This window comes from Pseudophryne corroboree, chromosome 10 (assembly GCF_028390025.1).
Source record: "Pseudophryne corroboree isolate aPseCor3 chromosome 10, aPseCor3.hap2, whole genome shotgun sequence".
In the NCBI taxonomy this organism is placed as follows: Eukaryota; Metazoa; Chordata; class Amphibia; order Anura; family Myobatrachidae; genus Pseudophryne; species Pseudophryne corroboree.
Window position 1 is genome coordinate 369,169,378 of NC_086453.1, and position 144,179 is coordinate 369,313,556.

General features: G+C 46.6%; 1 protein-coding gene across 1 annotated transcript; it reads left to right on the plus strand.

The window, feature by feature from the left end:
* Positions 1-27,514: 27,514 nt before the first annotated feature.
* On the plus strand, positions 27,515-110,915 carry LOC134965392 (CMP-N-acetylneuraminate-beta-galactosamide-alpha-2,3-sialyltransferase 4-like). Its single transcript, XM_063941854.1, has 11 exons — positions 27,515-28,029; positions 40,022-40,093; positions 44,438-44,509; positions 48,699-48,770; positions 58,946-59,043; positions 62,632-62,695; positions 66,789-66,884; positions 82,136-82,325; positions 87,345-87,482; positions 90,636-90,779; positions 110,568-110,915. The coding sequence occupies exons 1-11, from the start codon at positions 27,515-27,517 to the stop codon at positions 110,652-110,654; spliced, it is 1,548 nt and encodes a 515-aa protein (XP_063797924.1). The 3' UTR covers positions 110,655-110,915.
* Positions 110,916-144,179: the final 33,264 nt, after the last annotated feature.

Here is a 144,179-nt window from a genome sequence, read left to right on the forward strand (position 1 = left end):
TGAAATTGTTTACATTTATTTCAGTTTGATACTCACAATCAAGATGAGGGGAGTGTGGATGACGTCTTGGAGGTGTGTCCAAAATTTGGAGTGGGGGGACAGAACATACGGACGATAATCTTCGTGGCGGGGTAGCCTGCTGTGGTTGGGCCTGGACATCAGCCCTTGCTTTCTTTTCGGCCACTGGCTTTTTGTGGTGATGTCTTACAGAAGTCCCACTTCTGCTGCTCCATACTTCTTTTGATGGACCTATTAATGAAAGTGCAATTTTGTTATGGCCATTCATTTACAAACATACCCTATACTACAATGGACACTTTACCTGCTTCCGCAGCGTCATCATCAGATGTGTTAGGAGTTACTGGACGAAGAGTAGTACTGCTTTTTTCCAACACTGTATAAAAAAAAAAATATTCATGCTATTGTTGATACATCCACCCATTATGCTTATAAACATTTTACCGGGGGGAAAAAATACAATACATAAAACAATAAACATTGTCCAATAGACATATACACTATGTAAAAAAAAAAAAAAACAGTAACAACCAAAAACAAACACATCTTCATTTTGTATTGAAAGGAAAAATATTACAGATGCAATATATAAATTGCTCTGTGATGTGGCACTCCAAACACACATTACCAGTATATGAGACAAACCAAAATGTATAAATCTTTTAAAAATTACACTGCAGTGTGGTCTCACGGTACAAATACAAACTAAAAAATATCAAAGAAAGTGTTATTTTGTTTAAAAAAATTACATTATCTATTAATGACATTACACATGTAAGTGGTTTCCCTACCACTACACACTACTCCAGCCTCTAACATGCCAACCACTGTTTTTGAAACATTGCACATGGATCACATAAATATCAAACATAGTCACAATATTTTTTTTTTAAAAAGTCCCAAAAGGAAAACATTATCGCAGGACAATTCAGAGACACACCAAGTCCAAACTACACATGCAAAATATCCTTCCTAAAAACACATGACATACAATAAAGTAAGATGTTACATTAGCTTTTGTAGAAAACATTACCCAAAACAATGTATTTGCAGACACACACTTGCAGATGGGAGTAATATGCAACGTCACATGACACACATTTAAAAAAAAAAAGGTCATAGAATGTAAATGCAAATACACATGCTCACCATTCTTCCTGGGCCTATCGGAATCCCGGACATGGGTTGCAGAGACTACTTCAGAAGGGATGACACTCCGCATGGGCTCCTCATACTCCAGATATCTTGCAATATAGGGCTGGCCACCACCGGTTTTTCGAGCCGACTTCGCCTCCTTGGCCATTTTGGACTTGACACGTCGCTTTATGTCATAGTACCGTTTGCGGCACGTGTCCTCCGTCCGCTTGACCACCCCCTTACTATTGACAGCAGCAACAACTTTCGCCCACAACACCGTCTTCCTCCGTGTTGGCATCTTGGCGGACTCAGGGCCAAATAGCTGCCTCTGATACTTCATCAGCTCACGCACCAATGCCACATTTTCAGCAAAACTAAACTTGACATTCCGCCCAGTCTTAGTAGTGGTGCGTGGCTGCGGAGCCTCTGACTGTCACTATCACTTGAGGCTGCTGCAGCAACCTCACCCACCTCCTCCACCTCACTAACACTCACCTCCTCCACCTGACCGACCTCCTCCCCCTCACTCACACCCTCCACCTCACCCACCTCTGAGTCACACATAATTGTGTGTCTAAACAGTTAACACAGAAAAAAAAAAAGACAAACAACACACTCCTCCACTACCACTACACAACTCACACACACACACACACACACACACACACACAAACACTGACAAGGGACTATAAAGAAAAATAACTTGGACTAAAAATGAGACAAAACCACAAAAAACAAGACTACAAGAATGACAAGACGACTTTCAAACACAATACCACACTCAGAAATCGCTACCAACACTCCTCACCAAACCACAAATTCACCTACCTCCACAGCACAACCTCCCTCCTCCTCACCACTAACTAAACCCACGAGGTGCGGACGGTTTGGGGCGTATTTATATGGTTGCGCACAGACACTCCTACCATCTGAAACACAACCAATCACGAACGGGGATGAAAAATGAAATTCAAAGAGAAAATGCGGCCGCGGGGAAAAAAAAACCCTGCCGCATTTAACTTAGAAAAAAAAACAGGGAAAAAAACAAAATCACGTACGGAAACGACAATGACGGCCGTAAATGTGCCAAAAAAGCCCGACTGGCATCGACATCGGAAAACACGAAAACCATAAAGTCGACTGCTTCGTAACTTTGCGTATATGGATTCAAAAAGTTGCATGAAAATGCACCCGATACAAAACGAGTTTAAACACTACACAAACCGACTCAAACACGAATATTAGTAAATATTGCCCATGGTCTTTTCCAATGCACCACCATCAGACACTCTCCCATTTTTCCAATGTCCACAAAGATAAATTCATATCTAGCACTGCCAATGGTCATTAAAATAATACTAAAGAAGCCTTTATAATTGTAGAAAAAGGAACCACTATTTGCATAATACGGATGTGTCTGCTGTCTATGGTTCCTCAACAATTGGGAAAATTCCATTGTTCCTCAAATTCTTTTGCTATAGTCTACCATTCTTTAACAGTAGCAGGGAACGGAAAGAAAAAAAAGATTTTGTTACAGAAATATTCAATTTTATTTTTGCTAAGTATTTTTCCTACAGCCTTCTCTACTAAAAGATGAGGGAAGTTGGCCGACACTAGAGCCATCGCCATGAGCTTCCATCACCTGTCCTCTGCTCCACCCCACCCCCAACATTAGCATCCAGCAAGCCTTGCTGCTGCCTGAAGTTGGAACAAGGAGGGGCCGCAAAAGGCCAGTTCAGGGTGGGAATACGTCTGAGCTGATGACTCGGCAGATCCTTGAGTAGGCCAATTGGCTCATGGCGATGGATGAGGATGAGTAAGACCACATGGGGAGCGCTGTAGCTACAGAGCATGGATCCTGCAACAAGGGCAGAGGCAGAGAGGATTCTGGGTGTTGGTACCCTTAATGTACACACCTGGTTAACCTGGTTAACAAACGGGGGCAGATAGGATGGAATTCCTATCCTATCTTGAATTCCTATCTGCCCTGCGACAATTCACCACAAATCACAATGTGTGTATATATAATTGCCTCCACACTCAAGAGCGTACAGGCAAGTGTATATACCTTCCAGCGCCAGTATCTACCATATGGATGGAGATTTAATAATGGTGCGGTCTGCTGCTCCTATTTATAAGGATAATTGCAATCCTTATGATGAACAAAAAACCACTAATTACAGGGATATAAACTCCCTTGTAAAAAAGAGAAGCGCTGCCCGCACCAATTAAAAGAGACAATGAATTAAATTTTCACAGATGAACTAAAAAAGATTTATTATCACATATGCTGCAGCATAAAATACACTCAGTTAATATATAATAAACATGATGCAATTCATATCATTAATCTAAAAGTCCATATATGACTATCTAAAACCTTATTCAGACTTCAGAGGCTGATCCTAATTTGAGCTGTTAATCGCAATGTCCACTGGACTAGATGTGGAATGGCATGAGACCACTTTTCAAACACTCAATGTGTTCATAAGTCCCAAACTAATTACTGTTCTTATTGAAAAATGTGTGCACACACTCTTTAAAAATAAGTGAGTAATTATCAGACATTTTTGGCCATTACGTCACCTCCAAAGAAATATGTTGTTTAAATCGATCCCATACTTTGACTCCCTGGTGCTTATCCGTTTTTGCAAACTATCTGGAGTAGATGTTAACAGGGACTGTCCAAAGTGTTCCTGCTCCCTCTGCTGGTAATTAGCCGTAATTGCAGATACACTGGAAATTATGCAGTAGATGCAAGCCGGTAATAGATTATTTTTCTCTAACGTCCTAGTGGATGCTGGGGACTCCGAAAGGACCATGGGGAATAGCGGCTCCGCAGGAGACTGGGCACAAAGTAAAAGCTTTAGGACTAGCTGGTGTGCACTGGCTCCTCCCCCTATGACCCTCCTCCAAGCCTCAGTTAAGATTTTGTGCCCGAACGAGAAGGGTGCAATCTAGGTGGCTCTCCTGAGCTGCTTAGAGTAAAAGTTTAAATAGGTTTTTTTATTTTCAGTGAGACCTGCTGGCAACAGGCTCACTGCATCGAGGGACTAAGGGGAGAAGAAGCGAACTCACCTGCGTGCAGAGTGGATTGGGCTTCTTAGGCTACTGGACATTAGCTCCAGAGGGACGATCACAGGCCCAGCCATGGATGGGTCCCGGAGCCGCGCCGCCGGCCCCCTTACAGAGCCAGAAGAGTGAAGAGGTCCGGAAAATCGGCGGCAGAAGACGTCCTGTCTTCAATAAGGTAGCGCACAGCACCGCAGCTGTGCGCCATTGCTCTCAGCACACTTCACACTCCGGTCACTGAGGGTGCAGGGCGCTGGGGGGGGCGCCCTGGGACGCAATGAAAATACCTTAAATGGCTAAAAATACATCACATATAGCTCCTGGGCTATATGGATGTATTTAACCCCTGCCAGTTTTCCACAAAAAAGCGGGAGAAAGGCCGCCGAAAAAGGGGCGGAGCCTATCTCCTCAGCACACAAGCGCCATTTTTTCCTCACAGCTCCGTTGGAGGAAGGCTCCCTGACTCTCCCCTGCAGTCCTGCACAACAGAAACAGGGTAAAACAAGAGAGGGGGGGCACTAAATTGGCATATTATTATATACAGCAGCTATATTAGGGAAAAACACTTATATAAGGTTATCCCTGTATATATATAGCGCTCTGGTGTGTGCTGGCAAACTCTCCCTCTGTCTCCCCAAAGGGCTAGTGGGGTCCTGTCCTCTATCAGAGCATTCCCTGTGTGTGTGCTGTGTGTCGGTACGCTGTGTCGACATGTATGAGGAGGAAAATGGTGTGGAGGCGGAGCAATTGCCTGTGTTAGTGATGTCACCCCCTAGGGAGTCGACACCTGACTGGATGGTCTTATGGAAAGAATTACGTGATAGTGTCGGCACTTTACAAAAGACTGTTGACGACATGAGACAGCCGGCAAATCAGTTAATACCTGTACAGGCGTCTCAAACACCGTCAGGGGCTATTAAACGCCCGTTACCTCAGGTCGATACAGACACTGACACGGACACTGACTCCAGTGTCGACGGTGAGGAAACAAACGTATTTTCCAGTAGGGCCACACCAGGGCCGAAACTAGGGGGGGGCTAGGGGGGCAGGCGACCTGGGCGCCGGATTGGAGGGGGCGCCGAGACCCCCTAACACCCGCCGCGGCACTTTTATAATGTTGAAACCCCCTTCTCCCGAGTGCCCAGCTCGGGGGGCGGGGTTTCGCGGAATGACGCGATTGCGTCGGGACGTCACGGCGCAAACGCGTCATTCCACGAAACCCCGCCGGAGGAGGGAGAAGGGGGAGCCGCGCAGACCGGACGAGGAGGGAGAGGCGGCTGAAGAGCGGCGAGAACCGCTTCAAATGTAAGTCAGCCCCTCTCCCTTCCTCTCTCTCTCTCTCCCTCCACCACCGTCCTGCCGCAATGTGTAAAATGGGGACCTGTGCCTGCCTCAATGTGTAAAATGGGGACACTTTTTCCTGCCACAATGTGTAAAATGGGGACACTTGCCAGCGTACTGTGTAAAATGGGGACCTGTGCCTGCCGCAATGTGTAAAATGGGGACACTTTATCCTGCCGCAATGTGTAAAATGGGGACACTTTTTCCTGCCGCAATGTGTAAAATGGGGACACTTTTTCCTGCCGCAATGTGTAAAATGGGGACACTTTCCTGCCGCAATGTGTAAAATGGGGACACTTGCCAGCGTACTGTGTAAAATGGGGACCTGTGCCTGCCGCAATGTGTAAAATGGGGACACTTTTTCCTGCCGCAATGTGTAAAATGGGGACACTTTTTCCTGCCGCAATGTGTAAAATGGGGACACTTTTTCCTGCCGCAATGTGTAAAATGGGGACACTTTCCTGCCGCAATGTGTAAAATGGGGACACTTGCCAGCGTACTGTGTAAAATGGGGACACGTGCCTGCCGCAATGTGTCAAATGGGGACACTTTTTCCTGCCGCAATGTGTAAAATGGGGACACCTGTCTGCCGCAATGTGTAAAATGGGGTCACCTGTCTGCCGCAATGTGTAAAATGGGGAATGGGGACACTTGCCTGTCGTACTGTGTAAAATGGGGACACTTTTTCCTGGATATGAAATTCATGTTAGAAAAGGCAATTTTTCAGGTAAAAAAGTTCTGAAAGAGATTATATATATATATATATATATATATATATATATATATATATATAATATTTTTATTCATGTATTTATTTATTTTAATTTTTTTTATTTATTTATTGTAAAAGATTTTTTTATTTTTTTTTGCCGGGGGGGGGTGGGGGGTGTCAAATGACTACCTTGCCCCGGGTGACAAAAATCCTAGTTTCGGCCCTGGCCACACGACGGCAATGAAGGAGGTTTTGAACATTTCTGATACTACAAGTACCACAAAAAAGGGTATTATGTGGGGTGTGAAAAAACTACCCGTAGTTTTTCCTGAATCAGATGAATTAAATGAGGTGTGTGATGAAGCGTGGGTTTCCCCCGATAAAAAACTGCTAATTTCTAAAAAATTATTGGCATTATACCCTTTCCCACCAGAGGTTAGGGCGCGTTGGGAAACACCCCCTAGCGTAGATAAGGCGCTCACACGCTTATCAAAACAAGTGGCGTTACCGTCCCCTGATACGGCCGCCCTCAAGGAACCAGCTGATAGGAAGCTGGAAAATATCCTTAAAAGTATATACACACATACTGGTATTATACTGCGACCAGCAATCGCCTCAGCCTGGATGTGCAGTGCTGGGGTGGCTTGGTCGGATTCCCTGACTGAAAATATTGATACCCTGGACAGGGACAATATATTATTGACTATAGAGCATTTAAAGGATGCATTTCTATATATGCGAGATGCACAGAGGGATATTTGCACTCTGGCATCAAGAGTAAGTGCGATGTCCATTTCTGCCAGAAGAGGATTATGGACGCGACAGTGGTCAGGGGATGCGGATTCCAAACGGCATATGGAAGTATTGCCGTATAAAGGGGAGGAGTTATTTGGGGTCGGTCTATCGGACCTGGTGGCCACGGCAACGGCTGGAAAATCCACCTTTTTACCCCAAGTCACCTCGCAGCAGAAAAAGATACCGTCTTTTCAGGCTCAGTCCTTTCGTCCCCATAAGGGCAAGCGGGCAAAAGGCCACTCATATCTGCCCCGGGGCAGAGGAAGGGGAAAAAGACTGCAGCAAACAGCCTCTTCCCACGAACAGAAGCCCTCCCCCGCTTCTGCCAAGTCCTCAGCATGACGCTGGGGCCTTACAAGCGGACTCAGGCACGGTGGGGGCCCGTCTCAAGAATTTCAGCGCGCAGTGGGCACACTCGCAAGTGGGCCCCTGGATCCTGCAGGTAGTATCTCAGGGGTACAAATTGGAATTCGAGACGTCTCCCCCTCGCCGGTTCCTGAAGTCTGCTTTACCAACGTCTCCCCCCGACAGGGAGGCGGTATTGGAAGCCATTCACAAGCTGTATTCCCAGCAGGTGATAATCAAGGTACCCCTCCTACAACAGGGAAAGGGGTATTATTCTACGCTGTTTGTGGTACCGAAGCCGGACGGCTCGGTGAGACCCATTTTAAATCTGAAATCCTTGAACACTTACATAAAAAGGTTCAAGTTCAAGATGGAGTCACTCAGAGCAGTGATAGCGAACCTGGAAGAAGGGGACTTTATGGTGTCTCTGGACATCAAGGATGCTTACCTCCATGTCCCAATTTGCCCTTCTCACCAAGGGTACCTCAGGTTTGTGGTACAGAACTGTCACTATCATCAGTTTCAGACGCTGCCGTTTGGATTGTCCATGGCACCCCGGGTCTTTACCAAGGTAATGGCCGAAATGATGATTCTTCTTCGAAGAAAAGGCGTCTTAATTATCCCTTACTTGGACGATCTCCTGATAAGGGCAAGGTCCAGAGAACAGTTAGAGGTCGGAGTAGCACTATCTCAAGTAGTACTACTACAGCACGGATGGATTCTAAATAATCCAAAATCACAGCTGATTCCGACGACACGTCTGCTGTTCCTAGGGATGATTCTGGACACAGTACAGAAAAAGGTGTTTCTCCCGGAGGAGAAAGCCAAGGAGTTATCCGACCTAGTCAGGAACCTCCTACGACCAGGCCAAGTGTCAGTACATCAATGCACAAGGGTCCTGGGAAAGATGGTGGCTTCTTACGAAGCGATTCCATTCGGCAGATTCCACGCAAGAACTTTTCAGTGGGATCTGCTGGACAAATGGTCCGGATCGCATCTTCAAATGCATCAGCGGATAACCCTGTCTCCAAGGACAAGGGTGTCTCTCCTGTGGTGGTTACAGAGTGCTCATCTCCTAGAGGGCCGCAGATTCGGCATTCAGGATTGGGTCCTGGTGACCACGGATGCCAGCCTGAGAGGCTGGGGAGCAGTCACACAGGGAAGAATTTTCCAGGGCTTGTGGTCAAGCATGGAAACGTCACTTCACATAAATATCCTGGAACTAAGGGCCATTTACAATGCCCTAAGTCAGGCAAGACCTCTGCTTCAGGGTCAGCCGGTGTTGATCCAGTCGGACAACATCACGGCAGTCGCCCACGTAAACAGACAGGGCGGCACAAGAAGCAGGAGGGCAATGATGGAAGTGGCAAGGATTCTTCGCTGGGCGGAGAATCATGTGATAGCACTGTCAGCAGTGTTCATTCCGGGAGTGGACAACTGGGAAGCAGACTTCCTCAGCAGACACGATCTTCACCCGGGGGAGTGGGGACTTCACCCAGAAGTCTTCCACATGATTGTGAACCGTTGGGAAAAACCAAAGGTGGACATGATGGCGTCCCGCCTCAACAAAAAACTGGACAGATATTGCGCCAGGTCAAGGGACCCTCAGGCAATAGCTGTGGACGCTCTGGTAACACCGTGGGTGTACCAGTCAGTGTATGTGTTCCCTCCTCTTCCTCTCATACCAAAAGTACTGAGAATCATAAGAAGGAGAGGAGTAAAGACTATACTCGTGGCTCCGGATTGGCCAAGAAGGACTTGGTACCCGGAAATTCAAGAGATGCTCACGGAAGACCCGTGGCCTCTACCTCTAAGAAAGGACCTGCTCCAGCAGGGACCATGTCTGTTCCAAGACTTACCGCGGCTGCGTTTGACGGCATGGCGGTTGAACGCCAGATCCTGAAGGAAAAAGGCATTCCGGATGAAGTCATCCCTACCCTGATCAAAGCCAGGAAGGATGTAACCATACAACATTATCACCGTATTTGGCGTAAATATGTTGCGTGGTGCGAGGCCAGGAAGGCCCCTACAGAGGAATTTCAACTGGGTCGTTTCCTGCATTTCCTGCAAACAGGACAGTCTATGGGCCTCAAATTAGGGTCCATTAAGGTTCAAATTTCAGCCCTGTCAATATTCTTCCAAAAAGAACTGGCTTCTGTTCCTGAAGTTCAGACGTTTGTCAAGGGAGTACTGCATATACAGCCTCCTTTTGTGCCTCCAGTGGCACCTTGGGATCTCAATGTAGTTTTGGGATTCCTAAAATCACATTGGTTTGAACCACTCACCACTGTGGACTTAAAATATCTCACATGGAAAGTGGTAATGCTGTTAGCCCTGGCTTCAGCCAGGCGTGTCTCAGAATTGGCGGCTTTATCCTATAAAAGCCCTTACCTAATTTTTCATACGGACAGGGCAGAATTGAGGACTCGTCCTCAATTTCTTCCTAAGGTGGTTTCAGCATTTCACTTAAACCAGCCTATAGTGGTGCCTGCGGCTACTAGGGACTTGGAGGATTCCAAGTTGCTGGACGTAGTCAGGGCCCTGAAAATATATGTTTCTAGGACGGCTGGAGTCAGAAAATCTGATTCGCTGTTTATCCTGTATGCACCCAGCAAGCTGGGTGCTCCTGCTTCTAAGCAGACGATTGCTCGTTGGATTTGTAGTACAATTCAGCTTGCACATTCTGTGGCAGGCCTGCCACAGCCAAAATCTGTAAAAGCCCATTCCACACGGAAAGTGGGCTCATCTTGGGCGGCTGCCCGAGGGGTCTCGGCTTTACAACTTTGCCGAGCAGCTACTTGGTCAGGGGCAAACACGTTTGCTAAATTCTACAAATTTGATACCCTGGCTGAGGAGGACCTGGAGTTCTCTCATTCGGTGCTGCAGAGTCATCCGCACTCTCCCGCCCGTTTGGGAGCTTTGGTATAATCCCCATGGTCCTTTCGGAGTCCCCAGCATCCACTAGGACGTTAGAGAAAATAAGAATTTACTTACCGATAATTCTATTTCTCATAGTCCGTAGTGGATGCTGGGCGCCCATCCCAAGTGCGGATTGTCTGCATTACTTGTACATAGTTATTGTTACAAAAATCGGGTTATTGTTGTTGTGAGCCATCTTTTCAGAGGCTCCTTCTGTTATCATGCTGTTAACTGTGTTCAGATCACAAGTTGTACGGTGTGATTGGTGTGGCTGGTATGAGTCTTACCCGGGATTCAAAATCCTTCCTTATTGTGTACGCTCGTCCGTGCACAGTATCCTAACTGAGGCTTGGAGGAGGGTCATAGGGGGAGGAGCCAGTGCACACCAGCTAGTCCTAAAGCTTTTACTTTGTGCCCAGTCTCCTGTGGAGCCGCTATTCCCCATGGTCCTTTCGGAGTCCCGAGCATCCACTACGGACTATGAGAAATAGAATTATCGGTAAGTAAATTCTTATTTTATTTATTTATTAGCAGTTTCTTATATAGCGTAGAGATGAGCGCCGGAAATTTTTCGGGTTTTGTGTTTTGGTTTTGGGTTCGGTTCCGCGGCCGTGTTTTGGGGTCGACCGCGTTTTGGCAAAACCTCACCGAATTTTTTTTGTCGGATTCGGGTGTGTTTTGGATTCGGGTGTTTTTTTAAAAAAACCCTAAAAAACAGCTTAAATCATAGAATTTGGGGGTAATTTTGATCCCAAAGTATTATTAACCTCAAAAAACATAATTTACACTCATTTTCAGCCTATTCTGAACACATCACACCTCACAATATTATTTTTAGTCCTAAAATTTGCACCGAGGTCGCTGTGTGAGTAAGATAAGCGACCCTAGTGGCCGACACAAACACCGGGCCCATCTAGGAGTGGCACTGCAGTGTCACGCAGGATGGCCCTTCCAAAAAACCCTCCCCAAACAGCACATGACGCAAAGAAAAAAAGAGGCGCAATGAGGTAGCTGACTGTGTGAGTAAGATTAGCGACCCTAGTGGCCGACACAAACACCGGGCACATCTAGGAGTGGCACTGCAGTGTCACGCAGGATGTCCCTTCCAAAAAACCCTCCCCAAACAGCACATGACGCAAAGAAAAAAAGAGGCGCAATGAGGTAGCTGTGTGAGTAAGATTAGCGACCCTAGTGGCCGACACAAACACCGGGCCCATCTAGGAGTGGCACTGCAGTGTCACGCAGGATGTCCCTTCCAAAAAACCCTCCCCAATCAGCACATGATGCAAAGAAAAAGAAAAGAAAAAAGAGGTGCAAGATGGAATTATCCTTGGGCCCTCCCACCCACCCTTATGTTGTATAAACAAAACAGGACATGCACACTTTAACCAACCCATCATTTCAGTGACAGGGTCTGCCACACGACTGTGACTGATATGACGGGTTGGTTTGGACCCCCCCCAAAAAAGAAGCAATTAATCTCTCCTTGCACAAACTGGCTCTACAGAGGCAAGATGTCCACCTCATCTTCACCCTCCGATATATCACCGTGTACATCCCCCTCCTCACAGATTATCAATTCGTCCCCACTGGAATCCACCATCTCAGCTCCCTGTGTACTTTGTGGAGGCAATTGCTGCTGGTCAATGTCTCCGCGGAGGAATTGATTATAATTCATTTTAATGAACATCATCTTCTCCACATTTTCTGGATGTAACCTCGTACGCCGATTGCTGACAAGGTGAGCGGCGGCACTAAACACTCTTTCGGAGTACACACTTGTGGGAGGGCAACTTAGGTAGAATAAAGCCAGTTTGTGCAAGGGCCTCCAAATTGCCTCTTTTTCCTGCCAGTATAAGTACGGACTGTGTGACGTGCCTACTTGGATGCGGTCACTCATATAATCCTCCACCATTCTATCAATGTTGAGAGAATCATATGCAGTGACAGTAGACGACATGTCCGTAATCGTTGTCAGGTCCTTCAGTCCGGACCAGATGTCAGCATCAGCAGTCGCTCCAGACTGCCCTGCATCACCGCCAGCGGGTGGGCTCGGAATTCTGAGCCTTTTCCTCGCACCCCCAGTTGCGGGAGAATGTGAAGGAGGAGATGTTGACAGGTCGCGTTCCGCTTGACTTGACAATTTTGTCACCAGCAGGTCTTTCAACCCCAGCAGACCTGTGTCTGCCGGAAAGAGAGATCCAAGGTAGGCTTTAAATCTAGGATCGAGCACGGTGGCCAAAATGTAGTGCTCTGATTTCAACAGATTGACCACCCGTGAATCCTTGTTAAGCGAATTAAGGGCTGCATCCACAAGTCCCACATGCCTAGCGGAATCGCTCCGTGTTAGCTCCTTCTTCAATGCCTCCAGCTTCTTCTGCAAAAGCCTGATGAGGGGAATGACCTGACTCAGGCTGGCAGTGTCTGAACTGACTTCACGTGTGGCAAGTTCAAAGGGCATCAGAACCTTGCACAACGTTGAAATCATTCTCCACTGCACTTGAGACAGGTGCATTCCATCTCCTATATCGTGCTCAATTGTATAGGCTTGAATGGCCTTTTGCTGCTCCTCCAACCTCTGAAGCATATAGAGGGTTGAATTCCACCTCGTTACCACTTCTTGCTTCAGATGATGGCAGGGCAGGTTCAGTAGTTTTTGGTGGTGCTCCAGTCTTCTGTACGTGGTGCCTGTACGCCGAAAGTGTCCCGCAATTTTTCTGGCCACCGACAGCATCTCTTGCACGCCCCTGTCGTTTTTTAAAAAATTCTGCACCACCAAATTCAAGGTATGTGCAAAACATGGGACGTGCTGGAATTTGCCCATATTTAATGCACACACAATATTGCTGGCGTTGTCCGATGCCACAAATCCACAGGAGAGTCCAATTGGGGTAAGCCATTCCGCGATGATCTTCCTCAGTTGCCGTAAGAGGTTTTCAGCTGTGTGCGTATTCTGGAAAGCGGTGATACAAAGCGTAGCCTGCCTAGGAAAGAGTTGGCGTTTGCGAGATGCTGCTACTGGTGCCGCCGCTGCTGTTCTTGCGGCGGGAGTCCATACATCTACCCAGTGGGCTGTCACAGTCATATAGTCCTGACCCTGCCCTGCTCCACTTGTCCACATGTCCGTGGTTAAGTGGACATTGGGTACAACTGCATTTTTTAGGACACTGGTGAGTCTTTTTCTGACGTCCGTGTACATTCTCGGTATCGCCTGCCTAGAGAAGTGGAACCTAGATGGTATTTGGTAACGGGGGCACAGTGCCTCAATAAATTGTCTAGTTCCCTGTGAACTAACGGCGGATACCGGACGCACGTCTAACACCAACATAGTTGTCAAGGACTCAGTTATCCGCTTTGCAGTAGGATGACTGCTGTGATATTTCATCTTCCTCGCAAAGGACTGTTGAACAGTCAATTGCTTACTGGAAGTAGTACAAGTGGGCTTACGACTTCCCCTCTGGGATGACCATCGACTCCCAGCGGCAACAACAGCAGCGCCAGCAGCAGTAGGCGTTACACGCAAGGATGCATCGGAGGAATCCCAGGCAGGAAAGGACTCGTCAGACTTGCCAGTGACATGGCCTGCAGGACTATTGGCATTCCTGGGGAAGGAGGAAATTGACACTGAGGGAGTTGGTGGGGTGGTTTGCGTGAGCTTGGTTACAAGAGGAAGGGATTTACTGGTCAGTGGACTGCTTCCGCTGTCACCCAAAGTTTTTGAACTTGTCACTGACTTATTATGAATGCGCTGCAGGTGACGTATAAGGGAGGATGTTCCGAGGTGGTTAACGTCCTTACCCCTACTTATTACAGCTTGACAAAGGGAACACACGGCTTGACACCTGTTGTCCGCATTTCTGGTGAAATACCTCCACACCGAAGAGCTGATTTTTTTGGTATTTTCACCTGGCATGTCAACGGCCATATTCCTCCCACGGACAACAGGTGTCTCCCCGGGTGCCTGACTTAAACAAACCACCTCACCATCAGAATCCTCCTGGTCAATTTCCTCCCCAGCGCCAGCAACACCCATATCCTCCTCATCCTGGTGTACTTCAACACTGACATCTTCAATCTGACTATCAGGAACTGGACTGCGGGTGCTCCTTCCAGCACTTGCAGGGGGCATGCAAATAGTGGAAGGCGCATGCTCTTCACGTCCAGTGTTGGGAAGGTCAGGCATCGCAAACGACACAATTGGACTCTCCTTGTGGATTTGGGATTTCAAAGAACGCACAGTTCTTTGCGGTGCTTTTGCCAGCTTGAGTCTTTTCAGTTTTCTAGCGAGAGGCTGAGTGCTTCCATCCTCATGTGAAGCTGAACCACTAGCCATGAACATAGGCCAGGGCCTCAGCCGTTCCTTGCCACTCCGTGTGGTAAATGGCATATTGGCAAGTTTACGCTTCTCCTCCGACAATTTTATTTTAGGTTTTGGAGTCCTTTTTTTTCTGATATTTGGTGTTTTGGATTTGACATGCTCTGTACTATGACATTGGGCATCGGCCTTGGCAGACGACGTTGCTGGCATTTCATCGTCTCGGCCATGACTAGTGGCAGCAGCTTCAGCACGAGGTGGAAGTGGATCTTGATCTTTCCCTAATTTTGGAACCTCAACTTTTTTGTTCTCCATATTTTATAGGCAGAACTAAAAGGCACCTCAGGTAAACAATGGAGATGGATGGATTGGATAGTTTACTAGTATACAATTATGGACGGACTGCCACGGTTAGGTGGTATAAAAAAACCACGGTTAGGTGGTATATATTATAATAATAATACAATTATGGATGGACGGACTGCCTGCCGACTGCCGACACAGAGGTAGCCACAGCCGTGAACTACCGCACTGTACACTGGTTGATAAAGAGATAGTAGTATACTCGTAACAACTAGTATGACACTATGACGACGGTATAAAGAATGAAAAAAAAACCACGGTTAGGTGGTATATATTATAATAATAATACAATTATGGATGGACGGACTGCCTGCCGACTGCCGACACAGAGGTAGCCACAGCCGTGAACTACCGCACTGTACACTGGTTGATAAAGAGATAGTAGTATACTCGTAACAACTAGTATGACACTATGACGACGGTATAAAGAATGAAAAAAAAACCACGGTTAGGTGGTATATATTATAATAATAATACAATTATGGATGGACGGACTGCCTGCCGACTGCCGACACAGAGGTAGCCACAGCCGTGAACTACCGCACTGTACACTGGTTGATAAAGAGATAGTAGTATACTCGTAACAACTAGTATGACACTATGACGGTATAAAGAATGAAAAAAAAACCACGGTTAGGTGGTATATATTATAATAATAATACAATTATGGATGGACGGACTGCCTGCCGACTGCCGACACAGAGGTAGCCACAGCCGTGAACTACCGCACTGTACACTGGTTGATAAAGAGATAGTAGTATACTCGTAACAACTAGTATGACACTATGACGACGGTATAAAGATTAAAGAATGGAAAAAAAACCACGGTTAGGTGGTATATATTATAATAATAATACAATTATGGATGGACGGACTGCCTGCCGACTGCCGACACAGAGGTAGCCACAGCCGTGAACTACCGCACTGTACACTGGTTGATAAAGAGATAGTAGTATACTCGTAACAACTAGTATGACACTATGACGGTATAAAGAATGGAAAAAAAACCACGGTTAGGTGGTATATATTATAATAATAATACAATTATGGATGGACGGACTGCCTGCCGACTGCCGACACAGAGGTAGCCACAGCCGTGAACTACCGCACTGTACACTGGTTGATAAAGAGATAGTAGTATACTCGTAACAATTAGGATGACACTATGACGGTATAAAGAATGAAAAAAAAACCACGGTTAGGTGGTAGGTATATAATAATAAATAATACAATTCTGGTCGGACGGACTGCCTGCCGTGTGCCGACACAGAGGTAGCCACAGCCGTGAACTACCGCACTGTACACTGGTTGATAAAGAGATAGTAGTATACTCGTAACAATTAGGATGACACTATGACGGTATAAAGAATGAAAAAAAAACCACGGTTAGGTGGTAGGTATATAATAATAAATAATACAATTCTGGTCGGACGGACTGCCTGCCGTGTGCCGACACAGAGGTAGCCACAGCCGTGAACTACCGCACTGTACACTGGTTGATAAAGAGATAGTAGTATACTCGTAACAATTAGGATGACACTATGACGGTATAAAGAATGAAAAAAAAACCACGGTTAGGTGGTAGGTATATAATAATAAATAATACAATTCTGGTCGGACGGACTGCCTGCCGTGTGCCGACACAGAGGTAGCCACAGCCGTGAACTACCGCACTGTACACTGGTTGATAAAGAGATAGTAGTATACTCGTAACAATTAGGATGACACTATGACGGTATAAAGAATGAAAAAAAAACCACGGTTAGGTGGTAGGTATATAATAATAAATAATACAATTCTGGTCGGACGGACTGCCTGCCGTGTGCCGACACAGAGGTAGCCACAGCCGTGAACTACCGCACTGTACACTGGTTGATAAAGAGATAGTAGTATACTCGTAACAATTAGGATGACACTATGACGGTATAAAGAATGAAAAAAAAACCACGGTTAGGTGGTAGGTATATAATAATAAATAATACAATTCTGGTCGGACGGACTGCCTGCCGTGTGCCGACACAGAGGTAGCCACAGCCGTGAACTACCGCACTGTACTGTGTCTGCTGCTAATATAGACTGGTTGATATTTAAAGAGATATTAGTAGTATACAACAATACTATACTGGTGGTCAGGCACTGGTCACCACTCCTGCAGCAAAAGTGTGCACTGTTAATTAATATAATTGTACTCCTGGCTCCTGCTAACAACCTGCAGTGCTCCCCAGTCTCCCCCACAATTAATTATAAGCTTTTAATTTATACATTGATGACTGTGCAGCACACTGGGCTGAGCTGAGTGCACACAGACTGAGTCACACTGTGTGACTGACTGTGCTGTGTATCGTTTTTTTTTTCAGGCAGAGAACGGATATAGCAGAGAGAAGTGAACGGATATATTATATTAAATAAAAGTTAACTAGCAACTGCACTGGTCACTGACTGTGGTAAACTAACTCTGTCTGCGACTCTGCACAATCTCTCTCTATCTAATCTATCTATCTCTATTCTAATGGAGAGGACGCCAGACACGTCCTCTCCCTATCAATCTCAATGCACGAGTGAAAATGGCGGCGACGCGCGGCTCCTTATATAGAATCCGAGTCTCGCGATAGAATCCGAGCCTCGCGAGAATCCGACAGCGTCATGATGACGTTCGGGCGCGCTCGGGTTAACCGAGCAAGGCGGGAAGATCCGAGTCGCTCGGACCCGTGGAAAAAAAAGTGAAGTTCGTGCGGGTTCGGATTCAAAGAAACCGAACCCGCTCATCTCTAATATAGCGCAGCATATTCCGTTGCGCTTTACAATTAGAACAACAGTTATAGAACAAAACAGGGCAAAGACAGACATAGCGGTAGGAAGGCCCTGCTCGCAAGCTTACAATCTATAGGGAAATAGGCATTGATACACAAGGATAGATGCAACCTGTTACATAATGGTTCCCCAGATTGCTAGGTTCTTAGGGGATGCAGTCACTTTACCTCCAATCATAATCCCGACGGACTATATACCGACACCCATTGACCGATGGTCGAAATCCCGACAAGGTCTAAATACCGACACGGACTAAATACAGACATGTAAAATACCGACAAGGTCTAAATACCGACATGTAAAATGCCGACAGGTCGAAATACCGACACAAGTTTTTCATGATTTTTTTCATTAAAACCGACTTGTTCATACTTTACCGTCCCAGTGGACCTGGAGGGGGAATATAATAGTGTGCCGAGCGCAGCGAGGCACCGTGCCCGAAGCATGGCGAGCGCAGCGAGCCATGCGAGGGGACGCGGTACACTTTATATGGTGTCCATGTTGATTTATGTCGACATACACACAAAAAAACATCAAAAAATGCATGTTGGTATTTCGACCTGTCGGCATTTTACATGTCGGTATTTAGACCTTGTCGGTATTTTACATGTCGGTATTTAGTCCGTGTCGGTATTTAGACCTTGTCGGGATTTCGACCATCGGTCAATGGGTGTCGGTATATAGACCGTCGGGATTATGATTGGCGGGATTTCATACCGTTCCCGTTCTTAGTGGGTTGTATGATATGATCACCCAGCAATGTTGGAAGACAAAATGTGAGGTTATGGGGACTGTGCAGAGGGAATGTAACTGGATAGGGAAGCATTGAAGGTTATGTGTGTGGGTCAGGACTAGTGGAGAGTCTTATTGTGCGTGGGAGGGCATTCCACAGAGTGGGTGAAGCCCGGGTAAAGTCCTGTAATTTTGAGTGGGAACAGGTAATACATCTGGATGAGAGACGCAGATCTTGTGCAGAGCGGAGGGGTCTGGTAGGGAGATATTTTGAGATGAGTGAGGAGATGTATGATGGTGCAGTTTGGTTAATAGCCTTGTATTCGTCCCTAGCTCATTCACCACGAAAAGGCGTTTCTCCGCCTCCTAACACACTCAGCGGCCTCCTCGGTTCGAATGACTGTGCTCAGTGGGCTCCATTTATATAGCAGCCAAAATTTGTAATTCCCTCGCCGATTTGCGCATGCACACTCGATCGTGCGTTCCAAGCCTCGTTTTCAACACAGACCACATCAGACCACATCAAGCCTCTCTTTCATGTAAGGAAATGGTTAATGATTATATAGGATCCAAGCCTCATTTTGAGTCCTAGTGGCCATCTTTAATCTCCATAGTAAACTTATACTTTGTATTCCAAGCCTCATTTACGATCACAGCAGACATCTTTAAAAAGCTAATATAATTCAAATCCTCTTATTGGACATACAGGCATAATACAATATTTATAATTAGCATTGTCATTAAGCTGATTCCTATAGGTATAGTCCCAACAATTCATACACACATTATACATACCTATTGAAAACACATATCTATAAAATTATGTCTTTTATGTATGCACAATAATATAGATATACATAACCACTAAATGATCATATATATATGGCACACTAAAATATACATACATAAAATACTAATTGATTGACAATATTAGTGTATATATAGTATAAGGACACAAGAGGGGGAGAAAGATCTCTCCTAGCCGTAAATTTTAACCAATTTATATAGATATATCCCTGTTGTGCCCCCATATACATATAGTCTCCACCTCTCGGTAGCACAAGGAATCATAAATCACCTAATCTCTAAATTACTATAATTAATATAATTAAGCTTTTAAAAACTAACTCTACTGAGTCATTTAATCCCTGAGGGATCAGAGTCTTGAGATTAAATATCCCAAAAGCTTCTGTTTTACACAGCCGTCTTTACCTATTACCTGCAGTAATCATTATGTTTTCACTTTTACTTTTATATGAGTATTCCCCACCCTTTTATCTATCTGTCGCTTATGCTCCATAAACCTAACCTGGAGTGCCCGAGTGGTGCGCCCCACGTATTGCGCTCCACATATACACTGCAGAACATAAATAACATATGTAGATCTACAATTCATAAAACTTTTTTTATATTGTACTTTTCCTCTGAAACAGATAAAATGACTTGTGCAGTTTTCTTTTTTGTGTGTCTACACGTCACACAGTTAGTTTTCCCACATTTATGAAAGCCCATTGGTGGTTTAGGTAACCATGTGTTAAATTGTCCACCTTGGAGGATATAGATTTATCACATGATCTATTGAAGAAACTGGCTGCCAATACAGACTTCAAATTGTCCGATTTTCGAAATATAACCTGTTCACTCAACTTTACATTGGAATTCAATGTTTCATCTAACTTCAATATCGAAAAATTCTTCCTAATTATCTTCTTAATCTCATATGCACTGGTATTATACTTAGTTGCAAACATTGTTGTCCTATCTGTCATCATTTCTTTATTTCTCTTTGAGTTGATTCTAGTAGTATCCAATAAAGAATCCCTCTCTATATTTTCTACTTCTCTCAAAGCCTGAACTAGAACTGATTTTGGATAGCCCTGTGTCATGAATGCCCCATATATTGATTTTATCTGTTCTCTAGCCACTTCATTGGTGGAACAATTCCTTTTAATATGAAGGAATTGACCTTTAGGTATATTATTTTTCCACCGTTGAAGATGGCTACACTTATAATGTAGATACCTATTTTGATCTACTTCCTTGACAAAAGTTTTTGTTACTATTCTATTATTTTCTATCCCCAGCGCTATATCCAGAAAAGTCATCTGTGTAGGGTGGCAGTACCCTGTAAATTTTAAACCAAGTTGGTTATGATTCAAACTATTAATAAATGTCTCAGTGGATTCTGTGCTTTCCTCCCAAACAAAAAATAGGTCGTCGATGAAACGACCATAGAGGACCAGGCTCGCCCCGAGATCGCCCCCCCCCCAAATGTATCGCTCCTCAAACTGCCCCATGAAAAGGTTGGCGAAACTCGGAGTGAACCTGGTCCCCATGGCCATCCCCTTAATTTGTAAATAATACCGCTTATCAAAAACAAAATAATTGTGTTTTAATATGCATCTGATCCCCTCTATAATTAACCACCTCAGTTCTTTCTCTATATTAGGGTCCTTTAGAAGGTAAAATTCCATTGCTTCAATCCCTAATTGGTGCTCAAAATTTAAATAAAGTGATTCTACATCACACGTGATAAAACAATAATTTGGCTGCAATTTAACAGTTTTAATAAGATTCAAAAAATGTGTAGTATCCTTAATATGTGATTTTAATTCTTTAACATACCCCTGTAAAAAAACTGTCTATAAAAAAAGATAAATTACTTGTCAGTGAGTCTATACCCGCAATGATGGGTCTCCCCGGTGGATTCACTAATGTTTTGTGTGCTTTCGGTAGACAATAATATGTGGGAACCACAGGATTATCACAAAACAGAAAACACTGTGTTTCTCTGGATATAGCGCCCAAATCACCGCTTTGTTCAGCAGGATCTTCAATTCTTTCTGAAATTGGGCGGTGGGATTGCGGGTAATTTTTGAATACAGAAAAGCATCACCCAACTGTCTATTTGCCTCTGTTTAATACATCACTGTATCCATCACCACAATCCCACTGCCCTTGTCCGCCTGTTTTATAGTCAAGGAAGGATCACCCCTCAATACTTTTAAAGCTGCTCTTTCCTGTGTACTCAAGTTATCCTTCAAAGGTCGCTTGTCAGTTTTACTACACATCACTCTAAATTGCTCTAGTGTTAATTTATAGAAGCTCTCGATGTAAGGACCTCTATAAGCTAGAGCAGGCTTTCCCAACCACGGTCCTCAAGGCACACCAACAGTCCTGGTTTTAGTGATATCCAGGCTTCAGCACAGGTGATTTAATTAGCAGCTCAGCTATTTTGATTTAACCATCTGTGCTGCAGCCTGGATATCACTAAAACCTGCACTGTTGGTGTGCCTTGAGGACTGTGGTTGGGAATGCCTGAGCTAGAGGATAGAATTCTTAAACCTTGTACTTTCATTTGTGTCTCGTGTTACATCAAATATTTTTATACAACCCTCCCCATCCAAGTTGTTCGTTGATCCCCTGCCAATGATTCCAACATGTTTAATATAACCCAATCGTCTTGATCTAATATGATGGGAATACCTTAATTATCTTTTTTCTTCATATGTTTTAGTATCGCTTCCTACTCAAGGTCCTAATGTACCCATTGAGGTCAACGAACAATTCGAATAAGTTGGGTTTTTGGGCTGGTGCGAAATTTAATCCTTTCTTAAGTTATCGCAATTGATCATTACTCACCTTTTTTGATGACAAATTAAAGACCCCTTTCACTTTAATTTCATGCTTTTTGTTGGACTTGGTCTTTCCCCCTCTCTTTCCTCTGGCTCTTGTTCTCTTTGTTGACACAATCCGGGTAACTGGACGCCATTATTTACCTTTCAAGTGTCTCCTGAGGCTGGCTCAGTGTTCCAGGGCCGGATCCCAGCTGCGTTGCTGATATCCTCACTTCACATCTCCTCCCTGTGATCCCGCACTACTGTCACAGCAGCTTCATAAGTCTGACTTGCTAAATCCTAAAATGGCGTCTCCAGCCTTCCACGGCCTCCGCCGCCATCCCTGTGGCTCCAGTGTGCAAATAATCAAATATGGCTTCTCCTGCCCTCCGCGGCCTCCACCGTCATTACTGTCATTTCTCCACGTGGTTTCACAAACTGACTTTCCCTCCAAATGCTAAACATGGGTGCAGCCATGTTTTTCCAGTCACATGCTATCACTGCACCTATCCGCTGCACTCCTGAACTCTGCATAATTGATCAGCCAATGCCTGCCTTACAGCAAGTATAACTATCCTGTGCCTGGACCAGGAAGTTGTCAGTGCTTTGGTTGTCATACCCAGTGTATCCAGTCTCTGCTCCTTGTGGTTGATTTGCTAAGCTCCAGGTATTTCCAGCTCCTGTCTTCACTCCACCAGAGACCCGCATCAGTTACCACCTTGCAGAGCAGCCTGACTCTGCAGTGTCCTCATTGCACCCTGCAACTGGCAGTTCCCTAACACCGGCTTCCAGCATCTGGCTTTCACAGTGTCCAGTCTCCTGTTGCCATCGGTGCTCCGCCATCGGTTTCCAGATGCCATCGGTGCTCCACCATCGGTTTCCAGATACCATCGGTGTTCTGTCATCAGTTCCTAATATCCATCGATCCCTAGCATCACCAGTGCCATTCAACTGTTCTCCTGCTACATTGGTTCACCAGCACTTCCACACAGTTCATCACCTGGTCCGGTTCTATCCGGCAAACCCGGCAGTCCACTTGTGTTTACCCAGTACCATTTACTCCACAGTACTTCCAGCCTCCAGTATAACATCAGCTGGTCAGTTCCTGTCATTATTTCATTACTCAGCGGATGGGTGTTGGTAAAAGGACTTTCCACCTCTTGGTCTCCCAAGACTGTCTTGTTACAAATACCGCACCTAAGGACATCCCAACCACTGCTGCATTCTTTGGAACTGTGTACTGTATCTGTTCATTTACCATATCTGAATACTGCAACTGCCGATGTACCATCTGAACTGTGCTAAAAAAACTCATTAACTTTTCTCCTGTTGTCGTGGTCACGCCTTAGGGAATTGGTACTGCAAGCTCATCTGCATGTCTAAGGGTCCCTTATTGCCTCCCAGGTTTACATACACCTCAGACCGTACAACTGATGCTTCCCCTGGTCAGCACCAGCCCTCAGTTGTGACAGTAAGCACTGACCCAATGAATCCGGCCGGAGACCAAATCCAAGCGACCAGGCCGATGCAAGAACTGGGAGCCCGTCTTGAACATCATGAGGCTGCACAAGGCCATGTTATCCACTGTCTCCAGGACCTCTCCTCTCGGCTGGATGGAATTCAAACGACCTTCCGGGGGTCAGGGTCATCCAGTGTGTCGACTACAGTACCTGCGGTGGTAAGTCCACCCACCATACCCGTTTCTGCTCCATGTCTCCACTTGCCGACACCTGCTAAATTTGATGGGTCCTCAAAAGCCTGCCGGTGATTTTTAAATCAGTGTGAGATTCATTTTGAGTTACAGCCTGGCAGTTTCCCAACTGACCGCACCAAGGTTGCCTACATCATCTCCCTCCTCAGTGGCTCCGCCCTCGATTGGGCATCACCCCTATGGGAGAGATCAGATGCTCTGCTGTCTTCCTATACAGAGTTCGTGGCAACATTCAGGTGCATCTTCGACGAGCCAGGTCGTGTGACATCAGCCTCCTCTGAAATTCTCCGGTTACGCCAGGGGTCACGTACAGTCGGCCAATATTTGATGCAGTTCCAGATTTGGCATCTGAACTTTCCTGGAATGATGACGTTCTTTATGCAGCCTTTTTGCATGGCTTGTCTGAACGAATCAAGGATGAGCTCGCTAACAGAGACTTACCTTCAAAGCTGAATGAGCTCAAATCTCTCTGCACTAAGGTCGATCTACGGTTCCGTGAAAGGGCAATTGAGCGAGGAAGGTCTTCATTTCCTAAGACTCCTACCACTCCTCCTCCTCGTCAGCCATCTCCGCCCAAGGATGAACCTATGCAAATAGGTCACTCTCGTCTGTCTCCAGCAGAGCGTAGAAGACGGCTATCCGAACGTCTCTGTCTGTATTGCGCTGCACCTTCTCATGTCATCAACGCTTGTCCCAAGCGTCCAGGAAACTCCAAGTCCTAGCTCGCCAAGGAGAGGGCCGGCTAGGAGTAATGAACTCCTCTCCATCTTCAAATGACTGTAACCTCCCAGTCTCGCTTCAAGTGGCACAGTGCAGTAGGAATCTCATTGCTCTGTTAGACTCTGGAGCAGCTGGGAACTTTATGACTGAGAGATACGTCAAGCGGTGGGCCCTACCCACTGAGAGACTTTCGTCTTCCATATCCTTGACTGCCGTGGATGGCAGCAGGATTTCCGAAGCAGTCATTACCTCTAAGACCCTGCCTATCCGTCTGAAGGTAGGAGCCCTTCATTCTGAACTGATCTCCTTCCTGGTGATCCCAAAGGCCACTCACCCTGTGGTTCTAGGCCTTCCATGGCTTCATCTTCATAATCCCAAAATTGATTGGAGAACTACACATATCCTGGCATGGGGTTCCTGCTGCTCTGATACCTGTCTTTCTAAAGTCCTTCCAGTTTGTACTTCCTCCTCCAAGTCTTCAGATATCCCGCCTCTTCCATACCAAGACTTCACAGGTGTTTTTAGCAAGTCCACTGCCGATATTCTTCCCCTCATAGGGAATGGGATTGCCCTATTGACCTCATTCTGGGAAAGACTCCACCTCGGGGACGCATATATCCATTGTCGTTACCAGAAACTCATTCCATGGAAGAATACATTAAAGAAAACCTAGCTAAAGGGTTTATCCGGCCTTCTTCCTCTCCAGCTGGCGCAGGCTTCTTCTTCGTAAAGAAGAAAGACGGCGGCCTGTGGCCCTGTATTGATTACCGTGGTTTGAACGACATCACTGTGAAAAATCGGTACCCTCTGCCTCTCATCACGAGCTATTCGTCCGCGTCAGTGGGGCCACCATCTTCACGAAGTTAGATCTGAGGGGTGCCTACAACCTCATCCGGATCCGAAAGGGTGACGAGTTAAAGACCGCATTTAACACCCGTGACGGACATTACGAGTACCTCGTCATGCATTTTGGACTCAGTAATGCTCCAGCTGTATTTCAACACTTCGTGAATGAAATCTTCCGAGACATCCTCTATCATCATGTGGTGGTCTATCGCGATGATATCCTCATCTTCGCTAATGACCTGGAGGAACATTGCTTCTTGGTCAAGGAGGTCCTGTCCCGTCTCTGTGTCAACCATCCTTATTGCAAGTTGGAAAAATGCGTTTTTGAAGTCAAATCCATTCCGTTTCTAGGTTACATTGTGTCCGGTTCCGGACTAGCGATGGATCCTGAGAAACTTCAAGCTATTCGAGATTGGCCGATACCTACAACCCTCAAGGGTGTCCAGAGATTCCTAGGATTCACCAATTACTACAGGAAATTTAGCCGAGACTTTTCCACTATTGTGACACCTGTCACAGCCTTTACCAAAAAGGGTGCCAATCCTTCCAAGTGGTCTGAGGAAGCTACTCGAGCTTTCCACCTTTTGAAACAAAAGTTCGTCTCTGCTCCAGTCTTGAAACAGCCAGATACCAGCTCGCCCTTCACCCTGGAGGTGGATGCCTCTTCCGTTGGAGTGGGCGCAGTCCTGTCGCAAAGAGCCAATGACGGCCACTTACATCCTTGTTGCTTCTTCTCATGAAAGTTCTCTCCTGCTGAGTGCAACTACGCCATTGGCGATCAAGAACTTTTGGCTATCAAACTGGCTCTGGAAGAGTGGAGATATTTGTTAGAGGGAGATTCTCATACCATCACCATTCTGACAGACCACAAGAACCTCCTGTATTTAAAGGGAGCTCAATGTCTCAATCCTCGTCAAGCCAGGTGGGCACTTTTCTTTCCAGGTTTGACTTCAAACTTTAGTTTTGTCCAGGGTCACAGAATCGTAAGGCTAATGCCCTTTCCGGCTCCTGGGAGCAAGAAAATGAGTCTTAGTCTACTGACAAGCATTATATTATTGATCCAGTGGCATTCTCCGCAGTGAGGATGGACTCTATACCCCCGCCAGGGAAAAGCCTCGTAAAACCGGCTCTCAGAAGGAAGCTCTTGCAATGGGCACATTCCTCTCGCTTCGCCGGACACGCGGACATTCAGAAGACCTTAGAGTTCGTTTCAAGATCATACTGGTGGACGACCCTGAAAAAGGACATTACAGAATTTGTTGCATCCTGCCCTAAGTGTGCCCAACACAAAGTACCTCGCCAGTCGCCCGCTGGGCAACTGGTACCTCTATCTGTTCCTCATCATCCATGGACCCATTTATCAATGTACTTTGTTATGGACCTTCCAGAGTGTAACAAGTTTAATACCATCTGGGTGGTAGTTGACCGGTTCACCAAGATGGCTCATTTCATTCCTCTCACCGGTCTTCCGTCAGCTCCAAATTGGCTCAAGTCTTCATCCAAGAGATCTTCAGACTACATGGCCTCCCTGAGGAGATAATTTCCGACAGAGGTGTTCAATTTGTAGCCAAGTTCTGGCGAAGTTTATGTCTGGCACTCCAAGTAAAGTTGAAGTTCTCTACAGCTTAATACCCTCAAACCAACGGTCAAACTGAGAGGGTGAATCAGGACTTGGAGGCCTTTCTTCGTATCTATGTATCTTCTTCCCAAGATGACTGGGTTCAATTCCTTCCATGGGCCGAATTTTGTCACAACAATCAGTACCATTCTTCACCCTCTTCCACGCCATTCTTCACCAACTACGGGTTCGGGTGGTCTTCAGAATGCCAAATGTCGGGATCCCGGCGCACAGTATACCGGCGCAGGGATCCCGACACCCGGCATACCGACAGCTATTCTCCCTCGTGGGGGTCCACGACCCCCCTGGAGGGAGAATAAATAGCGTGGTGCGCGTAGCGCGCCACCGTGCCCGCAGCGTGGCGAGCGCAGCGAGCCCACAAGGGGCTCCTTTGCGCTCGCCACACTGTCGGTATGCCGGCGGTCGGGCTCCCGGCGCCGGTATGCTGGTCGCCGGGAGCCCGGCCGCCGGCATACCATACTACACCCATGTGTTCCACCCAAATGTCCCTGAATTTCAACCGCTTCCAGCAACATCTGTACCTGCAGCTGATATCACTCTTCGTCAGTTTTCAAATAACTGGAAGAATGTTCGGGCAGCTCTTTTAAAAGCATCCTCTAGGTACAAGAAGTTTGCGGATAAGAAGCGTAGGGCAATTCCTGCCCTCAGAGCTGGTGATTTTGTCTGGCTGTCCACAAAAAATCTAATACTTAAAGTTCCAAGTATGAAGTTTGCTCCCCGCTATATCGGCCCTTTTCTAATTGAACAAGTCATCAATCCAGTTGCTTACAAGCTCAAGTTACCTCCATTTCTGAAGATTCCCAGGACATTTCATATTTCACTCCTGAAACCAGTGATACTGAGCTGTTTCCATTCAGCGCTCCCCTCTGCACCTAAAGTTCAGACGCAACGTGGTGTTGAGTATGAGGTCGCCAAGATCCTGGATTCACACTTCCGGTACGGTCATCTTCAGTACCTGATTGACTGGAAGGGCTATGGCCCTGAGGAACGTTCCTGGACCTAACGCCTTGTATGTTCATGCTCCTAAATTGGTCCGGGATTTCCACACCAGATTTCCTCTGAAGCCTAAGAAAGGTCCTGGGGCCACTCCTAAAGGGGGGGTGCTGTCACGATCCGGGTAACTGGACGCCATTATTTACCTTTCAAGTGTCTCCTGAGGCTGGCTCAGTGTTCCAGGGCCGGATCCCAGCTGCGTTGCTGATATCCTCACTTCACATCTCCTCCCTGTGATCCCGCACTACTGTCACAGCAGCTTCATATGTCTGACTTGCTAAATCCTAAAATGGCGTCTCCAGCCTTCCGCGGCCTCCGCCGCCATCCCTGTGGCTCCAGTGTGCAAATAATCAAATATGGCTTCTCCTGCCCTCCGCGGCCTCCACCGTCATTACTGTCATTTCTCCACGTGGTTTCACAAACTGACTTTCCCTCCAAATGCTAAACATGGGTGCAGCCATGTTTTTCCAGTCACATGCTATCACTGCACCTATCCGCTGCACTCCTGAACTCTGCATAATTGATCAGCCAATGCCTGCCTTACAGCAAGTATAACTATCCTGTGCCTGGACTAGGAAGTTGTCAGTGCTTTGGTTGTCATACCCAGTGTATCCAGTCTCTGTTCCTTGTGGTTGATTTGCTAAGCTCCAGGTATTTCCAGCTCCTGTCTTCACTCCACCCTGCAACTGGCAGTTCCCTAACACCGGCTTCCAGCATCTGGCTTTCAGCAGTGTCCAGTCTCCTGTTGCCATCGGTTTCCAGATACCATCGGTGCTCCACCATCGGTTTCCAGATACCATCGGTGTTCTGTCATCAGTTCCTAATATCCATCGATCCCTAGCATCACCAGTGCCATTCAACTGTTCTCCTGCTACATTGGTTCACCAGCACTTCCACACAGTTCATCAACTGGTCCGGTTCTATCCGGCAAACCCGGCAGTCCACTTGTGTTTACCCAGTACCATTTACTCCACAGTACTTCCAGCCTCCAGTATAACATCAGCTGGTCAGTTCCTGTCATTATTTCATTACTCAGCGGATGGGTGTTGGTAAAAGGACTTTCCACCTCCTGGTCTCCCAAGACTGTCTTGTTACAAATACCGCACCTAAGGACATCCCAACCACTGTTCCATTCTTTGGAACTGTGTACTGTATCTGTTCATTTACCATATCTGAATACTGCAACTGCCGATGTACCATCTGAAATGTGCTAAATAAAAACTCATTAACTTTTCTCCTGTTGTCGTAGTCACTCCCTTATTGCCTCCCAGGTTTACATACACCTCAGACCGTACAACTGATGCTTCCCCTGGTCAGCACCAGCCCTCAGTTGTGACATTTGTCTTTTTATTGACCAACCTGTTCCTTCGTGTTTTCTTTGGGGATGATTTTGAAATCTGTGGCTGTCCTCTAAAAAATTATTGCTTCCATGATTGTTAGGTGACTGTCTATTACCATCTCCGATATCTATCCACTCATCCCTTCCTGATTCTCTTCTATTCCACCTAGGGTTCAGGGATGGAGATCTCATATTATTTTGTTGTGGTAAGGCCGCATATCTATTCTTTAGAGCAATAGGTTCAAATTTCTCCTCATCAATATTTCTATTCCTCCTTGATTCTCTATACTCTACAGGTGTCCTTGGTCCTTTATAATTTCGGGACCTAAACTGGGAATTTTGTACTTCCCTTCTCATACCTCCTGTTTCCTTATGAGATAAATTATAATTGGATGCATTCTCCCTTCTCCTGTTGTATGTATGTACCTCTCCTTTTTGATAATCCAATTTATCTCGATTCATTTTATTAATTTTCCTAAAAACCAAGGATTTCTCAAAATCCTCCACCTTTCGATTCACTTTAAGATCTCTCTCACTGTAACCCTTATCACCCAAAAAAGATTTTAATAACTCTTGGGTTTTTTCAATTTCCTTTTGTATTCCATTAACCTTATCCTCCCTATATCTGACAAGCTATATAAACGGAGCCCACTAAGCACAGTCATTCGAACTGAGGAAGCCGCTGAGTGTGTTAGAAGGCGGAGAAACGCATTTTCATGGTGACTGAACCAGGGACGATCACCTCCACAACTTTGATGCTATTACCAGCTTGCATCTACTGCATAATTTCCAGTGTATCTGCAATTACGGCTAATTACCAGCAGAGGGAGCAGGAACAATTTGGAAAGTCCCTGTTAACATCTACTCCAGATAGTCTGCAAAAACGGATAAGCACCAGGGAGTCAAAGTATGGGATCGATTTAAACAACATATTTCTTTGGAGGTGACGTAATGGCCAAAAATGTCTGATAATTACTCACTTATTTTTAAAGAGTGTGTGCAGGGGCGGAACTCTGGGAGGCAGTGGAGTCGGCTGCCGCCGGGCTCCTGGCCTCAAGGGGGCGCATCTCCTCCACACTGTCTCCCGCTGCCTGACTCCTGAAGAGGAGCTTTCGTGTCAGTGTCAGGGGGAGCCCGCAGATCAGGAGGACTGGAGGAGCTACTCGCAGCCTGGAACCTGTCACCGGAAGAGGAGGAGCTCGTAGCAGCATGAGCACCCTCAGCGTTCTGAGGGAAAATCCCACCGGCCAGCCGCTGTGTGCTCCGGCTCTGCGGGTAAGTGGAGGTCCAGGGCAGCCTTACTTACCCTTCCTTGTGATGGTCACATAATCGTGCGTGCCGAAAGCCGGTGATTGGGGGGCGCGCGCGCGGGGTGGGGGGGGGGGTCTTATTGTATACATTGCTGGGAGGTGCTGCACTTCGGATCCCTTCAATAATGACACACACAGCAGCACCATTATATAATCAATATTTCAATCTGGTACTATAGATTGTCACCAGGATACCATACCTGATGACAATCTATAGTACCAGATTGAAATATTGATTATATAAAGGTGCTGCTGTGTGTGTCATTACTGAAGGGATCCTAAGTGCAGCACCTCCCAGCAATATATTAAAACTTCTTGTGGGGGCACCAGAATAAGTAAATGTATAGAGAGAGAGAGAGAGATGTGGAATTCAGTGGCACTCCACAGACTTGAATATATTAATAATAAATAATTAATCCATGAATTAAATAAAGTATGGAGTATTAACTGTATAGAAGTCTGTGGAGTGCCACTGAATTCTACATCTATATGAGACCGTTGCTTTGACCTAAGGAGGGCACCACAGCAAGAATTCATTGTACCCTCAAAGGAGTGTCAGGCTCACAGTCCTATAAAAAAATAAAATATATAGATAAATAGATAGATAGAGATAGATGATAGATAGATATAGATATAGGCAAAGTGTGACATCCCTAGATGCTCCCAACACCAGGTAAGAGATACTGCATGGCACTCCAGGACGTCTTTGAATCAATTACATTTTACTGCAATATATAACCCAGAATCGTTGATATATTGCGGTAAAAGTTTATTGATTTAAATAAGTCCTGGAGTGCCATGCAGTATCTCTCACCTGGTGTTGGGAGCATCTAAGGAAAGGACGCCACACTTATATACATCATTATCAGCAAGGGCACCCAGGCAACTGCATATACAATAGTGAGTACTGAACCACAAGATGAATATATATATATATATATAGTATTATCATTTACTGTATCAGTGCGCAGTATGTTAGTGTCCATGGAATACAGTGACTTGCATACTCCCTTTTGTGTGGACGGTGTAATGGTTATCATTATGCATCACAGCACTGAGGTCATGGGTTCTGTTCCCGCCATGGCCCTGACTGTGTAGAGTTTGTATAGTCTCCCATTGCTGGCGTGGTTACCACCAGGTACTCTGGATAGGTAGGTTATTTGGCTCCCAACAAATATTAACCCTAGTACATGAGTGTACAGGGGCAGACTACATTGGCCAAGTATTTCTTATCTGCCATCAAATTCTATGTGACAGGTCTCGCAATAGTACAGCTGTCTGGTTCTCGCCTCTGGCCGGGGAGAAGGAGTGCAGACTAGAGTCCTGGGAGCTGCTATCCACCTCCTCCTTCTCCAGTGTGACCTGCCACCTCCACACTTCCCTATGATTTGTCCCTGAACTGTGATCAGGACTAATGCTAGGAGAGAAAGCCTTGTGATGAACATCTGCTTAATTCTCCACGTCCGCCACCCTGCCTGCTGTATGTGAGAGTGTAGAGAGCAGTCACTGGACGTTGTGCCCCCTATACTGAGCGGGATATCAGAGTTATTTCTGCGTCTTCCGTCATTCTGCTGCGGAGCCCATCCACACACTGCTGATGCGGGGGTCACCCACTTTATAGGCTGCTACACAGGTACTTATGGTGTTAAAATAGGAAGAAGAGCTGTTGTGTAGCCTACACATGGAGCCCTTCTCATCAATCCCTATAATTATGGGGATTGTTATTAACTGCGCCAGGGCAGTCGGACTTAATCCCCTGCTGTATTGTTCTTGAAAGTGGCGTTTGTGTGTTGTTTATATATATACTGTATATCGGCACACCACTGCGCCAAAGCATCTACATTGTGACACGCTAGTGGGTGAGGGAGTACTGTAGATTTGCTATAATGGTATGCTGGTGTCTATTTTATTGTGATGACTGACTTGGAGTGCCGTCCACTTTGTATGTGTATATATATTACTATTGGGAAAGGCACCTGAGCACGCTACTACTGTTCAACATGAGTGCCGGATAGCTACATATGAAGGGCGTGTGTGTAGGAGGGGGGGGGGGGGGGGGGGCACCAACACTTATCATGCCTCCGGGCGACTGGGGCGAACTTACGCCACTGAGTGTGTGCACACATTTTTCAATAACAACAGTAATTAGTTTGGGACTTATGAACACATTGAGTGTTTGAAAAGTGGTCTCATGCCATTCCACATCTAGTCCAGTGGACATTGCGATTAACAGCTCAAATTAGGAATTGCCTCTGAAGTCTGAATAAGGTTTTAGATAGTCATATATGGACTTTTAGATTAATGATATGAATTGCATCATGTTTATTATATATTAACTGAGTGTATTTTATGCTGCAGCATATGTGATAATAAATCTTTTTTAGTTCATCTGTGAAAATGTAATTCATTGTCTCTTTTAATTGGTGCGGGCAGCGCTTCTCTTTTTTACAAGAAAGTTTATATCCCTGTAATTAGTGGTTTTCTATCTGCCTTGCCCCTATGCAACAGCCAACAGCATGCCATCTCTCCCAATATCCCCACTATCACCACTTTGAAATCCGGCCACTGTCCCCTTCTTTGCATCCACGCCATCCAACAATGACGGGAGCGGCTGCAGGCAGTGGCTCCTTTATGGGTTTCTGAGAAAGACCATCTCCCTCGAATAGTTTTCATATGTTTATACTTTAGTTTTGTATGGATACAATTTTATTTTTTTAAATTGTTAGGTGATTATATTTAATATGTATTTATTTATTTTTTTAAATTATATTCAAATTTAATTTAAATGTTTTTATATATATATATATATATATATATATATATTCTTTACTTGTTTGAACTAATTAATAATTTGTTCATTTAATAAAATAACATTTTTTGTAAGTTCTGTGTTGTTACTTGGTATATACCTTCATATATTGCTCCTGCAGAACCTGAGAGTTGGCCGCACAGTCTCAGGCAAGATCTCGCAGGGCTTGTGATGATATAGCTGTGCTGTACCTCAGATCCGCCAGTCTCCAACCAGTAGCCAGATAACGTAGATTAGTCACTGCAGAAATCAGTACACTAAAATAGGTGTCCTCTTTCTCTGTGAGTAGGGTGACTCGCCGCATGACGGTACTTGGAGAACCGCACATACCAGCATGCGGAGCATTAAAGGCTCACTGGTACCTATAACCCTCCCCCTGTAAAATAATTTCTTAAAAAAAGACAGAACACACACACACTGTAGATAGTAAAACTTTAATACAGTCACATTACTCACCTTGTCCCCGATGCCGCTCGGTCCACTTCTCCAAGTAAAATCCTCTATATGGATAGGGGAAAATAACATACTTGAGTGATAGCCAGCCCACCCTCAGCCAATCAGTGGTCTTTTCCCATGGTAGTGGCGGCTGTTTGGCTGGCTGCCCTGAAAATAGTGGAAACCATGAGTATACCAGTATTTGCGGAGAGGAGCTATATGTGTATACACATATACTGTAGATCCTCTAGGTCCAGTTGGTTTGGGCCTTTCGTTTGTTTTAATGCCCCTGGATGTAACTGCAGAAAAGGACTGATCCTCTCCAAGGGGTAGGTGAGTATGTTTTTCCGCCCTATCCATGCAGAGGATTCTACTTGAAGTGGACCAAGCGGCAACAGGGACAAGGTGAGATGGTGTGAGTGTGAGTATTAAAGTTTTACTGTCAATGGTGTGTTCTGTGTCTATGTTAATATTTATTTTACAGGGGGACTATAAGTAATGCCCCACATGCTGGTACTTCTGGTTCTTCAAGTACTTGCATGTGGTGGAGGCTTGCCAGGACCTGTAGTTTTCCTGTTAAAGATAATATTATTCTAACTTTAACTGAATTGCTATCAACTCAGCGCCCACCACCTAAGGGTACCGGGGATATCCCTGGGCTTCAGAACAGGCCTTGGATATACTCAGGAGGCGTGACCCCTTTATTGAGGTGTCCCCACTTTCTGAGAAATCCCCGGCCCGTGCTGACTAGTTAGGGGGGAGAATGCATGGCCCGGAGTTTCGGTCATTTTTCCCCCATATTTTTAGAACCAGGGCCAACTCCAAGATCCTGATGTTGGTTCATTAAATACAGGGGAACCCGGCGCATTTTTTTCCCTGTAGTTTTTTAACCAGAGCCAGATCAAAGAGCCTGGGGCGGGTTATGCCTTTGGTTGGGTGGGGGGGGGACCTCGCACCATTTTATTTTGCGCATACACACCCACACCAGTGACGTGCGGTGAGGTCAATGGCTGGGGAGGCACCAAGTAAATCCCAGGGCCAGATTATAGTATGGGGGGTGGATAAAGTGGGCTCCCTGGGGCACATGCTTTGATATCCCCACCCCCCTGAATCCATCACTGCAGCTCCCTGCAACCCTGTCACCCATTAGGGTTTCTGATGTGGGTGTGAGTTGCCCCCCTGCCCACATCAATTCCATTAATTCTGCAACCTTCCACCCCCTCCTCCCCCTCTCCTGGGTCCATGTGCCCCGTGCAGAGGCGGCGTTGCTGCTGCAGAGGCTGCTGCCTGGGAGAGGGCAGAGGAGGAGGGGAGAGTGCGCCGCCCGACACACTTGGCTCTGCCCCCCAGCGGGGTAATGGAGGAGATCACCGCGTGACTCAACTTCTGCACCATCTGCGGAAATCACCGCACGGCTGCTCTGCCCGGCGGGGTAACGTAGGAGGTCACCACGTGGCTGTTACTGCTGCTGGGGTCAGGTTCCCACCACCAGCAGCGCGGAGAAAGGGGGAATGAGGAGAGCTAGGTGATCACTGATGCTGCCGCTTCTAGGTGATTGGACCAGCGGATCCAGCACTTGATCCGCTGTCCAATCACATCTGTCCCTGTCAGCGAGGCACTTATACTAGTGCCGCTTTCTCTGCTTTTTTCAATGGGCTTTTTTACAGCCCAGTGCTTGGCCCCGCCCCCCGCATTATCCCCATACCCGTTGTCAACGGGAGGCACTGTTATCAGTGCCTCCTACACTATTTAAATCTATAAAATGATTAGAATAATATAACGAAGATACTTATGATACAGAATATGTGTCATAAGTATCTTCTTTGTATTATTTTAATCATTAATGACAGGGGAGGCACTGCCTCCCCAGCCTCCCCTGACTGCACAACAGTGCCTAGGTTGACCACTGTTGGTCGACAGTGACTAAGTCAACACCCAAAATAGGTTGACACAAGCATTAGGTCGACATGTACTAGGTTGACATGAGAAAAGGTCGACCCAAGGTTTTTTTTATTTTTTGGGGTGTCCTTTTCTTCGTAAAGTGAAGGGGAACCCCAATTAGTGCCCCGTGTCCCCTCGCATGGCTCGCTTCACTCGCCATGCTTCGGACAAGGTGCCTCGCTCTGCTGCTGCTGCTGCGCTCGGCACAGGTTTCTGTTCCCAATCGTAGTCCACGTGGATCGTAAAGTATGAAAAAGTCAAAGAAATTGTGAAAAACTCGTGTCGACCTTTTGTCATGTGGACCTAGTACATGTCAACTTAGTGACCATGTCGACCTAGAAACCCTGTAGACCTAATGTGTGTCAACCAATAGTGGTCGACCTAATGACTGCCGACCTAAGTGTGGTCGGCCTAGAGACCGGATAGATACACACACACCCACACACACCTGTTCTGTGCAGGTTTCATGTCAGGGAGTGATGGCTGCCAAACGTGACTGCATACACCATTGGAAAGCACAATCACAGAAAACATGGTACAGTCAGGGCCGTCTTTTTGTATGGGCTCAATGGGCACTTGCCCAAGGGCCCCAGGAGTATGAGGGCCCTAGGCTGATAGCTTAGGGTCCCCTCTTTCTAGGGGTTCAAGGTTTTTGAAAATCGGCCTTGGGGAACCGGAGATTTCTGATTTACAAGCAGTGGTCCATATCCAAGCCTGTTAATTGCTCTTCCTTCCCAGCCAGATATCTTGGGTTCTGTCTAACTTAGAGTTGTTCTGAGGCTATGCTCCAAAAGCTGGGACTCTCCCCTTTCGGTGGACACTGACAGCTTGTTTCTGCTATGCCCATAACCAGAGATATCAGCCTTCCAGCAGCCGGTCCCTGCTGCAGCTCCACACCCCTGGTATGCAGGTTTATATTTTCATTGGTGGATTGCTCTGACTCCTGAGCTCTGATCCCCAAGTCCCCAGTACCTGACCACAAACAAATTACTGACAGCGCCTAAATGAATGAACTACCAAGATGCAATCACACCTGAGTGCTGCCGATAATTGGCACTGTGCGTGTGCCTATGGATACAATGGTAAAAGAAAAAAAACGGCTGCGCTTGGGGTATTGCAAATGGGTGTAAATTATGGAGAGTTGACAAAGAATAATCTATATAAAATTGTTTATTGTAATGTTAAATACATCAACAGTAAATAAAAATAACCATATTTAAAAGATGTATATAAGTATCTATACTCTGAAAACACCGTTGTATGGACACACAGTATCAATCTAAACTTGTGTATAATATTCCCCTGATTCAGGGTATGAGGTTGATACTGTTTAAAATTGTAACCGTAATGTAACTAGATAGTTACAATTTAGCTCTCCACAGTTTATTATAACTGAGATGACTGAGGAAATGAAACTTTTTTTTTTAAAAGAAAGTTATGAAAGCAGCAGAACTTTTCTCCAATAATAGGAGAAGACGAGGGCCCAGCGGTCAAATATACAATGGACAGTATGCAATATTACCTCTCCTAGGGGCTGGTATTACCAAGCGTCCTCGGTAAAGTCCTGTATAGAGCCCACAGTGTGATGCTAAGGAGAGGAATTCAATGTAGGAATGATTATCCAAACTTGCTCCTTAATATGTAGGTCCCGGATGCAGGACAGGTGCCTGTATATTCCCTTGGGCTGGTGGAAATCCTTTTATTGCCCTAGATATAGGGAATCACACATCTCCAGGACATCAAACGGAGCAGACGCTGTGGCCGCTAATTGCGGAGGAAATACACAGGTGTAGCGCTAGCCGGAGCAGTTGCTGGCAATGAAATTAAGAGACTGGAGCGCTGTCCCACGGCCAAATGTAGCCGTCAGATTATACGGGCTGGCGCTGTCCCACAGCCAAATACAGCCGTCAGATGATACAGGCTGGTGCTGTCCCACGGCCAAATATAGCCGTCAGATGATGCAGGCTGGTGCCGTGTAAAGACCGCAATAGAGCCACCGTGTAGATAAAGAAATTCTCCGCTGTAAACAAAGTTCCTTAGAGCTGAAGTGCCGATGGGTCGGTGATCAGAGTAGAAGGGGAGATGTCCTGAGTGGTGTCCCCAGTACCTCCTGACAGGTGTCCCCAGTACCTCCTGAGAGGTGTCCCCAGTACCTCCTGAAAGGTGTCCCTTTTACCTCCTGAAAGGTGTCCCCAGTACCTCCTGAAAGGTGTTCCTTTTACATCCTGAAAGGTGTCCCCAGTACCTCCTAAAAGGTGTCCCTTTTACCTCCTGAAAGGTGTCCCCAGTTCCTCCTGAAAGGTGTGCCCAGTACATCCTGAAAGGTGTCCCATTTACCTCCTGAAAGGTGTCCCCAGTACCTCCTGAAAGGTGTCCCCAGTACCTCCTGAAAGGTGTCCCCAGTACCTCCTGAAAGGTGTCCCCAGTACATCCTGAAAGGTGTCCCATTTACCTCCTGAAAGGTGTCCCCAGTACCTCCTGAAAGGTGAGACTCTCTAGTTTTTTTTATCCCATTCAAAGCTAAGAAATCTATTCCCAGGAACTGGAGATATCTTCAGTCAAGCAAACTGCCCTCCCACTGGAAAATGATGAATATTAAGGCCACACCACTATCCACCCCTCCCCTATGTATTAAACACTGTTGGATTCAAATGAATTCCTAATAAATATTTATAATGCCAGCGCTAATATATGCTGCGGACACACGGCGCATCTTATTACCATGTACGATAAAAGTGCACCGTACGTCGCAAGCGCTACATCCCTTAAGAGAAAACAAGCACTCGCACACATTGTCAGACTTCCAACGCTTATTGATAGATATATATATATATATATATATATATATATATATATATGTATATATATATATTTGATATTTAAAAGGACATGCATACAATATAATACATGAACAGTATATATATATGGTTACATGGTTACAATTACACAGGAAGCAAGAATCCATACAGTTACAACCACAGCCAGCATACGATACCATTTCCCTGTCCCTTAATGCACACTTTGCTCCATTTCCTCCATCTCTGGATCTGCCTCAACACCAACAAACAGCAACTGAACAGAACAGCAACCAGCAAAAACAGAACTTCTTGTCTCTGGGATCAGCTATACACTGTGTATATTGGGGGAGTACATGTCTTCTTTTATTAGTCCAGGGGAGGTAACTTTCTCATTATGATGTGTCATTGGTCAGTTCATATGCAAGCAACGTCCAGCCTTGAAGAAGCAGGATGTCTTTTGTTCCAATAAGAGTGACTTTAGCTTTCACACATTTAATCATAACTACTCATGTGCTACAACCTAACCACAGGCATCAAATCAATCTACACATTCCTCTGATTACTTTGACACCAAGCATGACATGTCCATCTTGTTCTGTTCCAATAATATATATACATGATGTTATACTCCATTATATAATTTGATGCATTATAATGTCTGGTGTTTGACATGTTTAATTTATGTGTGGTATGAAATATGTGTTGAACATATCTTTGTGGCGTGTCTGTGTGAGTGCGTATGCTATCATATATCGCTGTGTACACTGCATGTATTGGCACGCACAGCGACTCATCTGTGTGGAATTTGTATGTTTTCTATATGTAATATTTTTGACTTCGACAACACCCCCTACCACCCCTGAAGTCATGTTTCGGGGCCTCTTCATTAAGCCCAATGCCCCTTTCTACAGTTTAGTGTTTTCCCTCCGACCCCATCTGTGCAGTAAAGTAGTAATAATTAGCAGAAATCACTGCTCCAGGTCCTCCATGCTGAGCGAAAGATAGAACACCCCTTACCGCCCACGGGACATCAAAGCTGCCGCTGATAGCACCCCCCACCCTTACCGCTGGAGGATGGGTAGGGGGCCCAGTGCATTTCTGTGCCCAGGGGCCTACACTGCTGTTAAGACAGCCTTGGGTACAGTATCATAGTAAATACCCTTGTTTGATTTTGAAAAATACTCCCATGTTTTATTGATCACCACTGCACTTAAACTCGGATAAACACGGTTCAGACGTGAATCTTAGTAAATTACCCCCTCTGTGTCTAATCAACACTGATTTGCTGTTTTATCCATCACAGGTCTTATGTCCATGTCCGAGCAACGTGCTCTCCCGGTGAGCTCGCTGCAAAAGCGGCCTCTCTGATCAGCAAGTAAGTCAGCACTATCCCTAGCTCTATACAGCTGTATCTAAGCCATTAGGAGCTCCTATGTTCTTGTTATATAGCTCATAACTAAATAAATCTTCAATGTCAAATTATTACTTGTTTAACCTGCCATACTTTAATAGGGGGTGTAATTTGTTCTGCTCTGCATACTGAGGCTGGTAAGATTCTATGAAAGTTGGGGGAGACACTGACTATACTGGGGTGTTATCAAACACATGGGCGTAACTATAGCGGGAGCAAGGGATGTCATTGCTATGAGGCCCAGAGGCTTATGGGGGCTCGGACCCAGGTTATAAAGTTGCATACCAATTTCCCAGATTTGCCTGCCAAGAAACTGCATACAGAAGGAGCCTCGCTCAGCTAACCTTCTCTGGTGCGCCATGGTGCACCAAGGCTTATTAGCAAAACCCTTTCATCTATTGTTCTCAACTGCGATACAATACAGAGAGAACAATACATCAGGGGATTAAGTCATTACAGCACTGGCTCAATTAATCCTATTAAAGGGATAGATTAGCAGGACTCCATCTGTACCTCCCAACTGTCCCAATTTTCACAGGACAGTCCCATTTTTCAGGGACTGTCCCGCTGTCCCACCCGTGGAGAATGGGGGCGTGGCTCGCAATTGCAGCATTACAGCGAGACCACGTCCCTTTTCCCGGGCAGATGCAACTAGGCCGTGCTCTGGACACAAAGTTGGGAGGTACTGTATGCAATTGGGTCTGATCCATTGTCCTGCCTGAACTGGGACATTACATTCTCAATAAGAGGATGTTATAATGGTAAGAGGCACTGCAATCTGGCATTATTTGAACTGTAGGTCACAGTACTGCAGAGCCAGATTAAGGTGGGCACAGTAGACACTGTACCACTGGCCCCCAGCTGTCAAGAGGGCCCCCAACCAGAGCACACTGACATAACTGGCTCTCCCTGTTGTGCAGCAGCAGAAGGAAAGCACTTTCCGACCAGAAGAGATATAGGCAGGGGAGAGGACTGCAAGTGACCCAGGGATCACAGCTTTTCTTCCCCCTCCCCATACACAGCAGGCTAGATTGATGTGTCTGGGTCCTGTGTAACTTGTTATCCTCTGAGAGCATTTGGGACTGGGAGAGAAAGAGATAAGTAGACTGCTTTGTTTGGGGGCACTCTTATCTCCTATATATGTGTCCAGATCTGTGGCTGTGATTCATTTGCTAACGCTGGGCGTGGCTAGGAGCTCTGAGTCATAGAGTCACAGATCTGGATAGGAGAGACCAGGCCTGCAAGTGTGGCGGTACGCTCGGTTACGGCGTACCGCTATGAATCTAGTCGTCGGTACACCATACCCGCAGGCCGCCACTCACACACACATCATAGCCACCGTTAGCGGCTATTACTGTAAAAGCCGCCGATGTGCTCCTCCTCCCCTTTCCAGCCCGCTGCTGTGTCAGAGAAGGAGAGGAGAGCGCAGCGCGGTCCCGTCCCTCAGTGCTGCTTTCAGACTTTGGTCTCCGGCCGCGGCGCTCTCCTCTCCTTCCCCCGACCCTGACACAGCAGCAGCGGGTGAGCAATGGGAGGGAGGTGTGGGGTGGGTGGGGCATATGTATAACCGGCATTGTGGAGCATATCTGGCACTAGGGGCATATGTATATCTGGCACTGGGGGCATATGTATATCTGGCACTGGGGGCATATGTATATCTGGCATTGTGGGGCATATGTTTATCTGGCACTGGGGGCATATGTATATCTGGCATTGTGGGGCATATGTTTATCTGGCACTGCGGGGAATATGTATAACTGGCACTGTGGGGCATATCTGGAACTGTTATGAGGGATAAGTCCCCAGTGCATACTCTGTGTATGTGATGTTATATAGGTGAAGGGGCTGTATAGTGATATATATATATGAGAAATAATCTCCCAACACACACATTGTGTATGTGGTATTTACCAAACATTGTCTTTATAACTAAATTATGTACACATAACATATTATCAACACACTAGGTCATTCATCGTGCCCTGCGTCCGCTCTTCACGCCGGCACAAGGGCCTACACCCCCTTGACACTTGCACGCCCTTTGGCCATAAAATATTTAACCAATAACAACATTATGCTTGAAGGTAACATCCCATATAATACAAATATTGCCCGCTTAAATGACGTGCAGGGGTTAAGGGGGCGTAACCCCTTGCGATGGTGTGAAGAGCGCCCATAGGGCGCGATGAATCGCCTAGTCAACATATATTCGTTAAAACTTAGCTTTTATTATTTCTATCATGTAAAAAACACAAAATACAGTATACAAAATCCTTTTTCTCATGAAGAGAGCTATATTCAATAAGAGTGTATTAAATCAGTGAGGGATAAATATACCATTGACACACCAGTATTTGGTACTGCAAAGAGAGCCCTCCTGAGTCCTGACCCAGTGTGTAAGTAATACAGAGGCTGCTGCTATTCTTGCATGTGACAAAATAAATGATAGCGTTTATCTTCTATGTGCACCCAGGGATAATTAAACCATTAGTTTAAATTTAATATACACCACTGGTTTAAATGTGATATACACAATCTAATATACAATCCCCCCACACTTGCACTAGCACTGTGCAGTCACAAAGTAGGGACTTTATGGGTCCCACAAAGTTCTGGTTTAGCCCCTGCTCATACACCTAGAAACTTTTCGCCATATGGTGTGAGATGCTTTGCGCTTTCCAGCCACTAAGCCATTGGAAGCGCAGTGTATTGGGTTTTACAGACGCTGCATCATAGTAGCATACAATGCCACTCACAATGTACCAGGGATGCTAGGTTGCTACTCAGAGGAATTGGTATGACACATGTACATAGTATCAGATTAAGCATAATGAAACATGGTGGGAGAAACAGCAGCGGCTGTTCATGTCGGAACCAGTTTACACAGAGTTATTACTGCCCCTTTATGCGGTTGCCGCTGATGCATACGCAGTGTGGCACAGCTAGCATTAGGCACTGTGTGGTAGTGGGGTGCATGCATATGAAAGGCTCCCGCTACCCGTTGTTTTTAATGGGGCAGTCATCGGCTGCAGGAGTCTGCGGTAAGCTATGCTATGCCATGAGGCATCACCGGGACACCCTGCTACAGGTATACGCAGCAGTAATGGACACATCGGTAGTCGCTCAGAGATGTACAAGTACTGCGAGGCCCAGTAGTCAGTGTACACTAGCAATGTAGTTTTGTTGCTTTTAGATGTTTTAAAGGTGAGACTAAGATAACAATTTTAAGAACAGTTAAGTCGCAAGGTCCATGGTGCACCAAGCAGGGATATTGGGCATGCCTACAGCAAAGGTGCATGGTGCACCAAGCAGGGATATTGGGCATGCCTACAGCAAAGGTGCATGGTGCACCAAGCAGGGATATTGGGCATGCCTACAGCAAAGGTGCATGGTGCACCAAGCAGGGATATTGGGCATGCCTACAGCAAAGGTGCATGGTGCACCAAGCAGGGATATTGGGCATGCCTACAGCAAAGGTGCATGGTGCACCAAGCAGGGATATTGGGCATGCCTACAGCAAAGGTGCATGGTGCACCAAGCAGAGATATTGGGCATGCCTACAGCAAAGGTGCATGGTGCACCAAGCAGGGATATTGGGCATGCCTACAGCAAAGGTGCATGGTGCACCAAGCAGAGATATTGGGCATGCCTACAGCAAAGGTCCATGGTGTTTGACATGTTTAATTTATGTGTGGTATGAAATATGTGTTGAACATATCTTTGTGGCGTGTCTGTGTGAGTGCGTATGCTATCATATATCGCTGTGTACACTGCATGTATTGGCACGCACAGCGACTCATCTGTGTGGAATTTGTATGTTTTCTATATGTAATATTTTTGACTTCGACAACACCCCCTACCACCCCTGAAGTCATGTATCGGGGCCTCTTCATTAAGCCCAATGCCCCTTTCTACAGTTTAGTGTTTTCCCTCCGACCCCATCTGTGCAGTAAAGTAGTAATAATTAGCAGAAATCACTGCTCCAGGTCCTCCATGCTGAGCGAAAGATAGAACACCCCTACCGCCCACGGGACATCAAAGCTGCTGCTGATAGCACCCCCCACCCTTACCGCTGGAGGATGGGTAGGGGGCCCAGTGCATTTCTGTGCCCAGGGGCCTACACTGCTGTTAAGACAGCCTTGGGTACAGTATCATAGTAAATACCCTTGTTTGATTTTGAAAAATACTCCCATGTTTTATTGATCACCACTGCACTTAAACTCGGATAAACACGGTTCAAACGTGAATCTTAGTAAATTACCCCCTCTGTGTCTAATCAACACTGATTTGCTGTTTTATCCATCACAGGTCTTATGTCCATGTCCGAGCAACGTGCTCTCCCGGTGAGCTCGCTGCAAAAGCGGCCTCTCTGATCAGCAAGTAAGTCAGCACTATCCCTAGCTCTATACAGCTGTATCTAAGCCATTAGGAGCTCCTATGTTCTTGTTATATAGCTCATAACTAAATAAATCTTCAATGTCAAATTATTACTTGTTTAACCTGCCATACTTTAATAGGGGGTGTAATTTGTTCTGCTCTGCATACTGAGGCTGGTAAGATTCTATGAAAGTTGGGGGAGACACTGACTATACTGGGGTGTTATCAAACACATGGGCGTAACTATAGCGGGAGCAAGGGATGTCATTGCTATGAGGCCCAGAGGCTTATGGGGGCTCGGACCCAGGTTATAAAGTTGCATACCAATTTCCCAGATTTGCCTGCCAAGAAACTGCATACAGAAGGAGCCTCGCTCAGCTAACCTTCTCTGGTGCGCCATGGTGCACCAAGGCTTATTAGCAAAACCCTTTCATCTATTGTTCTCAACTGTGATACAATACAGAGAGAACAATACAGCAGGGGATTAAGTCATTACAGCACTGGCTCAATTAATCTTATTAAAGGGATAGATTAGCAGGACTCCATCTGTACCTCCCAACTGTCCCAATTTTCACAGGACAGTCCCATTTTTCAGGGACTGTCCCGCTGTCCCACCCGTGGAGAATGGGGGCGTGGCTCGCAAGTGCAGCATTACAGCGAGACCACGTCCCTTTTCCCGGGCAGATGCAACTAGGCCGTGCTCTGGACACAAAGTTGGGAGGTACTGTATGCAACTGGGTCTGATCCATTGTCCTGCCTGAACTGGGACATTACATTCTCAATAAGAGGATGTTATAATGGTAAGAGGCACTGCAATCTGGCATTATTTGAACTGTAGGTCACAGTACTGCAGAGCCAGATTAAGGTGGGCACAGTAGACACTGTACCACTGGCCCCCATCTGTCAAGAGGGCCCCCAACCAGAGCACACTGACATAACTGGCTCTCCCTGTTGTGCAGCAGCAGAAGGAAAGCACTTTCCGACCAGAAGAGATATAGGCAGGGGAGAGGACTGCAAGTGACCCAGGGATCACAGCTTTTCTTCCCCCTCCCCATACACAGCAGGCTAGATTGATGTGTCTGGGTCCTGTGTAACTTGTTATCCTCTGAGAGCATTTGGGACTGGGAGAGAAAGAGATAAGTAGACTGCTTTGTTTGGGGGCACTCTTATCTCCTATATATGTGTCCAGATCTGTGGCTGTGACTCATTTGCTAACGCTGGGCGTGGCTAGGAGCTCTGAGTCATAGAGTCACAGATCTGGATAGGAGAGACCAGGCCTGCAAGTGTGGCGGTACGCTCGGTTACGGCGTACCGCTATGAATCTAGTCGTCGGTACACCATACCCGCAGGCCGCCACTCACACACACATCATAGCCACCGTTAGCGGCTATTACTGTAAAAGCCGCCGATGTGCTCCTCCTCCCCTTCCCAGCCCGCTGCTGTGTCAGAGAAGGAGAGGAGAGCGCAGCGCGGTCCCGTCCCTCAGTGCTGCTTTCAGACTTTGGTCTCCGGCCGCGGCGCTCTCCTCTTCTTCCCCCGACCCTGACACAGCAGCAGCAGCGGGTGAGCAATGGGAGGGAGGTGTGGGGTGGGTGGGGCATATGTATAACCGGCATTGTGGAGCATATCTGGCACTAGGGGCATATGTATATCTGGCACTGGGGGCATATGTATATCTGGCACTGGGGGCATATGTATATCTGGCATTGTGGGGCATATGTTTATCTGGCACTGGGGGCATATGTATATCTGGCACTGGGGGCATATGTATATCTGGCATTGTGGGGCATATGTTTATCTGGCACTGCGGGGCATATGTATAACTGGCACTGTGGGGCATATCTGGAACTGTTATGAGGGATATGTCCCCAGTGCATACTCTGTGTATGTGATGTTATATAGGTGAAGGGGCTGTATAGTGATATATATATATGAGAAATAATCTCCCAACACACACATTGTGTATGTGGTATTTACCAAACATTGTCTTTATACCTAAATTATGTACACATAACATATTATTAAACACACTAGGTCATTCATCGTGCCCTGCGTCTGCTCTTCACGCCGGCACAAGGGCCTACGCCCCCTTGACACTTGCACGCCCTTTGGCCATAAAATATTTAACCAATAACAACATTATGCTTGAAGGTAACATTCCATATAATACAAATATTGCCCGCTTAAAGGACGTGCAGGGGTTAAGGGTGCGTAACCCCTTGCGATGGTGTGAAGAGCGCCCATAGGGCGCGATGAATCGCCTAGTCAACATATATTCGTTAAAACTTAGCTTTTATTATTTCTATCATGTAAAAAACACAAAATACAGTATACAAAATCCTTTTTCTCATGAAGAGAGCTATATTCAAGAAGAGTGTATTAAATCAGTGAGGGATAAATATACCATTGACACACCAGTATTTGGTACTGCAAAGAGAGCCCTCCTGAGTCCTGACCCAGTGTGTAAGTAATACAGAGGCTGCTGCTATTCTTGCATGTGACAAAATAAATGATAGCGTTTATCTTCTATGTGCACCCAGGGATAATTAAACCATTAGTTTAAATTTAATATACACCACGGGTTTAAATGTGATATACACAATCTAATATACAATCCCCCCACACTTGCACTAGCACTGTGCAGTCCCAAAGTAGGGACTTTATGGGTCCCACAAAGTTCTGGTTTAGCCCCTGCTCATACACCTAGAAACTTTTCGCCATATGGTGTGAGATGCTTTGCGCTTTCCAGCCACTAAGCCATTGGAAGCGCAGTGTATTGGGTTTTACAGACGCTGCATCATAGTAGCATACAATGCCACTCACAATGTACCAGGGATGCTAGGTTGCTACTCAGAGGAATTGGTATGACACATGTACATAGTATCAGATTAAGCATAATGAAACATGGCGGGAGAAACAGCAGCGGCTGTTCATGTCGGAACCAGTTTACACAGAGTTATTACTGCCCCTTTATGCGGTTGCCGCTGATGCATACGCAGTGTGGCACAGCTAGCATTAGGCACTGTGTGGTAGTGGGGTGCATGCATACGAAAGGCTCCCGCTACCCGTTGTTTTTAATGGGGGAGTCATCGGCTGCAGGAGTCTGCGGTAAGCTATGCTATGCCATGAGGCATCACCGGGACACCCTGCTACAGGTATACGCAGCAGTAATGGACACATAGGTAGTCGCTCAGAGATGTACAAGTACTGCGAGGCCCAGTAGTCAGTGTACACTAGCAATGTAGTTTTGTTGCTTTTAGATGTTTTAAAGGTGAGACTAAGATAACAATTTTAAGAACAGTAAAGTCGCAAGGTCCATAGTGCACCAAGCAGGGATATTGGGCATGCCTACAGCAAAGGTGCATGGTGCACCAAGCAGGGATATTGGGCATGCCTAAAGCAAAGGTGCATGGTGCACTAAGCAGGGATACTGGGCATGCCTACAGCAAAGGTCCATGGTGCACCAAGCAGGGATATTGGGCATGCCTACAGCAAAGGTGCATGGTGCACCAAGCAGGGATATTGGGCATGCCTACAGCAAAGGTCCATGGTGTTTGACATGTTTAATTTATGTGTGGTATGAAATATGTGTTGAACATATCTTTGTGGCGTGTCTGTGTGAGTGCGTATGCTATCATATATCGCTGTGTACACTGCATGTATTCGCACGCACAGCGACTCATCTGTGTGGAATTTGTATGTTTTCTATATGTAATATTTTTGACTTCGACAACACCCCCTACCACCCCTGAAGTCATGTATCGGGGCCTCTTCATTAAGCCCAATGCCCCTTTCTACAGTTTAGTGTTTTCCCTCCGACCCCATCTGTGCAGTAAAGTAGTAATAATTAGCAGAAATTACTGCTCCAGGTCCTCCATGCTGAGCGAAAGATAGAACACCCCCTACCGCCCACGGGACATCAAAGCTGCCGCTGATAGCACCCCCCACCCTTACCGCTGGAGGATGGGTAGGGGGCCCAGTGCATTTCTGTGCCCAGGGGCCTACACTGCTGTTAAGACAGCCTTGGGTACAGTATCATAGTAAATACCCTTGTTTGATTTTGAAAAATACTCCCATGTCTTATTGATCACCACTGCACTTAAACTCGGATAAATACGGTTCAAACGTGAATCTTAGTAAATTCCCCCCTCTGTGTCTAATCAACACTGATTTGCTGTTTTATCCATCACAGGTCTTATGTCCATGTCCGAGCAACGTGCTCTCCCGGTGAGCTCGCTGCAAAAGCGGCCTCTCTGATCAGCAAGTAAGTCAGCAATATCCCTAGCTCTATACAGCTGTATCTAAGCCATTAGGAGCTCCTATGTTCTTGTTATATAGCTCATTACTAAATAAATCTTCAATGTCAAATTATTACGGACTAGAGATGAGCGCCTGAAATTTTTCGGGTTTTGTGTTTTGGTTTTGGGTTCGGTTCCGCGGCCGTGTTTTGGGTTCGACCGCGTTTTGGCAATACCTCACCGAATTTTTTTTGTCGGATTCGGGTGTGTTTTGGATTCGGGTGTTTTTTTCAAAAAACCCTAAAAAACAACTTAAATCATAGAATTTGGGGGTCATTTTGATCCCATATTATTATTAACCTCAAAAACCATAATTTCCACTCATTTTCAGTCTATTCTGAATACCTCACACATCACAATATTATTTTTAGTCCTAAAATTTGCACCGAGGTCGCTGGATGACTAAGCTAAGCGACCCTAGTGGCCGACACAAACACCTGGCCCATCTAGGAGTGGCACTGCAGTGTCACGCAGGATGGCCCTTCCAAAAAACACTCCCCAAACAGCACATGACGCAAAGAAAAGAAGAGGTGCAATGAGGTAGCTGTGTGAGTAAGATTAGCGACCCTAGTGGCCGACACAAACACCGGGCCCATCTAGGAGTGGCACTGCAGTGTCACGCAGGATGTCCCTTCCAAAAAACCCTCCCCAAACAGCCCATGACGCAAAGAAAAATAAAAGAAAAAAGAGGTGCAAGATGGAATTGTCCTTGGGCCCTCCCACCCACCCTTATGTTGTATAAACAGGACATGCACACTTTAACCAACCCATCATTTCAGTGACAGGGTCTGCCACACGACTGTGACTGATATGACGGGTTGGTTTGGACCCCCACCAAAAAAGAAGCAATTAATCTCTCCTTGCACAAACTGGCTCTACAGAGGCAAGATGTCCACCTCATCATCATCCTCCGATATATCACCGTGTACATCCCCCTCCTCACAGATTATCAATTCGTCCCCACTGGAATCCACCATCTCAGCTCCCTGTGTACTTTGTGGAGGCAATTGCTGCTGGTCAATGTCTCCGCGGAGGAATTGATTATAATTCATTTTAATGAACATCATCTTCTCCACATTTTCTGGATGTAACCTCGTACGCCGATTGCTGACAAGGTGAGCGGCGGCACTAAACACTCTTTCGGAGTACACACTTGTGGGAGGGCAACTTAGGTAGAATAAAGCCAGTTTGTGCAAGGGCCTCCAAATTGCCTCTTTTTCCTGCCAGTATAAGTACGGACTGTGTGACGTGCCTACTTGGATGCGGTCACTCATATAATCCTCCACCATTCTTTCAATGTTGAGAGAATCATATGCAGTGACAGTAGACGACATGTCCGTAATCGTTGTCAGGTCCTTCAGTCCGGACCAGATGTCAGCATCAGCAGTCGCTCCAGACTGCCCTGCATCACCGCCAGCGGGTGGGCTCGGAATTCTGAGCCTTTTCCTCGCACCCCCAGTTGCGGGAGAATGTGAAGGAGGAGATGTTGACAGGTCGCATTCCGCTTGACTTGACAATTTTGTCACCAGCAGGTCTTTGCACCCCAGCAGACTTGTGTCTGCCGGAAAGAGAGATCCAAGGTAGGTTTTAAATCTAGGATCGAGCACGGTGGCCAAAATGTAGTGCTCTGATTTCAACAGATTGACCACCCGTGAATCCTTGTTAAGCGAATTAAGGGCTGCATCCACAAGTCCCACATGCCTAGCGGAATCGCTCCCTTTTAGCTCCTTCTTCAATGCCTCCAGCTTCTTCTGCAAAAGCCTGATGAGGGGAATGACCTGACTCAGGCTGGCAGTGTCTGAACTGACTTCACGTGTGGCAAGTTCAAAGGGCATCAGAACCTTGCACAACGTTGAAATCATTCTCCACTGCACTTGAGACAGGTGCATTCCACCTCCTATATCGTGCTCAATTGTATAGGCTTGAATGGCCTTTTGCTGCTCCTCCAACCTCTGAAGCATATAGAGGGTTGAATTCCACCTCGTTACCACTTCTTGCTTCAGATGATGGCAGGGCAGGTTCAGTAGTTTTTGGTGGTGCTCCAGTCTTCTGTACGTGGTGCCTGTACGCCGAAAGTGTCCCGCAATTCTTCTGGCCACCGACAGCATCTCTTGCACGCCCCTGTCGTTTTTTTAAAAATTCTGCACCACCAAATTCAAGGTATGTGCAAAACATGGGACGTGCTGGAATTTGCCCATATTTAATGCACACACAATATTGCTGGCGTTGTCCGATGCCACAAATCCACAGGAGAGTCCAATTGGGGTAAGCCATTCTGCGATGATCTTCCTCAGTTGCCGTAAGAGGTTTTCAGCTGTGTGCGTATTCTGGAAAGCGGTGATACAAAGCGTAGCCTGCCTAGGAAAGAGTTGGCGTTTGCGAGATGCTGCTACTGGTGCCGCCGCTGCTGTTCTTGCGGCGGGAGTCCATACATCTACCCAGTGGGCTGTCACAGTCATATAGTCCTGACCCTGCCCTGCTCCACTTGTCCACATGTCCGTGGTTAAGTGGACATTGGGTACAACTGCATTTTTTAGGACACTGGTGAGTCTTTTTCTGATGTCCGTGTACATTCTCGGTATCGCCTGCCTACAGAAGTGGAACCTAGATGGTATTTGGTAATGGGGGCACACTGCCTCAATAAATTGTCTAGTTCCCTGTGAACTAACGGCGGATACCGGACGCACGTCTAACACCAACATAGTTGTCAAGGACTCAGTTATCCGCTTTGCAACAGGATGACTGCTGTGATATTTCATCTTCCTCGCAAAGGACTGTTGGACAGTCAATTGCTTACTGGAAGTAGTACAAGTGGGCTTACGACTTCCCCTCTGGGGTGACCATCGACTCCCAGCAGCAACAACAGCAGCGCCAGCAGCAGTAGGCGTTACACGCAAGGATGCATCGGAGGAATCCCAGGCAGGAGAGGACTCGTCAGAATTGCCAGTGACATGGCCTGCAGGACTATTGGCATTCCTGGGGAAGGAGGAAATTGACACTGAGGGAGTTGGTGGGGTGGTTTGCGTGAGCTTGGTTACAAGAGGAAGGGATTTACTGGTCAGTGGACTGCTTCCGCTGTCGGCCCAAGTTTTTGAACTTGTCACTGACTTATTATGAATGCGCTGCAGGTGACGTATAAGGGAGGATGTTCCGAGGTGGTTAACGTCCTTACCCCTACTTATTACAGCTTGACAAAGGGAACACACGGCTTGACACCTGTTGTCCGCATTTCTGGTGAAATAATTCCACACCGAAGAGCTGATTTTTTTGGTATTTTCACCAGGCATGTCAACGGCCCTATTCCTCCCACGGACAACAGGTGTCTCCCCGGGTGCCTGACTTAAACAAACCACCTCACCATCAGAATCCTCCTGGTCAATTTCCTCCCCAGCGCCAGCAACACCCATATCCTCCTCATCCTGGTGTACTTCAACACTGACATCTTCAATCTGACTATCAGGAACTGGACTGCGGGTGCTCCTTCCAGCACTTGCAGGGGGCGTGCAAATGGTGGAAGGCGCATGCTCTTCACGTCCAGTGTTGGGAAGGTCAGGCATCGCAACCGACACAATTGGACTCTCCTTGTGGATTTGGGATTTCGAAGAACGCACAGTTCTTTGCGGTGCTACTGCTTTTGCCAGCTTGAGTCTTTTCATTTTTCTAGCGAGAGGCTGAGTGCCTCCATCCTCATGTGAAGCTGAACCACTAGCCATGAACATAGGCCAGGGCCTCAGCCGTTCCTTGCCACTCCGTGTGGTAAATGGCATATTGGCAAGTTTACGCTTCTCCTCCGACAATTTTATTTTAGGTTTTGGAGTCCTTTTTTTACTGATATTTGGTGTTTTGGATTTGACATGCTCTGTACTATGACATTGGGCATCGGCCTTGGCAGACGACGTTGCTGGCATTTCATCGTCTCGGCCATGACTAGTGGCAGCAGCTTCAGCACGAGGTGGAAGTGGATCTTGATCTTTCCCTAATTTTGGAACCTCAACATTTTTGTTCTCCATATTTTAATAGGCACAACTAAAAGGCACCTCAGGTAAACAATGGAGATGGATGGATACTAGTATACAATTATGGATGGACTGCCGAGTGCCGACACAGAGGTAGCTACAGCCGTGGACTACCGTACTGTACTGTGTCTGCTGCTAATATAGACTGGTTGATAAAGAGATGTAGTAGTAGTATGTATGTATAAAGAAGAAAGAAAAAAAAACCACGGGTAGGTGGTATACAATTATGGACGGACAGCCGAGTGCTGACACAGAGGTAGCTACAGCCGTGGACTACCGTACTGTACTGTGTCTGCTGCTAATATAGACTGGTTGATAAAGAGATGTAGTAGTAGTATGTATGTATAAAGAAGAAAGAAAAAAAAACCACGGGTAGGTGGTATACAATTATGGACGGACTGCCGAGTGCCGACACAGAGGTAGCTACAGCCGTGGACTACCGTACTGTACTGTGTCTGCTGCTAATATAGACTGGTTGATAAAGAGATGTAGTAGTAGTATGTATGTATAAAGAAGAAAGAAAAAAAAACCACGGGTAGGTGGTATACAATTATGGACGGACTGCCCAGTGCCGACACAGAGGTAGCTACAGCCGTGGACTACCGTACTGTACTGTGTCTGCTGCTAATATAGACTGGTTGATAAAGAGATGTAGTAGTAGTAGTATGTATGTATAAAGAAGAAAGAAAAAAAAACCACGGGTAGGTGGTATACAATTATGGTCGGACTGCCCAGTGCCGACACAGAGGTAGCTACAGCCGTGGACTACCGTACTGTACTGTGTCTGCTGCTAATATAGACTGGTTGATAAAGAGATGTAGTAGTAGTATGTATGTATAAAGAAGAAAGAAAAAAAAACCACGGGTAGGTGGTATACAATTATGGATGGACTGCCGAGTGCCGACACAGAGGTAGCTACAGCCGTGTACTGTGTCTGCTGCGACTGGATGATAAATAATGATATAAAAAATATATATATATCACTACTGCAGCCGGACAGGTATATATTATATAATGACGGACCTGCTGGACACTGTCTGTCAGCAGAATGAGTTTTTTATAGAATAAAAAAAAAAACACCACACAAGTGAAGTCACACGACGAGTGTTTAACTTTTTCAGGCAATCACAATATAGTATACTATACTACTAACTATACTGGTGGTCAGTGTGGTCAGGTCACTGGTCAGTCACACTGGCAGTGGCACTCCTGCAGCAAAAGTGTGCACTGTTTAATTTTAATAATAATATGTTCTCCTGGCTCCTGCTATAACCTATAACTGGCACTGCAGTGCTCCCCAGTCTCCCCCACAATTATAAGATGTGTGAGCTGAGCACAGTCAGATATATACATAGATGATGCAGCACACTGGGCTGAGCAGTGCACACAGATATGGTATGTGACTGAGTCACTGTGTATCGTTTTTTTCAGGCAGAGAACGGATATATTAAATAAAACTGCACTGTCTGGTGGTCACTGTGGTCAGTCACTAGTAAACTCTGCACTCTCTACAGTTCTACAGTACTCCTAAGCTCCAGTAAATCAGGTCAATCTCTCTCTCTCTCTCTTCTAATCTAAATGGAGAGGACGCCAGCCACGTCCTCTCCCTATCAATCTCAATGCACGTGTGAAAATGGCGGCGACGCGCGGCTCCTTATATAGAATCCGAGTCTCGCGAGAATCCGACAGCGTCATGATGACGTTCGGGCGCGCTCGGGTTAACCGAGCAAGGCGGGAAGATCCGAGTCGCTCGGACCCGTGAAAAAAAACATGAAGTTCGTGCGGGTTCGGATTCAGAGAAACCGAACCCGCTCATCTCTAATTATTACTTGTTTAACCTGCCATACTTTAATAGGGGGTGTAATTTGTTCTGCTCTGCATACTGAGGCTGGTAAGATTCTATGAAAGTTGGGGGAGACACTGACTATACTGGGGTGTTATCAAACACATGGGCGTAACTATAGCGGGAGCAAGGGATGTCATTGCTATGAGGCCCAGAGGCTTATGGGGGCTCGGACCCAGGTTATAAAGTTGCATACCAATTTCCCAGATTTGCCTGCCAAGAAACTGCATACAGAAGGAGCCTCGCTCAGCTAACCTTCTCTGGTGCGCCATGGTGCACCAAGGCTTATTAGCAAAACCCTTTCATCTATTGTTCTCAACTGTGATACAATACAGAGAGAACAATACAGCAGGGGATTAAGTCATTACAGCACTGGCTCAATTAATCTTACTAAAGGGATAGATGAGCAGGACTTCATCTGTGCCTCCCAACTGTCCCAATTTTCACAGGACAGTCCCATTTTTCAGGGACAGTCCCATTTTTCAGGGACTGTCCCGCTGTCCCACCCGTGGAGAATGGGGGCGTGGCTCGCAATTGCAGCATTACAGCGAGACCACGTCCCTTTTCCCGGGCAGATGCAACTAGGCCGTGCTCTGGACACAAAGTCGGGAGGTACTGTATGCAACTGGGTCTGATCCATTGTCCTGCCTGAACTGGGACATTACATTCTCAATAAGAGGATGTTATAATGGTAAGAGGCACTGCAATCTGGCATTATTTGAACTGTAGGTCACAGTACTGCAGAGCCAGATTAAGGTGGGCACAGTAGACACTGTACCACTGGCCCCCATCTGTCAAGAGGGCCCCCAACCAGAGCACACTGACATAACTGGCTCTCCCTGTTGTGCAGCAGCAGAAGGAAAGCACTTTCCGACCAGAAGAGATATAGGCAGGGGAGAGGACTGCAAGTGACCCAGGGATCACAGCTTTTCTTCCCCCTCCCCATACACAGCAGGCTAGATTGATGTGTCTGGGTCCTGTGTAACTTGTTATCCTCTGAGAGCATTTGGGACTGGGAGAGAAAGAGATAAGTAGACTGCTTTGTTTGGGGGCACTCTTATCTCCTATATATGTGTCCAGATCTGTGGCTGTGACTCATTTGCTAACGCTGGGCGTGGCTAGGAGCTCTGAGTCATAGAGTCACAGATCTGGATAGGAGAGACCAGGCCTGCAAGTGTGGCGGTACGCTCGGTTACGGCGTACCGCTATGAATCTAGTCCTCGGTACACCATACCCGCAGGCCGCCACTCACACACACATCATAGCCACCGTTACCGGCTATTACTGTAAAAGCCGCCGATGTGCTCCTCCTCCCCTTCCCAGCCCGCTGCTGTGTCAGAGAAGGAGAGGAGAGCGCAGCGCGGTCCCGTCCCTCAGTGCTGCTTTCAGACTTTGGTCTCCGGCCGCGGCGCTCTCCTCTCCTTCCCCCGACCCTGACACAGCAGCAGCGGGTGAGCAATGGGAGGGAGGTGTGGGGTGGGTGGGGCATATGTATAACCGGCATTGTGGAGCATATCTGGCACTAGGGGCATATGAATATCTGGCACTGGGGGCATATGTATATCTGGCACTTGGGGCATATGTATATCTGGCATTGTGGGGCATATGTTTATCTGGCACTGGGGGCATATGTATATCTGGCACTGGGGGCATATGTATATCTGGCATTGTGGGGCATATGTTTATCTGGCACTGCGGGGCATATGTATAACTGGCACTGTGGGGCATATCTGGAACTGTTATGAGGGATAAGTCCCCAGTGCATACTCTGTGTATGTGATGTTATATAGGTGAAGGGGCTGTATAGTGATATATATATATGAGAAATAATCTCCCAACACACACATTGTGTATGTGGTATTTACCAAACATTGTTTTTATACCTAAATTATGTACACATAACATATTATTAACACACTAGGTCATTCATCGTGCCCTGCATCCGCTCTTCACGCCGGCACAAGGGCCTACGCCCCCCTTGACACTTGCACGCCCTTTGGCCATAAAATATTTAACCAATAACAACATTATGCTTGAAGGTAACATTCCATATAATACAAATATTGCCCGCTTAAAGGACGTGCAGGGGTTAAGGGGGCGTAACCCCTTGTGGCGGTGTGAAGAGCGCCCATAGGGCGCGATGAATCACCTAGACGACTCAACATATATTCGTTAAAACTTAGCTTTTATTATTTCTATCATGTAAAAAACACAAAATACAGTATACAAAATCCTTTTTCTCATGAAGAGAGCTATATTCAATAAGAGTGTATTAAATCAGTGAGGGATAAATATACCATTGACACACCAGTATTTGGTACTGCAAAGAGAGCCCTCCTGAGTCCTGACACAGTGTGTAAGTAATACAGAGGCTGCTGCTGTTCTTGCATGTGACAAAATAAATGATAGCGTTTATCTTCTATGTGCACCCAGGGATAATTAAACCATTAGTTTAAATTTAATATACACCACTGGTTTAAATGTGATATACACAATCTAATATACAATCCCCCCACACTTGCACTAGCACTGTGCAGTCCCAAAGTAGGGACTTTATGGGTCCCACAAAGTTCTGGTTTAGCCCCTGCTCATACACCTAGAAACTTTTCGCCATATGGTGTGAGATGCTTTGCGCTTTCCAGCCACTAAGCCATTGGAAGCGCAGTGTATTGGGTTTTACAGACGCTGCATCATAGTAGCATACAATGCCACTCACAATGTACCAGGGATGCTAGGTTGCTACTCAGAGGAATTGGTATGACACATGTACATAGTATCAGATTAAGCATAATGAAACATGGTGGGAGAAACAGCAGCGGCTGTTCATGTCGGAACCAGTTTACACAGAGTTATTACTGCCCCTTTATGCGGTTGCCGCTGATGCATACGCAGTGTGGCACAGCTAGCATTAGGCACTGTGTGGTAGTGGGGTGCATGCATACGAAAGGCTCCCGCTACCCGTTGTTTTTAATGGGGGAGTCATCGGCTGCAGGAGTCTGCGGTAAGCTATGCTATGCCATGAGGCATCACCGGGACACCCTGCTACAGGTATACGCAGCAGTAATGGACACATCGGTAGTCGCTCAGAGATGTACAAGTACTGCGAGGCCCAGTAGTCAGTGTACACTAGCAATGTAGTTTTGTTGCTTTTAGATGTTTTAAAGGTGAGACTAAGATAACAATTTTAAGAACAGTTAAGTTGCAAGGTCCATGGTGCACCAAGCAGGGATATTGGGCATGCCTACAGCAAAGGTGCATGGTGCACCAAGCAGGGATATAGGGCATGCCTACAGCAAAGGTGCATGGTGCACCAAGCCACCAAGCAGGGATATTGGGCATGCCTACAGCAAAGGTGCATGGTGCACCAAGCAGGGATATTGGGCATGCCTACAGCAAAGGTGCATGAGGAAACATCTGTAAATGACAGCCCATTCTAATCTGTCAGGATCTCACTTGTAGCCATTTGTGTGTTGGCTTATTAGGGGGAAAATCAATTACTGGCAAAGTGCCACAGCTGCGTGCGTGTCGGCTAAGGTGCAGTCAGGATCCTGGCTGTTGGTATCCCATCAGTCAGAATACCGACGCCGGAATACGGACCCTATTCTAATTGCCGACACCGGCATCCAGAATGGGTACAAAATCCTGGCGCCGGAATATCGACAGCCGGGATCCTGAACATGGACACACCGCGCCGCAAGTCAGGTAAACCGCTGGGGAAGGGAGGTTAGGTTTAGGCTGCGGTGGGTAGGGTTAGAGTTAGGCTGCGTCCCAGGGGGTTAGGGTTAGGCTGCGCCCCGGGAAGTTAGGGTTAGGCACCCCCCTCGGAGGGTTAGGGTTAGGCTAGGGTTAGGCAGCGGGGAAAGGGGGTTAGGTTTAAGCAACTACAGGGGGTGGTTAGGGTAAGGCAACAAGGGAGGAGGTTAGGGTTAGGCTGCGGGTAGGGAGGGTTAGGGGGTTGGGGAGAGGGGTCAACACCCCTTACTCACCCCTGTCAACTTCTCAAACATCGGGATCCCGGCGTCAGTATTACAACTGCCAGGATTCCGTGCGCCGGCAAATCATACTGATCCCTATTGGCCAGTTATAGTACCACTGACTTTGCAAGTTTTTCTGTGTACTTCTATTGGGTGCAAGACAAAACAGTTGATATGGAAGGACGAGATGTGCCGCAATTGCACAAGGTGTCCGCCATGTTGAATTGAATTTCCTGAAAACATTTATTCAAGCTGTTTTCCTATAACACACATTTGTACAACACTAACTAGTTCCTTTTCGTTTCCAGCTACTCCAGGAATCATCCAGTCTTCCTGCAACCCAGTGACTATTTCTGGGTGAAGAATGAGTCCATGTACGGTTTGCCATTTGGCACAAGAGGCAGCGGTAAGACTGAGATGTGGCTTTAGCAAAAGAACATAGTGGGCCTGAGTTAGAAGTGGACGCAGTGACAATGTCAGGTCACTAAGGTTTTGTTGACCTGAACCTGCATCTCTGGACGCAGAAATCAGATCTGAGATGCTGGCAGGAGCAGATGCCTCCTGCGGCATTAGAATTTTGTGCACAGCAGCTGAATCCAAAAATACAGCTGCTGTGCAAAAATGTCCATCTATGAATCAGGCCCCGAGTTGATAGGTTAGCCATGTTGAATTCTAAAGCTGCCAATTGGAAATCAAATATTAGCTTTTGAAGCATTGCCTTAGTCATCTCCTCATCATCGACTTGGGCTCCTACAGATGCTAATTTCTTAGATATGGACATTATGTTATCAATAAAGTCACTCATACTTGAACATTTGCTCAATTTGTCATTGTACAATATTCACCTCATATTTATCCACATGAGACCTTTATCCTCATGTGCTATCTGCAGAGCTATCCACATGTCATGTGCTGACCCTCTTACCACACCCGGCCAATTTACTGGCTGGCATGTTTCCACTGTACAGTTACCTTAGGGTGTTCCTGTTACTGCGGTCCGATGCACAGCCTGAGGTCAGCTGACATGATTGCAGCTGTTCACAGTGACTACTTCTCACATGACTCAAGTGTCCAATCCTGAGGCAGATCACCCTATTTAAACTATTCCTTGGTACCTGCTCATTGTCAGAACAATCTGACTTTAAGGTACTGCGGTTCCCTTTGTCAGAAGCTGTTCTGACTTCTGCGCATACTGCTAATTTGTTACAGTTTGTTCTTGGTGTGCTGCAGAGTGCTTCCTCATCTCTCTACTACAATCTGTCCTGTGTTCAGCGCTTAACAACTCAGCAGCAGGATCCTTCTCCAGTTATCCCTGCTATAATCAGTGCTCATCCATTTCACCAGTGTGCTGTCTGATACCTGCTACACAACCAGCGCTACCAGCTAGTCTGCCATGTTTTATAGCCTCCTGAATGTAGTATCCAACCCTACCTGCTATCACCTGTGTACAGAACAACTTCTACTGCCTGTCATCAATTGTTAGCTGCTATAGCAGATGCACATGTCCCTAGTGTGTTATTAGACTGATTTTATTTTTGTGTCATATAAGCAATCATGTGTCTTAGGCGGGATCCGGTCTGAAGATCAACAGTGTCTAGGTCGACAATGTTTAGGTCGACCACTATAGGTCGACAGTCACTAGGTCGACATGGATGGAAGGTCGACAGGGTTTCTAGGTCGACATGTGCTAGGTCGACAGGTCTAAAGGTCGACATGAGTTGTTGTTTTTTTTATTCTTTTTTTAAAATCTTTTCATACTTAACGATCCACGTGGACTACGATTGGAACGGTAAAGTGTGCCGAGCGAATCGGTAGTGGAGCGAAGGCACCATGCCCGAAGCATGGCGAGCGAAGCGAGCCATGCGAGGGGACGCGGTGCACTAATTTGGGATCCCGGTCACTCTACGGAGAAAACGACACCCAAAAAAAAAAAAATCCTCATGTCGACCTTTAGACCTGTCGACCTAGCACATGTCGACCTAGAAACCCTGTCGACCTTCCATCCATGTCGACCTAGTGACTGTCGACCTATAGTGGTCGACCTAAACATTGTCGACCTAGACACTGTCGATTTGATGAACCACACCCGTCTTAGGCTCCAGTAGTATAACTACCACTGCCAGGTAGCATGGTGTTCGTGGGTTTGTGCAGACCTAAGACCCATTCTTGCGATATTGCTTGCATTATTTTCCATAGTCTCTCACGCTTAGCTTGCACATCCACTGCAAACTTCCATGTGTTGACGTTTTCTTAACCATTGAGTCTGATGAAGGTTATGTTGAATGCAACTACCATGAATTTGCTGTGTGCTGACGTAAATGCAGGACTCGCTGTTTATCTTCACATGCAGTATTCTACGATGCTTATAGTGTCTGGGGTGCCTGGGTCCATAACCTGTTAATATCCTGTATACGCGCTATTGGTGTAGAACTAGTGGGGTTATCAATAGACACCAGCGGAATGGGACTCACGGAGCTTAGGCCACACACAGTGGGGCAGATGTATTATGCCTGCCGAAGGGACAAAGAAGTGATAGAGCAGTGATAAGTGGAAGGTGATAACGCACCAGCCAATCAGCTCCTAACTGTCATTTTTCACATTCCTAATGATTGGCTGGTGCGTTATCACCTTGCGCTTATCACTGATTTATCACTACTTTATCCCTTCTCCAGGATTAATACATCTGCCCCAGTGTTCATTAACCAGGATTGCAGGTTTATTGAGGTATTCGGAGGTACAACAGTGCTCTGTAACAAGCAGTAACAGCAGAATATAGCGGCAATGTGCAGGGGACTATCTGACCATGCAAGTACAGCAGTATCTTGGTAAATGAGGAACTCTCCCCCGATACTATGTACATGTCCATGTAGAAATGTGTTACTCAAACACAGTGACAAGATAGCACAGTGCATGTGCAGAAGCATCCTCTGTGGCCATCTGGCTAAAGATGTTCAGTGGCCTCCCTAAGGGACATATTTATCACAATCTGCATTTATAATGCGGATGTGATAAATGCTTTTCAACCACATTTTCACCCACATTGCCAGCTCTGGTCCATGGGCACTGCCATCTTCCACGGATCAGCTGACTAGTTCGACCAATGGCAAAGCACCAATCCGTCATGTGACCTGCACTACCAATGGCTCGCAGGTGGTGGATTTAAAAGCAGAATCAGCACAGGTATACTGCACCTGAACTACTGTACGTCGCTTCCTGCAATGCTTCCAGGTCCCAGTTCTGTTCTGTCTGTGGCTCCAGAACAGTAACTACAGTAGCTCTTTGTGCTGCCAGTAATCCAACCTGTTTCCAGCCAGTCCCGCATAATCCCGGCTCCAGCCTGGTCAAGTTAATTCTGGTGCCAGCCAGTCCAGTATTATCCTAGGTCCTGTCTGATCACAGACTTTCCATTACCAGATGTACCAGCTCATTACAGGATTCAGTCTAACCCAGTCTTTACAGTATTACCAGTCCAGTGTTATACCAAGACCAACCAGTCTCTCCCGTAAGCTAAACTACCTGGTGCAGTTATCACCATAGTCTAAGAGGAATACTTACATACATCTACCACAGTTCCTCCACTCCAGATCCACAACTCCTACTGTAACAGAAGAACCTCTGTAAAACCACAAATCCTAGTCCCGTGACAATATCACATATACAGTACATTAAAAACCAGGGCGTTTTCATATGAAAGCAGGTTTTGGTTATTTGTGAAAAGAAACTACTGACCAGGAAATTTCCCAACTTGATATAATCGGGAAATTCTGAGTCTTATGTCTGAAAGGGGTATATAGTGTACTGTAGTAACTTGATTGGCATCCAACCACTAAAATATCTCTGACAGCAACACATCTACCTTTAGCAGACAGGACATACTGTAGCATCCTGACAGATACCAGCTACCTTTATCCATGTAATGATGACTCTCTCTCTCTCTCTCTCTCTCTCCCCCTCTCTCTCTCTCTCTCTGTCTCTCTCTCTCTCTCTCCTACAGAGGAACTGCTGATGAAAATTCTGTCTCTCACAAGCCAATATCATGTACCACAGGAAATAGAGAGGTATGAGAACATCACAGTACAAGTTTCCCATTCAGAAACCTTCCTCTAGAGCACAGGTTCTCAAACTCGGTCCCCAGGACCCCCACACAGTGCATATTTTGCAGGTCTCCTCACAGAATGACAAGTGAAATAATTAACTCCACCTGTGGACCTTTAAAAATGTGTCAGTGAGTCATTAATTCACCTGTGCACCTGCTGAGTTACCTGCAAAACATGCACTGCGTGGGGTCCTGAGGACCGAGTTTGAGAACCTATGCTCTAGAGTCAAGATTCATCTCTTACCATAGGCCTCCCCTCCCTCCATACAGTGGAGATTATCACACCTCAGTAAGGTCGTCAGTAGAGCGCTCGTGGTTGATAAGGTGATTATGGGCATGAAAAGCAATGGCAAGAATATTTTTATATGTTTATTAATGTATACACATAGATAAATGCATATAGTTATTATCTTCATATATCCCTGATTCAGTGATTCTTGATATTGAATATTGCATTTCTTTTTATATTTATATACATTTATAATGACAATAAAATTCCCATAGAGTAGCCTTAACAGTTGATTTAGGACTTTGCAGATTTACACTTATCCCATGTAGACACATCAAAAAGATAGATTGTGCCATAGAGTATATGCAGTAAACTTTCTATCGGCCGATGTCGGACCGCATGACATCATTACACAATAACCTTACCACAAAATGTGAACTAACTTAACTTATCTAGAAATAATGACACAGAGAAATAACGACACAGACTACTGAAATGCCATTAAAATCGGTCAACCGTTATTTATTTAATTATAATACTTAAACTAAGTATGGTGGCAAATAAGAAAGAAATGTCGGATCATCAGTGACACTGCGACTTATTGCCGCTACGCATGTCTATGACATGACTTTATTTATCTCATTGGCTACGCCAGTAAGCGCTGAGTCTCCAACTCTCTTCCCAATATGCCGCAATAGGGCCGGCCAGACAGCCAAGCCCAAGGCCCCCCCGGTAAGGAGGGCCAGAGTATACAATGTATTGGGCAAAGAGCGCACCTCCAAACAGCGGCGCAATAGCCACTGCAACCAACCGTTCTTTCCTGCCACAGAGATGGTTGACAAACCCCAACCGGCAAAGAAAAAGAAAAACAGGTGGGGAAACATGAGAGGTGACTTGGGGAGGGAGGGTGGGAAATTCTGGAGAGAAAGAGGCAGATGAACAATCCTGTCTCCCTCAAAATAGCTGCTAGCTCCTCCCTAACACTCCCATTATTCTAATTAACATCCAACCCTCCAGACCTCTTTAACTGTTTGCTAACCTGCTAATTGTGCAAGGCCCATGCAATCCTCACGGTCTTGAAGTTTTCAAATGCTTGTGCTATTTGCACTCGCTCTTCATTCCCTACAGGGTAAATAATTCCATGGCATGTACAGTGCGAAAATGCACAAGATCCATCTGCAAAACTGACTTACATTCACATCTGCATCAGCACCATCGAGAGATTAGTAAGAATATCAGGCACAGTGCGAAAATGCACAAGATCCATCTGCAAAACTGACTTACATTCACATCTGCATCAGCACCATCGAGAGATTAGTAAGAATATCAGGCACAGTGCGAAAATGCACAAGATCCATCTGCAAAACCGACTTACATTCACATCTGCATCAGCACCATCGAGAGATTAGTAAGAATATCAGGCACAGTGCGAAAATGCACAAGATCCATCTGCAAAACCGACTTACATTCACATCTGCATCAGCACCATCGAGAGATTAGTAAGAATATCAGGCACAGTGCGAAAATGCACAAGATCCATCTGCAAAACCGACTTACATTCACATCTGCATCAGCACCATCGAGAGATTAGTAAGAATATCAGGCACAGTGTGAAAATGCACAAGATCCATCTGCAAAACCGACTTACATTCATATCTGCATCAGCACCACCAAGAGATTAGTAAGAATATCAGGCACAGTGCGAAAATGCACAAGATCCATCTGCAAAACCGACTTACATTCACATCTGCATCAACACCATCGAGAGATTAGTAAGAATATCAGGCACAGTGCGAAAATGCACAAGATCCGTCTGCAAAACCGACTTACATTCACATCTGCATCAGCACCACCGAGAGATTGGTAAGAATATCAGGCACACTATTGTTTATAGATTTTTTTTCTGTGTTATTCAGAAGAAGGCGCATCTCTTGAAAGTTATTGGCTTACACTGTTTATCATCTATAATACCTCTCAGATATCCATAAATCAGTATTTTGTGATAACATTGTGAAACATGGAAGCGGGATATCACGCGTGCCGAAACTGACAGCTTCCAAAAAGTGGGCGTAGCCTATGCAAAAGGGGTGTGGCCATGTGGCAATGCTGTGATCGTGAACAACGACCCTGATTTCCATCACTGTGGGGGTATGCCCAACACTCTATTAGCTGCTGGCATGCCCCCAGTAACTCTGTCACCCGTGAATAGAAGCTATTCACCGCAGAGCTGCTAGTGATAGGGAGACTCCCAACTGCGCGCCCACTGCAGGGCACTGTGGCCCACAGGTGAGACAGTGGGACAGTCCCAAAGAAACAGGACTGTCCCGCAAAAATCGGAACAGTTGGGAGGTATGCGATAGTCAAAGTTCATATACCCATTGCCCATCACCTACACTGCCCTGTATGTGAAGACCGGGTGTAAAGCTAGGTAAACCACAGAAGATCAACTCTGCAGATCAAATAAACACTCCAACCCTCTGAGAGATTATCCGACCAGTCTGTATCCTGCATACGCTAAAGTGGATTGGGAGGGTGAGCATCGCAATGGACATAAAATATTGACCCCTCCATTATTGGACCATTTTTCTGCTAACACTCCTGTGAGCACATTATACAATTATCAAGTCGATCAGAAATTTTTCGACTGATCGGCACAATAAGTGTATAGTGTGTACCCAGCTTGTTGAATATCTAGATCTTACATTAAGCCCAAACAAACCAGTCCATTATTTTGTTCAAAAAAAGAAAGTCTAACTACGAAATTAGTTTGCCATCTAGTGGTAACTAATGAGTTCTGCCTCTACATGGTTCAGGCTGTCTGGATTATTGCCACTATAACCCGTTTCAGACGTTAATTACCCGGCTTCAACCTGGCTCAGACTCAGAACAGAGCATGGATTGAAGCCAGGGTTACCCCTGTTATACATGGATGATGATCAGGTTTATCCCTTGGTCATCATCTTTCACACTGGACCCAGGTCCTCCATTGACCCGGGTCTTCCGGAATTCAGTGGGCGCTTGGTGATGATGTCATCTCCAAGTGCTACTGTCCAGGACAATCAATTGCTCCTTTTAGACCTAAGCCAGTCGTCTACTCAGGTTTCAAGTTTCAGTAAAAAACCCTGATAGCAAGTAGGGTCATGGACCCGGGACTCTCCTCTCAACCTGGTTAGACCCTTTCAGACATAAGATGGACCTTAGTTGTTGTGCATTCACACGCAAAAACCTTATGCTTAAGTCTGATACCCCTTTCAGATATTGGCCTAAAACCGGGCTTTTTGCATTTGAAAGTGCATCAAACCAAGTCTATCTTATGTCTAAAAGGGTCTAACCAGGTTGTTATTCCCAAGGTTTTTCCTGGACTTATAAGGTTGGTCTTAAATGTGCGACCTGAGTCTTAATGATGCGGGTCACACCTAAAAGAAATTGGCCAGGGACAGTACTATATGGAGATTACATCATCTCCAAGCACCCACTAAATGCTAAAGACCCGGGTCACTGGAGACTAAGGTCAAGTGTGAAGGGTGATGACCTGGGAACCACCTGGGACATCACTCATGTGTGAAAGGGGTGGCATCAGCCTTCAACCCATGCTCTGTGTCCCAGGTACGATCCGGGTTGAAGCTGTGGGTTTTCTGTCTGAACTGAGTCTCGAAAGGGGTTTATGTAAAATAAACGGAACAGGTTTCATGGATACATTAGCTACAGATTGAGATCTGTGCCATGTAAAAAGTGCAGTGTAGTTCTAAACAGCTTTGTTTAATGGAATTTGTTCTTTGTGAGATTATTGCTGATTTATGAAACAACGCAATTTCCCTCTGTTAAGGTTGCAGTGCAGACGGTGTGTTGTAGTTGGCAATGGACATCGGCTCAAAAACAGCTCGCTGGGTGAAATCATTAATAAATATGATGTGGTCATCAGGTAAGAGAGCAGCTCGCTCTGAAAGAAAAACGTATATATATGCACAATGTGCCAGGAAGGTGTTGGAACGTATGTAATAACTCTTAGTAGACGTGTGAAGGAGAAGGTTCCAGTGCTGCCTTTCTGCATCTGACCTCAACAGCAAATCTTGCACTTATGACAACCCATAATTACAATATGTTGGCATACTGCACTTTGCCACAATTGATATACACGTGCAGTGGTGCAGAGAGGGGGGGTACTCTTTACCCGGGTCTGGCAGGGGTCCCACTGCCTCCTCCCTTCCCCATTGAGAGATGGGACTGACTGTTGCGGCAGCAGCCTCTAGTCCCAGCCCAATGCACGGCATGTCCTGCTCAGGGCCGGTTCTAGCCCTTGTGGCGCCCTGGCCGAAAATAGGGGTGTGTCTTCATAAAGGGGCGTGGTCAGGGATGCCCCCTGCAGAGTTGTGCCCCGTTTGTGCTCCCTGTAGATTTGTGCCCCCGTTTGTGCCCCCTGTAGAGTTGTGCCCCCATTTGGGTCCCCTGTAGAGTTGTGCCCCTGTTTGTGCCGCTTACAAAAAAAATAAAAAAATAATTAATTAATACTCACCATCCCCGCTCCTGATTCCCGACCACTGCTTACCTCCATCTCTGGCCGCCGGCGCCGCTCCTCTGATCTATGGGAGGGACGTCATGACGTCTCTCCCATAGCACAGCATAGACACCAGAGGTCAATTATGACCCCTAGTGTCTATGTGCAGGTCCGACAAAACCGTGTGGAGCATTGCACACCGCACAGCTGTGACAGCACAGCACCAGGGGCACCACCAGTAGCAGATCTTGCTATGGCGGCGGCGCCCTCCGGAAGGCGGCGCCCCAGGCAAAAATCTCGTGTGCCTGTAGCAAGAACCGCTACTGGTCCTGCTGTGTGCTGGGCAGGGGAAAGAGTCAGTCCAGCACACAGCAGCATACCAGCCAATCAGCTCCTGTGCTTAAAAAAAAATTTAGGAGCAGGTTGGTTAGTACTTAATATACATACACTTTATCTCTCTCCAATGCTAGTACATAGAACCCACAGTCACTGGAAATTTCTCCAACTAATCCTGTCAGTCTCAGAACTGTCCATCAAAAAACAGGACTGTCCCAGGAAAATGTAGCTCAGTCCATATTAATGCTTTATTTGTGCAACATAGCAGATATTGCAGTGTGGGGCTTGGACCTGTTTTGAGGAAGTGGCAATTAATTATGTATTAATAACAGTGAGGAGACAATTGGAATAATCAATACGGGAGACAATGAGTGCATAGAGTTTTTGCTGTTTCTTGTATAAGATATGGTCATATTTTGGATATGTTTTTTAGATGCATGTAACATAATTTAGAGACAGACTGAATGTGGGGAACAAAGGACAGTTCAGAGTTAAGGATGACACCTAGGCAGCGAGCTTGTGTGGCAGGGTTGATTATCGAGTTCTCAACAGTGATCGAGATACCAGGTTGGTAACTACTATCGATCAGTGGAAATATAATTAATTCTGTTTTAGAAATATCACGTTTTAGGTGGTGAGATGATATCTAAGATGAAACGGCAGAAAGGCATTCAGTGACACAGACTAATACAGATGTCGACAAATCCGGGGAGGGTAGGTAGATTTGGGTATCAACCATGTACAGTTGATACTGAAATCCAAAAGAGCTGATTAGTTTGCTAAGAGATGTGGTATAGATAGAGAAAAGCAGGGGACCTAAGACTGAGCAAACTAATAGAGAGAAGCGGACATTGAAAGAGCAGATAGATAGGATGAGAACCAAGAAAGGGCTGTGTCCTGAAGACCTATGGAATGTTATGTGTGTATGAGAAGAGAGTGGTCAACAGTGTCAAATGCAGTAGAGAGATCTAGAACACAGGTTCTCAAACACGGTCCCACACAGTGCATGTTTTGCAGGAAACCCAGCAGGTGCACAGGTGTAATAATTACTCACTGACACATTTTGAAAGGACCTGCAAAACATGAACTGTGTAGGGTCCTGAGGACCGAGTTTGAGAACCTGTGATCTAGAAGAATAAGAAGTGAGTAATGGCCTTTACACTTAGCAGAGAGCTGAGAAATGAGATGGTAGTTTGAGAAAGAGTCAAAATTTTGTTTTTCCAGAATGGGAGCAATCACTGCATGCTTAAACAGCGATGGAAAAATACCAGTAAGAGAGAGAAACTACAGATTTTAGTTAAGATTGGGATGGACGGACACAGGAAACAGATCTTTAATGATTTGTGAGGGTAAAGGATCAAGAGGAGAGGTAGTAGAGTAGGAAGATGAGAAGAGTGCTGATACTTCCTCTTTATTTCTGGGAACAATGCAGAGAAGGTGCCAGAGGGTTCAGGTAGAGAATTGAGCAGGCAAGTGGCTGAGGAAGAGCATACCATATGATTTTGGATCTTATCTTGCCCTTGAAGTGGGAAGCAAGATCTTGTGCACTGATAGTGGCTGGTGGGTTGGGTGAGGGAGGGATAAGAAGTGATTTAAATGTATTAAAAAAAGTTGCTTGGGGTTAGAGGCTTGAGCAGAGATGAGAGTTTGGAAATATGTTTGCTTGGCAGTGTCCAGAGCATTATGATAAGAGTGGTAGATGGTCTTATATGTGAGAAAGTCTCTTGGAGTATGATATTTAAACCACTGACATTCTACTTCAAGTGAGTTTTTGTAGGAGTCTTGTAAATTTAGACTGGCACAGTTGACGTCTAGGTCTACAAGGAGTGTGATGGGTAGCTGGAGCCATTTAATCAAGGGCTATTTCTTGAGTCTGGTTAAGGTGCGATACAGCAGTTTTAGGAGAAGTGAATGTAGAAATTGGTGAGAGCAGAAGTTGCAGAGAGATAGAAAGCTCTTGAAAATGAATAGCATTAATATTACTATGTGCTTGAAGATAGTGTGCTGCAAATATCTATGTTCTCTGCCTGAAAACGCTCCATATCTGTGCTCAGTGTGCTGCAAATATCTGTGCTCAGTGTGCTGCATTGTGGGGACCACCAGTATATAATTATAGTAGTACAGTACAGTAGGCCATTGCTGTATCTTGCAGCTCTGTGTCAAGTATACTATCCATATCTGTGCTGCATTATTGTGAGCAGTATATAGTAGGACAGTGCAGCATTTTGGTGACCAGCAGTATACATATAGTACAGTACAGTAGGCCATTGCTGTATCTTGCAGCTCTGTGTCACTTCTAGTATCCTGATCAGTGCTCAATATCTGCTGCATTGTTGTGACCAGCATATAGTAGTACAGTGCAGCATTGTGGTGACCACCAGTATATAGTAGTACAGTACAGTAGGCCATTGCTGTATCTTGCAGCTCTGTGTCACTTCTAGTATTCTGAGCAGTGCTTAATATCTGTGCTCAGTGTCAGTGCTGCATTGTGGTGACCAGTATACTACAGTACAATAGTCCAGTGCTGTTCTCGCTGCTCAGTGTCAGTTCTCCGTAGTATCATCAGTGATCAGTATAATTAGTTCTCAGTATAATCAGTGCACTGTTAGACGTGTGCCCGTTTTCCGCCATTAGTGCAGTGGGACTTAGACAATTGATGAAGTTATTGTGTCCCCGGTACAAAATCCCATCTAGATTCCACTTCACTAGGCAGGCGATAGCGAGATTTTACCAATCAATATCAGTGATTTATAATTATTAATTACAGTGATCTTGCCAAATAATTCCAGTGATTTTGTCATTTTCTTCCAATGATTTGGACCAATAATACCATTGATTAGAACAAATAATTCCAGTGATTTTGTAATTTTCTTCCAGTGATTTGGACCAATAATACCACTGATTCGAACTAATAATTCCAGTGATTTTGTCATTTTCTTACAGTGATTTGGACCAATAATACCACTGATTAGAACGAATAATTCCAGTGATTTTGTCATTTCTCTTCCAGTGATTTGGACCAATAATACCATTGATTAGAACAAATAATTCCTGTGATATTGAGGTGTGTGTGTCGCTTAGAATTGGCATCCAGCGACCACAGTGCACCTCTTTTTCTCTTTTCTTTGCATCATGTGCTGTTTGGGGCCAATTGTTTTAAGTGCCATCCTGTCTGACACTGCAGTGCCACTCCTAGATGGGCCAGGTGTTTGTGCCGGCCACTTGGGTCGCTTAGCTTAGTCATCCAGCGACCTTGGTGCAAATTTTAGAACTAAAAATTATATTGTGAGGTGTTCAGAATAGACTGGAAATGAGTGGAAATTGTGGTTATTGAGGTTAATAATACTATAGGATCAAAATCCCCCCCCCCACCCCAATTCTATGATTTAAGCTGTTTTTGAGGGGTTTTTGAAAAAAAACACCCGAATCCAAAACACACCCGAATCCGACAAAACATTTTCAGGGAGGTTTTGCCAAAACGCGTCCGAATCCAAAACACGGCGGCGGAACCGAAAGCAAAGCCAAAACACAAAACCCGAAAAATTTCCGGGCACATCTCTAGTTTGAAGAGGATTGGAGGACTTCAGTGACATTGAGTTTGAATTAATGGAGGAGAAATTGCAGGTGATAAGATTGTGACCTGAGAGAGGGAAAAGAGTGTTAATGAATTCAGAAACTGAATATCTGGTGAATACAAGATCAAGGCAGTGTTCCTCGTGATGAGTAGATGAATCAGTCCACTTGGAGAGGCCGATAGCGGAGGTTAGAGTGAATAGCTTGGAGGCAGGACAAGATAGTGGACTGTCAATTGAAATATTGAAATTACCCATGATGATGGTGGAAATATCAGAGAATAGGAAGTGAGGGAGCTAGGCACCAAAATGTTCCAGAAATAGTTTGGATTGCCTAGGTGGATGATAGATAGCTGCGACACACAGAGAGGGGAGTGAAATTCCTGATAAAATGTACTTCAAATTATGTAAATGTGAGTGATGGAATCTGTGGGAGAACTTAGTATGTGAAAGATAGAAACAGTAATATTCCAACCCCACCTCTTTTACTTTTACCAGACCTGGTGGTGCGTGTTTGAAGTGATGACCACCATGTGATGGTGCTGCAGGGAAGACCAAGGGCCTAATTCAGACCTGATTGCAGCAGCAAATTTCTTATCTAATAGGCAAAACCATGTGCACTGCAGGGGGAGGCAGATGTAACACGCGCAGAGAGAGTTCGATTTGGGTGGGTTATATTGGTTCTGTGCAGGGTAAATACTGGCTGCTTTATTTTTACACTGCAATTTAGATTTCAGTTTGAACATACCACACCCAAATCTAACTCTCTCTGCACATGTTATATCTGCCCCCTGCAGTGCAGCATGGTTTTGCCCATTAGAGAACAAATTTGCTGCTGCGATGAGGTCTGATGAGGTCTGAATTAGGCCCTATGTCTGATTGTGTGAGTCATGTTTCTGTTATAGCCAGCAGATTGAAGTTATTGGAGATTAAAAGGTCATTGATTATGATCATTTGTTACAAAAAGTGCAGTTGGAGGGTGATGGAAGACATGTGATGCTTAAGAAGCTAGCTGGATTTCTATATTGCTGTGAATCAGCTGAATGTGAGCTGGACAAGTGGTTGGAGCCTGGATTTGGTGATATATTAACAGCTAATAAAAGCAGAAGAGAGATAAATATAATATCTAAGATGGACTTACACTGGACTTAAACTGAACGGAAACTGGAGGATAAACATCTAACAGCTACAACAACAGATGAGCAGCTCCACAGCTTCAGATATATATTCATTTCTGACACCTTACAATACTCTCTCTGCCTGTAACACTATGCAACCAAAATATTTGTAATATCATGATCTGCTTGCAATTGTAAATACCTGTGTTTTCAAGTTTGGTCAGTGAGGAATAGTTAATGAAGGCATACTGGGTTAGGGTTTGTGTTTGCACTAACAAATAGTGTAATTTATCACCTTTTATCAGCTACACATTTGCCTAACTGGTAGCCTGGGGTAATTAGCCATAGTTTATATACTTGTAAATCCAGTCTGAATTACCTTGGCACTCTGGATTACCCCCTCTGACACGACTTCTCCTGCTGCTCTCTCTGCTGGTGTCCTCATATTCTCACACTCACCCCGAAGTGGGAGTCACCAAGACGTTAGTGTTGGGGTCCTTTAACCCTCTAGGTACTATTACCAACTCATACCCTCAGAACCATCTCTTATATTCTCTACATTTGAGGTCCATGCTATACGCCTCTTCCAACCTTTCCATCTTCGAGTAGCTGTAATTTACCATCCTCTTGGCATTCCCTCCAAATTCCTTGACAACTTTGCTTCCTGGCTTCCTCACTTCTTCTTTTCTGACATTCCCTCCATTATATTAGGTGATTTCAACATTCCTATCAATTTTCCCTCTTAATTCCCTGCCTCTAAACTCCCTAACCTCACATCTTCACTTGGTCTCTCTCCGTTCGGCCTGCCACGCACACGCAACGATGTGTCGCCGCCCGGCGAATGCTCACCGCTGTCAATCATCTTGCGGCCACACCCTTATTGGATGCCGGCACAAGGAGAAGGGTAGCGTACTGCGACCAGTGCCCATGCACACACTACATAGACGCAGCTGCTGCTTACAGATGCTTGGCTGCATCCATCTCTGAATCAGCCCCTTAGTAGCTTATCATGACTTACCTCTGCTAACAGTTTGCAGTCCAGTGTTTCCCACTTATTGGGTTTAGCCCACCTTACCAGTTCCAATATATCCAGTTTGGCTGTGGTCATTGTCTAAGAGGTTTGCTTAGCATACAAGCTGCAGTCTGTGTTGCTGGCTGCTGATTGGCCATCTGTGTGAGCTCTCCTGTGTGTGTAGTCTGCAAAGCATTGAACTGAAAGAGTCAGCAGAAAAAAATATGCCTATGCTGTCCTCGCATAGTGATCCCAGCATGACATGCTGTCTCTGGTTCCAGCTCTCTGCAGTGTTCTGCTCATTCTCCTTATTCAGGCCTACTTCTTCCACGTCAGAGTTCCCTCCAAATCCCAGGCATGGGCACCACCATGTTGTTTACACAAATGTGATCAGTTCTCAGCCAATCCAAGCCAGACAGTAGCTCAGCTGATCACAGCAACCAATCTCTGACCTCCTCAGGGTATTAAGGGGATTGAATTAGAGCAACAAGCAGCCAGTGCAATGAAGTCCTCAGCCTAGCTGCGTATCTCTTGTGAAACTCCTGCAGATTCTCATTCTTCTCAGTAACTTCAGTGCAGATCTCCATCCTGCTGCACCACCTGGCTCCATTGGTTCCAGTCGGAACTCCCTGCCATCAGTTCCAGTCTGATACTCTGTGCCATCAGTCCAATCCGATACTTTGTGCCATCGGTTCCAGTCCAATACTATCTGCCATTGTTTACAGTCCAATATTCTCTGCCATTGGTTCCAGTTCGCTACTTAACCAACAGCCAGAACCTTTACCAGAGTCTTATAACTGTCCTGCATCTAAAATTTTAAGATCTTGTCTGCCTGTATCCTGTCTCTCCGTTCTGTCAAAGTCCTCTAGTGCTATTACTGGGTGATGCAGGCAGGGGGCCATTTCCAGCACATCGGAATCTGCAAAGCTCAAACTCCCTTGCGGGGGTTCTTGGTGAAAACCACTGGTGTGTTTAGACTCTGCTCAGGGTCCCTGCCAATTGCCCAGTACTAGTTTAAGTTTACAAATAGCTTATGAGCAGGAACTATATTGAACCTGATATCTTTAAGACTACGATCTCAAGATCTACTGCAGCCAAAGTCTGAATCATAAGAGACTCAAGGGGGTATATTTACTAAGGTCCCGATTTTGACCGAGATGCCGTTTTTTCATCAAAGTGTCATCTCGGTAATTTACTAAGCAATAATCACGGCAGTGATGAGGGCATTCGTAATATTTTGGAAGTCCTAGGAAAAAATCACGAATCAATACACCATCGGTCAAATACGCCTGCAATTTGCTAGAAATCGGGAATTTACTAAAAAGTGCAAAACACAAACACTGCCGACAATAGCCAAACACTGCCATGATAAAATACAAATCGTGAAAAAGTGCTAAAAAAAACCAGACCTGCTTTTTTATCCCGTGTTTGTATAGGCATGCACGGATCCATGAGATCCTTGCATGTTTTTCAGTGGGAAGGGGGGGGAAATGTTCTAAATTTTCGGGAAAAAAATTGCGTGGGGTCCCCCCTCCTAAGGCAAACCAGCCTCGGGCTCTTTGAGCCGATCCTGGTTGCAGAAATATGGGGAAAAAATGGACAGGGGTTCCCCCATATTTAAGCAACCAGCATCGGGCTCTGCGCCTGGTCCTGGTTCCAAAAATACGGGGGACAAAAAGCGTAGGGGTCCCCCGTAGTTTTAAAACCAGCACCGGGCTCCACTAGCTGGACAGATAATTCCACAGCCGGGGGTCACTTTTATACAGTGCCTTGCGGCCGTGGCATCAAATATCCAACTAGTCACCCCTGGCCGGGGTACCCTGGGGGAGTGGGGACCCCTTCAATCAAGGGGTCCCCCCCCCCCAGCCACCCAAGGGCCAGGGGTGAAGCCCGAGGCTGTCCCCCCCATCCAATGGGCTGCGGATGGGGGGCTGATAGCCTTTGTGGATAGTTATGAATATTGTTTTTAGTAGCAGTACTACAAGTCCCAGCAAGCCTCCCCCTGCAAGCTGGTACTTGGAGAACCACAAGTACCAGCATGCGGCGGAAAAACTTGGCCGCTGGTACCTGTAGAACTACTACTTAAAAAATACCCCAAAAATGACAGGACACACACACCTTGAAAGTAAAGTTTTAATACATCCATCCACACAAACATATACACATACTTACCTTATGTTCACACGCAGGTCGGTCCTCTTGTCCAGTAGAATCCATGGGGTACCTGTTGAAAAAATTATACTCACAAAATCCAGTGTAGATCGGTCCTCTTCAAATCCATTTGTAATCCACGTACTTGAGAAAATAAAAAAACGGAGTCCCGACCACGAACTGAAAGGGGCCCCATGTTTTCACATGGGACCCCATTCCCCGAATGCAAGAAACCCACTCTGACTTCTGTCTAAGTGGGTTTCTTCAGCCAATCAGGGAGCACCACGTTGTAGCACCCTCCTGATCGGCTGTGTGCTCCTGTACTGTATGACAGGCGGCACACGGCAGTGTTACAATGTAGCGCCTATGCGCTCCATTGTAACCAATGGTGGGAACTTTCTGCTCAGCGGTTGACCGAAAGTGACCTCACCGCTGAGCAGAAAGTTCCCACCATTGGTTACAATGGAGCGCATAGGCGCTACATTGTAACACTGCCGTGTGCCGCCTGTCATACAGTACAGGAGCACACAGCCGATCAGGAGGGTGCTACAACGTGGCGCTCCCTGATTGGCTGAAGAAACCCACTTAGACAGAAGTCAGAGTGGGTTTCTGGCATTCGGGGAAAGGGGTCCCATGTGAAAACATGGGGCCCCTTTCAGTTCGTGGTCGGGACTCCGTTTTTTTATTTTCTCAAGTACGTGGATTACAAATGGATTTGAAGAGGACCGATCTACACTGGATTTTGTGAGTATAATTTTTTCAACAGGTACCCCATGGATTCTACTGGACAAGAGGACCGACCTGCGTGTGAACATAAGGTAAGTATGTGTATATGTTTGTGTGGATGGATGTATTAAAACTTTACTTTCAAGGTGTGTGTGTGTCTTGTCATTTTTGGGGTATTTTTTTAGTAGTAGTTCTACAGGTACCAGCGGCCAAGTTTTTCCGCCGCATGCTGGTACTTGTGGTTCTCCAAGTACCAGCTTGCGGGGGAGGCTTGCTGGGACTTGTAGTACTGCTACTAAAAACAATATTCATAACTATCAACAAAGGCTGTCAGCCCCCCATCCGCAGCCCATTGGATGGGGGGGACAGCCTCGGGCTTCACCCCTGGCCCTTGGGTGGCTGGGGGGGGGGACCCCTTGATTGAAGGGGTTCCCACTCCCCCAGGGTACCCCGGCCAGGGGTGACTAGTTGGATATTTGATGCCACGGCCGAAGGGCACGGTATAAAAGTGACCCCCGGCTGTGGCATTATCTGTCCAGCTAGTGGAGCCCGGTGCTGGTTTTAAAAATACGGGGGACCCCTACGCTTTTTGTCCCCCGTATTTTTGGAACCAGGACCAGGTGCAGAGCCCGATGCTGGTTGCTTAAATATGGGGGAACCCCTGTCCATTTTTTTCCCATATTTCTGCAACCAGGATCGGCTCAAAGAGCCCGAGGCTGGTTTGCCTTAGGAGGGGGGACCCCACGCAATTTTTTTTTAACATTTAAACTTTATTTATTTTTTAAACAAAGTGCACAATGAAGCCCAGCACGGATCTCTCAGATCCGGCCGAGATTCATTGTATTAAAGTCGGCAGTGTTTTACAAGTCACTCACGTAAAACACTGCCTAAAAAAACGAATGACATCGACATCGGAAAACCCGAAAATGCAGAATACGGCAGCTTAGTAAATTAGTCGTAATCAATTCAAAAAGTTGCATATTTACACTTTCGATGTCATTCGTGATTGAACTTTGACCTCAAACGGGAAAACACGAATCTTAGTAAATTTACCCCATGGTGTGATACTTACAACCCCTGGTACATTTTTCCCACTGTCCTGGTGCCTCCCTCATCTGCCTTCCCCTACATCTCTCCATCTCACTCTCTGCCCTTGACTTTGCCACTTACTTCACATCCAAAATCAACTCCATACGTCAGGACATCACATCCCAATAAAGCATCAGCAACCAGCCACCTACTTTCCCCTACCACCCCTCCCTATCCATCCTACCACATCTGACATATTTCACCCATGTATCTGGTGTGGAAGGTATGGCCCCCATCTATTCCTCCCCTACACCTCACCACATGACCCTTTCCCCTCCCACCTCTTCTGCTACCTCTCTCCTTCTGCCTTTTCTGCCTTCCTCAATTTCTTCCTCACATCAGGCACTTTCCTCTCTGCCTTCAAGCATGCACTCGTCTCCCCTATTCTTAAAAAACTTACCCTTGATCAAAACACCCTCTCTGACTACCGACCCATCTCTCTCCTCCCTTTTGCCTCCAAACTCCTTGAGCATATTGTTTACAACCGCCTTACAGCCTTTCTTACCTCCCACTCACTGCTTGACCCTTTCCAGTCTGGCTTTCATACCCTCCACCCCACTGAAACTGCCCTCATGAAAGTCTGCAATGACCTCCCTGCTGTGAAATGCAAGGGACACAACTCTCTGCTGGTTTTGACAATGTGGACCACCATTTCCCTCAGCAAATCCTTCGCTCTCTTGGTCTGCATGATGTTGCCCTCTCCTGGCTGTCCTCCTACTTTGCTTACTGTTCCTTCTCTGTCTCCCCTTATGACTGAATGCCCCCCACACACACACACTTCCACTAACAGTACAGTAGGTGTCACCCAAGGATCTGTTCTTGGTCCTCTCCTTTTCTCTCTCTTTAGTTGAGCTCATTAGCTCTTTCAACTACAATATCATCGTTATGCTGATGATTCTCAAATCTACCTTTCCTCCCTAACCTCTCCCCTGCTCTCCTCACTCATATCTCCAACTATCTCTCTGCTATCTCTGATTGGATGTCCCAGAATTTTTCTTTTAAACTTAACATGTCTAAGACAGAGCTGATCAGCTTCCCTCCCTCCTGCACAACCTCACCTCACACTATTTTGTTATCTATTGATGGCACTACTATCTCCTCTAGCTCCCTACATTCAGCAACTCTCACAAACCTGCCATTCTCAACTCAAATATGTTTCCAGGATCAGACCCTTTCTCACCCAGGATGCTAGGAAGACCCTTATCCACTCACCGGTCATCTCCATACTGAACTTTTGTAATCTCCTCCTATGTGGCATCCCTGACAAATGCCTCTCTCCACGCCAATCTAACCTCAATGCTGCAGCCTGTCTCATCTTCCTCACCAAATGAACCCCCTCCCCCTTTTAAAAACCTTTCACTGGTTCACCTTCACTTTCAGAAACTAATTCAAGCTTCTCGCACTCACTTACAAAGCCCTCATCCACTCTTCCATTTTCATCTCTGACCTTATCTCCCTGTACACTCCTACTAGTCCTCTTCGCTAAACTAATGCATGCCTCCTTTCCTGTGCACTGATTACTTCCTCCCATTCCCACCTCTAAGATTTTTCACATGCTGCTCCTTATGTCTGGAATTCTGTACCTCTACCTGGCAGACTCTCCACACAACGTCAAACAGGGTCTCTAGACCCACTTCTTCACCAAGTCCAGCCAACTCTCATCCTAACTCTCTGTTCCACGCTCACTGTCCACCCCATCTGTGTCACCCCTGTCTGTCTGCCCCTACCATTTAGAATCTAAGCTCTTATGAGCAAGGCCCTCTTCCCTCATGTGCCTATCCTACTTAAGCCATCTTCTCTTCCATACTCCTTTTGATGGCAGCAGATACCTTGGTTCTCTGCCACCCTAATACTTATTTCAGTGTTGTCTGCTGATGCAGCCACGTTTATATACCCTGTACATGTTCTATATTGTCTTAAACTGTAAGTCACTTTTTTGTCTTATTTTACTTGTTTCCATACTCTGTAACTGGGCGCTGCGGATCCCTTGTGGTGCCATATAAATAAAGGATAATAATAATAGTTGTAGAAGGTATGTTAATGTTTTTTATGGTGTTATGTTGTGGATGTTACTGTCAATATATTAAGAGGAGTAAAAAGCTCATGAGTGTTAATAAAAGAGGAGTTGATAATTGAAGCAAAGTAGAAAGGGGCAGATGTATTAAGCCTGGAGATGGCATAAAGAAGTGATAAACCAGTGATAAGTGGAAGGTGATAAACGCACCAGCCAATCAGTGTCAGGAATCGGCGTTCAGCTGCGTCTCACTTACCAGCGCGCTGGTGTGCAGGCCTCCGGAGGACATGGCCCCAGTTGCGGCTACATGGATGCGCTGACCGTGAGCGTCATCTCCCGTGTCGCTGAGTACCCCTGAGTCTGGTCTTGTGTGTGTGTTCCGCTGTGTGCCGGCATCCGGCCTGTATGGACGCTGCCATGACATCTGCACTCAGCTGATCCAGGCATCCAATCTAGTGCTGTGTTTCCAGCTAGAGTTCAGTGACCAATCACTGCAGAGCAAGGGGTATAAGTTCCAGTCCGTGGCTCACTCACATCGCCTCGGACAACGAGTCACATACCGTGTGCCTAGTTCTCCTGGTTCCTGTGTTCCTGTTTCCAGCGTTCCCCCGTGGTTATCTTCATTGTTCCAGTTACCATTTCTACAGCTCTCCTGTTACTCCGGACTCCAGCCACATCCAGCCACAAACTCATCAGCAGTAAGAGACTCTCCTCAGGTGTTCATTTCATTACCTTACCTGTGCACTTCATTATCAGCATACCATCTGTGCATCTCAGCAGTTATACCAACTTATTGCTTAGAGACTGTCTCCTGCTCAAGCCTAGTGTGGCTATATGGACTTGTGCATATAGAGACTGTGTGTTTCTCAGATATACCGGAGTTCTGCTTTTCCAACAGTTATCCGTTTATCTTATCTTGTGTTATACAGAGACTGTGTGCTTTCAGGTACTATTGGAGTTCTGTTAATATCACCTGCATTCAAAATCAAATTGCTTTATATTTTACTGCAAGAGACTTTCAGTTGTTTGGATTCAGTTATTCATCATTGTTTTCTACATTGCCGGTTTTCAGTTTATTCAGTGTTATACCATCTGCTCTGTTCTAATAAACATCAGCGCATATGCGCAGGACTTTTATATTGCCTCAGCGGTTTGTACATCGCACCAACACTGACCCACTAGTGCCCCCGCCGGGGACAGACAAAACCAGAGACCTGACAATCAGATCTTAATTTAAATATTGGAGCTGATCGGCTGGTGCATTTATCACCTTGCACTTATCACAGGTTTATTACTTCCTTATGCCTTTTACAGGTTAATACATCTGCCCCAAAGAGGGGTGTGTTGCAGGGAAAGTGAATGATGTTATAGATCTTGAGAAAATATCATGGAGTGAGATGAAAAAAAGCAATTTGTGGTACATGGTGTGTTTGAAATAAAACTAAAGTCATTTAGATTTAGACTGTAATGGAGTTGCAATTGTTAATGTTCAAATACCAGTTTACTGATGTTGTTCCACTTATTTTCAGACACGTAGTGTTATTAACACTCTGTGTATTTGAACTCATTTGACCCTAGACTGCATCTAAAGAAATACTATGGCTTATTAACACATGCTGAGTAAGGCAAATGTTTAGCTAATGAAAGTTGATAAATTACACTGTGATTCACTATGTAAGCACCAGTCCAGTATGTCTTCATAAACTGTACCTCACTGACCAAAATTTCAAGCACAGGTATTTACAGTTTCAAGCAAATCATGATATTGCAAATGTTTTCTAAACATAAATTGGTTGCATAGTGATCACAGAGTGAGGATTGCAGGATATATATAAGAAGATACATTTGTTGTTGCAAAGAAGTTTATCTGCAGTTGTATTAGCTGTTAAATGTTTCACTTTCAGTTTTTGTCCAGTTTAAGTACAGGGTAAGTTCATTATAATTATCAAATTGTAATCATGACACTTAGAATCTTCACACTTTGAATTCTTCACACTGGCTACATAATCCTATGACTTATTCATCCTCTTATCCCCTAATAAGTATAGCTGCAAACATGTGTCATGTGTATTCACTGATTGAGACCCACCTCAATGCCTAAAATCCACTAGGTAGGTGAGCAATAAAATCTAAAACAAACAAATGGTGAGAGGGGTAAATACCAAAAAAAAAATCCTAACAAAAATCAGGCTTAAGGCTTTTTACAAAAAATAATTGCTAATTACTTAAAGTACGCAGTTATGTTATTCAAAGCTGTGTTATTGAGACATATGCGTTAGTGTATGTTGGGAGCAGTAGTTACACATAACCTGTAGGTGAGAAGAAGGAGTTACATCACGGTCTTTGAAAGGTTTGCATAGGGCTGATAAGAAGTCCCGCGGGCCATTATAGTTATCAAATTGTAATTGTCACACTTAGAATCTTCACACTTTGAATTCTTTACAATGTCTATATCAGCCTACTGCTTATTCAGACTCCTATCCCCTAATACTATAAGCTCTTGTGAAAATGTACTTTGTGGAACCTCTGTGCAGACTGCTGTGGCCATAGAAATATATCCTATTGGCCACCACTGGTTTTCATTGTCATTGAGTGTTTTATAATTTACATATTTGCTTACATGGTTTTGATTTGCTTTGCTCTAACGATTCTCTTACCAGGTTGAACAAGGCCCCAGTCCACAAGTACGAGAAGGACGTTGGCAGTAAGACCACCATGCGCTTCTTCTACCCAGAATCTGCTCATTTTGACGTCCAATTGGATAACAATCCAGACACTTTATTGGTTCTGGTGCCATTCAAACCCCTAGACATCCAATGGATCCAGATTATGTTTAATGATGAAAAGAGGGTGTGTTGTGCAATTTCATTATCATTAAATTATGTTGTTCTCACTTCCTATTACGGAAGCTGTGATCATCCTCTCGTGATTGTAAAAGGTCCACTTCATAGTAGCCTGGTGGGCTGGCAAGGACTGGTGAATGTGAGACTTAGTTTCAGGTGAGCCATATATGCCAGCCAGTGTGACAGTTTGGCATCCTGATTGTGATGTTAGTGTATTAGAATGCTTAATATTTGTAGACACTCCCTTACTAACATGTGTAAGCCTGAATCTTCAGTGAAGGTCCCTGGGACCAGGGGGATGCTGGGAAGTGGGTGGTCCAGTGTGTGTGTGCCTGGAGTTGGTGAGGGAACAAACAGCACAGCAGTGAGCTCACATGTCTCTGTGTCCTGATGACTGTATTTACAAACATATGAACAAAACATGGTGTCAGAAGAAGTTTAACTTGGACTGCTAGTGCTCTCAGAGTGTGAAAGAATCTTGCAGAAGTCTGTAAGGCTGTGATAATTAGTGTCTGCAAAGCCTGCCGTGTGCTCCTATCTGCAAACAGTGAGTAACCATGGATAAACTAGCTCCTCCAACTGGCATGCTGATGTCTGGTAACTTGTCTGAAAACTGGAAAAGATTTAAGCAAAGGTTTAATATATATCTTGCTGCATGTGGAGCTGATTCAGAGGCTGACAAAACTAAGGCATCAGTTTTCCTCCATGTGATAGGAGAGGATGTCCTGGACATTTATAATAGTTTTCAGTTTGCTGAGGGGCAGAATATGGTGCTATCTTCTATAATGCAAAAGTTTGAAGATTACTTTGTGCCAAGGAAAAATGTGACATATGAAAGATATAAGTTTTTCACATGTGATCAGAAGTCTGTAGATGGATTTGATCAGTATGTTACAGAGCTGCAATCACTCAGTAAAACCTGTGAGTTTGGTGATTTAAAGGATTCACTGATTAGAGATCATATTGTCTGTGGAATACCTGATAATGGACTCAGAGAGAGACTGCTGAGAGAGCAAGACCTAACACTAGAAAAGGCAGTGACTATGTGTAGATCTGCAGAAATAACTAGATTTCAAGCCAAAAAGTTACACAAGGAAGTTGATGCTGCTGTCCATGTAGTGCAGAACACAGAGCCAAGCAAACCTCCATTCTCAATAATGAAGCAGTCTAAGCCACAGTCTAACAAGGAAATGTGTAGTAGATGTGGAAATGCTCACAATCCTAAAATGTGCCCTGCTTATGGTAAAACCTGCATGAAATGTGGTAGACTTAATCACTTTGTCAAATGCTGTAAAATTAAAAGTAAAACAACCAAAGTGCATGCTGTTAAACAAACAGATGAATTCTTCGTGGATTGCATTGAACTTTGCAGTGCAGATAAGAAAGAATGGATTGTCCCTTTAACTGTGAATGAGATTGTCATTCCCTTTAAGCTTGATACTGGCGCGCAGGTGAATTTAATATCATTTCAAGACTATAAGACTTTTAGAGTAAAACCTAAAATTCATCCAGACAAAGTGAAAGTAACAGGGTACACTGGGGAGGAAATTCCTATGAAAGGTACATGCTTAGTGACACTGAAATATAAGGGACAACAGTTTAAAACATTTCTACTGATTGTGGATAAAAATGTGCAACCGATTCTAGGATTAAGTTCCTGTGAGAAACTAAGCTTGCTAAAGTTTTTATGGTGACATCACAAGTAGAAGATGACTGCAAATTGATGTTTACAGAATACAGAGACTTGTTTGAAGGTCTAGGTTGTTTGCCTGGAGAGCATAAAATAAATATAGACACGCAAGTTTCTTCAGTGATACACCCCTGTAGAAAAGTGCCGTTTGCGCTGAGAGAAAAACTGAAACAAGAGTTAAATCGCATGGAAGCCTTGGGTGTGATACAGAAAGTTGATGAGCCTACTGAATGGGTAAGCTCCTTAGTAATTGTTGAAAAGAAAAATGGACAATGCAGAATATGTCTAGACCCCAGAGATTTAAACAAAGCTATTAAACGAGAACATTTCAAACTACCAACCAGAGATGAAATCTTGTCGCAATTTGCGGGAGCAAAATGGTTCAGTAAATTGGATGCATCTTCAGGGTTCTGGCAAATGAAGCTAGATGAGGCCAGCTCAAAGCTTTGTACATTTAATACACCAGAAGGTCGATACAGAGTTCTTAGACTACCATATGGAATTTTGTCTGCTCCAGAAGTATATCACAAAAAGATACACATGATTTTTGAACATATTCCAGGTGTTGAAACAATGATGGATGACATTATTGTCTCGGGATCTACAAAGGAAGAACATGATTCTAGATTGAGACAAGTAATGGAACTTCTCAAGAAAGTGAATCTAAAGCTAAACAAGGACAAATGTGAATTTGGCGTGAATACACTTACCTTTATGGGCGACGTGGTCTCAGAACAAGGTGTACAACCAGACCCAAGGAAAATATCAGCCATAGTGAACATGGAACGTCCTAACAACAAAGACGACATCAGAAGATTCCTAGGAATGATTACTTACTTAGGAAAGTTTATTTCTCAACTCTGAATGAACAGCCTCTCTTAGATGGTTGTTGGACAAAGATAACGAGTGGATGTGGTCACATGAACAAGAAGAAAGTTGGCAAAACTTGAAACAGATCATTACAGAGCAACCAGTGCTAAAATTCTTTGATCCTGCGAAAAGAATAAGAATTTCAGCAGATGCTTCGCAATTTGGCCTAGGCTCAGTGCTGTTACAAGAACATGAGGATACATGGCAACCAGTAATCTATGAATCAAGAGCACTGACAAGTGCTGAAACAAGGTATGCTCAGATAGAAAAATAACTTCTAATGATCACATATGCATGTGAGCGATTTCATCAGTTTGTGTATGGTCAAACATTTACAGTGGAAACTGACCACAAGCCATTGGTAGCTATCATGACTAAATCATTACATGACTGTCCCATGAGAATTCAATGAATGCTTATCAGACTACAGAAATATGATGTACACTTGCTGTACTGTCCCGGCAAATACATGTACATTGCTGATACACTTTCTCGTGCTGTGGACAAAAGTGAAGGTTCCAAAAGTCTGATGGATGAAGAGATAGAAGCCTATGTTAATTTGATCGTAGCTTCTCTACCAGTGTCTCTTGCAAGACAAGAACAGATTAGGAAAGAAACTGGCGCAGATTTGTTTAATTGTAATGGGAAAACGTACATTGTCATGACTGATTATTACTCTAACTACCCTGAGGTGAAGACACTACATACAACTACTAGTAAAGCCGTAATAAATTGCATGAAGTCAATCTTTGCAAGGCATGGTGTTCCTATGGAAGTGTTCACTGACAATGGTCCTCAGTTTTACAGTGCTGAATTTAGACAATTTGCTGATGAGTGGGAATTTGTCCATACTACGTCAAGTCCCCACTATCCACGCTCAAATGGGTTGGTGAAAAGTTCAGTAAAAACTGTAAAGAGTCTCATGAAAAAAGCTCAAGAAGGTAAAGAAGATTTCTGCAAAAGTCTTTTAATCTACCGCAGTGCACCTTTACAGAATGGACTTTCTCCTGCACAAATGCTGATGGGAAGGAGGATTAGAGCAAATCTCCCGATACATGATGAACTGCTTAATACACATAACTCTGCGTTGGTCAGACTGAGTAAAGAACATCAACAGGCGAAACGGAAACTGTTCCATGACAGGCGAGCAAAAAGCTTATCTGATCTAAAATCGGGTGACCAAGTCCGTCTCAGAGATCATGAGAAAGGTATTTGGGTGCAGAAAGGTATTGTGCAAGCACAAGTAGCACCAAGATCTTATACTATACGTACAGAGCGTGGAACGGAAGTAAGAAGAAATCGGGTGGATTTAAAATCTCAACCTAACCATAATGAAGACAACATGACTGAAGAATACCCTTCATCTGACATGTATGATGACCCTGAAAACGGTGAACAAACCACGATTCCAGAAAGGTCCAATATGGTCGATGAAACGCAGACTGTGTATGAAAGACCCAAAAGGGAAATACGCAAACCTGAGAGACTCATTGAAACGTGTTAGATGATGTTCTTAATATGACGTTGTTAATTGTTGCATTGAAGCGTACAGGGCTTATCTTTAAAGAAAAGAGGATGTGATGTTAGTGTATTAGAATGCTTAATATTTGTAGACACTCCCTTACTAACATGTGTAAGCCTGAATCTTCAGTGATGGTCCCTGGGACCAGGGGAATGCTGGGAAGTGGGTGGTCCAGTGTGTGTGTGCCTGGAGTTGGTGAGGGAATAAACAGCAACATATGAACAAAACACCGATCTCTGGCAGTACACGTGACATACATGTACTGTATATGGCACAGTTAGTGCAATTGGCCCATTGGCCAACCACATTTATCTGTCCCACCAAAATCTGTTAGATCCCAAGGTTGCAGTATTGCAGGTGTCTAAGTGGTTACATGATGTTGTTGCTTGTACTACTTTCCTCCAAATACTCACCCACCCACGGGGAAGTAAGCCTGGGTACACATTAGATAATATCTCATCTAATATTGCGGATCAGAGCAATATATCATCCATATTGTCTAATCTGTATGGAAGATGGTATGCTTCCATAAGACAATCCCTGGGTCGTCCCATCGGGCATGATGGAAGCCCAATGGGATGTCCCAGGGAACGATGGCATACACTGGAATGTGGTCGATGACTGATATACGGCACGGTCGCATGCTATATCGTTCAGGGTGTATGGGTGGCCGATGTATCATTACATTGTTTGGCTATTCCACTTCTCCACAAACCTTTTTGTGAAGTAATTTTTGCTCTAATTTCCCCTGGACTTACCTCCCTCTAGTTTCAGTGCAGGGAGGTAGGTTCAGAGGAAATTTGAGGAACAAATGACTTCACAGAAAGACAAGTGGAACAGCCTCTCATCAGAGATATTGTAGTAACCAATCATTAGAGGATTTCCTAATTTTTTTATTTCATGTCACCCACTATGAACTTAATAATGCTTCTTTGTCATTTCAGGTCCGTAAAGGTTTTTTTAAAATGCCCCCTATAATATGGGATGCGGATCCTCAGAATACACGCATCCTGAACCCTTACTACATGGAAGTGACTGCTATGAATATTCTACGTCCTTTGCTCTCCAAAAAGAAGAATGTGGTAAGAGGTGTGCAGGTTATTGGACAAGCTGCTTGGCGTGGTGTCGTATAGCAGCGGGTACTGTATCATTTATGAAAAGTAAAACCTTGCCGCAGGTAGCAAAATCCGCTTTGACCCTGCTGACTTGGTTTTTGCAAATGTACTTCAACACATACATTTGCAATAGAGCAGCAGCTTGCAAGAGAGGCGCTAGGTTGCCTGTAGGGCAGAGTTATTCAAATAAAGAGGTGCATTGGGCACATTATTCTGAGGGACCATTGCTGTATGGAGGCCAATTTAACTTGACAAAGACCTTGAATTCTGCACCAACTCTGAGCTGACGGTCTCTTGCTCTTATACTGAATGGCAGCGGTCCTGTGACTCCGTTCTTTGGCGAAGACTTGCGTTTCCAAAACACAAATGTGTTTAAACTAAATCTATGGGCTCTGGACCAGATTCAGATGTACGCAATGCCGATATTTATTGGGTTGAGAGATTACTGACCAACCAGGCATGTGCCACAATTGCAATGCGCACGCAACAAGGTACCTTAGCTAGCGATGCCGCTTGCCTTGAGTATCTCTTCACACAGTGACTGACATTTAGGGATTGTTTAGGTGGCAAAAGCGCAGGAGGCTCAAGACCATTTTCGGAGTATGTCTCAGCCTACAACTGCGATCCGGTACACAGAAAACAAGGCGCCAGTGTCTCAGTTCCCGCAGCTATCCTGTACAACCATAGGGTAAATCAGACGGTCGATTATTTGATGTGTACAGGAAAAGTGCAGTGAACATTGTCGCACACACATAGGACACACAAACACAAGTAACTTGGCACTAATAATTCAATAATAATAATAATAATAATAATCAAATATCAATTATAACTATGTAAATACTTGTAAATTAAGAATCAAAGGAAAAATGCGCTTGTGGTTGCACACAAGAACACCTTTAGAACAGGTGTAATACAAAGAATTGGCTGGATACCTCTGCACGGGAAGCAGTTATCTTCCTGACGAACTGGATCCTGGCGGACACAATCCCGGCATCCAAATGCCGATGCCAAACGGGATGCCAGCGTCAAATTACCAACAGCCGGCATCCCGATCGTCCTGACAGTGGGACGCGCTGTCGTCCTGCTGCACGCAGGGGAGGGGATTTGGTAGGTTTAGGAAGCAGAAGGGGGGTTAGGCTTAGGGATTTGGGAGGGAGTGTTAGGGTTAGGCACATAGAAGTGGAGGTTAGGGTTAGGCACCAAGCAGGGAGGGTTAGGTTTAGGCACCACCGAGGAGGGTTAGGGTTAGGCACCACCGGGGAGGGTTAGGTTTAGGCACCACCGAGGAGGGTTAGGGTTAGGCACCACCGGGGAGGGTTAGGGTTAGGCACCAACAAGGGAGGGTTAGGGTTATACACCACCGGGGAGGGTTAGGGTTAGGCACCAACAAGGGTGGGTTAGGTTTAGGCAGCGGGGAAGGGAGGGTTAGGGTTAGGCACCAAGCAGGGAGGGTTAGGGTTAGGCACCACTGAGGAGGGTTAGAGTTAGGCACCAACAAGGGAGGGTTAGGGTTAGGCATCAAGCAGTCAGGGTTAGGGTTAAGCACCACCAGGGAGGGTTACAGTTAGGCACCAACAAGGGAGGGTTACAGTTAGGCACCACCGGGGAGGGTTAGGGTTAGGCACCAACAAGGGAGGGTTAGGGTTAGGCATCAAGCGGGGAGGGTTAGGGTTAGGCACCACCGGGGAGGGTTAGGGTTTGGCATCAACAAGGGAGGGTTAGGGTTAGGCACCAAGCAGGGGGGGTTAGAGTTAGGCACCAAGCAGGGAGGGTTAGGGTTAGTCACCACCGGGGAGGGTTACGGTTAGGCACCAACAAGGGAGGGTTAGAGTTAGGCACCACCGGGGAGGGTTAGAGTTAGGCACCACCGGGGAGGGTTAGGGTTAGGCACCAACAAGGGAGGGATAGGGTTAGGCACCACCGGGGAGGGTTAGGCATCAACAAGGGAGGGTTAGAGTTAGGCACCAACAAGGGAGGGTTAGGGTTAGGCACCAAGCAGGGAGGGTTAGGGTTAGGCACCAAGCAGGGAGGGTTAGGGTTAGGCACCAACAAGAGAGGGTTAGGGTTAGGCACCACCGGGGAGGGTTAGGCATCAACAAGGGAGGGTTAGAGTAAGGCCCCAACAAGGGAGGGTTAGGGTTAGGCACCAACAAGGGAGGGTTAGGGTTAGGCACCAAGCAGGGAGGGTTAGGGTTAGGCACCAACAAGGGAGGGTTAGGGTTAGGCACCAAGCAGGGAGGGTTAGGGTTAGGCACCACCGGGGAGGGTGAGGGTTAGGCACCAAGCAGGGAGGGTTATGGTTAGGCACCACCGGGGAGGGTTAGGGTTAGGCACCAAGCGGGGAGGGTTAGGGTTAGGCACCCACAAGGGAGGGTTAGGGTTAAGCACTAAGCAGGGAGGGTTAGGGTTAGGCACCAACCAGAGAGGGTTAGGGTTAGGCACCACCCGGGAGGGTTAGGGAAAAGGTGGGGGTTAGGGGGCTAAATGAGGGGCTGCGGGGATTCTGATGGACGGGATGCCGCTGTCGGTATACTGACCGCCGGCATCCCGCCCATCGGTAAGTCATACTGAACCCCTCTGCGGTAATAATACAAGAGAAGGATGGTATGGTAGAAATCACACACCATTATAAATTACCTAAAAAAGTTTTTTTTGTTTTTTTTTGGAAGTATATTGACCAGTCAACCAAAATGATAATACATGTAAAACACATATCTCATTTCCATATACAATAGTGCACATTCACAATTAAAACATTTGCCTGAAATGATCCTGCAAAAACATCAAAGGTTTGGCTTCATCAGCTGGTTCTAGGAGGTGGATCTATAACATCGAGGTGCAGCAGATGATGAAGGGATTATTGTGACCGTGTGCTCCAGCTGCGGAGTAGAACAGATAAGGGGGTAGATTTACTACAGCATCCAAAACAGATGGTATTGCCCATAGCAACCAATTAGATTCTATCATTTTCTAGAATGCAATAAATTATATATAGAATCTGATTGGTTGCTATTGGCAACACCATCTACTTGTCTGTTTTAGAAGCCTTAGTAAATCTACCCGGAGATCTCTATTATTACTATTACAGTAAGTGTTGTGTGGAACCTCTCATTTCAGAAGCCGACTACGGGAATGCTAGCCATCACCTTTGCCCTCCACTTCTGTGACCAGGTTCACATTGCAGGGTTTGGGTACCCGGCGCTCAGCAATAAGACGCAGCTCGTTCACTACTACGAGGAGGTGACCATGAAATCCATGGCTGTAAGTGGAATCTAACTTCCGTTGTGACAGTATGAGTTTTAATTGCGGTAAATAAAAATATTTTTGACAAGGCCACACATCACACATTGATAGTAACATCCCAAACCAGCTGCTCCTGTGTCAGACTGTTCCGAGATTTATTACATGGCGGAAATACTGCCCTTTTGCCTGATTTTGATGTTTTCAGTATTCCTGCGGATGCGGCTGCTTGCAAAATGATGCTACCGCTGCAGGAGGTGTCTGAAGGAAAGAGAGACCTCTAACCGCCATTGCAGATCCTATACCTGTGTCCAAAGATATAAGTCTTGATCATCATCGCAACCATCGGACAGATGCCGGAGACTACTGCACCGTGCAGAGGAGTGGGCCCACCCAAAGGTGCACACGGGCCCCCTCCTCTGTTGAAACGCCCCTGGTATAATGGATAGCATTACCAGGGCAGCCAACGGGGGGGGACTGTGGGGACTGGTGTCCCGGGCCCTTACAGAGAGGGAGTCCCACCCCTGGCTCTTACCACCAATACCTGTGCGCATCAGCTCTGTGTGAACAGTTCCAGTAGGTCCGCACCGCTCCACCTTTATGTAACATCACAATGTATGACATCACATAGGGGTGGAGCAGTGTGGCAGAATTTTTTTTGGGGGGTAGGGAGGGGCCCTGTCTATTTTGTCAGTCCCAGGCCCTATCATTTCTCATGGCAGCCCTGAGCATTACTGCCTCACAGCACTGAGGTCATGGGTTTGATTCCCACCCTGGAGACTGTATATTCTCCCCATACTTCCGTGGGTTTCCTCCAGGTACTCCGGTTTCCTCCCGCAATCCCAAAAAATACTGGTAGGTCAATTGGCTCCCAACAAAAAGTAACTCTGGTGTGTAAGTGCAGTAGCGGCTCTTGCCACGGGCAAGGAAGATTTTTGCCCGGGGCGCCGCTGTCCCTAGGGCGCCGCCGCCGTGACAAGAGCCGCTACTAACTGGGGTGGTGGCGGAGGAAACAAGACGCGCAGTGAGGTAGCGTCTAGTTTCCCTTCGTGGAGAGGACCTCTCCCAGCTACTGGTGCCTGCCGTGCGATGCGCCTGACGTCATTGCACACCGCACGGCATCGTGGGAGCAGCCGGAGACGGAGGCAGCAGCAGTCGGCAAGCAGGAGCGGGGCTGGTGAGTATTTTTTATTTTTGGTAAGCGGCGCCACTAGGGGCACTGCTACTGGTGGGCACAGTAATGGGGTAAAACTAATGGGGGCACAACTACTGTGGTGAAAAACTAATGGGGGCACAACTACTGAGGGCGCAGTAGTGGGGACAAAACTAATGGAGGCACAACTACTGGGAGCACAGCTGCAGGGGACACCACAGCTACTGGGGGCACAACTCTTCAGGGGGCAAAACGGTGACCACGCCCCTTTCCTATGAAGCGACGCCCCTATTTTTGCTGGTGCGCACTAACCCTATTTGACCTGTCGGGGGAGGGGGGGGGGGCAAAGGAAACTTTCGCCCTGGGTGCCGCAAGGGCTAGAACAGGCTGTGTGTGTGTGTGTGTGTGTGTGTGTGTGTGTGTGTGTGTGTGTGTGTGTGTGTGTGTGTGTGTGTGTGTACATGGGCTGACTCACTGGGGCAAGTAAGCGGTTCTTATCTGCCGTCTAATTCTATGTTGCTATGGCAGACCAGACACTATTCCTGTTTTTCGGTTTCTGGGTATTAGTTGTGTTTGTGTGCATGCGCAATACTGTGCAAAAGTTTTAGGCAGGTGTGGAAAAAATGCTGCAAAGTAAGAATGCTTTCAAAAATAAAAGTGTTAATAGTTTATTTTTATGAACGATCAAAATGCAAAGTGAATGAACAGAAATCTAAATCAAATTAATAGCTTCCTTCAAAACAGCATCAATTCTTCTAGGTACACTTGCACAACAGACATATATAGTTTGGCAGATGCTCAATTAGCTTAGTGATATCATTCAGGTGCTTGATAGGGAGGGGTATTTCTAAGCAAGAAAAAAAGGCATTTTGTTTCCCCCAGCACACTGAATGATAACAGTAACTAGATGTAAATTCCACATAATAATAGAATTCAGAGATCTTCGAGATCTGTTGTGAGAGGCAGAAAGGTTCCTGCATTAGGAGGAAATGCAGGCCCTGACATGCCATATGGAGCATTATGGGGTTACTCCAAGGTAGGTAGCTCTTAGCTTAGATATATTTAAGTAAGGAGCCATTATCATGTGGCTCCTTGCTGGTTAATTATAGACCCAGATTGGGGTAATGGAGGTGTGAGGTGTGGTGCCTCTGGACTGGCTGAGCTGGATGGCTCAAGTGTGGCATATCTTTACTTTCTATTAACACTTTTCACACACTAATTTCTTTAACACTATCTCTCCATTTTAATTACATTTCATTTTTGTATCACCTTCTTCATAGCTTCGGCTTCCTAACATTAATTTATTAACACTATCGTTTTTTCACTGGTGTGCTACCATGGGCTTTCTGGCTTATGCTGGTGTTTTGGGGTGCCACACCCTGCACCTAGATATAGCGCTAGGGACCCCAAATATACAGAGACGCCTTGATGCGGCTTTGGGGCTTAACCACACATTTGCGCAAATATATGTAACGAAGATCTCTGAATTCTATTACTATGTGGAATTTACATCTAGTTACTGTTATCATTCAGTGTGCAGGGGGAAACAAAATGCCTTTTTTTCATGCTTCAATGTTGCCTGTAGACACTCATTACTGTACCGCTTTCCAGCCCTTCGGCGAACAAACTGCCTTCTGTTACAGCAAATATTTCAAATTTTGGCTGAGATGTAATGAAGTCCTAGTCCGGTGGCCGCACGGGATGACGGCCGGACTCAGACTTTTTGTAAAAGGGAAATCATTAACAAGGCATGGTTTAGCCTTGTACAAGATTGCCCCTTTAAAAAAAAAATCTGCGTTCGTCCTTCATTACATCTCGCTCTTTGACTCATCAGTCCAGATCACCTGCTGCCATTGTTCTGCACCCCAATTCCAATGTTTTCATGCATAGCTGCAGTGGCGGAACCAGCGAGCGGTGGGCCCATGTGCGACAAAATGGCTTGTCCCCCCCCCCCGTTACACATAACGACAGACAGCATCCCCTTTTTACACATAGCAGCAGACAGCGTACACTTGTTACACATTACGGCAGACAGTGTGTCCTTGTTACACATAGCGGCAGACAGTGTGTCCTTGTTACACATTGCGGCAGGCAGATTCCCCCTTTTTACACATTGCGGCAGGCAGATTCCCCCTTTTTACACATTGCGGCAAGCAGATTCCCCCTTTTTACACATTGCGGCAGACAGTGTGTCCTTGTTACACATAGCGGCAGACAGATTCCCCCTTTTTACACATTGCGGCAAGCAGATTCCCCCTTTTTACACATTGCGGCAGGCAGATTCCCCCTTTTTACACACAGCGGCAGGCAGATTCCCCCTTTTTACACATTGCGGCAGGCAGATTCCCCCTTTTTACACATAGCGGCAGGCAGATTCCCCCTTTTTACACATTGCGGCAGGCAGATTCCCCATTTATAAACACATAGCGGCAGGCAGATTCCCCCTTTTTACACATTGCGGCAGGCAGATTCCCCATTTTTACACATAGCGGCAGGCAGATTCCCCATTTTTACACATTGCGGCAGGCAGATTCCCCCTTTTTACACATTGTGGCAAGCAGATTCCCCCTTTTTACACATTGCGACAGGCAGATTCCCCCTTTTTACACATTGCGGCAGGCAGATTCCCCATTTTTACACATAGCGGCAGGCAGATTCCCCATTTTTACACATTGCGGCAGGCAGATTCCCCCTTTTTACACATTGTGGCAAGCAGATTCCCCCTTTTTACACATTGCGACAGGCAGATTCCCCCTTTTTACACATAGCGGCAGGCAGATTCCCCCTTTTTACTAGAGATGAGCGCCGGAAATTTTTCGGGTTTTGTGTTTTGGTTTTGGGTTCGGTTCCGCGGCCGTGTTTTGGGTTCGACCGCGTTTTGGCAAAACCTCACCGAATTTTTTTTGTCGGATTCGGGTGTGTTTTGGATTCGGGTGTTTTTTTCAAAAAACCCTAAAAAACAGCTTAAATCATAGAATTTGGGGGTAATTTTGATCCCAAAGTATTATTAACCTCAAAAAACATAATTTACACTCATTTTCAGCCTATTCTGAACACATCACACCTCACAATATTATTTTTAGTCCTAAAATTTGCACCGAGGTCGCTGTGTGAGTAAGATAAGCGACCCTAGTGGCCGACACAAACACCGGGCCCATCTAGGAGTGGCACTGCAGTGTCACGCAGGATGTCCCTTCCAAAAAACCCTCCCCAAACAGCACATGACGCAAAGAAAAAAAGAGGCGCAATGAGGTAGCTGACTGTGTGAGTAAGATTAGCGACCCTAGTGGCCGACACAAACACCGGGCACATCTAGGAGTGGCACTGCAGTGTCACGCAGGATGTCCCTTCCAAAAAACCCTCCCCAAACAGCACATGACGCAAAGAAAAAAAGAGGCGCAATGAGGTAGCTGTGTGAGTAAGATTAGCGACCCTAGTGGCCGACACAAACACCGGGCCCATCTAGGAGTGGCACTGCAGTGTCACGCAGGATGTCCCTTCCAAAAAACCCTCCCCAATCAGCACATGATGCAAAGAAAAAGAAAAGAAAAAAGAGGTGCAAGATGGAATTATCCTTGGGCCCTCCCACCCACCCTTATGTTGTATAAACAAAACAGGACATGCACACTTTAACCAACCCATCATTTCAGTGACAGGGTCTGCCACACGACTGTGACTGATATGACGGGTTGGTTTGGACCCCCCCCCAAAAAAGAAGCAATTAATCTCTCCTTGCACAAACTGGCTCTACAGAGGCAAGATGTCCACCTCATCTTCACCCTCCGATATATCACCGTGTACATCCCCCTCCTCACAGATTATCAATTCGTCCCCACTGGAATCCACCATCTCAGCTCCCTGTGTACTTTGTGGAGGCAATTGCTGCTGGTCAATGTCTCCGCGGAGGAATTGATTATAATTCATTTTAATGAACATCATCTTCTCCACATTTTCTGGATGTAACCTCGTACGCCGATTGCTGACAAGGTGAGCGGCGGCACTAAACACTCTTTCGGAGTACACACTTGTGGGAGGGCAACTTAGGTAGAATAAAGCCAGTTTGTGCAAGGGCCTCCAAATTGCCTCTTTTTCCTGCCAGTATAAGTACGGACTGTGTGACGTGCCTACTTGGATGCGGTCACTCATATAATCCTCCACCATTCTATCAATGTTGAGAGAATCATATGCAGTGACAGTAGACGACATGTCCGTAATCGTTGTCAGGTCCTTCAGTCCGGACCAGATGTCAGCATCAGCAGTCGCTCCAGACTGCCCTGCATCACCGCCAGCGGGTGGGCTCGGAATTCTGAGCCTTTTCCTCGCACCCCCAGTTGCGGGAGAATGTGAAGGAGGAGATGTTGACAGGTCGCGTTCCGCTTGACTTGACAATTTTGTCACCAGCAGGTCTTTCAACCCCAGCAGACCTGTGTCTGCCGGAAAGAGAGATCCAAGGTAGGCTTTAAATCTAGGATCGAGCACGGTGGCCAAAATGTAGTGCTCTGATTTCAACAGATTGACCACCCGTGAATCCTTGTTAAGCGAATTAAGGGCTGCATCCACAAGTCCCACATGCCTAGCGGAATCGCTCCGTGTTAGCTCCTTCTTCAATGCCTCCAGCTTCTTCTGCAAAAGCCTGATGAGGGGAATGACCTGACTCAGGCTGGCAGTGTCTGAACTGACTTCACGTGTGGCAAGTTCAAAGGGCATCAGAACCTTGCACAACGTTGAAATCATTCTCCACTGCACTTGAGACAGGTGCATTCCATCTCCTATATCGTGCTCAATTGTATAGGCTTGAATGGCCTTTTGCTGCTCCTCCAACCTCTGAAGCATATAGAGGGTTGAATTCCACCTCGTTACCACTTCTTGCTTCAGATGATGGCAGGGCAGGTTCAGTAGTTTTTGGTGGTGCTCCAGTCTTCTGTACGTGGTGCCTGTACGCCGAAAGTGTCCCGCAATTTTTCTGGCCACCGACAGCATCTCTTGCACGCCCCTGTCGTTTTTTAAAAAATTCTGCACCACCAAATTCAAGGTATGTGCAAAACATGGGACGTGCTGGAATTTGCCCATATTTAATGCACACACAATATTGCTGGCATTGTCCGATGCCACAAATCCACAGGAGAGTCCAATTGGGGTAAGCCATTCCGCGATGATCTTCCTCAGTTGCCGTAAGAGGTTTTCAGCTGTGTGCGTATTCTGGAAAGCGGTGATACAAAGCGTAGCCTGCCTAGGAAAGAGTTGGCGTTTGCGAGATGCTGCTACTGGTGCCGCCGCTGCTGTTCTTGCGGCGGGAGTCCATACATCTACCCAGTGGGCTGTCACAGTCATATAGTCCTGACCCTGCCCTGCTCCACTTGTCCACATGTCCGTGGTTAAGTGGACATTGGGTACAACTGCATTTTTTAGGACACTGGTGAGTCTTTTTCTGACGTCCGTGTACATTCTCGGTATCGCCTGCCTAGAGAAGTGGAACCTAGATGGTATTTGGTAACGGGGGCACACTGCCTCAATAAATTGTCTAGTTCCCTGTGAACTAACGGCGGATACCGGACGCACGTCTAACACCAACATAGTTGTCAAGGACTCAGTTATCCGCTTTGCAGTAGGATGACTGCTGTGATATTTCATCTTCCTCGCAAAGGACTGTTGAACAGTCAATTGCTTACTGGAAGTAGTACAAGTGGGCTTACGACTTCCCCTCTGGGATGACCATCGACTCCCAGCGGCAACAACAGCAGCGCCAGCAGCAGTAGGCGTTACACGCAAGGATGCATCGGAGGAATCCCAGGCAGGAGAGGACTCGTCAGACTTGCCAGTGACATGGCCTGCAGGACTATTGGCATTCCTGGGGAAGGAGGAAATTGACACTGAGGGAGTTGGTGGGGTGGTTTGCGTGAGCTTGGTTACAAGAGGAAGGGATTTACTGGTCAGTGGACTGCTTCCGCTGTCACCCAAAGTTTTTGAACTTGTCACTGACTTATTATGAATGCGCTGCAGGTGACGTATAAGGGAGGATGTTCCGAGGTGGTTAACGTCCTTACCCCTACTTATTACAGCTTGACAAAGGGAACACACGGCTTGACACCTGTTGTCCGCATTTCTGGTGAAATACCTCCACACCGAAGAGCTGATTTTTTTGGTATTTTCACCTGGCATGTCAACGGCCATATTCCTCCCACGGACAACAGGTGTCTCCCCGGGTGCCTGACTTAAACAAACCACCTCACCATCAGAATCCTCCTGGTCAATTTCCTCCCCAGCGCCAGCAACACCCATATCCTCCTCATCCTGGTGTACTTCAACACTGACATCTTCAATCTGACTATCAGGAACTGGACTGCGGGTGCTCCTTCCAGCACTTGCAGGGGGCATGCAAATAGTGGAAGGCGCATGCTCTTCACGTCCAGTGTTGGGAAGGTCAGGCATCGCAAACGACACAATTGGACTCTCCTTGTGGATTTGGGATTTCAAAGAACGCACAGTTCTTTGCGGTGCTTTTGCCAGCTTGAGTCTTTTCAGTTTTCTAGCGAGAGGCTGAGTGCTTCCATCCTCATGTGAAGCTGAACCACTAGCCATGAACATAGGCCAGGGCCTCAGCCGTTCCTTGCCACTCCGTGTGGTAAATGGCATATTGGCAAGTTTACGCTTCTCCTCCGACAATTTTATTTTAGGTTTTGGAGTCCTTTTTTTTCTGATATTTGGTGTTTTGGATTTGACATGCTCTGTACTATGACATTGGGCATCGGCCTTGGCAGACGACGTTGCTGGCATTTCATCGTCTCGGCCATGACTAGTGGCAGCAGCTTCAGCACGAGGTGGAAGTGGATCTTGATCTTTCCCTAATTTTGGAACCTCAACTTTTTTGTTCTCCATATTTTATAGGCAGAACTAAAAGGCACCTCAGGTAAACAATGGAGATGGATGGATTGGATACTAGTATACAATTATGGACGGACTGCCACGGTTAGGTGGTATAAAAAAACCACGGTTAGGTGGTATATATTATAATAATAATACAATTATGGATGGACGGACTGCCTGCCGACTGCCGACACAGAGGTAGCCACAGCCGTGAACTACCGCACTGTACACTGGTTGATAAAGAGATAGTAGTATACTCGTAACAACTAGTATGACACTATGACGACGGTATAAAGAAAGAAAAAAAAATACCACAGTTAGGTGGTATATATTATAATAATAATACAATTATGGATGGACGGACTGCCTGCCGACTGCCGACACAGAGGTAGCCACAGCCGTGAACTACCGCACTGTACACTGGTTGATAAAGAGATAGTAGTATACTCGTAACAACTAGTATGACACTATGACGACGGTATAAAGAATGAAAAAAAAACCACGGTTAGGTGGTATATATTATAATAATAATACAATTATGGATGGACGGACTGCCTGCCGACTGCCGACACAGAGGTAGCCACAGCCGTGAACTACCGCACTGTACACTGGTTGATAAAGAGATAGTAGTATACTCGTAACAACTAGTATGACACTATGACGACGGTATAAAGAATGAAAAAAAAACCACGGTTAGGTGGTATATATTATAATAATAATACAATTATGGATGGACGGACTGCCTGCCGACTGCCGACACAGAGGTAGCCACAGCCGTGAACTACCGCACTGTACACTGGTTGATAAAGAGATAGTAGTATACTCGTAACAACTAGTATGACACTATGACGACGGTATAAAGAATGAAAAAAAAACCACGGTTAGGTGGTATATATTATAATAATAATACAATTATGGATGGACGGACTGCCTGCCGACTGCCGACACAGAGGTAGCCACAGCCGTGAACTACCGCACTGTACACTGGTTGATAAAGAGATAGTAGTATACTCGTAACAACTAGTATGACACTATGACGACGGTATAAAGAATGAAAAAAAAACCACGGTTAGGTGGTATATATTATAATAATAATACAATTATGGATGGACGGACTGCCTGCCGACTGCCGACACAGAGGTAGCCACAGCCGTGAACTACCGCACTGTACACTGGTTGATAAAGAGATAGTAGTATACTCGTAACAACTAGTATGACACTATGACGGTATAAAGAATGAAAAAAAAACCACGGTTAGGTGGTATATATTATAATAATAATACAATTATGGATGGACGGACTGCCTGCCGACTGCCGACACAGAGGTAGCCACAGCCGTGAACTACCGCACTGTACACTGGTTGATAAAGAGATAGTAGTATACTCGTAACAACTAGTATGACACTATGACGACGGTATAAAGAAAGAAAAAAAAATACCACGGTTAGGTGGTATATATTGTAATACAATTATGGATGGACGGACTGCCTGCCGAGTTCCGACTGCCGACACAGAGGTAGCCACAGCCGTGAACTACCGCACTGTACTGTGTCTGCTGCTAATATAGACTGGTTGATAAAGAGATAGTATACAATACATACAACAATATACTACTATACTGGTGGTCAGGCACTGGTCACCACTAGTCACACTGGCAGTGGCACTCCTGCAGCAAAAGTGTGCACTGTTTAATTTTAAATTAATATAATATTATGTACTCCTGGGGGCTCCTGCTATAACAACCTGCAGTGCTCCCCAGTCTCCCCCACAATTATTATAAGCTTTGCCTTTTATACATTGATGTGCAGCACACTGGGCTGAGCTGAGTGCACACAGACTGAGTCACACTGTGTGACTGGCTGCTGCTGTGTATCGTTTTTTTTCAGGCAGAGAACGGATATAGCAGAGAACGGATATATTATATTAAAATAAATAAAAGTTAACTAACAACAACTGCACTGGTCACTGTGGTAAACTCTGTCTGACTCTGCACAATCTCTCTCTCTCTTCTAATCTAATTTCTAATGGAGAGGACGCCAGCCACGTCCTCTCCCTATCAATCTCAATGCACGTGTGAAAATGGCGGCGACGCGCGGCTCCTTATATAGAATCCGAGTCTCGCGAGAATCCGACAGCGTCATGATGACGTTCGGGCGCGCTCGGGTTAACCGAGCAAGGCGGGAGGATCCGAGTCTGCTCGGACCCGTGAAAAAAACATGAAGTTCGTGCGGGTTCGGATTCAGAGAAACCGAACCCGCTCATCTCTACTTTTTACACATTGCGACAGGCAGATTCCCCCTTTTTACACATAGCGGCAGGCAGATTCCCCCTTTTTACACATTGCGGCAGGCAGATTCCCCATTTTTACACATAGCGGCAGGCAGATTCCCCCTTTTTACACATTGCGGCAGGCAGATTCCCCATTTTTACACATAGCGGCAGGCAGATTCCCCATTTTTACACATAGCGGCAGGCAGATTCCCCATTTTTACACATTGCGGCAGGCAGATTCCCCCTTTTTACACATTGCGGCAGGCAGATTCCCCCTTTTTACACATAGCGGCAGGCAGATTCCCCCTTTTTACACATTGCGGCAGGCAGATTCCCCATTTTTACACATAGCGGCAGGCAGATTCCCCCTTTTTACACATTGCGGCAGGCAGATTCCCCATTTTTACACATAGCGGCAGGCAGATTCCCGTTTTTTACACATTGCGGCAGGCAGATTCCCCATTTTTACACATAGCGGCAGGCAGATTCCCCCTTTTTACACATTGCGGCAGGCAGATTCCCCCTTTTTACACATAGCGGCAGGCAGATTCCCCATTTCTCTGACGTCCTAGTGGATGCTGGGAACTCCGTAAGGACCATGGGGAATAGCGGGCTCCGAAGGAGGCTGGGCACTCTAGAAAGATTTATGACTACCTGGTGTGCACTGGCTCCTCCCACTATGACCCTCCTCCAAGCCTCAGTTAGATTTTGTGCCCGGCCGAGGTTGGATGCACACTAGGGGCTCTCCTGAGCCCTTAGAAAGAAAGTATAGTTTAGGTTTTTAATTTTCAGTGAGACCTGCTGGCAACAGGCTCACTGCAGCGAGGGACTAAGGGGAGAAGAAGCGAACTCGCCTGCTTGCAGCCGGATTGGGCTTTTTAGGCTACTGGACACCATTAGCTCCAGAGGGATCGACCGCAGGCCCAGTCCTTGGTGTTCGGTCCCGGAGCCGCGCCGCCGTCCCCCTTACAGAGCCAGAAGCAAGAAGAGGTCCGGAAAAACGGCGGCAGAAGACATCAGTCTTCACCAAGGTAGCGCACAGCACTGCAGCTGTGCACCATTGCTCCTCATACACACTTCATACTCCGGTCACTGAGGGTGCAGGGCGCTGGGGGGGGGCGCCCTGAGAAGCAATAATAACACCTTGGCTGGCAAAAACTCCACAATATATAGTCCCAGAGGCTATATATGTGGAAAATACCCCTGCCAGAATATGGAAAAAAGCGAGAGAATAGTCCGCGGAAAAGGGGCGGAGCTATCTCCTGCAGCACACTGGCGCCATTTCTCCTTCACAGATCCGCCGGAAGGAAGCTCCCTGGCTCTCCCCTGCAGTCTACACTACAGAACAGGGTAAAAACAGAGAGGGGGGGGCACTAAATTTAGGCGCAGTATATATATTATATAGAAAAAGCAGCTATAGGGGACATAACTCAGTTAGTCCCTGCATTATATAGCGCTCTGGTGTGTGCTGGCATACTCTCACTCTGTCCCCCCAAAGGGCTTTTGTGGGTCCTGTCCTCATTCGATCCTTGTGTGTGTGCGGTGTGTCGGTACGGCTGTGTCGACATGTTTGATGAGGATAATGATGTGGAGGCGGAGCAGATGCCTTTAGAAGGGATGTCACCCCCTGCGGGGCAGACACCTGAGTGGATGGGCTTATGGAAAGTAATGAGTGCACGTATAGACTCCTTATATAAGAAAATTGACGACATGCCAAATGTGGGACAGCCGACTTCTCAGCTCGTGCCTGCCCAGGCGTCGCATGGGTCGTCAGGGGCTCTAAAACGCCCGCTACCTCAAGCAGACCCAGATGTCGACACTGATACTGACACCAGTGTCGACGACGATGAGTCTAACCTGATGCCCACTAAGGCCATTCACTGCATGTTTGAGGCAATGAAAGAGGTGTTACACATTTCTGATATAACTACAGGTACCACTAAAAAGGGTATTATGTTTGGAGAGAAAAAACTACCCGTAGTTTTTCCTCCATCAGATGAATTAAATGAAGTGTGTGAAGAAGCGTGGGCTTTCCCTGATAAAAAATTGGTAATTCCTAAGAAGGTACTAATGGCATTCCCTTTCCCGCCAGAGGATAGGTCACGTTGGGAAACACCCCCTAGAGTGGATAAAGCGCTCACACGTTTGTCTAAAAAGGTGGCACTACCGTCTCCGGATACGGCCGCCCTCAAGGAACCTGCTGATAGAAAGCAGGAGGCGATCCTGAAGTCTGTATATACACACACAGGCATTATACTTAGGCCAGCTATTGCGTCAGCTTGGATGTGCAGTGCTGCCGCTGCGTGGTCAGATAAACTGTCAGAAAATATTGACACATTAGACAGCGACACGATCCTGTTAACCATAGACCATATAAAAGACTCAGTCTTATATATGAGAGATGCACAAAGGGAAATCTGCCGACTGGCATCTAAAGTAAGTGCATTGTCCATTTCTGCTAGGAGAGGCTTATGGACTCGCCAGTGGACAGGAGATGCAGATTCAAAAAAGCACATGGAAGTGTTACCATATAAGGGTGAGGAATTATTTGGGGATGGTCTCTCGGACCTAGTTTCCACAGCAACGTCTGGGAAGTCAGCATTTTTACCCCATGTCCCCTCACAGCCTAAGAAGGCGACGTTTTATCAGGTTCAGTCCTTTCGGACCCAGAAAAACAGGCGTGGAAAAGGCGGGTCCTTTCTGTCCAGAAGCAGAGGTAGGGGAAAAAGGCTGCAACAAACAGCAGGTTCCCAGGAGCAAAAGTCCTCCCCCGCTTCCTCTTCCAAGTCCGCCGCATGACGGTGGGGCTCCACAGGCGGAGCCAGGTACGGTGGGGGGTCGCCTCAAAAATTTCAGCGATCAGTGGGTTCGCTCACAGGTGGATCCCTGGATCCTGCAAATAGTATCTCAGGGGTACAAGCTGGAATTCGAGGCGTCCCCACCCCACCGGTTCCTAAAATCTGCCTTGCCGATTGCTCCCTCAGACAGGGAGGCGGTGCTAGCAGCAATTCACAAGCTGTATTCCCAGCAGGTGATAATCAAGGTACCCCTACTTCAACAAGGCCGGGGTTATTATTCCACACTATTTGTGGTACCGAAACCGGATGGTTCGGTGAGACCCATTCTAAATTTGAAATCCTTGAACACGTACATAAAGAAATTCAAGTTCAAGATGGAATCGCTCAGGGCGGTTATTGCAAGCCTGGACGAGGGGGATTACATGGTATCCCTGGACATCAAGGATGCTTACTTGCATGTCCCCATTTACCATCCTCACCAGGAGTACCTCAGATTTGTGGTACAGGATTGCCATTACCAATTCCAGACGCTGCCGTTTGGACTGTCCACGGCACCGAGGGTATTTACCAAGGTTATGGCGGAAATGATGATACTCCTTCGAAGAAAGGGAGTTTTAATTATCCCGTACTTGGACGATCTCCTAATAAAAGCGAGGTCCAAGGAACAGTTGTTGGTGGGAGTAGCACTATCTCAGGAGGTGCTGCACCAGCACGGCTGGATTCTGAATATCCCAAAGTCACAGCTGGTTCCGACGACACGGCTACTGTTCCTGGGTATGATTCTGGATACAGTCCAGAAGAAAGTGTTTCTCCCGGAGGAGAAAGCCAGGGAGTTGTCATCTCTAGTCAGAGACCTCCTGAAACCAAAACAGGTATCAGTGCATCGCTGCACACGGGTCCTGGGAAAGATGGTGGCTTCTTACGAAGCAATTCCCTTCGGCAGGTTCCATGCCAGAATCTTTCAGTGGGACCTGTTGGACCAGTGGTCCGGATCGCATCTTCAGATGCATCGCTTAATAACCCTGTCTCCAAGAACCAGGGTGTCTCTACTGTGGTGGCTGCAGAGTGCCCATCTTCTAGAGGGCCGCAGGTTCGGAATACAGGACTGGGTCCTGGTGACCACGGATGCCAGCCTTCGAGGCTGGGGGGCAGTCATACAGGGAAGAAACTTCCAAGGACTATGGTCGAGTCAGGAGACTTCCCTTCACATAAATATTCTGGAACTAAGGGCCATCTACAATGCCCTAAGTCGAGCAAAAGCCCTGCTCCTACACCAGCCGGTGCTGATCCAGTCAGACAACATCACGGCAGTCGCCCATGTAAATCGACAGGGCGGCACAAGAAGCAGGATGGCGATGGCAGAAGCCACAAGAATTCTCCGATGGGCGGAGAATCATGTACTAGCACTGTCAGCAGTGGTCATTCCGGGAGTGGACAACTGGGAAGCAGACTTCCTCAGCAGACACGACCTCCACCCGGGAGAGTGGGGACTTCACCCAGAAGTCTTCCAGATGCTGGTAAACCATTGGGAAAAACCACAGGTGGACATGATGGCGTCCCGTCTCAACAAAAAGTTAAAAAGATATTGCGCCAGGTCAAGGGACCCTCAGGCGATAGCTGTGGACGCTCTAGTGACACCGTGGGTGTACCAGTGGGTTTATGTGTTCCCTCCTCTGCCTCTCATTCCAAAGGTATTGAGAATAATAAGAAAGCGAGGAGTAAACACAATTCTCGTGGTTCCGGATTGGCCAAGACGAGCGTGGTACCCGGAACTTCAAGAGATGCTCTCAGAGGACCCGTGGCCTCTACCGCTCAGACAGGACCTGATACAGCAGGGGCCCTGTCTGTTCCAAGACTTACCGCGGCTGCGTTTGATGGCATGGCGGTTGAACACCGGATCCTAAAGGAAAAGGGTATTCCGGAAGAAGTCATTCCTACGCTTATTAAGGCCAGGAAAGATGTTACGGCAACGCATTATCACCGCATATGGCGAAAATATGTTGCATGGTGCGAGGCCAATAAGGCCCCACCAGAGGAATTTCAACTAGGTCGATTTCTGCATTTCCTGCAAGCAGGAGTGGATATGGGCCTAAAACTAGGCTCCATTAAAGTACAGATCTCGGCTCTGTCGATTTTCTTTCAAAAAGAACTAGCTTCAGTACCTGAAGTTCAGACTTTTGTAAAAGGAGTGCTGCATATTCAGCCCCCGTTTGTGCCTCCTGTGGCACCTTGGGATCTCAACGTGATGTTGAGTTTCTTAAAATCACATTGGTTTGAGCCACTAAAAACCGTGGATCTGAAATATCTCACGTGGAAAGTGGTCATGTTATTAGCCTTGGCTTCAGCCAGGCGAGTGTCAGAATTGGCGGCTTTATCATGTAAAAGCCCTTATCTGATTTTCCATATGGATAGGGCAGAGTTGAGGACTCGTCCCCAATTTCTCCCGAAGCTGGTGTCAGCGTTTCACCTAAACCAGCCTATTGTGGTGCCGGCGGCTACTAGTGAATTGGAGGACTCCAAGTTGCTAGACGTTGTCAGGGCCCTGAAAATATATGTTTCCAGGACGGCTGTAGTCAGAAAATCTGACTCGCTGTTTATCCTGTATGCACCCAACAAGCTGGGTGCTCCTGCTTCTAAGCAGTCTATTGCTCGCTGGATTTGTAGTACAATTCAGCTTGCACATTCTGTGGCAGGCATACCACAGCCAAAATCTGTAAATGCCCATTCCACAAGGAAGGTGGGCTCATCTTGGGCGGCTGCCCGAGGGGTCTCGGCTTTACAACTTTGCCGAGCAGCTACTTGGTCAGGGGCAAACAAACACGTTTGCAAAATTCTACAAATTTGATACCCTGGCTGAGGAGGACCTGGAGTTCTCTCATTCGGTGCTACAGAGTCATCCGCACTCTCCCGCCCGTTTGGGAGCTTTGGTATAATCCCCATGGTCCTTATGGAGTTCCCAGCATCCACTAGGACGTCAGAGAAAATAAGAATTTACTCACCGGTAATTCTATTTCTCGTAGTCCGTAGTGGATGCTGGGCGCCCATCCCAAGTGCGGATTGTCTGCAATACTTGTAAATAGTTATTGTTAACTAAAGGGTTATTGTTGAGCCATCTGTTGAGAGGCTCAGTTGTTTTCATACTGTCAAACTGGATATAGTATCACGAGTTGTACGGTGTGATTGGTGTGGCTGGTAAGAGTCTTACCCGGGATTCTAAATCCTTCCTTATTATGTCTGCTCGTCCGGGCACAGTGTCCTAACTGAGGCTTGGAGGAGGGTCATAGTGGGAGGAGCCAGTGCACACAGGGTAGTCATAAATCTTTCTAGAGTGCCCAGCCTCCTTCGGAGCCCGCTATTCCCCATGGTCCTTACGAAGTTCCCAGCAACCACTACGGACTACGAGAAATAGAATTACCGGTGAGTAAATTCTTATTTTTAACACATTGCGGCAGGCAGATTCCCCCTTTTTACACATTGCGGCAGACAGATTCCCCATTTTTACACATAGCGGCAAGCAGATTCCCCATTTTTACACATTGCGGCAAGCAGATTCCCCATTTTTACACATAGCGGCAGGCAGATTCCCCATTTTTACACATTGCGGCAGGCAGATTCCCCATTTTTACACATTGCGGCAAGCAGATTCCCCGTTTTTACACATTGCGGCACACAGTCCCCCTTTTTTGTAGGAAAGAAAGAAAAAGAGAAAGAGGAAAGACAGAAAGAAGAATTATACTTACCCTCTCCGCTGGCTCAGGCTCCTCGGTGCAGCGTCAGACGATTCCCGGGCAGTAGAGAATGAGGAGGAGGGAGGTGGAGGAGGGAGCCGCAGCAGCGCTGTGTCATTGGTGGAGGCGCTGCTGCTGCTGCCCCTCTGCTTCACTATAGGCTGTTCTCGGAAGACAGCCTATAGTGAAGCAGAGGGGCAGCAGCAGCAGCGCCTCCACCAGTAACAAAGCGCTGCTGCGGCTCCCTCCTCCACCTCCCTCCTCCTCCTTCCCCCGTCCGTGCCGCTGCTCCTCTCCTCTGTGGGCGGCTGTGCGCTGCGGGCAGCGGTTGCCCGCAGCGCACAGCTGCATGTAATGAGTCAATTTGACTCATTACATGCTTGGGCCCCTGGACAGAGGCGGGCCCCAGTGCAACGCACTGCTTGCACTGGCGGTAGTTCCGCCTCTGCATAGCTGAATCACTAGGCCTTGTTTCCACATGGAAGGAATGGCTTTTTGGCCACAATTCTTCCATTAAGACCACTTCTGGACAGATTTCTCCAAACATTAGATGGGTATAACCTGGGTCCCACTGGTTTCTGCCAGTTCTGGGCTGATGGCACTGCTGACATCTTCAGATTTCGAAAGGAAGTAAGCATGATGTGTCTTTCAACTGATGCACTGTTTCCTTGGCTGGCCAATGCATCTTCGGTCTTCTGCGTTGCCCGTTTCTATGTGGTTCTTCAATAGAGCTTGAACAGCACACCTTGAAACCCCAGTCTGCTTTGAAATCTTTGCCTGGGTTGCTGATGCAGTATAATTATCCTGTATCTTCTTGCTGTACTACAACTTTTGCACAGTATTATACTGTATATATACTTACTGACTTTCTCCAGGAGAAGCCTGCACAGGAGATACTGCTGGCTACTTCAGCTGGCACCATGTCAAAGCGCCCGTGGTTTGCAGTTACTGTACGTGGGGAGAGTGCAGGTCTAAAATGATGCAAATTACAACATTAAGCAACACCCTCTTTATAAGGCACCAACATCCTGCCAGATTCACTACAATCCTGTCCATTTCACTAGGAAATGGGCAGGATGTAGGTGAACTGTCTACTCTTCTGGGAGTGTGGGGGACTACATGAAAAATCAGGAGTCTCCCTCAACTTCTAGTAGAGTAGTTCTGAGTCTCCACTCATGTTACACACACTTTCTGTAACCTGAAATCCACTTCCACAGAGACTACGGCTCCCAAGTTTGTAACTTTATCCTTAAAGGTTTTTCTCTTATACCAAATCATATTCCTTTGAAAGTGCATATGTGAATCTCTGCAGTCCAAAAATGTGTATAAATCAGTCTGGGCTTCTGTCATTCTTGGTTGGAAATATAAATGGCTAATGACAGCGATTATTGTGTGTAGAGCAGAGGTTCCCAAACGTGGTCCTCAAGGCACCCCAATGGTCCTGGTTTTAAAAGTATCCATGGTTGGCCACAGCTGACTTAATTATCACCTCAGTCAATTTGATTTAACCATCTGTGCTGAGCCATGGCTATACCTAAAACCTGGACTGTTGGGGTGCCTTGAGCACCGCATTTGGGAACCTCTGGTGTAGAGTCATTGAACAAAATTAACAGAATCCCATGAGATCCAGTTGCTCACTCATGGCTGTTGAACAGTCTGCCCGGGTGTGGATCAAAAGATCGTCAGTAAATAGGTAGACAGTCAGTAGGTCGACATCTTATGGTCAACATGCATTAGGTCAACAGGGTCAAAAGATATACAGGGTCAAAAGGTAGACAGTACAAATGGGCGACAGGTACAAAAGATCAACATGGTCAAAAGGTCTACATGGAAATTGTTGACATAAAAATGGTTGACACAAGATTTTTTTGTTTTTGTGGTGTCTTTTTGAATATTTAACCACATCTAAGCCAAATTAGTGGAAACGTGTACCCTTGGGTGCTTGCTTTGCTAACCACACTACGAGCTAGGTGCCTCACTCCGCTACAGCTATGCTCGGCACAGGTCACTATTCCCAATCGTAGTCCATGTGGATGGTAAGTAATGAGAAAGTTGGAAAAAAACAACTTGTGTCAACCATTGTCATGTTGATCTTGTGTACCTGTTGACCTCTAGCACCGTCGACCTTTTGTACTTGTCGATCTAATGCATCTCGACTATATGCTGTTGATCTATCATCCAGAAACCATCTGCCCAATTTGGCTATCCATGTTTGGGGCCAGCTAGACATGTTTAGTATGGTGGGTCAGAAAAAAAAAATTGCGAATTTGAAATTCCAACATTGTGGAAAAGTTGTGGGTCCATGACAGTAACTTGTATGCAAAATTTCAGCTTGTTCGGATAATTTTTACTATCTCCAGTGGGTGCTTGAAGTTTTGAAAATTTTACCCAAATTAGGATAGTTTGTAATCAGATGAAGTGACGATTTTGGGGCAATAAAGTTGGTTTTAAGAGAAAACGCTTCAGCTGAATTCAGTTAGATACAAACCTACATAGTAGACAAAGTGGAGCTCCGTGCACACATGAAAATAAAGGTCAAAATATTGCATTTTTTAACGAAATGCCATCTTTGCCATGTGTGCACCCGAGATCGACTGAAATTCTCCTTCTCCTGATTACAACATATACAAATTTGTTTAAAAATTTCAAAACATCAAGCGCCCGCTGGGGATAGGAAAAAGTATCTGATCGAGCTGAAATTTTGCACACGAGTTACTGTTATGGACCCACAACTTTTCTGCACTATTGGAATTTCAAACTTGCAATTTTGGTTTTGTCGACCTATCCTAACATTCAGTCTTTTGGGTTAGAGGTTGGACACAGAATATAACTCGTGTGGTCAGTTTAACAAGTGGTATCAAGGATGCTGAGCATCCTGTCCCAGAATACATTGAGAGAGGACGGAATGGAGAGTAGATACTCTAGCTAGGAGGGAATGGGACCGTAAAGGGGGATCAGCATGACCCATTGTTAACTTCCTCTGCTTCTCTGGCAGGCATCACCACATAACCTCACGCTTGAAGCCATGGCAATAAGAAAGTTTCTTCAGCATAGACTTCTTCAAAATCTGACTTATTTCTGAAGATAGGATTGTGTATGTAGAATATCTACAAGCCTCTACCCTGTGGTGCAATCAAGAGGACAGTATGCTGGACACGCTGCTCTGTGCCACCTTTAAGTCAGTGAAAGGAACGTTTTTGCAAAACTGTGGCTCAACATTTCACAAATGCACATTGGACTGGAGGACGCATTCAGACCAGGGTACATACCCAGTTATAAGTACTTCGGGCATCTAGCAATTGGACTTGAAATGGACTAACGGATTACATTTTATTGACGCAGCCTTTTGTAATTTTGCTATGATTTCATTAAAGATTAATTTTAAATGTTAATGAAAAATGAAGGTAAGAAATCAAAATATTGCGCTGAAAAGGGGCTTGCCTTAGACAATAAATAAAAGTGCCACCATAAGAAGATACAGACAACAGAAAAACATACATTATAAAATGATTTAAAGTCCATTGGAATTCTCCATTGTTACCATAAAGGGGGTCATTCCGACCTGATTGCACGCACAAGCGGATCGTTGCTGAGCATTGGATTGTACGAATAATCCATTCGCACAGCCGATCGCAAGGAGATTGACAGGAAGAGGGCGTTTGTGGGTGTCAGCTGACCGTTTTCAAGGAGTGGTTGGAAAAACGCAGGCGTGTCCAAGCGTTTGCAGGGCGGGTGTCTGACGTCAATTCCGGGCAAGAACAGGCTGAAGTGATCGCAGCGGCTAAGTCCTGGGCAACTCAGAAACTGCACAAAACTTTTTTGTACCGCTCGACTGCACATGCGACCGCACACTTGCAAAGCGAAAATACACTCCCCTATAGGCGGCGACTATCTGATTGCAGAGCTGCAAAAAATAGCTAGCGAGCGATCAACTCGGAATGACCCCCATAGTCTCTTCTTTATATTCTCATTATTACATGTGAAGGGAAAGAAAAAAAAATGAAAATCCAAAAAGTACTTTAGAAAATTGAAAAGTGACACTGCACACCGTGCAGGGCACTAGGACCCAGGTAGGTTCGACCTCCAACCTGATGTGCTACTGCACGTGACTGCATCCATTTTCTTCACTGTGTAAGAGTGATACAGGGGGTCATTCCGAGTTGATCGCTAGCTGAAAATGTTCGCTGCGCAGCGTTGAAGCAAAAAAACGGCACATATGCGTATGCGGCGCAATGTGCACTCGTGACGTACTTTCACAAAGGCCGATTTAGTTTCACACAAGGGCCAATATTTACTAATAATCCGAGTTTGCCCGATTTGTGTTTTTTTTTCTAAGTCCCAACACGGGAATTCACTAAGCACAAAACTCAGCAGTGTTTGGTCCATTCGTAATGGTTTGAACGGCAAAGTCCAGAAATACGAATGAATAGACCATCGGTCAAACGCGGCTGTTATTTCATACAACACGGGTATTCACTATTCATTCGTATTTGGGTGTTAGTCTCTGAGTGCTCAAGTGCGGGTGTATTTTTTTGCGATTCGTTAAAAATAGCAGCAAAAAAATAGACCTGCTTTTTCCAGGCGAGTTTGGATAATCATGCACGGATCAGTGAGATCTGTGCATGGTTATCTATGGGAAAGGGTCTGTTTACTGTAAAAACTTGTAAAAAAAATTGCGTGGGGTCCACCCTCCTAAGCCAAACCAGCCTCGGGCTCTTTGAGCCGGTCCTGGTTGAACAAATATGGGGGGGAAATTGACAGGGGTTCCCCCATATTTTAACAACCAGCACCGGGCTCTGCGTCTGGTCCTGGTGCAAAAAATCTGGGGGGGAAAAAGCGTACGGGCCCCCCGTATTTTTTGAACCAGCACCGGGCTCCACTAGTCAGAGAGATAATGCCACAGCCGGGGGACACTTTTATATAGGTCCCTGCGTCCCTGGCATTTAATCACTAACTAGTCACCCCTGGCTGGGGTACCCTGGAGGAGTGGGGACCCTTTAAATCAAGGGGTCCCCCCCCCTCCAGCCACCCAAGGGCCAGGGGTGAAGCCCAAGGCTGTCCCCCACATCCAAGGGCGGCGGATGGGGGGCTGATAGCCAAGTGTAAAAATAAGAATATTGTTTTTCGTAGCAGTACTACAAGTCCCAGCAAGCCTCCCCCGCAAGCTGGTACTTGGAATAGAACAAGCCTGCTGGTACCTGTAGTACTACTGCAAAAAAAATACCCAACCAAAAACAGAACATACACACCGTGACAGTAAAACTTTATTACATACATGCACACCTACATACACACATACTTACCTATGTTCACACGAGGCTCGCTCCACTTCTCCATGTCGAATCCTCGGGGTACCTGTGAATAAAATGATACTCACATAATCCAGTGTAGCTTGTGTCCTGTTTGTAATCCATGTACTTGGCAAAAAAACAAACCGAAAAACCCAATCCAGGCACTGAAAGGGGTCCCATGTTTACACATGGGACCCCTTTCCCCGACTAGCGGGACCCCCCGTGACTCCTGTCAAAGAGGGTCCCTTCAGCCAATCAGGGAGCGCCACGTCATGGCACTCTCCTGATTGGCTGTGCGCTCCTGAACTGACAGGCTGCGCACTGAAGATACAATGTAGCGCATAGGTGCTACATTGTATCCAATGGTGGAAACTTTGCGGTCAGCGGTTGAGGTTACTCGCGGTCAACCGCTGACCACAAAGTTCCTTGGGTGGCTGGAGGGGGGGCTTGATTTAAAGGGTCCCCACTCCTCCAGGGTACCCCGGCCAGGGGTGACTAGTTAGTGATTTAATGCCAGGGACCTATATAAAAGTGTCCCCCGGCTGTGGCATTATCTCTCTGACTAGTGGAGCCCGGTGCTGGTTCAAAAAATACGGGGGACCCCTACCAGGACCAGGCGCAGAGCCCGGTGCTTGTTGTTCAAATATGGGGGAACCCCTGTCAATTTTTTTCCCATATTTTTTCAACCAGGACCGGCTTAAAGAGCCCGAAGCTGGTTTGGCTTAGGAGGGGGAACCCCACGCAATTTTTTTCTGAATTTGTAACACTTTAAACACCTTTTAAAGTTACACAATGAAGCCCTGCACGGATCTCACAGATCCGGCCGGGATTCCTTGTGTTTTGTCAGGCAGTGTTTTACTCATCACTCACGTAAAACACTGCCTGACATTACGAATCACATCGACATCGGGAAAAACGAATGTGGAAAACTCGGCAGCTTAGTAAATGACCGTATCAAGATTCAAAAAGTTGCAGTAAAATGCACCCGATACCATTCAAGATCAAACACCCTTAAAAACGGCTAAAACACGAATATTAGTAAATAAACCCCAAGGTCTAGCGAAGCTTTTCAGTCACACTGCTGACCACAGAGTGATTGACATGAAGTGGGCGTTTCTGGGTGTCAACTGACCGTTTTCAGGGAGTGATCGAAAAAACGCAGGAGTGCAAGGAAAAACGCAGGCGTGACTGGGAGAACGCAGGGCGTGTTTGTGACGTCAAATCTGGAACTAAACAGTCTGAAGTGATCACAAGGAAAGAGTAGGTCTGGAGCTACTCTAAAACTGCACAATTTTGTTTTGTAGTCGCTCTGCGATCCTTTCGTTCGCACTTTTGCTAAGCTAAAATACACTCCCAGTGGGCGGCGGCATAGCGATTGCATGACTGCTAAAAACTGCTAGCGAGCGATCAACTCGGAATGACCACCACAGTACTGTGTAGAGACACAATTCTTAGCTCCTGACGTTACCTTACCTGCATTTACTCACTGATTGATACTCCTGCATTACCACTGTGTTCCTACATTACCCTGTACCTGCTGTTCCTCCAATAAAACCAGCACCCTGGTAATGGACTCTCTGTGTGGCCTGACAGTCATTTTCACTTAAGCTGTGCACCTATGGTGACCACCAACCCAATGGGATATATTTCCACACATTGGATGTATGGAGTGCATCAATGCGCAATAAAGAACAGCGAGCAAGAAAAGCACGGACACAACTTATTCACTGAGAATTAGGGAGAGTAAGTGCTGGCTCTCATGGAGGATTAGGCAGAAGTACTACTAGTCCCAGTCACATGAGTCCAGTATTACGTCTTAAGGGTTTTTTGTCTTAACCATCAACTTGTGACTAGGAAACAAAGTTGTAGTACAGTTGGGTGCCGAGAGCGCATGGGACAGAGATTTCGAGCTCTCTACCTGGAGCAATGAGACATCTTCGGTAATACGTAGAATCCCTGCAGCCTTTTGTTACTAAAAAGAGAATTCTTTGTAATTTTTTACACATATATGATATATACAACTCCTATAATTGTATAAATAGAGTTTTATCTGTGAGGGAATTGTCGCTTATAATTTATGAGTTTTGATGTCATCGATTCAGTTGCAGCATCTGTAGGAAAGCTTGTATTATATAGAATACTGTAAATGTTTATTGGCAGGTGGCACAGTAGTTAGCACTGCAGGCTCATAGCGCTTGGGCAATGGGATTGATTTCAACCAAAGACCTATTAGTGTCCAGTGTGTATGTTCTCTTCAAGTTTGCATGGCTTTCCTCCAACACTGATTGGGGTAGGACGAAATGAGCCCTAGTGGGTTTGCTAGGGAACATGGGGGGTCATTCCGACCTGCAGAAAAAGAAAAGAAGATCTTTTTTGCGCTATTCTAACAAGTGTCAGCCTCTCGTCCCACACAAAGAAACCTTCACCGTGGTTTCACTTCAGGAACATACACAAACAGGAAACGTGAGGAAGAGATGGCGCAACTTGTCACTTCTAAAGACACACAGAGATGCTTACACAAAATGTTCTCACAGCCGGAGAAAGATGGGTGAATCAGTGTTCACCTTCCACAAATATGAATTCTAAAAATATAATGAAAAGAAACACAAAAACATAGTGTATTCCAAATAAATTGATTGATGTGCCTTTATTGCTTCTTGGTCTCACTCACATGATGGAATTGTTAAATTCACATATAGAAATCCATAAGCGTGATGAATCAACTTCACAAATATGCATAGAGAAAATAAAAAAATAGTGCAATCCTGTCTGTGTATATTTAAAAAGGTTTTTAATAAAAACACTCACAAAACACAGACTTGAAAATAGCATATAACAAGGAAGAAATCGCATGGACATCAGGGCATGAGAAAAACAGCCATAACATATCCTTCATCAGAAGCGCTTCTGATGAAGGATATGTTATCCGAAAGCGCTTAAGCTGGGGACTCTTGTTTGCTGGACTGACTGGAACTTTGGAGAACGGACCTGACAGCGTGTGGACACCTCGAGTAAACCGGGACTTGCGGTGACTATAATCACATGCTGCTGGTGGCTGTTTTTCTCATGCCCTGATGTCCATGCGATTTCTTCCTTGTTATATGCTATTTTCAAGTCTGTGTTTTGTGAGTGTTTTTATTAAAAACCTTTTTAAATATACACAGACAGGATTGCACTATTTTTTTATTTTCTCTTTTCTATGTGCCATTTGGATTTTATGCTTCCTGCATATTTGTGAAGTTGATTCATCACGCTTATGGATTTCTATATGTGAATTTAACAATTCCATCATGTGAGTGAGACCAAGAAGCAATAAAGGCACATCAATCAATTTATTTGGAATACACTATGTTTTTGTGTTTCTTTTCATTATATTTTTAGAATTCATATTTGTGGAAGGTGAACACTGATTCACCCATCTTTCTCCGGCTGTGAGAACATTTTGTGTAAGCATCTCTGTGTGTCTTTAGAAGTGACAAGTTGCGCCATCTCTTCCTCACGTTTCCTGTTTGTGGGTCATTCCGACCTGATCGCACTCTGACGTTTTTCGCAGTGCAGCGATCAAGTCACTACTGCGCATGTGTATGTACCGCAATGCGCAGGCGCGTCGTACGGGTACAAAGCGGATCGTTGCTGGGTGATGGATTTAACAAAGAATCCATTCGCACAGCCAATCGCAAGGAGATTGACAGGAAGAGGGCGTTTATGGGTGTCAACTGACCGTTTTCAGGGAGTGGTTGGAAAAACGCAGACGTGTCCAAGCGTTTGCAGGGCGGCTGTCTTGACGTCAATTCCGGGACCGGACAGGCTGAAGTGATCGCAGCGGCTGAGTAAGTTCAGACCTACTCAGAAACTGCACAAACTATTTTTGTACCGCTTGGCTGCACAGGCGTTCGCACACTTGCAAAGCTAAAATACACTCCCCAGTGGGCGGCGACTATGCGTTTGCACGGCTGCAAAAAGTAGCGAGCGATCAACTAGGAATGACCTCCATAGACTGTAAGCTCCACTGGAGCAGTGTAGATGTATATGATTAAAGATTTGCAGCATCATACTGTATGTAGGAACTATGGGGGTCATTCCGAGTTGTTCGCTCGTTATTTTTTTCTCGCAACGGAGCGATTAGTCGCTAATGCGCATGCGCAATGTCCGCAGTGTGACTGCGCCAAGTAAATTTACTATGCAGTTAGGTTTTTTACTCACGGCATTACGAGGTTTTTTCTTCGTTCTGGTGATCGTAATGTGATTGACAGGAAGTGGGTGTTTCTGGGCGGAAACAGGCCGTTTTATGGGTGTGTGTGTGAAAAAACGCTACCGTTTCTGGGAAAAACGCGGGAGTGGCTGGAGAAACGGAGGAGTGTCTGGCCGAACGCTGGGTGACGTCAAACCAGGAACGACAAGCACTGAACTGATCGCACTGGCAGAGTAAGTTTCGAGCTACTCAGAAACTGCTAAGAAGTATCTATTCGCAATTCTGCAAATCTTTCGTTCGCAATTTTGATAAGCTAAGATTCACTCCCAGTAGGCGGCGGCTTAGCGTGTGCAAAGCTGCTGAAAGCAGCTTGCGAGCGAACAACTCGGAATAACCACCTATATAAAGAACTGCTAAAATATAAAAGTAACATAATAGACATCATCTTGTCTAATATTTGGTGGGGTTCCCATTGCATAGACCTCCATAACTTCACTTGTAATAAGCACTCTATTCTGCTCACTACATTTCTCTCTTATGCAAACAAATGTATGGTTTTTTTACATTACTTGTTTGTAATTGGTATGGCCTGTGTGGGGAAGTTGTTCATAGTTTATTGTTGCATGCCGCCTAGTATTTACTCAAACACAGTGCTAATTATCTCCTTTGATCATTTGCCCATTTGTTGTCAGGTGTAGCCAGACTTACTATATATGTAGAATTAGCGAGATGCAGTTGTGGAAAAAAAAAAGTGGGCAAACACTGAACAACAACCAAACAGGTAATTTCAACTTTAGACTTAAAATGGTTAAAGTACTGTCTGAACACGGCTAGGACTAACAGATGCACAAACAAAATACTTACAGCTATGTGTGCAAATGCTGGTAGCTTAGAAGACAAAATTACAGAGCTAATTGTGATACTCACAAGGGATGATTTGGATATTGTGGCTATTACAGAGTCATGGTGCAATGAGAATCATGACTGGGACATAGCTACAGATGGAGCCATCTTCATCTTGGCCTTTAATAGGATGAATTGATTTAAAGGCCAAGATAAAGATGGCTCTATCTGTATATGTGGGTGAAAACCTAGGATCCAGTGATCATCAAGCAGTATGGTTTAGTGTAAATGCAGGGTCCAACTCCTGTCACACTGGAGGAACTTGAAGGGACAGTGCAGGAGGAGGTGGGTAAAACTAAAAAGTGCAATACTAAAGGCAACAGACCTTTGTATCAAAAGGGTTAGGAAGAGCACTAGGAAAAGAAAGCTACAAAAGAGGTAACAACTAGTGTGAAAGTAAAAAAGATGGCCTTTAGGAAATACAAGCAGACAGACAAAGAGGTGGATCTTGCCATACAGAAGGAGACTAAGAAGGTGACAGGCATGCAAAGGCAAAAGCTGAGGTGAAAATGGACCAGTCAGTAGATACAGAGGGAAAAACTTTTAAAAACATATAAGTGAAAGCAGAAAACCAAATAGAGAAATAATAAGACTTAAGACAGAGAGTGAGAATTTGGTGGAGGAAGACAAGGCAATAGCAGATCATCTAAATAATTATTTTTCCTCAGTATTCACTACAGAACAAGTAGGGCCACAGCAAGGACATTCATAAAAATAAGGTAAATGATAGTACATTTACATAGAAGGTCCTAACAGAACTCTTAAAACTGAAAGTGGATAACTCAATGGGGCCAGAAAGGATACATCCAAGGATACTAAAATAGCTCAAAGATGTGCTGGTAGCACCGTTAACAGAATTATTCAGCCTGTCACTAGTTACAGGTGAAATTCCAGAGGGCGGGAAAAGAGTAAATGTAGTACCACTGCACAAAAGTGGAAGTATGGAAGAAACAAGAAGCAAGTAACCACAGACCAGAAAGCCTTACATCAGTAGTAGGGAAAGTAACAAAAACACTATTAAAGGAAAAGAGTTGTGGGATATCTTAAATCAAACAATTTACAGGATCCCAAGCAGCATGGATTTAATGAGGGGAGATCAAGCCAAACAAATCTTATTGACTTTTTTTGACTCCATGAATAAAATAATAGATCAAGGAGGTTGGCAGAGATGTAGCATATCTAAACTTTAGCAAGGCATTTGACACTGTCCCACATTGCAGACTCCTAAATAAACTCGAAAGCATGGGATTAGATTATAAAAAAAGTTAAATGGATAAAAACCTGCTTGCAGGATAGGAAACAGACAGTTGTAGTAAATGGAGTGCATTCTACGGAGGGAAATGTTACCAGTGGAGTACCTCCCTGGGGATCCGGTCAGCATCTCGGCATTTGGGATATCGGAATACCGATTGCCAGCATTCCAAATGTAAGTATGCTGGGGCTCTTTAGGGTCATGCTGCAGGGGGGAGGTTTAGGCTGCAGGGGGAATGTTAAAGTTAGGCCGCTGAGGGGTTAGGTTTTGGCTGCAGGGAGGGTGGGTAAGGTTTAGGCACTATCAGGGAGAGTTGCAGTTAGGCTGCGGGAAGGGAGGGTTAGGGGGATATCAGAGAAGGGTTAGCATACTTACCTGCCAGGTGCCGGAATCCTGCGCGTATTCTGACCGCCAGCTTCCCAAGTGCTGGGATCCCCATACCAAACCCCCCCCCCCCCCCCCCCCCCGCCCCGGGGATCTATACTTGGATCAGTGCTCTTTAATATCTTTGATGGTGACATTGCAAATGGTATTAAAGGGAAGGTATGCATTTATGCAGATGAAACCAAGATATGCAACAGGGTAGACCCCCTGGGAGAGGTAAAACAAATGATTGAGGATCTAGGTAGACTTGAGGAATGGATAAGAACGTGGCAACTACAGTTTAATGCTCAAAAATGCAAAATCATGCACTTAGGTCTCAAAAACGACACTGCTTGGAATGCCGGCACCGGTATCACGACTAGTATCACAATCCCAGCGCCGGAAGCCCGACCAACGGGATACCGAACAAATGTTTGCTGGGCCACCGGAGAAGTTAGCCATGGGGGGTTTAGGTTTAGGCTGCAGGGTGTATTTGGGTTAGGCTACGGGGAGGGGTATTAGGTGTAGGCACCCCCAGGGATGGTTAGGTGTAGGCTACGGGAGTGGATTTGGGTTAGGCTACGGGGAGGGGTATTAGGTTTATGCACCCCCAGAGAGGGTTAGGTTTAGGCTGCGGGAAGGGGAGGTTAGGTTTTGGCACCCACCACAAGGGACAGTTAGGGTGAGGCTGTGTGGGGGGCATGGTTAGGCTGTGGGAAGGGAGGGTTAGGGTTAGGGGGGTATTGAAGAAAGGTGTATATATATATATATATATATATATATATATACTAGGTGCTTCATCGCGCCCTACGGGCGCTCTTCACACCGTCGCAAGGGGCTACGCCCCCTTAACCCTTGCATGCCTTTCAGGGGTTCAATATTTGTATTATATGGAGTATTACCTGCATTCCTTTGTTAGTGGTTAAATATTGCACAATGAAAGGGCGTGCGATGGTGAAGGAGGCGCAGCCCCTTGCGACGGCATGAACAGCACTTGTAGGGCACGATGTACAGAATGTAGCGGGTGCGGGGGGGACTGCGGATGGTGTCTGTAGATGCTGCAGGTGGAGGGGGGGCAGAAGTGGGGGTGGGGCCCGGATGGGGAAGAGTCGGGAGGTGCTGCGGGTGGGGGAGGGGCAGAGGAGTGGGGGATGCAGATTGGGGAGGGGTCCGGAGGCACTGCAGGTGGGGGAGGGGCAGGGGTGCCATGGGTGGGAGAGGGGCAGGTGTGGGGATGTTGTGGATGGGTGAAGGGTTCCGGAGGTGCTGTGGGATAGGAAGGGGCGGGAGTGCCGGGGGTGGGGTAGGGGTCCGCAGGCGCCATGGGTAGGGGAGGGGCAGGTACGGGTGGTGCGGCGCATAGGGAAGGAGGTCCGGAGGTGCTGCTGGTGGTGGAGGGGCAGGTGCGGTGGTGCCATTGGTGGGGGAGGGGTGGGTTAGGGGGGGACCACGGATGGAGGAGGGTGTCTGCAGATGCTGCGGGTGGAGGGGGGCAGGTGTGGGGGGAGACATATAAAGGGGGTGCATGGTGGAGGGGGCCTGGAGGTGCTGTGGGTGGTGAAGGGGCGGAGGAGTGGGAGCCGCGGGTGGTGTAGGGGGTCTGGAGGCACAGCGTGTGGGGGAGGGTGGAGTGCCGCATGTGGTGGAGGGGAAGGTGCGGAGGTGTGGTGCATTGGGGAGAGGTCTGGAGGCGATGCGGGTACTGTACCTGCCAAAAAGGTAGTTGGAGGGTATGCAGTAACAGGGCCAGGACAGGGGTGACAGGGTCAGAACAGGGTTGACGGGGCCAGGACAGGGGTGACAGGGTCAGAAAAGGGGTGACGGGGCCAGGACAGGGGCGACGGGGCCAGGACAGAAATGACAGGGACAGGATAGGGGTGACAGGCCAGGGTAGGGGTGGCAGGAACAGGACAGGGGTGACAGGGCCAGTATAGGGTTGACAGGGCAAGCACAGGGGTAACAGGGCCAGGATAGGGGTAACAGGGCCAGCATAAGGGTGACAGGGCCAGCATAAGGGTGACAGGGCCAGGATAAGGGTGACAGGGCCAGGATAAGGGTGACAGGGCCAGGATAAGGGTGAAAGGGCCAGGATAAGGGTGGCAGGGCAAGGCCAGGGGTGACAGGGACATGACAGAACACAGGGCACGGGAGAGATTGGTATTAGGGACAGGACAGTGGTGACAGACAGATGTGTCTTACCGGAGTCACTGCTGCTGGCTGCTGCTGTTCCACTCCAACCTGTTGGGATCTGCTGCTGGTGGAGACTTGGCATGGCTGACTCTCTTAGGCTGGAGTCCTGCTTCCTCTGCCCGTCCGCATCCCTCCCCCCCTCCTCAGTCACACACCGCAGACCTCGCGCAGCTGCCGGGCACTGTGGTAAGGGGAGACTGGGAGTGACTGGTTAGCCCCCAGGAGATGCTGCGGCTGGAGGGAGGAGGGGGTCATAGCATGCACGCGGCGTGGACCTCGCGGCTGCTGGGCACTGTGATAAGGGGAGACTGGGAGTGACTGGTTAGCCCCCAGGAGATGCTGCGGCTGGAGGGAGGAGGGGGTCGGAGCCTGCAAGCAGCTCGGACTTCTGCAGCGTTACCCGCCGGCTAAAGTGTGTGAAGGAGCTGGGCGCATCTCACTGTGGGCGGCAGCGCTGCAGCTAGCGTGGGGTTGCCGGGGCTGGGGATAACAGAGGCAGTATGGAACCTGCACAGCGGCAGGTGCCCCATAAAACTGCAGCTAAGAAGCGTGGAGTGTGCTAGAAAGTGACGCTCCTCCGCGTCAGAGAGGGGGGGGGGGTCAAGCACACAGTGAGCCGGTGCCCGTCTGTCTGTACGGCATACCCCCTCACACACCCCCATACCTCCCAAATGTCCCGATTTTCGTGGGACAGTCCCATTTTTTGGGGTCTGTCCCGCTGTCCCACCCGCGGGTCGCAGTGTCCCGTGGTAACGGGGGGGTCAGTTGGAAAGCTCCTGTACTCGCTGTTCTGCTTAGCAGAGCAGCGGTGAATAGTGGAGACAGAGGGAGAGGGGGCATCAGGGGGTACGGATTAAGGGGGGGTTCCAGCAGCAGAGCCCGGATTAGGGGGGGGGGGCAGGGGGTACGTACCGTTGGCCCCACAGTTTTAGGGGGCCCCCCGGCTCGAGTAGCTCTGTTCCAGCTCAGAAGCTCCCCCGTCCTGCCAGCAACAACGGCAGCATTGTGCTACAGTCAGCACACGCTGCTGCGTGTTGGCAGGTCTGTGGTGTTGCAGGGAGGCAGCAGTCTCCCTGCTTTCTTCTGCCTGTGCGGGTGTGTAGGGGGAAGCGACCACCTCCTCTGTATTTACCCCTAGCTGAGGGGCCAAAATTCCATTTAAAAAAAAACAAAACGGAATTTGCGTAAGGGGGCGTGGCCTCGCGTCCCGCGATTAGGCCACGCTCCAACCCACAGCAGGCACAGCAATGAGATAGGGCTCCCCTGTCTCAAGTGCCCTGGGCCCCCCGGACTCATAATCAGCCCCTGGGGGCATGCCAGCAGCTCACAGAGCGCTGGGCATGCCCCCTCACTGACGAAAACGGGGGCCCTCCCGTGAAGCCACGCCCCCTTTTCGCCGAGTGTGTGTCCCTCCTTCTGCCTGAAGAAAGCTCCTGAAGAAAGCTGGGAGGTATGCACCCCTGCCTGTGCCATGCCCATACTATCTGCTCCTGCTCCTAGTCTCCTATAGATTTGGCCAGATCTGTGACTCATTTGACTAACTCCGCCCAGTGTTGTGACTCCGCCCAGCGTTAGCAAATGAATCACAAAGTCACAGATCTGGGCTATTATATAGGAGATATTATTTTATTTTATTTTTTATTTTTTACATGCATATTTTTTATTGTGATTAGAGATTTTGTGAAAACTGGAATAGAAAAATAATAATAATAATAATAGTAATAATAATAATAAAATAAAAGGTTTATTTGAATAAATTCCACTGTTTGCCTGTTTTGGTAGATTTTTGGTGATTTTAGAACTTTAAAAAGAACTCGCATCACCCAGCGATTTAAAAGTGGAACTCAAAATCAACTCTTAGTAAATGAGCTATTTGGAATAGAAACATTGTAGTCGATTTTTTGTGGGGAAGCTGGTTCTATTCTGGCCAATTTTAAATACACACAAAATTTACTTTTAGTAAATACACCCCAGGACTAAGGGTCTAATTCAGGGGGTAATTCAGATCTGATCGCTGCTGTGCATTTTCGCACAGCGGGCGATCAGATCCGAACTGCACATGTGTATGCACCACACTGCGACGGTACATTGCAAGGCTGCAACGGGCATCGGCACCCTGCGACGTTATGGCACAAAAAATCCATTCGCACAGGCGATCGCAAGGAGATTGACAGGAAGAGGGCGTTTGTGGGTGGCAACTGACCGTTTTCTGGGAGTGTCAGGGAAAACGCAGGCGTGTCCATAGCCATATTAAGGGGGGGATGCAGCGCATACTGTACCCCGGGCTCCCCTTTGTCAGGGGGCTCCCTGGCTGGAGCACCGTGACATCCCTAGCTCTCCTTCTTGTGCAGTAGCAGAACCCGGCAGCAAGAATGTGAGCAGAACAGTGGTGGTCATTCCGAGTTGTTCGCTCGTTGCCGTTTTTCGCAACGGAGCGATTAGGTGGAAAATGCGCGGACGCAGCACGCATGCGCTTAGTAATTTCACACAAAACTTAGTAGATTTACACAAGCTCGAGCGACGTTTTTTCATCGCTCGAGTGATCGTAGTGTGATTGACAGGAAGTGGGTGTTTCTGGGCGGAAACTGGCCGTTTTCAGGGAGTGTGCTAAAAACACAGGCGTGTCAGGTAAAAACGCAGGAGTGGCTGGAGAAACGGGGTAGTGGCTGGCCGAACACAGGGCGTGTTTGTGACGTCAAACCAGGAACTAAACGGACCGAGGTGATCGCAATCTGTGAGTAGGTCTGGAGCTACTCAGAAACTGCATGGAATTATTTAGTAGCAGTTCTGCTAACCTTTAGTTCGCTATTCTGCTAAGCTAAGATACACTCCCAGAGGGCGGCGGCCTAGCGTGTGCAATGCTGCTAAAAGCAGCTAGCGAGCGAACAACTCGGAATGACTACCAGTATGCGGTGCAGGCAGAGACACAGGAGTATCAGGTTTCATGAGCTACTGATGGAGCTTCCCGACCAGAGGAGAGAGCTGTAAGTGACCAAGGGATCTCAGCTTCTCCTTCTCCCCGCCTGGGTCCTTTGTAACCTGTTATGTAATGAGAGCATTTGGGTCTACAGAGAGACACACAGAGCGTCCTCCTGATTCCTGTCCCAGTGTGTAAGTAGTACAGAGGCTGCCGCTATTCTACATGTGACACCATAGATGATACATTTTATTTTTCTATGTGTATTTTAAGGTTGTTTAAGTTGTTTTTGTTCCACTACAAGAAATCTTTATAAAGTAGTTGTCTCTCAAATAGGTGAACCTAAAAAACAGTACCGATGTATTATTAAACTATTTGTTTAAATCTAATATACACCGTTGATTTAAATTTAATATAAACAATCCATAGCTCCCAACAGAGATCATTCCGGAAGGGACAAAATGCTCTCTACATGGACCTCCCTCTTAAGTTATTATTGCAATCACCTGTGTTAAAAACACCTTTCTTAGAAATTAAATAGTTCAACACAGGTGACATCTATCATATATTAAGAGGAAAGTCCAGGTAGGGAGGATTTTGTCCCTCCTGGAATGGGTCATGTTGGGAGGTATGCACAATCTAAGATACACCCCCTTCCCTTCCACTATGGCCCCCTTGTCTTAAGTGCCCCAGGCACCCCTAAGGCTTTATCCGGCCCTGGGCGCGTTCAAGCGTTTGCAGGGAGGGAGTCTGACGTCAAATCCGGTCCCGATCAGCCTGATGTGATCGCAGCGGCTGAGTAAGTCCTGGACTGCGCAGAGACTGCACAAACTAAGTTTGTACAGCTCTGCTACACATGCGATTGCACACTTGCACAGCTAAAATACACTCTCCTACGGGCGGCGACTATCTGATCGCAGCAGTGCAAAAATCGCTGCCCAGCAATCAGGTCTGAATTACCCCCAAGAGCACAACAATAGGATACAGCACGAAGCCTAAGTGTAATTGAACACAATAACCACTAGATGCCGCCATAGTGCAATATATGAGGTGAATTACAGAAATATACAGAATTCCATTGCTAGATACAGCTGTCATCTATAGCCACCACATGAGGTAAGTGGGTTACAGTAACAAATAATACAGAAGGTGACCCAGGTATAGTGTAAATGACTGGAAATAATCATTCAGCATACTCTCAGTGAAGGAAGAAATGAAGAACAATAAATAAATGACAATGCAATAAATGAATAATAAATGCTACCACTAGATGGAGCGATGCACTATAGGCTAGAGGTTGCCATCGGTGATTGCCTCAGCTTACTCAGGCTGGTCATCACAGGGGGCCTGGTGAGGCCAAGAAATCTGCATCCAAGAAAAGACTGACAGGCAGAGACATTCGGAGGGAAGGATGCTCCTGTTTTCCGGGAGTGGCGAGGCCAAGGACTGCGTTGCAACAAGACGCAGTTTCCTTGGCCTGGCAAGCCTCCCTGCGACGGAAAGCCTGCAGTCGCAGATGGTCGCACTGCCATACCTCCCAACATCGACGAAGGGGAAGTCGGCACTCTTGCACGGCGCCTGAAAGGGTGGCGCGGCCTTTGGAAAAGAGGGCGTGGCTTAGTGGGGATGATGCGTCCGCAAGCCATGCCTCCCGAATTCTTTACTTAGGGGATATGGCCAGCGCTCTGTGACACTGCGGCCCGCGGGTGGGACAGTCCCAAAAAAACTGTGGGGGGGGGGGAGAAATCGGGACAGTTGGGAGGTATGGCTATGCTCATTCAGAATGGTGATCGTATTGCAGCGTACAGATCACAAATGTAGGAAGGAGATAATATCAGGGACGTGCGGTGAGGTAAATGGCTCAGGAGGCACGTCACTGGATAGTATGCACCGCCTACTGCATTTGCATTGTTAAAGACTGCATGTGCACAAATGCAACCCTTACTGAATTAAGCTCAAAGTGCCCTGTTACACACATCCTCTGTTATTATGAGACACACGTACTAATTATTACATATTTCTGCCACCACCTGGTTTTTTCAAGAGCTAACTTCTTGGTTCCTCCCTATCATACAGATGGAGTCACGCTCATCTAGGCTTCTCTGCTGCACCTAGGCACACCAAGGCTTATTAGCATAAGCCTATCATCTATTGTTCTCAGCTGCAATACAATACAGAGAGAACAATACAGCAGGGGATTAAGGGGGTCATTCCGACCCGATCGCTTGTTGCAGTTTATCACAGTGCAGCGATCGAGTCGAAATTGCGCATGCGTCAGTGCCGCAGTGCGCCGGCGCATGCCGGACAGCCGAAGGCCGTCGTTTCCCTGCGATCGCCTCTGCCTGATTGACAGGCAGAGGCGGTCGCTGGGCGGGATGGGGCGCCACGGCGGCGTTTGGCCACCATTATAGGGGCGCGTTCCGGCCAACGCAGGCATGGCTGGACCGTGCGGGGGTGGGCCGCAGCGGCTGCGTGATATCACATGCGGCCGCTGCGGGCCGGGGAGCGACGAGTAGCTCCCGGACAGCACGCTAAAGCTGTGCGATGCTTTTGCACTTCTGCGGGGGGAGCCGGCACTGACATGCGGGGCGGGATAGCCCTGTGCTGGGCGTCACCCCGCATGTCTATTGTCATGATCGTAGCCCTGCAAAATTCTGCAGGGCTACGATCAACTCGGAATGACCCCCTCAGTCATTACAGCAGGGGATTAAGACTGCCCTGGCTCAATTAATCCTATTAAAGGCCAAGATGAAGATGGCTCCATCTGTAGCTCACTGTAGGCAAACATAAATCAATGAGAGTTATCTGTAGGTACACTATGGGCCTTATTCAGACCTGATCATAGCACGGCTACGATCAGTTACTCAGACATGCAGGGGACGCCCAGCACAGGGCTTGTCCACCCCGCATAAAAATAAAGATATATACAGCGCTAATAAAAAAAACTGGATATGGGAAATTAATAATCACAATTTATTATAAAACATTGTTGCAACAACTAAATTCATTATAAAAAAGACATTATTTTGTCAATATAAAAATTAGAAAAATATCTATAGGGCAGGCACAGCAATTTTTGTTTTGATAATTTACCACACGAGGAAGCCGAATATGTACACTGGTACGAGTCCTTGGAATGGAAGCCACAGTCCTAGGGTGCAGTTTTCAGTGCTTAGCAGGTAAGGTCCAAATGCAAAGGCAGATCTTTAAGGTGTTTGATCCGGACTGGATTGAGTCCTGTTGGATTGCTGGATCTTTCTACGCCTTATGGACATCCGCTATTTTTCCCAATTTGCTGGTGGACTTCTAGGCTGGTTTCCAAGTATCAAGAGTAATTCCAGTGGTATATGGCTCCTCAGAACTACCACCCCGCATGTCTGGCCCTACAACACCCCCCCCCCCCCACACCCTCCCTGTGCTCTGGCAGGAGCTACCCATCGCTGTCCGGGTCACAGTGGCTGCATGTGACATCACGCAGCCACCACAGCCCGCCCGCCCCCCCCCCCGTCCCGCACCCCAAAAACGGCGGTCAAACACCACCAGCCCACCCCCTCAATCAGGCAGAGGCGATCGCTGGGCTGGGATGACCATTGGCTGTCTGGCGCATGCGCAGTTCAGACCTGATCGGCTGCTGTGCGGAAACGCACGCCAGTGATCAGGTCTGAATTAGGCCCTATATTCTGTAGTACAATCAGTGGGGGATTTTACCTAGTGACTACAGGACTGCAACCCCCCCCCCCCCCCCCCACACACACATACACATACCAAAAATCAGCCCTGTCCATAGCACACAAACACTGGGCGTGATTCTGAGCTGCTCGCAATGCCGGTATTTGCGCAAATGTTCTATTCTTCTCAGAGCCGGCCCTAACCAGTATGATGCCCTAGGCAAGATTTTGGCTGGTGCCCCCTAGCACCGCCGCTAGTTCTGCAGGAGATGCCTGGCATGAGTCAGCTGGCAGCTCTGATAACGTCGGGCGCCTTTTGTTTATGAAAATGCGTCTTATTTGCATTACTATGTGGCTAGGACACATAAGCAGCTTCTGATGATTAAAATGATATGCAGCATGCCTATATTATGTGTGTGACTGCGGCTGTATCTGCATATGAAATGCTATATTACAGGAATACACTGCAACGTAGCATTTCATATGCAGATACAGCTGCAGTCACACACAGAATATAGGCATGCCGCACATAATTTTAATCATCAGAAGCCTCTGGTGCCCCTAAGCATACCGAATGCCCTAAGCATTTGCCTAGTTTGCCTATGCCTAAGGCCGGCTCTGACTCTTCTCAGCTGCACATGCACCTAAGGGCTCGATTTAGACCCGATCGGCGCTGTGCATTTTCACACAGCGGGCGATCATCGATAGACTGCACCGCAATGTGCACATGCGCCGGCAAACAACAACAGGCATCGCTGAACAGCGACAGGATGGTGCGCAAATTTCGATCGCACAGCCATTCGTATGCTGATTGACAGAAAGAGGGCGTTTGTGGCTGGTAACTGACCGTTTCCTGGGATTGTCGGGGAAAACGCAGACGTGCCCAAGCGTTTTCAGGGAGGGTGTCTGACGTCAGCTCTGGCCCCCGATCAGCCCGTTCTCATCGCACTGTAAGAGTAAGTCCTGGGCTGCGCGCACACACTGCACACAGTGGAAAAATCATTCAATGGTGAGTGAGCTGCGAACGGATTTGCCGCTGTCCGCTGACTGACGCATGCGATCGCACACTTGCATGGCGAATATACACTCCCCTTGGGCGGCGACTTTCTGAAAGTGGCACAACAAATTTAGCAGCCCAGCGATCAGGTCTGATTCAACCCCTAAGTCACTGAAAAGTTGCGCTGCGCAGGACCTAATTTAAAGTTGAGCGCTAATGCAATCGCAATTTTTGGCCCTGCGGCGCTGCTAATGTTAGCCAGTGAAGCTACCACCCAGAAATGAAAAGAGACGTCCACCGGAGTCATCGCAACTGTGTACACATTTGCAGCCTAGACACAACAATGATGAACATTGACTGCTCCAGTAGGTCTATGGCAGGGGTGGGGAACCTCAGGCCCGAGGGCCATATAAGGTCCGCAGAGCCACTTTATCCGGCCCGGCCAGGCTCACCTAGCCGGGCACCCGCTGAGATTTTTTTACTGTTACTACTCACTCCTGAGCTCCGGCTTCCGGCCCTGGCAGTGTGCGTGTGCAGCGGTGCGGTGTTATGGGAGAGATGTCATGAGTTCTCTCCCATAGTTCTGAGGAGCGAGCGGCCAGGCAGAGGGCAACGGTCTGGAAGCAGGAGCGGTGCTGGTGAGTATTGTGGGGGTTTTTTTCTTTTAGTGTGTGTGTGTGTGTGTGTGTGTGTGTGTGTGTGTGTGTGTGTGTGTGTGTGTGTGTGTGTGTGTGTGTGTGTGTAAGCGTCGCTACTAGGGGGCATATCTAATGGGGCATAACAACTGACAGGTGGCATATCTAATGGGGCATAACAAGTGACTGGGGGCATACTTACTGGGGGCATATCTACTGACTGGGGGCAGGCTTATTTTTAAGTTGATAATTTTTGTATGGCCCCCGAAGGATTTTATAAATATCCAAATGGCCCTTGGTAGACAAAAGGTTCCCCACCCCTGGTCTATGGCTCCGCAGACTGTCCGCGGCAGTAGCGCCACAAGTGCCATGATTCTCTGCTACACAATTGCAACTATTGTGTTTTATTTATTTTACTTATTTTTTACTGTTTGGGTCATTGTGTTTTATTTATTTTACTGTGGTGGCCATTGTGTTTTATTTATTTTACTGCGGGGGCCACTGTGTTTTAGTGATGAGCGGGTTCGGTTCCACGGAATCCGAACCCCCCCCGAACTTCACCCATTTTACACGGGTCCGAGGCAGCCTCGGATCTTCCCGCCTTGCTCGGTTAACCCGAGCGCGCCCGAACGTCATCATCCCGCTGTCGGATTCTCGCGAGATTCGTATTCTATATAAGGAGCCGCGCGTCGCCGCCCTTTTCACTCATGCATTGGAGATGATAGGGAGAGGACGTGTGCAGCGTTCTCTCAGTTGTGTTCAGCGTGCTGCAAATATCTGTGCTCAGTGTGCTGCAAATATCTACGTTCTCTGCCTGAAAAACGCTCCATATCTGTGCTGCATTGTAGTATATAGTAGGAGGACAGTGCAGAATTTTGCTGACCAGTGACCACCAGTATTATATCAGTACGGTACAGTAGTCCACTGCTCTACCTACCTTTGTGTCGTCAAGTATAGTATCCATCCATACCTGTGGTGCATTTAAGTTTTGCGCAGTATATATAGTAGGAGGAAAGTGCATAATTTTGCTGACTACCAGTATATAATATATAGCAGTACGGTACAGTTGGCCACTGCTCTACCTACCTCTGTGTCGTCAAGTATACTATCCATCCATACCTGTGGTGCATTTTAGTTGTTGTGCGCAGTATATATAGTAGGAGGACAGTGCATAATTTTGCTGACCACCAGTATATAATATATAGCAGTACGGTACAGTAGGCCATTGCTATTGACATATTACTGGCATATAATTCCACACATTAAAAAATGGAGAACAAAAATGTGGAGGGTAAAATAGGGAAAGATCAAGATCCACTTCCACCTCATGCTGAAGCTGCTGCCCCTAGTCATGGCCGAGACGATGAAATGCCATCAACGTCGTCTGCCAAGGCCGATGCCCAGTGGCGGATCCAGGGGGGGCACACGGGCCCGTGCCCCCGCCCGCTGAGATTGTGTTACCAGCGGGCGCCCGTCTCTCCTCACCATGAGCCGGAGGCAGGAGCTCAGTACTGAGCTCCGGCTTCCGGCACTGTCACTGTGCGGCGTACGCTATGGGAGAGACGTCAGTCATGACGTCTCTTTCATAGTGCTGACTGAGGAGCGGACGCCCAGAGAGGAGGAGGACTGCAGCGGTCTGGAAAAGGGAAGGGGCTCAGTAAGTATGATGTTTTTTTTCTTCCTTAGTGCAGCGGGGGCATCTACTGGGGGACCTTACTACTGGGAGGACATCAACAAGGGGCATTACTACTGGGGGGGCATTGCTACTGGGGAAAACTACTGGGGGCATTATTACTGGGGGCATCTACTGGGGGCATTACTACTGGTGGGTCATCTATTGGGGGCATTACTACTGGGGGACATTATTACTGGTGGCATCTACTGGGGGTTTTACTACTGGGGGCATTACTACTGGGGGTCATCTATTGGAGGCAAACTCCTGGGGGGCATTACTACTGGGGGCAGCTACTGGGGGGCATCTACTGGGGGCAAACTACTGGGGGACATTATTACTGGTGGCATCTACTGGGGGCATTACTACTGGGGGGCATCTACTGGGGGCATTACTACTGAGGGGGTCATCTATTGGGGGAAAACTCCTGGGGGGCATTACAACTGGGGGCAAACTACTGGAGGACATTATTACTGGGGGCCAACTGCCCCTCACACACTGCACCCTGCCTCTCACACCCTGTCACTCACACACTGCCTCCTGCCCCCTGCCCCTCACACGCTGCCTCCTGCACCTCACACGCTGCCACCTGCCCCTCACACCCTGCCCCCTGCTACTCACACGCTGCCCCCCCTGCACCCTGCCTCTCACACACTGCCCCCTATACCCTGCCCCTCACACGCTGCCCCCTGCCCCTCACACGCTGCCCCCTGCCCCTCACACACTGCCCCCTGTACCCAGCACCTCACACACTGCACCCTCACACACTGCACCCTACCCCTAACACGCTGCCCCCTGCCCCTCAAATGCTGCCCCCTGCACACTGCATCCTGCACCTCACATGCACCGAAGCCGCACGCAAATGTACCTGCCCCTTCCATGCCCCCCCCCCTATCATTTTCTTCTGGATACGCCCCTGCCGATGCCCAATGTCATAGTAGAGAGCATGTAAAATCCAAAAAACAAAAGTTCAGTAAAATGACCCAAAAATCAAAATTAAAAGCGTCTGATGAGAAGCGTAAACTTGCCAATATGCCATTTACGACACGGAGTGGCAAGGAACGGCTGAGGCCCTGGCCTATGTTCATGGCTAGTGGTTCAGATTCACATGAGGATGGAAGCACTCATCCTCTCGCTAGAAAAATTAAAAGACTTAAGCTGGCAAAAGCACAGCAAAGAACTGTGCGTTCTACTAAATCACAAATCCCCAAGGAGAGTCCAATTGTGTCGGTTGCGATGCCTGACCTTCCCAACACTGGACGGGAAGAGGTGGCGCCTTCCACCATTTGCACGCCCCCTGCAAGTGCTGGAAGGAGCACCCGCAGTCCAGTTCCTGATAGTCAAATTGAAGATGTCATTGTTGAAGTACACCAGGATGAGGATATGGGTGTTGCTGGCGCTGAGGAGGAAATTGACAAGGAGGATTCTGATGGTGAGGTGGTTTGTTTAAGTCAGGCACCCGGGGAGACACCTGTTGTCCGTGGGACGAATATGGCCATTGACATGCCTGGTCAAATTACAAAAAAAATCACCTCTTCGGTGTGGAATTATTTTAACACAAATGCGGACAACAGGTGTCAAGCCGTGTGTCGCCTTTGTCAAGCTGTAATAAGTAGGGGTAAGGACGTTAACCACCTCGGAACATCCTCCCTTATACGTCACCTGGAGCGCATTCATCAGAAGTCATTGACAAGTTCAAAAACTTTAGGTGACAGCGGAAGCAGTCCACTGACAACTAAATCCCTTCCTCTTGTAACCAAGCTCCTGCAAACCACACCACCAACTCCCTCAGTGTCAATTTCCTCCTTACCCAGGAAAGCCAATAGTCCTGCAGGCAATGTCACTGGCAAGTCTGACGAGTCTTCTCCTGCCTGGGATTCCTCCGATGCATCCTTGAGTGTAACGCCTACTGCTGCTGGCGCTGCTGTTGTTGCTGCTGGGAGTCGATCGTCATCCCAGAGGGGAAGTCGGAAGACCACTTGTACTACTTCCAGTAAGCAATTGACTGTCTAATAGTCCTTTGCGAGGAAGATGAAATATCACAGCAGTCATCCTGCTGCAAAGCGGATAACTGAGGCCTTGGCAGCCTGGGTTGGTGTTAAACGTGTTTTCGGTATCCACCGTTAATTCACAGGCAACTAGAGACTTGATTGAGGTACTGTGTCCCCAGTACCAAATACCATCTAGGTTCCATTTCTCTAGGCAGGCGATACCGAAAATGTACACAGACCTCAGAAAAAGAGTCACCAGTCTCCTAAAAAATGCAGTTGTATCCAATGTCCACTTAACCACGGACATGTGGACAAGTGGAGCAGGGCAGACTCAGGACTATATGACTGTGACAGCCCACTGGGTAGATGTATTGCCTCCCGCAGCAAGAACAGCAGCAGCGGCACCAGTAGCAGCATATCGCAAACGCCAACTCGTTCCTAGGCAGGCTACGCTTTGTATCACCGCTTTCCCGAAGAGGCACACAGCTGACAACCTCTTACGGAAACTGAGGAACATCATCGCAGAATGGCTTACCCCAATTGGACTCTCCTGGGGATTTGTGACATCAGACAACGCCACCAATATTGTGCGTGCATTACATGTGGGCAAATTCCAGCACGTCCCATGTTTTGCACATACATTGAATTTGGTGGTGCAGACTTTTAAACAAACGACAGGGCCGTGCAAGAGATGCTGCCGGTGGCCAGAAGAATTGCGGGCCACTTTCGGCATTCAGCCACCGCGTGCCGAAGACTGGAGCACCAGCAAACAGTCCTGTACCTGCCCTGCCATCATCTGAAGCAAGAGGTGGTAACGAGGTGGAATTCAACCCTGTATATGCTTCAGAGGATGGAGGAGCAGCAAAAGGCCATTCAAGCCTATACAGCTACCTACGATATAGGCAAAGGAGGGGGAATGCACCTGACTCAAGCGCAGTGGAGAATGATTTCAACGTTGTGCAAGGTTCTGCAACCCTTTGAACTTGCCACACATGAAGTCAGTTCAGACACTGCCAGCCTGAGTCAGGTCATTCCCCTCATCAGGCTTTTGCAGAAGAAGCTGGAGAGATTGAAGGAGGAGCTAAAACAGAGCGATTCCGCTAGGCATGTGGGACTTGTGGATGGAGCCCTTAATTCGCTTAACCAGGATTCACGGGTGGTCAATCTGTTGAAATCAGAGCACTACATTTTGGCCACCGTGCTCGATCCTAGATTTAAAACCTACGTTGTATCTCTCTTTCCGGCAGACACAAGTCTGCAGAGGTTCAAAGACCTGCTGGTGAGAAAATTGTCAAGTCAAGCGGAACGTGACCCGTCAACAGCTCCTCCTTCACATTCTCCCTCAACTGGGGCTGCGAGGAAAAGGCTAAGAATTCCGAGCCCACCCACTGGCGGTGATGCAGGGCAGTCTGGAGCGAGTGCTGACATCTGGTCCGGACTGAAGGACCTGCCAACGATTACTGACATGTCTACTGTCACTGCATATGATTCTGTCACCATTGAAAGAAAGGTGGAGGATTATATGAGTGACAGCATCCAAGTAGGCACGTCAGACAGTCCGTACGTATACTGGCAGGAAAAAGAGGCAATTTGGAGGCCCTTGCACAAACTGGCTTTATTTTACCTAAGTTGCCCCCCCTCCAGTGTGTACTCCGAAAGAGTGTTTAGTGCAGCCGCTCACCTTGTCAGCAATCGGCGTACGAGGTTACTTCCAGAAAATGTGGAGAAGATGATGTTCATCAAAATGAATTATAATCATTTCCTCCGTGGAGACATTCACCAGCAATTGCCTCCAGAAAGAACACAGGGACAGGGCCGAAACTAGGATTTTTGTCACCCGGGGCAAGGTAGTCATTTGACCCCCCCCCCCCCCCCCCCCCCCCAAAAAGATTATTTTTTTTTATAATAAATAAATAAAAAAATAAAAATAAATAAATGAATAAAAATATTATATATATATATATATATATATAATGCAAATGTGCTCCGGCACTCCGGTCCTCCCCCTCAGGGTGTATCTTGCTTCGGTGCCTTCCCCAGGGATGCTCTCCCTCACATGTACCGACAATAGAAATCAAAAGGCGGCACTCGAAGACTGTAGTAAACAGTGAAAAAACTGTATTTGTGCGGTCAACGTTTCGGGGACCACCTCCCCGTCTTCAGGACAAACAAATAGTGACAATAGTGAACTTTAAATACACACTTACCCCCCTCCTCTTTCTGATCTCCCCGCCAGCGACCGCCGTGGACACGCCAGCCGCACTTCCTGTCCGCGGCTCTGAATGCTTCTTTCTAACCGGAAGTGACGTCTCATTGTGGGCCGCGTGACCATGGCGACGCTGGGGGGGAAGAAGAAAAAGTGAACACTTAATCCCTAGTGCTTAAAATCAGATCATACAACATATATATAATTAAGAAACGGTAGCTTATTTTTTTAAAAGAAAGAAAACTCGCTCCGCTATCATGTCATCAATATGTATAGTTAAAAACAACATTTTTTGCAATCACTATTAAAACATTCAATGTGTTCACGATGTCTCTTGTGGTACTTTCAGTGATTAAAAATTACTAAATTAAGACCTGTACAACCACCGGATAATTATTACTCGGCTGGTGCCAGGATAGGTGCTTCACTCCAAAATTATTTATTTGTGCACAGTAATTAATGTTCCTTAAAACAACATATGCTGATGTTTATTTTGGCTGCTGATAGATTATTCTGTTTAATTTGGAGACTTTTCCCCTATTATCATTCCTAGTTACTGCCACTATAAGCAAATAAATAATTTTGGAGTGAAGCACCTATCCTGGCACCAGCCGAGTAATAATTATCCGGTGGTTGTACAGGTCTTAATTTAGTAATTTTTAATCACTGAAAGTACCACAAGAGACATCGTGAACACATTGAATGTTTTAATAGTGATTGCAAAAAATGTTGTTTTTAACTATACATATTGATGACATGATAGCGGAGCGAGTTTTCTTTCTTTTAAAAAAATAAGCTACCGTTTCTTAATTATATATATGTTGTATGATCTGATTTTAAGCACTAGGGATTAAGTGTTCACTTTTTCTTCTTCCCCCCCAGCGTCGCCATGGTCACGCGGCCCACAATGAGACGTCACTTCCGGTTAGAAAGAAGCATTCAGAGCCGCGGACAGGAAGTGCGGCTGGCGTGTCCACGGCGGTCGCTGGCGGGGAGATCAGAAAGAGGAGGGGGGTAAGTGTGTATTTAAAGTTCACTATTGTCACTATTTGTTTGTCCTGAAGACGGGGAGGTGGTCCCCGAAACGTTGACCGCACAAATACAGTTTTTTCACTGTTTACTACAGTCTTCGAGTGCCGCCTTTTGATTTCTATTGTCGGTATATATATATATATATATATATCTTTCAGAACTTTTTTACCTGAAAAATTGCCTTTTCTAACATAAATTTCATATCCAGGAAAAAGTGTCCCCATTTTACACAGTACGACAGGCAAGTGTCCCCATTTTACACATTGCGGCAGACAGGTGACCCCATTTTACACATTGCGGCAGACAGGTGTCCCCATTTTACACATTGCGGCAGGAAAAAGTGTCCCCATTTTACACATTGCGGCAGGCACGTGTCCCCATTTTACACAGTACGACAGGCAAGTGTCCCCATTTTACACATTGCGGCAGGAAAACGTGTCCCCATTTTACACATTGCGGCAGGAAAAAGTGTCCCCATTTTACACATTGCGGCAGGAAAAAGTGTCCCCATTTTACACATTGCGGCAGGAAAAAGTGTCCCCATTTTACACATTGCGGCAAGAAAAAGTGTCCCCATTTTACACATTGCGGCAGGAAAAAAGTGTCCCCATTTTACACATTGCGGCAGGAAAAAGTGTCCCCATCTTACACATTGCGGCAGACAGGTCCCCATTTTACACATTCCGGCAGGTGGTGGGGAGAGGGAGGGAGAGAGAGAGAGAGAGAGAGAGGGAGAGGGGCTGACTTACATTTGAAGCGGTTCTCGCCGCTCTTCAGCCGCCTCTCCCTCCTCGTCTGCGTGGCTCCCCCTTCTCCCTCCTCCCGAGTGCCCAGCTCGGGGGGCGGGGTTTCGTGGAATGACGCGTTTGCGTCGTGACATCACGACGCAATCGCGTCATTCCGCGAAACCCCGCCCCCCCGAGCTGGGCACTCGGGAGGAGGGAGAAGGGGGTTTCAAAGTACAAAGAAGTGCCGCGGCGGGCGCCCCGTGCGGTTGCACGGCTCGCCCGCCGCAAGAAACGGCACTGGCGCACAGGGAGAGGGTGTTAGGGGTCTCGGCGCCCCCTCCAATCCGGCGCCCAGGTCGCCTGCCCCCCTAGCCCCCCCTAGTTTCGGCCCTGACAGGGACCTGAGATGGTGGATTCCAGTGGGGACAAATTAATAATCTGTGAGGAGGGGTATGTACACAGTGAAAGGGGTGAGGAATCGGAGGATGAGGAGGAGGTGGACATCTTGCCTCTGTAGAGCCAGTTTGTGCAAGGAGAGATTGATTGCTTCTTTTTTGGTGGGGGCCCAAACGAACCAGTCATTTCAGTCACAGTCGTGTGGCAGACCCTGTCGCTGAAATGATGGGTTTGTTAAAGTGTGCATGTCCTGTTTATACAACATAAGGGTGGGCGGGAGGGCCCAAGGACAATTCCATCTTGCACCTCTTTTTTCTTTCATTTTTCTTTGCATCATGTGCTGTTTGGGTACTATTTTTTGAAGTGCCATCCTGTCTGACACTGCAGTGCCACTCCTAGATGGGCCAGGTGTTTGTGTCGGCCACTTGGGTCGCTTAGCTTAGCCATCCAGCGACCTTGGTGCACCTCTTTTTTTCTTTGCATCATGTGTGGTTTGGGGACTATTTTCTAAACCTGCCATCCTGTCTGACACTGCAGTGCCACTCCTAGATGGGCCAGGTGTTTGTGTCGGCCACTTGGGTCGCTTAGCTTAGTCACACAGCTACCTTATTGCACCTCTTTTTTTCTTTGCATCATGTGCTGTTTGGGGACTATTTTTTTTGAAGTGCCATCCTGTCTGACACTGCAGTGCCACTCCTAGATGGGCCAGGTGTTTGTGTCGGCCACTTGGGTCGCTTAGCTTAGTCACACAGCTCCCTCGTTGCACCTCTTTTTTTCTTTGCATCATGTGCTGTTTGGGGACTATTTTTTGAAGTGCCATCCTGTCTGACACTGCAGTGCCACTCCTAGATGGGCCAGGTGTTTGTGTCGGCCACTTGGGTCGCTTAGCTTAGTCACACAGCTGCCTCATTGCACCTCTTTTTTTCTTTGCATCATGTGCTGTTTGGGGACTATTTTTTTGAAGTGCCATCCTGTCTGACACTGCAGTGCCACTACTAGATGGGCCAGGTGTTTGTGTCGGCCACTTGGGTCGCTTAGCTTAGTCACACAGCTACCTCATTGCACCTCTTTTTATCTTTGCATCATGTGCTGTTTGGGGACTATTTTTTAAAGTGCCATCCTGTCTGACACTGCAGTGCCACTCCTAGATGGGCCAGGTGTTTATGTCGGCCACTTGGGTCGCTTAGCTTAGCCATCCAGCGACCTTGGTGCACCTCTTTTTTTCTTTGCATCATGTGCTGTTTGGGGGCTATTTTTTAAATCTGCCATCCTGTCTGACACTGCAGTGCCACTCCTAGATGGGCCAGGTGTTTGTGTCGGCCACTTGGGTCGCTTAGCTTAGCCATCCAGCGACCTTGGTGCACCTCTTTTTTTCTTTGCATCATGTGCTGTTTGGGGACTATTTTTTAAATCTGCCATCCTGTCTGATACTGCAGTGCCACTCCTAAATGGGCCAGGTGTTTGTGTCGGCCACTTGGGTCGCTTAGCTTAGCCATCCAGCGACCTTGGTGCACCTCTTTTTTTCTTTGCATCATGTGCTGTTTGGGGACTATTTTTTAAATCTGCCATCCTGTCTGACACTGCAGTGCCACTCCTAGATGGGCCAGGTGTTTGTGTCGGCCACTTGGGTCGCTTAGCTTAGTCATCCAGCGACCTCGGTGCAAATTTTAGGACTAAAATAATATTGTGAGGTGTGAGGTGTTCAGAATAGACTGGAAATGAGTGGAAATTATGGTTATTGAGGTTAATAATACTATAGGATCAAAATGACCCCCAAATTATATGATTTAAGCTGTTTTTGAGGGTTTTTTGTAAAAAAAACACCCGAATCCGACAAAAAAAATTCAGGGAGGTTTTGCCAAAACGCGTCCGAATCCAAAACACGGCCGCAGAACTGAATCCAAAACTAAAACACAAAACCCGAAAAATGTCCGGTGCACATCACTACTGTGTTTTATTTATTTTACTGAAGAGCCATTGTATTTTATTTATTTTACTGCTGCGGCCATTGTGTTTTATTTATTTTACTGCGGGGGCCATTGGGTTTTATTTATTTTACTGAAGAGCCATTGTGTTTTATTTATTTTACTGCAGGGATCATTGTGTTTTATTTATTTTACTGTAGGGGCCATTATGTTTTATTTATTTTACTGCGGGGGCCATTGTGTTTTATTTATTTCACTGAGGAGGCCATTGTGTTTTATTTATTTTACTGCGGGTGCCAATGTGTTTTATTTATTTTACTGAGGAGGCCACTGTGTTTTATTTATTTTACTGTGGGGGCCATTGTGTTTTATTTATTTTACTGCGGGGACCATTGTTTGTTTTTTATTTTACTTAGTGGACCATTGTGTTTTATTTATTTCACGGCGAGGACCATTGTGTTTTATTTTGTACCTCAGGGAGCCACTGTGTTTTATTTGTTTTACTGTGGGGGCCATTATGTTTTATTTACATTGTACTTTGGGGGTCATTGTGTTTTATTTATTTTATTGTGAGGGCCATTGTGTGTTTTTTATTTACTGCAGGGGCCATTGTGTTTTATTTATTTTAATTATTTTTACTGTGGGGGCCATAGTGTTTTTTTTTATTTTACTGTGGGGGTCATTGTGTTTTATTTATTTTGTACCTTGAGGGTCATTGTGTATTATTTATTTTACTGCTGGGGCCATTGTGTTTTATTTATTGTGTTTTATTTATTTTACTGTGGGGGCCATTGTGTTTTATTTATTTTGTACCTTGAGGGTAATTGTGCATTATTTACTTTACTGCTGGGGCCATTGTGTTTTATTTATTTTACTTATTTTTACTGTGGGGGCCATTGTGGGGGGGGTTTCACTGCAGTGGGTATTGTTTTTATTTATTTTACTGCGAAAGACATTGAGTTTAATTTATTTTACTGTGGGGGCCATTGTGTTTAATTTATATTACTGAGGAGGCCATTGTGTTTTATTTATTTTACTGTGGGGGCCATTGTGTTGTTGTTTTTTCACTGCAGTGAGCATTGTTTTTATTTATTTTACTGCGAAGGCCACTGAGTTTAATTTATTTTACTGTGGGGGCCATTGTGTTTTATTTATATTACTGAGGAGGCCATTGTGTTTTATTTATTTTACTGTGGGGGCCATTGTGTTGTTTTTTTCCCACTGCAGTGGGCATTGTTTATATTTATTTTACTGCGAAGGCCATTGAGTTTAATTTATTTTACTGTGGGGGCCATTGTGCTTTATTTTTTATACTGTCATTAGAATGTGCCTAACCAAATACTAGTTGCACTGTTGCAGGTCCACAATAGCTTATATTAAACAGCACATGAATGTAATTTTGGCAAAGCCCTCTCATGCTGCAGAGTGCACATATATTACAGAACAGAGTCACTATGAAAATGCAGATCTTACAGGAGACTGGACATACTGTACTGTATCTTTAATCTTTGATTGTAGACTGTACTAACCAGATCTATCCAGCAGATGGCAGCATATATTCAATTATCTGAATTTTTTTAATTATTTTTTTTAAATCATGGATACATCCAGAAAAACACCAGGCTCGAAAACAATTACATACTGTAACTTGCACAGAAATAAATCACACTTTTTTATTGCCTCTCAAATGTTTTCTAATATAATGTATTGGTTACACATTGCTACTATTTTATCCTTTACACTGTATATTACTGTCCCAACAAATTCATGCACTTGAAACAAATGAAAATGCATAGAAACAAGCGCACACAATTGTCAGGGGTCTACGGGGGTCATTCCGAGATGAGCGTAGCTGTGCTAAATTTAGCACAGCTACGATCATTCACACTGACATGTGGGGGGACGCCCAGCGCAGGGCTATCCCGCCCCCCCCCCCCCCCTCCGAAGAAGTCCAAAGGCATCGCACAGCGGCGTTGCCTTTGCACTTCAAGAGTAGCTCCCGACCAGCGCAGCTTTAGCGTGCTGGCCGGGAGCTACTCTTCGCTCCCCGGCCCGCAGCGGCTGCGTGTTGACCGGACCGTGCCCACAAAACGACGGCCAAACACTGCTGTTCTGCCCCCACCCCACCCCCCCGCCTTTGCCTGTCAATAAGGCAGAGGCGATCGTAGCGGCCCGACGGCCTATGGCCGCCAGGCATGCGCCGGCGCACTGCGGCGCATGCGCAGTTCTGACCCGATCGCACCGCTGCGATAAACTGCAGCATGCGATCGGGTCAGAATGACCCCCTATGTACTAAGACTTGTGGAGATAAAAAGTGGAGAGAGATAAATTACTAGCCAATCACCTCCGTCCTAACTGCTACAATTCCTTAGTCAATAGCTTCTAATTCCAATCACGCAATAAAAGGTAAAGCGGGTTATAGGACCGGTAAATATAAATAACTCCACTCCCTTGCACTTGCTGGTTCTGCTCAAGGTTCTCTAGACCTTCCCGTCCTACCGAGACGTTCTACCAATAGTTCTGCCCGATATATCGGCTGTTCAATTGAACGGCTGACATATCGTGGGTGCGTCGACGGGTGTGCACCCCCAATATGTCTGTGAGCGACGCCGCCCACAGACATCTTGCGTTGGCCCCGCAGCGCAGCCGATAGCTGATGTATCTGGAGATATGGCGCATACCTCTCTACTGTCCTGATTTTTGCAGGACAGTCCCATTTTTTGGGGACTATCCTGCTGTCCTACCCGCAGGCAGACCGCCCAAACACCTGCTGTAGAGGCCGCCAATGACTGACAGCACAAGTGGGCACAACCCAGTTGTGACGTCAGGCATAACACATCGGGTCGGCCATCGGTAAGTGTGTGTGCACTTACCGTTCGTCGGATAGGTCAGTGGACAGGACGGCCCATCCGTCAGCCTAGTGTGCACCCAGATTAATCAGGATACAATACATCAAGGCAAACTCACAGAGACGTCGATGTTTCACACCAGGGGCAGCCAGACTTGGAGTCGGTGATCTACTTTGAAAGCTAAAACGCTTTTGTGATCTACCAGGGCGGCACGCTCCATAGGTGATCATACTACACGGTAGAAGACTGTGATATGGCGGATTCTGTAATCACAGCTAACGTACTTTATCAATGCATGACACAGAGACGGGCCAATGACGATGATGTACAACGTGCAGCGATTTTGTGCCTCTGCACATACATATAAGTTGCACTGCACATGTGCCGCGGCGGTCTTGCGATGGCGGTCGCAGTGAGGACTTATTCGCACAGCGAGTGACAGGGAGGGACCGTTTGTGGGAGGAAACGGGCGACTCAGTTATAGGCGCGTCGCAACCGTTTCAGGGGTGTGTCAGAGCACGCGACGGCAATCCTGCACGCAGCTCTGGCGTCTTACTACAGACGACCATGCTGCATGACCACAGGGTTACAGTGGTGGATGATAGACCGATGTGCATCCGATGGGTGCGTCTTCATACACAGGTGGCGGATCTCCGACGCCTCCAGTGGTAGCGTGTCAGAACAAGTCCTGGCATCTTATTGCCCAGCAGCTGCATGCTGCGTTACATCTGCGACAGCATTTGCGCTCATCTGGGAATCAGACTTCCGAGTTCCTAATATACTCCCTGCAAAAAGCAGGACAACAAGGCAATGACTGATTACTTGAAGGGGAACATAGAATAGGTTTTCCAAATTATTATTATTATTATTATTATTATTATTATTATTATTATTTTCCAGATTATAACAATCAACTTTTTTTTTCTCATTTCTGGCATCACTTAGAGGAAACACAGGGGGGTAAATTTACTAAGATGGGAGTTCTATTTAAGATGGGACGTTGCCCATAGCAACCAATCAGATTATACTTCGCATTTATTAAGCACCTTCTAGAAGATAATACCTGGAATCTGATTGGTTGCTATGGGCAACATCACATCTTAAATAGAACTCCCATCTTAGTAAATTTACCCCAGGGGGTGTGATATGGGGGCTACCGGCAGAGAAAGAGACCACTAAGAAAATCAAATGTCAAATCAAACAGTACTTTCTATAAAAGCAATGCACGGAAAAAGAAATACTGATAATTCATCATTGCATTTGTCCCTAACGTGGAAACCACCACTTCAGAGGCTCAGTCCCTTTAAATGGAAGGAGAGCTTGTAGTCTGCATGTGACTGGCATACGTGAATCCCAGGAGCAGGCTGGAGAGCCATGAAGAACGCAGACCGTTCGAAGGA

Excerpts from the sequence above, each read along its gene's own strand:
- LOC134965392 (XM_063941854.1), top strand. The coding sequence starts at position 27,515 with ATGCTGGTCGCCGGGAGCCCGGCCGCCGGCATACCATACTACACCCAT. Across the intron at positions 59,044-62,631 it reads ATTTGGCACAAGAGGCAGCG|AGGAACTGCTGATGAAAATT; the intron begins GTAAGACTGAGA and ends TCTCTCCTACAG. Across the intron at positions 82,326-87,344 it reads TGTTTAATGATGAAAAGAGG|GTCCGTAAAGGTTTTTTTAA; the intron begins GTGTGTTGTGCA and ends TTGTCATTTCAG.